The 144179-nt window shown below is 40.4% G+C and overlaps 3 protein-coding genes across 4 annotated transcripts; 2 read left to right on the top strand and 1 right to left on the bottom strand.

Annotated features, from left to right (window-relative positions):
* Positions 1–3208: 3208 nt before the first annotated feature.
* LOC128970802 (vesicle-associated membrane protein 3-like) lies at positions 3209–46432 on the top strand. Its single transcript, XM_054386164.1, is given in 4 exon segments — positions 3209–3228; positions 35850–35964; positions 41980–42138; positions 46346–46432. Coding segments are annotated over 4 exon segments (381 nt in total).
* Positions 46433–78623: 32191 nt separating this feature from the next.
* PER2 (period circadian regulator 2) lies at positions 78624–118893 on the top strand. Of its 2 annotated transcripts, XM_054386300.1 has the most exons (25): positions 78624–78662; positions 79417–79470; positions 81468–81721; positions 88010–88484; positions 88973–89041; positions 92422–92576; positions 93078–93199; positions 94566–94767; positions 96520–96571; positions 97959–98101; positions 98415–98493; positions 103427–103533; positions 104125–104278; positions 104658–104766; positions 105097–105228; positions 106666–106762; positions 107370–107526; positions 107606–107733; positions 109257–109430; positions 109674–109934; positions 111341–112188; positions 112783–112969; positions 113466–113658; positions 115302–115452; positions 116473–118893. In XM_054386300.1, the coding sequence occupies exons 4-25, from the start codon at positions 88111–88113 to the stop codon at positions 116620–116622; spliced, it is 4044 nt and encodes a 1347-aa protein (XP_054242275.1). In that variant the 5' UTR covers positions 78624–78662; positions 79417–79470; positions 81468–81721; positions 88010–88110; the 3' UTR covers positions 116623–118893. The 2 variants fall into 2 exon arrangements, with proteins under 2 accessions (XP_054242275.1, XP_054242277.1); XM_054386302.1 differs by lacking the exons at positions 78624–78662; positions 79417–79470; positions 81468–81721; ... (2 more) ...; positions 92422–92576; positions 93078–93199 and adding an exon at positions 93801–93815.
* Positions 118894–136519: 17626 nt separating this feature from the next.
* On the bottom strand, positions 136520–138999 carry LOC128970704 (transcription cofactor HES-6-like). Its single transcript, XM_054386032.1, is given in 4 exon segments — positions 136520–138566; positions 138647–138733; positions 138822–138959; positions 138961–138999. Coding segments are annotated over 4 exon segments (867 nt in total). The 3' UTR covers positions 136520–137963.
* Between the last annotated feature and the right edge of the window lie 5180 nt (positions 139000–144179).

Below are 144179 nucleotides of genomic sequence, written 5' to 3'. Positions count from 1 at the left end.
TAGATTTTATTCAGGATCATGAGTCTTCTTGGGTTGGAATGGTGATGCCTTTAGCTGGAAGAAAATTCTTCTTTAGCAATCAAAGACACAGTCTAATGATGCTATTTAATTTAGTTTTGAGAGCTCTCTTCTACCAGATCAAAAAAATCTACTGCCATGTGATGTGCACTCGTGCACTGTGTTCACAGTGTTGGAAACATTATCCCTTACACTGGCACACCTCTGCTGAAGTAGGCAATGCCTGTCTGCCATTTCACCTTGGTGCTTGTGTGAGCTTTTCACAGGATCACAGATTGTTAGGAGTTGGAAGGGACCTCTGGACATCATCAAGTCCAACTCCCCTGCCAGAGCAGGACCATAGAATCTAGCGCAGGTTGCACAGGAATGCATCCAGATGGGTCTTGAAGGTCTCTGGAGGAGATTCCATAACCTCTCTGGGGAGCCTGTTCCAGATTTTTCAGTTCTGCTTCAATCAGGAGAACTGTCATGAAATCAGCATTGACACTGCATCATGTGCTCTGAGTAAGTTGTATATTAAAAGTGTTTTGTGTCGAGTTGGGGATTTTCCAGAGGGTTTTGGTTTGGTTTTGTTCTGGTTTTGTGAGGGTTTGGTTGGTTGTTTGGTGTTTTTGTTTGTTAGTTGGTTGGTGTTTCTTGGGTTTTGTTTGCTTGCTTGTTTGGGTTTTGGTGTGTGGTGGGTTTTTTTGTTTGGTTGGGGTTTTTGTTAGCTTTGCTCTGTCATCAAGTTACTTCTTCCATCCTCCACATGGTAGAGTCATGAAGTGATACCACAGAAAGGCAAGATGGTCAAGATAGTCGGTCCTTCTGTTGCAGGAGCTCCTGGTCACACCAGCCATGCATGACTTTTCACTTCCTCAGTATTAAAATGTAGTTTGGGTTTGAGAATGAAGAAGATAATGTACCTGGTAGCAGATGGTCACAATATTTGGCTTAAGTCTATGTGTGGGTGTTGGGGCGGCTGTATGCTGTAGGGTTATTGTACAAACATCTTTGTTTAGGATATCTGGAAGGTAAACTGCCCTCAGAAGAAGGAAAGAGCTATGGAGGAATTCCAGATGAGAAGTGCTGAGCTAAATGATCTATGGATGGGTAAAGCTAGTCAGAAATGTCCTGATTGTCGTTAGAGTATGGCAAGATAGTTGAAACTCTAGCTTTTCATAGAGAAAAAGAAGTTTGAAGTGGCTTTTGCTTCCATCAGAAAGTTTCCCAGGGTCAGGCTGTTATGAGTGCAATATATGAGCAAGTTCTTAGTGGCGTGGTCAGATGTAGAAAACTAAGGTTTGAAGTGCTGCTCTAAGTGATATCTATTTATTCATGTAAATAATTAGCTTCAGTAGAAGAGAGAATCACCCTCCAGTGGCAGTAAATATGATGAGTCTAACACAGTGAGTAAGGTCTCAGGCAGAGGTGGGAGAAGTAAGAGGGGTTCCTGTGACTAAATTGCTTTGAGGTGTTTCACTATTCCAAAGAGGGTAGCTCCCTTTTAGGGCTGATAACTGAAGGCTTGCATCTCAATCAGCATCTGGGCCTGCATTTGAGCAATAAATGAGTGTCCTCATGTCTGGGCATTGCTCACCCCTGGCACCTTTGCCTATTGCTTTGAGGAACCACTCTTTTTTTTTTTTTTTTTTTTTTTTTATTTATATATATGCAGAAAACACAGATTTGATCTGATGGCACCAATGCAATTTATCCCCAACAAGGCACCCCAAGATCTGAAGTTTAGATTCTTATAAAACCTCCTCTGTTTTCTGGGTAAGCCCTTGTTTTACATGGGAAGATGCCTGGTAAAGGCTTGTGCTAGCTGCCACTAAAATTGATGGAAAGTTAGTGAAGGCGGTGGAATATCTTTTTATAAGTAAAATGGAACAAGCTATCAACATCAGCAATGCTAAGCTACCACTTCTTGAAAACCTCTGTGTAGCCTTCTTTCTTGGCCTCTCTTTAGAGTATGTGATGGCCCTGGTTCAAGTTCAAAGAAGTGTGTTCTGCTTCAGGAGAAATTTTGTTCTGTACAGGGCAGGGATGGTACCAGAGCAGTGCTAATACTAACGAGAGGCATTCAATGAGGAGATTGAATGTCTGGACCTAGGCTGTGTGTGAGGTGAAGGCTGCAAGTGGTCAAACCCAGAAGCATGGAGACTTGGCAATGGCTGTATTTCATCTGAGACACAAAATCATGTAAGAAGCAATAGCTGACCTAGTAGCTTATCTGCCTTTGATTTGCTTTGTGTTATGGGCAGGAATTACATTCCTAACAACTTGCTTTCTTTCATTCATGAGTGCTCACCCATGGCGGCACAGACTGAATTGCAATATCTCTCCTGATTTTCTAATTTTTTAATTTATTTCACCCCCCTATAGAGGAGAAGGAGAAGGGAGAAAGAAGGCGGTTACAGAAGCACACAAAGGTTTTCATCTAGGTAACCGCCTCAAGCCTCCTGGCTGGAAGGAGCCCAGCTCTGGTGACCACACCCCGGGCAGACGTTTCCTGCTCCACGGGTGGAGGCGGGATGCGGGCAGGAGAGAGATGCTCCCTTGGTGTGAGTCGCTCTAGGACTTTCTCCTGCCTGGCGTGAGGGTGGGGAGGGGGTACCTCTGTGCCTTCCCCCCCTTGTTAGGCTGTGATGTGAGGCACAGGCATGCTCAGTAGCCGGTGCCTACCCCTCCTATCTCAGCAACAGTGCCTACAGCACTAGGAGACTGCTTGCAGCAGAGCTGAGCGGAAAGCCATCTTTGCTGGAGAGGGAGGGAAGGCAACGGCCCCTGAGCCGCTCGGCACCCGCTCGCCCCCCACCATGTGAGTACCGGGGCGGCCCGACCCCGCAGACCCCACTCCCGCCCGGCCCAGAGATGCGTGCGGGACGCTGGAGGCCACCGTGGGGACGGGAGAGTTGCTCTGCGGAGTTGGGAGGAGCCCCGCCGTTACCCTGTTGCTTCGGTACTCGAGGGGGATTCACTTTCGCGGTCTGGTGCCTGTGGGATGGGCAGAGAGATGAGCAGGTGGGGTGAAGGGATGGACATGGGAATAAGGTGTTTGAAGGTGCTGTGGCTCTTGTGGATGGCAGCCGAGCGGCTGCAGGCTCTGAGCAAGGCTTTCCAGGGCGTGGGGCTTGGCGTGTGTAATTCAACCAGCCCGAGTCTGTAGCAAGCGGCATCAAAGTCTGAACCCTCTGCTGCTGTTGCGATGAACCTGCGAGCGCTTCGGTGGGGCTCTCTCTGCTGTTTATCCAGCTGCCAGGCAGCAGTGGAGAGCGTTGTTGACACGTTTCTCACTCGGATTAATACTCAAAAGGAAATGCTGAGCCAAGATCCTCAACAGGTTCAAGTCAGGATTGTTTGATAGCCTGAGTCACTCAGCGCTGCTGATCCACAGCTGATGGGTCCTGTTTATTTTCAGTGCTTAATGTTCTCTCTCAAACACTAGCTGTCTGATCAATTCAGCCTCACCATCTCCAGTACCAATGGCTTCCTGTCAGCAGTGCTTGATAATAGTCTTCCTTCTTCTTTGCATCTCTTAAAATACCTTTTCCAACTCTTTACATTCAGAATTAATGAAAGCATTAACACTCTCTGCTAGGCAGTGATGAAACCCCCAGAGTAAATTCTGACACCAGGAGTATGCTGAGGTAAGTAGGAATTGTTCAGACCCCTGTTCATTCAGAAAAGAATTCAGGCAGCTAAGTGCATAATTTCCTGTCATCTGAATTCATTGCTCATTCCCAGTGACTCCTTAGGGACAGCCAGAGAAGATGTCTTACACCACATATGAGTGACTGTTTGGGAGCAAATATCTGCTCATATTGAGTGGTCTTGGGAGAGCTGGAGCTTGGGTGATTCAGAGAAAAAAACGATGGACACAGTCCTGGCAATCCGTCATTGAATTACTTCTAAAATGTTTCCAATAACCATGAGGGAGTTTACAATTGCATATTCTGAAATGCTGGCTCTTTCCTTCATTGCTATTTTCTGCATAGTATCTCAGACAACAAGCTTTAGTCCATGTTGTCTAAAATGTTTCCAAAGCAAAGAACTCTTTGAAAGTCAAGATCTTTGCTATCTAAAAGAAGCCAGTTTGTTGTGTCTGTTGCCTAGCTGTGTTTGTCAGGAGCCAGATGATGACATCAAATACGTCTCTCTGTATGTGAGCTGCTCTTCAGTGACTGATAATAGAGATTGCTGCTGCAATCTAAGCTCTTTGTACACAAAGCAATAACTTGGATGATGTTTGACTTAACCTGTATGTATTTCAATCTTGGTGTCCATGAGAGGATTTGTAAAAGAAGCAGAATGGGTGGTGCTGATATAACCTGGTCATACTTCTTCTGTCAACGACTTGCATCAGACTTCTGACAATAATTAGAACAGAAAGGGAAAGCAATTTTTGTCTGCTTTGGCAATACAGACCTTCAGTTTGGTAATCAAAACAAAGCCAAGATAAATAAGCAGCTTGTCATTGGCAGTATCAGCTGGCTTCTGGCTCATTGCTAGATATTGTAATGAAAACTTTTTTCTGAACATCTGCATGAATATTATGTCCCAGTAGCTTCCGAGTTACTGATGAACAACAGAGATAAATGTGTATTAGCTACTGACTTGTAGCAGCAGCTATGGTTATAGTTCACTGTACAATAAGAGCTAATTACTAGTGAGCACCATATACATACTTCTGCAGTTTACATTTATGGAGTGTTGCAGACACAGACTCTTCTCATGTGCACATAGAGGCATGCACATGAGGTGTGATGCTGTGTCTTCAGCTAGTGTGAACAAGAATAAAAAAAAGAGCTTCTTCACTGGGTCAGATGGCAGCTCCATCTACACTGGTGCTCTGCCTGCTAAAGCAGCTTGTGGGGAATGCTCAGGGAAGATGACAAGGAAACAGTGGGTATGCAGTGGTATTCCCAGAATGCTTTCCCTGTTTCCAATGATTTAAGGCTCAGGGAGTGTCTGAACCTGAGGACATGTCTTTGCATTTCATGACTCCCAGCGAGTTTTGTTGTTCTTTCAGGAAGGTGTTCAGCTGCTCTATTTGCAGTGTCCTGTGGCAAGGAGCTCCGCAGCTGGACCATTCAGGGTGTGAAAGCTGCTTCCCGTTGGTTTTCATCCAGCAGCTAGCAGGGTCTGGTAAATCTTACTACTGTACTGAAAATCAGAGAAGAGTGTTCCTTATTCACTGTCTTCTCTGTGATTCATGATTGTGTATCACCTCAGGTGGGAATCTGTCCCAGTGGTCTCTGTTGCAGTGAATACAATCCAGATAAGATACATTTTGGTAACAGACATCTTTCACTTTGGTGCAGGCAGAGGAGAGGAAACTGTGGCATGAGGTTGAATAAAAGGAGGAGAATACAAGAAGGATCTAAAACAAGAACAGAGAAGGCTTGGACCATGCCAATGCAGCTGGGAAGATTGTTCCCAGATGTAAGGAAGAGCATACAAACTTACTGAATTTAGGAGGAGCAGTGAAGGGAGATGAGGAGAAGAAAATGGCGCTCATAGGCTGAGGTGCCCAATGGTCACATCTCAATAGGTCTATGTAATAGAGCCTTAGAAGCAGCAAACAAGGATATATATAATAGAAGCTCATGGCATCTGTTGTTTACTGCTAGGTCAGTGACCAGACAGCAGGGTGCCTTTGATTACATTAACCCAGTACAAATGTGCTCTATTGCAGGGTACAACTTTTGTGAGATGAGCAGAGCACCTGTCTCTCCCTGGGGCAGAATTGCCTTACTGTATCTCATTCCTCAGGTAGCAGTTAGAGCTTTCTAAAAAAAATATCAAAACCAAACCAACAAACCAAATCTTTCTGCCCGTTTTAGTGCAGCAAGGAGTATGTTCTGGAGGGGATGGATGGGATTCACATGGTTCCACCAATTGTCATGAGTCTGTTCTGTTTAATGTCTGTTCAGTTTTTCTGAAAAGAGTGGCATGAGTACAGTCTCCTGCTGTTAGTGGAGCAGTACTTAGTCCTCCTTTTGTGGGTGTAATTTTATGGAACTCAGCAAAAACTCCCTACCCTGCCCTTCTGCTGTACTGCTTCACAGAGATAAACAGATTTAGTACTCTTCTTTACACAGTGCTGACCCACTGCTTTTAGGGACTTTAGTGGCTTACAAAAGTGCATACAGCCAGTGCACATCCTAGGAAACTAGAACCAGCATGGAATGCAGGGGTAAATTTTTTAAGTGGTGCAGCTATTCCATGCTGGTAAATGTCAGCATTCCTGTAGAAATACATTTTAAAAGAGCTCTGGAAATCCACAGTGGCAGGAAGATCTGAGTCTACTGAAGCTTTCCAGGATTTTACATCGGTAGCCAGCTGCCTCAGACCCAGAGAAGCTAGATTCTGTCTTCACGTTTTCTGATTTTTTTTTTCTCCCTCTACAATTATCCAGAGGGACTGATGGTTTGAAGGTCTTGTAATATTGGTTCACGCAAGCATAGCTATGCGGGAGTGAGTTCTTATTCAAGCAATGTAGTGAAGCTTGCAGTGAAATCAACCATGCTGTACTCAGTAGAGCAAGCAAGACTGTGTGCATGAGAAGAGGATACTGAGGAGGGGAAAGGACCCCATTTTCAGTATGGTCCTGTTCTGATCTTTGTTGCTCCTAAGGCTCACAGCTTTAAGGGCCTTGAAGTAAGGGTATTAGAACTAGAGGATTTTCTTGACACATCAGCAGAGTAATGTTTTGTTCATTGTTTGCTTCCCTTGACTTGCTTTTTTTTTTTTTTTGTGGCATCATGCAGGCAGGGATCTTCTTCATGTATTGCATTAGAAATGTTTCCAGCTCACATTGTTATTCCTGGTACACTCACTTGCCATTTGAAATAACGGTGGCCCAAGCTAGTCTTTTGGATATTTGGATGATGTGTGTTTGAAAGTGTAGAGATGAAACTAAATGTTGTCTTGAGGACCTCAGTCAAGAAAATAATCCCAGAATGGGAACAATTGGCAATTATATGTGACAAGTGCAGATAAAGTGAATATGTGTCATGATAAACTTTTTTTTTTTAAACAGGCTAATATGAGGTAGATGAAACCCAGCTACATTTAGTTAGGTGGTCCCTTTCCTTGTGATTTAGCACTCATTCATTCTGCCATGCATCAGCCACAACTTTTCCTGTTAACTGCCAGGTATTTGACATAGACAGTTCCAGCTGTGGAGTGATTTACAGGACACTTTGAGTAGTTGTAGTGGAAGCTGAATAGATGTGCCAAAGAAGCATTTTCCTTTTTTAGATGCTATTTACGTAATTAATGTCCTCCTGAAAAATCAGTGATCAGGCTGTATAGCACCAGACAAACCTGTGTTTGCGTGCATGGGTGTGCACAGAATGCTCCCAGGGCAAACAGGCGCAGTTGAAGAAAGGCGAGCAATGCTTTAAACCTATTCTTTTCTTCTTCCACTGCCTTTCTGCCATCATTTGTAGGATACAGAAGGCCTGGAAGATTCTCACTGTCTGCTTTAGTCAAATGTTTATGATGCTCAGGAATGAGCAGTACAGACCGTTCCAAATAAGTTCAAATTGACTGAACTGCTCATTTGAAGCAATTACAAATTAGAGAGAGAATATCCTCTCACCTACGTCATTCGGTACTCTCTGCTGTCATTATTCGTAGCCATTACCAGCAATTAACTAGGCTCGTGTTTTTTGATGATGCAATTCCTATTTCCCTGATGTCTGTACTTGAGCCTTCTAAACTCCTTTTCGTTTTCTGCTGAATGACCGACAAATAATTGCAAGGTGTTGTTTGGGTTTGGTTTTTTTTGTAACTGCCCAGTAATGACAACCTTATGTTTTTCTGTGTAAAGTGGTAACTTACTGAAATAGATCTGTCTGCAGGTTTACAAGGAAGTGTTTGTCAGCTGCAATTATGTCGTAGCTTCTCTACTGGTGAAATAATTAGAATGGAGGTTCCTGACCGAATGATCTGAATTACTTCATCACATCAGATGCAAAATTCAATGCAAAACATGCAGAAAAATTAATCTCTTTCAGATTAAATGAGTAGGAAATTTAATCAATTGATAACTTGCACCTGCTGGACCAAATATCACAGGGTCAAAAGAGAAACCTTCCAGAAAATATGAATTCTTCTATGATGACCTATTAGAAGATCAAGCACACTCTTTCACTAGTTGTGGTTTTGTTTGGGTTTTGGTTTTGTTTCAAGGTACATTCTCATTTGTTGCAGTGCTCTCTAATTGCAAACCAGTAAATGTATTGGACTCAGGTGCATCAGAGTAGTAGTTTGCTCGTGTTTTGGAAGCACCAAAGAGCTGACAGTTTGTGCTTGTGAGGAGTCAGTGCTGTGAGCTTCACTGGATTTTTTTTTTTTTTATTACCATGAAACTGAGACAGCCTCTGCAAGAAGCTGGAGACAGAACTGATGGGCAGTGGGAATATGCCAGGGGCTACGATATGTCCTGCTTCATGGAACAGTGTTCTTGTACTGGAGTAGGAAAAGAAGTCTCCAGAGCTTACAGAACTTCTTACATAGTCTAGAAAAGGGCTAAAGAGCAGAAACAGTGGTAAGTGTTGTACTGAACCGTTGCGGTGCCTGACACTGTCACATGCAGCAGACTGGAAGAGATAGGAACTGCTGGTAGTAGGCAAGGTTACTAGGGAGCAGTGTGCTGACCAAGAGAGGAGTTGTGACCTGCTGCTGTAGAGCTGTGGCTTTTGCAGCTCAGTTTGTAACTTCTGGAAATGGGGAGTTTAATCCCTGGTTTATGTAGCAAGGAGGGGGCTGTTGAGTTAGTGCAAAGGACTCTGTAGCCTCAGAGCAAAGCTGCAGAGGTGAAGCCTTGTCTGTGGAGAGGTACAGGAGCTCTATGGGGAATGTCAGCAGAAAGTGTTCCTTGTATCCATACCGCCAGCAGGGACCACTTGGTTCAGGGCTGTCAGAAGCAGGGCAGGCCCTTAAGCCAACATCTCCCCTGCCTCTCCCGATCTGTTTCCTCAGTCTAGATTTCACATACCTCTGGATAAGAGGTGTGGGCTGAGCTTCCCCAATGAGTCTTGTGAACTGCAGTTGTGCTGGAATTAATCTCCCAACCTCCAAAGCGAGCAACGCACCTACAGTACTTGGCTCTATGGAAACATGTATACAAGAACAAGTATGGATGTGAAGGAAAGGACATGGGAACTGGCTCTGTGGGCTTCTCAGCCTGGAGTGCTGGCTGAAGTGCTGGCTCTGGGAGGTGGGGGATGTTGTAATGCACTAGTTGTCCTTTTAGACATAGGTCCTGAGTCAGGCAATATGCTAGCATTTGAGAAATACATGGGTCCTGGTAAAGCCTGCCTAGAAACTATCAAAATCATTAATTATCCTTAAACCCACTTGTTATCTACTTCAGGAGGTTAATGTTTAGAAATTACATTTGTTCATTTGAATTCACATACAAAAATAGGTGCTCTTTATTATGCTAGTGAATCTGGCCCTTCTCAGGGCCTTAATTACAGTGTGCTGCAGTAAGGCAAAGGGCACTGCTGCTTGAAAGCATAAAGCTGATCTGCCATTATCCACCAGCTATTGGCACAGACTATCACATGGGAGAGTGTTTTGTCCATTATTTTGGAGTTTAGAGGGGAATTCTAAGACCAGACATTTCTTATTGCTCTTGAGGATCCTGAACAACACTGAAAAAAAGAGACAACAGTCTCTTTTCCTTTCTCTCTCACACACATATACTTTTGTGTTGATCTACGGGAAAGCTTCCTGAACTGCAGCTGGGGTTGCTGATAGCTCTGACAGAGGATGGTTTCCCCTCTCTTTCCTTCATATGTCTCCAGTAGTATCCATTTCCAATGTGTGCACAGAGAGAATAGCTGCACCAAACAGCTGTCATCCATGGTGACAACTTGGGTGGGCATAGGGGAAATGAAAGCAAAGAATCAAAGAACTTCAACCAATAGCAGCAAAACTGAACTTGTCATCTAACCCTGAAAGGCACAGAGCACTTTGTGCTATCAGCCAGCAGCCAAACTGATTGGCATAGTGTTTTGTACTGCTGAACAGCTCAAGTGTGATCCAATCTTACAAAACAGTTACCACAAGATAATTGGACATGTCTATCAGCACAAATGTAAAGATTCCTAAGCAGGCATCAGTCTGAACATCAATAAGCAAATTCTGGCAGAATGACCTTGTGTCCCTTGTATGGGCTGAGAGTGGTGGATGCTGCAGGCCTGATTTGCTGGGTCTGGTTGTGTACAGATACAGCTTTGTTTTCTGTCAGTGCACTGAGTGACAAAACAGTTCTTCCAGAACGTTTTGGGTATCTGGTTGTTTCCTACACTTCAAAGGCTGACTGAGATTTGATGATGACTTATAGCCCATTTGGTCAGGAATCTCAAGGCAAAATTCTCTGAGCTGGTGTCAGCGCTGCGGTTGAGAACCTTTCTGCTGATCGGAATCTCTGGAAAGCTCAGCTTGAGAGTGAGTGCTGCCAGGATGAGTCAGCAGGTATCTTCCTGGAAGCAGTAAACAGTCTGGATATCCCAAGTGTTTAGTAGAGATCCTACTAGGCTGTAAAGTCTGCTTCTGAAATGTTTGGTGGCTTCTTTCCAGCAAGGAGCTGTACAGTCATTCACTGACAGCTGTGATATTGTCTCCCACACATATGCAGATGACATAGTGACATTTTTCAGCAACTTTGTTTACTAGATGATATAAATACAAAAATATTTTAAGGTATTTAACATTTTTTATGCTTTTCTCTTTGCATTAAACATTTTAGGGAGACCAGGAGAATGGAATGGAGAGGCAAAATATGTTCCAGGTGTCTTGGCATGCTGGCACTGACCTCCACATTTCTCATTTTGGTTGTGAATTGCTTCATGTACATGAAGCAACATGTTTTCTTGTATTTCATCTTCATAGCTGATGCATGGCTGCAGCAGCAATGTTAAGGCAAAGACCCTTGCATTAGCATATTCATTACCCTTATGACAATCAGTTTTGTGTGGTTACCACTAGGGGAGGACGAGCAGATTTCATCGTACGTATGGATAATCTCCTAATAGAAGTTGCAGCTACTCTTCTTGTTTAACCCCCAGCTGGCAAAGCCAACTATGAACTATGCAAGTTGATATTTTTCTTGTTTCTGAATCTCAGATAGCCCTTTGCTGAGGATCTCCTTCACCACCACAGTTTTAGAAATAAAGCCCATTTTCAGTCCTGAACCTCCTCTCTCAGCACTTTCCATGACCAGTCTGGATGGTCAAACTTGTCATGCTGAAAGAAGACACTTCAGCTTAGACTAAAACATAAGAATTATTGAACCAGACACTCTCCATATTTGGGTGGAGGAAAGAGCTTGACAAGTCAGATAATATGCTTGGATGAATCAGGAATGAGACTGCACTGTGGGGAAAGGAGCATTGTACCCAGAGAAGAGAGCTCTTCTTTCAGAAATACCCTCGTTCTTGGGCACTGCCAGTGAACAAGTGGTGCTGAGATTTCCAATCTATGCTTCATGTAACAAGTCCAAGAATTGCAGAAACCTTAAGTTTGGTTGCACTGAATTGTTGTTAGTATTGAAGTCCCTTAGAAGTTCTTACCCAGCAAAGGGAAAAGAAAACCAAACAATTACAGCTGTTTAGAGGTTAGATTAAAAATCCTCAGGGACATCATGGCTACTGGCTCCACATTAGGCTCAGCTCAGAGGTAAACCACTGCGTACAAGGTACTTTCACTCTGAGAAGCTGCAGTAGCATTGCGTGTAACTTGAAAGCAAGCATTTGAAAGAGCAGGAGGAAAAAATGTAGTTCAGAAGCATCACACATCAATTAAGCATCACACATTTTGCTGAGTGAATCTGAAATATCCCCAAATAGTTTAAAACATGGCATAAAACTTAACCAGTGAATAGCCAAATGTTTGTTTGGTTTAAAACAGCACTTTGGTTGGTTTGTTGATTGTTTTTTTTTATTTGGTGATGGTGCTTGTCTCTGGGTTTGTTCTAGCATTGCTTCTCTTTAGGATTGAATCTGATTTACAGTGAAGACAGCACTTCCCACAGCCTGGACTAGAGTGGTTGTGCTTCTGTGTGTAGATATATGCAATCATTTGCAAAACTCCCCTAGTTGAAAGATTTTTTTCTCAAAGGCTTATGTTTTTTTCTAAAGTCCTTGTTTTGCTTTGAAACTTACTGTGCAGGTTGCTTATAGAATCAGGTATGTAAATAGCAAAGGAAGGTGCTTCAGAAAGAATTCTTCATATCTTCAAAAAAGCTGTCATCTGGTATTTGGAATAAAAAATGAGAAACTCCTTGTATTTGAAGGGCCATGAGGTATTGTGAATAAGAGACAGGAGAGAGCAACCTGGTGAGTGCATGGGGAAGAGGAAGTAAATATAGGTGTTTTACACTTGCAGCTTGCTGCGTGGAGCCAGCATTCAGTCTCTTGACAGCACAGTCACATAACAGTCTCCAGCAGCCAGGTGTCTTGGGTGGTGACTCACACGCTGAATACAATATTCTGTTGCTTTCACTATGGTCCCTTTTTAAACTGCAGATGGTCTACCTCAAAATGTGCCTTTCCCTGCAACTTTCTTGTGGTGAATGTGACTTGTCTGCCTGTATTTGAGAGTTTTCCCTTTTTGAGGTGGCTTGATTACAGATACGCCAAGCAGCAAACATCAACTACAGCTCCAAGTGACAGAGGGCTCTCAGCCTAACTTCCTGTGGGAAAGACTTTCCTTTGTAGTGGAACGGTTGATTGAATTTTGGGGTTCTAACAACAGAAACATCAAATGGGTTGTTCATGTTGATAGGTGGCAGGATTGTAGTAATTCCCTTGGGCTGTCAAATAACAAAGGGAATCCTTTGCTTCGAGCTGCAATTCCATTTAATTTGGTCAAAGTAGAATAAGCTGTGTTTATTCTTCTTGGTTGTCTCTTCAAGAGAATAAACTAGGGAAACTTGGCTTCGTTCTTCTGTAACAGTAAAGACTGATTGTAGGCTTTGCATTTGCTGTTTTGCCAAGCTCCAACCTTGTAAATCTTTCTTTCAGGAGCAGTGGAGAAAAAAGGATAATTGTCAGGATGGAGTAGGCTTCTTTTACTTTAATCTCAGTTGTCAGCACCATGGATGCCTCAGCATCTGCAAAAATACAAGACACATATGAACTGGTGTGATCATTGAACACACTGAACAGCCTCATACTGTCTCGTAATGGAGACTTGAAATTTTAAGCAAAGCTTTCTCTCTCCCAAACTCTTTTAATTAGCTAGTAGAATTCTAAATATTTATATGTACATGCATAGACAGAAGTGGTCATGCTAAGCCATCTTTCCCTTTTTTTCTAGTTAAAGAGCTTTTTGGACAAAGGCTAAGTGGCTTTTTACTGAACATATTACACTGGGAGCACAGTGAGGAGAAACAGGATCTGTCCTGCTAAAAATGAAGCAACATGATAAATCTCCCTAGGTAGTATCCATGCTGAAACTATTACCTGGGCGATACCGTAGCTTCCACTGCATGTCTGTCAATGAGCCCTGTAGCAGAGCTGGATCAGGGATCATGTGTCTTTAGGATGGAAGAGATTGCTTATGTTTTGTTTTTCCTACAGCTACAGAGACTGAATGAAGAGGACACAAGGAATAGAGAGATGTGCAACCCACTGCTACATTAGACATCACACTGCCTCACCGCTTCTCCTCATGTCTTTAACGTGAAACAAAGGGAAGATACTGTAGTTGTATCTTCTTTCCCTTAGAAATCAATCAAACAAACCCCCACCCAAAACCAACCAACCAAACAAAACCCAGCACAAACCAACCAACCAACCAAAAAACAACCAACAAGACTCAAGGACTTTGTTTAGTTATCTTTCATTACTAGACCTCTGTCCAAGTAGTGGAGGTTGTTTGGAACTAGGAATTCCTTATAATTACTGTATAACCAAAATATAGTTCTTCTTGAGAAGGCTTTACTTCAACAGAATGTAGTATATTTTGTATTTCCTATTACAACATAGATTTTTATAGAGAAGTTGCTCTTGGGCATATTCAGATAAATTCTCAGGACACTTAATTCAGGGATCAAAATACAATTAAGTTGACCTTACAAAGGTTATGAGAGAAGATAGTAATACTCCGTGAGAAGTGTGAGATTTCTAGGTGAGAATATATTCAGCACAGAAGCAAACATCTCTGCCTAGGAGCATGCAGATTTTGTTTTCAAGTTGCCAATGTTTTTAATGGCAGCTGCTTTGTGCCAGTGTGTATATGTGATTTGTGCCTTTAGATGTTTCCATGATGCTGTGCAAAAGCTATTTTGCGTATGATACAAAGCATGTTCTACTTGACAACTTTTTTTTTTCTTAATGTTTTTAGAAATAAAATCCTGCCAGGCTGGTATTTTTTGCATACATGTGTATTAGATGGGTTGTTTGAGGAAAGGCAATTTGATTTGTTTCTTTTTCAGACTACCTAAAATGGAGAAGTTGTTTGACAAATTGAATGTGAGAATTCAGATTCACACATCTCCTGTGTGCTGAGGTGACTATTGTCCCAGTTCAAGCAATCCAGCTTGAAGTGTAATCATTTCTTCCCAGTAGTACTTTGCTTTATGCATGATGTGTTGTTGGTGCTTATCTTCTCAGTGTGGAGGCATCCTTTAGAGTAAGTTTAATGACACCAAAACCATAACAACTACTTAATTTGTCTCTAGCATTAGAGAAACAGAGAGTACATTTCATAGAAGGACAGTGTGTGGCTGTTGATTGCAGAGGAAGTAGCCCTGCTCATGAAAGCTAAAGGCTGTATCATACCATACAAGGTAGAAGAGAATGCATCCATCATCTTTCCCATTCATTCTTTTCTGCACTCTGTAATGCACATACAAGTAAATCAAACTGATTCTTGGAATATAGTAGCAGTTTTGTATGAGCCATATACAGTTGGCTGAAATCAAGAGGATTGTGTTAGTGGTACCTAGGCTCTGGTTCTCTCACATCTGGTAATCCAGGGAGGAGCAACAACATGGATCAAACGAGCAGTGTAAGGTTGGAAACCTTGAAGATCAGGGTAAGAAATTTCCCTCTAAAAACACCTGTCTGCGAGACAGAGCTTTTTAAAGTGAGTTTCAATTAAATGAATGGTTCCAATAGGCTAAACCAAATCACAGTACCCCTCTGTGTCTCAAAGATGGTAGTACTGGCAACCTCAGCACTGCATAGATTTATGTCATATAAATATTGACAAATGAAGAATTAAAAGAAGAATTAAAATTGTGTTGGAAAACTAACCCAAATATAGCCATTCTATATACTTTATGGATTTATATATTTTTTTCTTCAGAATTAGCTACTGGCAGTAGGAACTGAGAGGGAAGACAGAACATCCTGATTTAAACTGAGTAGCGTAAGTGGTTGAAAATTATTTACGCATTTCTCTTACGTGCTTGAGCTTTAATGAATGTCTTTACTTTGCTGATGTTCTCCAAATTTGTCTCACAGAGCTGAATTAGTGAAGGATTTTATCTCCTTCATAATGCTCCAAAAATTGATATTTTAAAAGAAGTTAAGATTTCTGTCCTCTTCCCAAATGTTTCTTCTCTCAGAGTACTAGGAAATAAAACAGACTGCAACAATCCTTACTTGTTTGGCTGGGGAGGTGGCTTTGTGGTGTTGGCTTTTGCTATCCATGGTTCTTTGTAACCTCTGCAAGTGTGCTTGGTGTTTGGAGATACATATGATAGTGAGTATTAATTATGTAGTGAGCGAAATAGAGGAGCAACAGGTTGTAACAGCATGATGGTGGTACAAGGAAATCAATTCTGGCTGAGTGAAGCTCACATAAAGTTGGTTACTGGGGTAAAACAACCATCTCTGCCTTGCTCTTTCTTTTTTGTCTCTTATCTTTGATCTATGACTAACTCTGACTACCTTTGACTGTCTTTGCTCTCCTGTAACTCCTCTCGCTTTTAATTTGAAGTCTGATTTCTTAGATGTTAATAAATAGGGAAAAAATAGTCATGCTATGACACACGAAGGGAACAGAAGCTATGAACTGGGGAAAATATCCTCTCTCTCTAGAAAAGATCTTTGAAGAGAGAAAATAAATTCCCTATGGAATGATCAAAGCACATGAATTTAATGGATTATGACAAGGTGAAAAAAAAAATACCTGGAGAAAATAGTAGGTTCAAACATAAAAGAAGAAAATAGGAAAGGGTGCGTTTTTGTTGGAGATAAAGGATAGTTAGATGGTTAGCTAAGTACTTGAGATTATATGTTGTAGCTAAAGGGCTGTTAGCAAGAATAGGGCTTTCTTTCCTCTTGCCTGGCACAGACTCCACTCATGCAGTTGAGGTAGCCTTGGGGCTGCAGTTCTGAATTCCTGCTCTGTTGCAGTGCTCTGTGCTGGTGACTACAGCTCGACACACCCTGTAGCACAACCAGACTGAGGTAATTGTAATAACTCTTGAAGTAACTTTACTAGTCTGATTAGGCCCTGCTAGGGTAAAAACATAAGGAGTTTATCAAAGAACAAAATGCAGAAATCCTGCTGGTGAACTAGGAAATGTTCATGGATGAAGTACTCTGGAAAAACTTTTGTTCAGGTTATTGTTATCAAAGATTATCTGTACTGCTATAGTTAGCTACGTGTTGTCTTCATTGCTACAGTGTTTGATTTCTCACAATCACACAGAAACGGAGAGTTGCAGCTATGACACAAAGACAGATCTTCAGAGATCTCCCTCCCTGTGGCATACACATCAGTGGGAATCAGATATTTGAAATGCCTCTCAGGAAGCTGAGATCAGGTGACATTGTCCAAGGCTATGCTGGGTTTCTGTGGCAGAACAGAAGCTGCACCTCACTTCTCCCGCCACCAAGCAGAACTCAGAGGGGACTTGTGTCCGTGCTTCAGAGGCATCAGGAGGTTCACCTGCACTAATTAAAAAGTAAGTGTTGACTCTACTGAGAGATACTCAGAACTATCTGTAGGTGTTACTGTTTGCCCCTCTGGTTTATTGCTCTGTATATTTGAGCAGTTACATCTGCACAAACGTGCTGTTGTTTCCTGGACTGACAGCGATGTCTGCATTGAGTGAGAACCCAAACTTTGCTGCCTGCCTTTCTTAGCAACACCCGCTTGCCCTCTCTCTTGGGCCAGTTTCTCATCTGCCTTTTCACCTTTCTTAAGACAAAACCTGCCTCTCTTGTCTTTCTGTCTACAGAAGACTGGAGGCAAGCAAAGTTTGCATATGTGGAACACCTCTGTGATGACGATCTGATGAAGAGCTAGTCAACACTGGAGTGTGTTTACAGGCACAAACCGTGCCTGAAACTATGCTATGAGAGAGGTGGTGCTACCAGTGAGGAAGGGATTAAGGCCCTGGTAAATCCTGTCTCTCAGACCCCTTTCCTCATTAATGTTGCTTGGGCTTTGTGTGTGCTCCTTTGCTGTGTGATTTATTTTTTTTTCTTAATATATTTCTCTTAACTTCCAGGAAGTGACTGAACTGATATAGGGTCTGTGTCACTTCAAGCTCACAGGCACCTTCAAACTAAATATACTGTTATGTATAAACTGAATTAAAAATAAAATTGTAAGCCTTTCTTTTTGTTAGACAGCTTCACTTTAAACTAGAAGTTATTTCTCCTTGTTTTACAGCAGCTGCATGAGCTGTAGTCTCTCCTTGTATGTCCCCATGATGAGAAAGAATTAAGAAGAGGAATAGATTCGAGCAGGTTCATAGTCCGTAGGGAGTAGTGCAACATGAGTACAAAATTGAGTTACCAATAGCAAAACTCTTCCATTACCTGTTCTTTCAAGATCTTGTTTAGTTGGGTGTCGCATAGACCAGAGAAACAAATAGTGGTGGGAATTAGACACAGCAAGACTGGTTTGGCTAGACCAAATGGTTTGGATTAGAAATGATAATACTGTATGCATCTAGAAGTGAAAAGATAAGAGACCTTGACCTGGATAATTGATATGCAGAATTCTTGATAACAGGATATCAACTCTTGATAACAAAGTTTAGAAGCAGTAGTTGAAACACAGCTGCCACTGGGTGACTTATGCAATATATCTAGTACTGCCACAGTTTTGAGGCCTTTGCCAGCTCTGGGTGTGAGGTTCGTAGTTCTTTCACCTTTTTCTAGGAGAATGAGCCTGTAACAGTCCTTTTTGTGTCATGAGAAAATTGTAGACTTTTATGTTGTGCCTGGCACCACAGTAGTATCTCTTGTTTTAGTATCTAAAATAGGTATTTGGAGTTCTGGAACTTAATAAACCAGGTTGTTGAACAGAGGCTTTTTTTCTTTTTTACCACCTGTCTTAGTTGATCAGCTGTCACTTCTGCTAAATTTTCAGTTTTCAACCTTTATTTTATAATGTTTCACTTCTCCAAAGCAGTATTCTCAGTGTTGCCCTTTTGGCACATGCTGTTCTGTCAGGCCCAGTGCAACTGCCCTGCTCTGTGGAGTAAAGGGGAGTACTATTCCCAAAGACCATCTGTGGGTATGAAAGTGCCTCCTTCTCTTCCACTTCTTCATGATTCTTAAAGGTATGGCTTTTCTTTCATATACTGTCAATTTTACCACCAATCATTTCCATTGTGGTGCTGATGTATGAAAGATGACAACATATAATCATTGCTACAGTAGGGTACTACTATGAGACTATGCTGGCAACACACAATTAGCCATATTAAAAGAGAAGAAATTAATAGCTGAGAAGAAAACATATGAAATTAGTGAGGAATAAAACCTTAGTTTTCATTTGGAAAAGGAAATAGAGAATGATTCATTACGGAACCATATGCTCCAAAGGAGGAAGATTTGAATTATTAAAAATGTATCTAAACAGGTCCTGACACCTTCATCTCTTTTATTTGCACTGCCATGGACTTTCTTCACATGCAGTGAGAGAATTTACACTATAGGAAGTGTGAATGGTTTCACACTTCCTACCCATTTTTAGCTGCCTAATTTATGGAAAGCCATTACTAGGTGAGTCATTGCTTTCACAGTATTAGTGTGGTGAGGTAGAGTGCCGAGTGTTCCTTTAATTTCAGTATTTGCTTGAAAGGAACAACAGATTCACATTAAAACTGTTAGTGTTTGGTATTGGTGAACAGTGGAGTTCAGAGTCCTGCTCTACTTGAACATGTGCAAATACTGCTAGAGATGCTCCCTGTCTCTATAAGCTTACAAGCTAAACAAACATGAAAGACAGAGACTTCGTCGTAGATGCTCTGTCAGAGTGTCTCCTTGTTCAGCATTTGTGCCTAATTGGGTGGGAGTTAAAGATTTTCAAAGATTACAAACAGAAGTAATACAAGGAATCTCGCATCCTGCAATAGCTACTGCAGAAGCATGTTTACTTTCTTGGTAATCTTTGAGATTTTGGTTAGGCATTCACAAGTTACAAAACATAGCAGCCAAGCCTGAGGATCAGGGTTTTCCCCTAACAGTAAATGAATCATGTGCTGAAAGACATTTGGGCTGGCTGTGTCATGAATCTTACAGGAGAAATGCAATGTGTAAAATACTCATGTTAAATAAGGTGTCGATTTCATAGCCAATACACTTTGTAATAAAGAAGTGTCAAAGATTTCTTTAGTGAACGGCCTTCACCAGGCAGTAACATAAAATCTACATAAAATCTCGAACTAATCTATTCTATAAAACTCTTGTCACAAAAGGCATGTGTTACCTATTACTAGTCTTTCACCCTATTAGAAGCTCTTAAACATCTACACTTTTATTTATTTATTTGTTTGTTTGTTTGTTTGTTTTTTGATAAAGCTTTTCTGAGGCTATTTGTTTCAGTTACGTGTAGGTTTCTTAAGTGGCCTGCATCTCTGCACAGCACATGCCAGGTAGTACAACTATCCACCTGTAGTTTCTGTATTTGTCCTGTTGGGAAGTCTACTGTTCAACTGAGTCAGAGGGGACCTGCAGCTGGGTTAACTATGAACTACTGCCCTTAAGAAATTACGAATTTTGGGTGCTATCTGTAGATAATAATGAAATGAAGCCTCACTCTGTCTTTCTCTCTTTGTTTTCCACTGGAAAGATTGTGGGGAATGAAACTGGAGAAATGATGTTACAAGTAATTTATTGCTCAGGGTACTTTTTCTCTCCCTGGCTTCTTTCTAGTCTGCCAGCTTAGGTTTTTTTCTCACACTAATTACTCTGAAAGAATTACAAAGCTCTTCATAACAGTGCTTAAAGATAGGTATGTTTGCTGTATAAACTCTGAGGCAGATCTTCAGCTACTACAAAGTGAACTTTGAAGCTGCAATGATTTTTTTGTTGTTTGTTTGAGCTAAAGATCATTTATATATAAAGCTATACACTTCCCCCCCCTCCCCCCATGGTTTTTAAAATGCTTGAAAGATATTTTAAAAAAAGGCAAAGTAGAATAATGAATGATATGCATAAAGTTGGGAGACAATGAGGTACTGGTGCCTTCTTAAATGCTAAGTTAGTGAAACTAATCAGATCCTGTAAGTCAGCTGGTGGATTTACACGTTGTCACGTGTACCCACATGTGCACCCTCTTGAAAGAGGTGTTAGAAAAGAAATCTCAAATGACCTTTAAAATCTATCACCAAGCTGAGCACATGAGAATGGTTAATAAGTAACATAAGCAAGTGCAATAAAACATTCTTCAACTGTTGTTTTGCAGTATGAGTCTGTGATGGAGATAGAAGTCCACTGGAACTGACTTTTATAAGTATTTAGAATTGAACTGTTTCATAATGCTCTTCCAGTAGGATTTTTCTTACTGGGAATGTGTGTGGACTAAATAGTATTGTTCACTGTGTATATATGTGGATTTTCAGGGAAAAAAACTAAATTTCTCTCTGACATAAATCAATACAAACATTTGTATTGCAAAGCACCCCACATTTTTCACAGTCTTATTTCATTTAGGGTAGTTGAGTGACTAAATTTGGAAGAAAAGCAGAAAAATCAGCAGTGTCCTTTGAAAGCTGAATGATTGCCTGTTCAGTTGTCAAACCATTTCTATGTAAAATGAACAGTGCCTTTGTCTATTGGGTAGCTGCTGATGTGGCTGAGGGATAAAATGACTGAACAACATGTGCAAGGCTAAAAGGGGCGTCTACATGGAAGGCTTTGGCTTTGCCCTGCCTAGCCAGGGAAATATGCAGTAGCCTTTTCACTGTTTTGCTAAACCTGGTACTGTGGTAAAGACTTCATAGATGTGAATTCCTAAAAGCTGTTGGGAAGTCAGCAGCTAGGTAGAGAAGCAGCACAAGTTATTGTTGCCAGCTGAGGAAAGGTTGGGCAAATAATCTCTGGAGCTATTGGTTACTGTGATTGGCTGTATGCAGGGGTGGTTTGGACCTCACCACACCAGCAAATGCTCTGTTGCTCACTAGAAAGGAAAAGGTAGAGAAGAGCTAGTGGATGTGGCAAGAATTGGATGTATTACAAGTTAGCAAATGTTGCAAGATGGAAGGGGAGGTAGGTTGGAGGTATTTTGATAACTGATTAGTGATGTATCAGTTTTGGATGTGAAGCCAGACTTCTCTGGTTTACTTCCTCATGGAACAGTTCATAACACAGTCTGCAAAGGTTGCTTTTTAATGAATGATATCAGAAACCAGGGAATAAATTGAATCATTTGGAATATTGCTGGTGTTTCAGACCAGTAAAAGGTATAAGACTCAGTCTCAGCATGAGTAAAAACTCATTATAGACCCTAATCATTGAAAGGCAGAATTTGTACACAGTGAAGAAATATGATAATATACAATGAGTATTTGTTCTGTAGATAAATAAGCCAGCAGATTGAGTATTTCTCCTGCTTTTATGCATTTCATTTCCAAGAAAACTAATGTACAAATGATAAAAATAAAGCAAGCAATTCCTGACACACTTCTTTCTGCACCTTTACTGAAACTTATGTTTCATTCTGTAATGTGTACCACAGAGAAACCGGTGAGTCCAATACACATCTTGAAAGTCACAACTGTCAAGTCAATAAAAGCAATAATTAATATAGTCAGACCTGCCTCTTCTTTCTGTTCTTTTCTTCTTTCTTTCTTTTCTTTTTTTTTTTTTTTTTTATGTTCATACAAGATTAGATGTTCTGGAAAGTGTCTGTGTTTAATGTCTACTTTATTTGCTGCATATTTTAACTGAATCAAGCAAAAATGATCTTTGTTTTCAGACATTGTCAGTTGTCTCCACTAGCCCCACAGGTCATTAAAATGGTAAGATGGAGGTATACCCTACTATTAAAAGCCCTTGGACACTGCCTGATATATTGTGGCACTATAATTGCTTTCTTAAGATGAAGACAGAGTGCTGTAATTGCTGTTATTTTTTCCTGTATGAGTTAAACCAAATATGTGTGATTCATGCATATTCACTTGATGGAGTTCTGAATTTACACAATTGGAAAGCTCTTCAGATTACATGCAATTCATCAAGGCATTTCCCACAAGTGAAATACATGTTAGATTGACCACCTTTTCTTTATGATGGTAGGAGAGTAACTGAATTAAAAAAAAATCTCTGAAGTCCAAAGTAGTATGGCAAACAGGCACTAAGACAACTCTGCTTTGATCTGAACAGCTCCCTTCACAGGTTTAAACGTGCAAAAGATTTTGTAAACAACTCCTTCAGAGTCAGTGCAATCTCTACCAAACTTAGCAATGAAAATTACTTCTGTAACTTCTGGACTAAATTGCTCTATAGAATTTCATTGCATCTATAGAAGTTCAGCCAATCTAGGACTACATGGATAAAATAAAGAGCTTGCTCTTAAGGTTTTCATGCAGGCACCAAGATTCTTCATATTCACAACTTGCAACTCTTTCTTTTCTGGATATTATAGTCCTTCAAATGATTCATGATTGAGGAATCTATGCTTACAGATATGTTTTGGCCAGTCCTTACTTGGAGGCCTTGATATTGCAAAGCAGACTTGCAGGACTTACAGCTCGCTCTGGTGCCTCAGGAGCTTTGCCTGACTTGGAAGTGCTAAATGAACCATCAAAATGTCTGATACAAGTATCACTGGGGGAGAAAAATTACAGGGCTGAGGCAGACAGACTTTTTTCAAATCTGAAGTCAGTCCTGCTTAGAGATAAGGGAACAGTGAAGATGAACTCCTGAGGCCTTTTCCAGATAAATTTTATTTTCCATTGTTTTATCACGGAAAATATAAAAGCAAAACCTCAGTCAAAAGGATGGCTACTGCTAGAAACATGGTTATGTCAATATCTGTTGCTTACATTGGGAACTAGCTGACCTTGTATGGTGATGCCTCACTTCCCTTTTTCTTAGTTCCCCAAATTTTTACTATCAGTCATTGTCATCCAAATAAAATTCAGTGTAATTACTGGCTAGTTAACTTTAGGGGAATACTTTATTGGGTGTGGAATGCTTAATGCCATGTGTCAACTGTGCATCTGACACCCAGCAGTTTTCTTTCTAGGCTGACATTTCTATCTGTGAGAATTATAAGCCATGAATTTTAATTGTATCCTTTTAAAGCACTTATAATTTATTAAGTTTTACTGCATTCAATGACCATGTTGATTATCTGGAAGCAGGATGATTCTGGGGCTGCTCATTGTCAGGTCACTAATCTCTATCCTGCACTCAGCCTATCAGCCCCAGGAGAGTGACTCATTCTCTGCAAACCTCCTGTTGCTTAGTAGCTGTTTGTAATATGAAAGAGAGTTGGGAAAGTAGTGGTGAGGTAAGAGGAAAAAGACTAGAGGCAGAGTGTTCCTGGCTGACTAAAAGGAATTTGTGAATGAGGGTGTTATTTGCCTTCTAACTGGTGAGAAAATCGTTTGTTTCTTCACATATACACAAGGTGCATGAATTTGTGTTCTGCCCCTCTCTGTTCTCTGCAGTATCTAGGAAAGTTAGTGAGCCTGTGGGTCTTTAATGTATGCATTTATTTACAACTGTGGTACTACTTTCTCTAATAGTATCTCTTTGTTACCTAGGGAACTGGTTACAGCCCTTAGCATTTCTTCCTCTGCTTGGTGCGTCATCATGCTCCCTATGCCAGACACAAGGCTCCAAACAGTGTTTGAAGAACTACACATCTGAAACCTGATGTGCCAGGCCTTCATTACTGCGCTGGCATCAGCATGACTCAGATCAAAAAGGATACAGGAGCCAAGGGAGATTAGGCTAGATATTAGGAAAGGGTTATCAAACATTGGAATGGTCTGCTCAGGGCAGTGGTGGAGTCACCATCCCTGGGGGTGTTCAAGTAGCATGTGAACCTGACACTTAGGGACAGGAATTAGTGCTGGGTCAAGGGCTGGACTGGATGATCTTCAAGGTGTCTCTTCCAACCAAAGGTATTCTGTGATTCTGTGTTTCTATCAATGAATGGAATCTTGCTGTAGGTAGGCTAAATTTGTGCTGGACAGGTGGATTTAATTCCCAGTATTTAGTTGGGACAGCTGCAGGAAGTAGTTTAGCATTTTTATGGAAACAAACTTCGTGAATTATGTTTGCTTCTAAACGAAAACATTTATATGTCTCCCAAGCACAGCAGCAGGAGGCAATACTTTGCCCTTCAAGGGATGTAACACAGATGGAAATACTGAGAGCTTGAAGAGTAGCTTTGAAGGCAGGAAATGTTAGCCATGAGAATGCTTGATGATCTAAGTTTTTCTTTGTTAATACAAACAGGACTTTCTGGTTGACTGTAAATGGTTTACTTTGTCCCAAATATGATACTCACCAATTTCTTCTTCTCAATTTGATAACATAAGGACAGTTCAGATTTTGCTTAAGTCTTTGACTTTTAAAGCATAACAGGTTTTAATCTCAAATGTTCTTCCTCAAGTCTAATGACTTTTCTGTTTCCAAAAGTTGGAGATGAAGGACAAGTCGTTACTCTTGAAGCATTGCAAAAATAGTTAACTTCCAAGTTTCACAGAATGCTAATAGTAATACTCAGCAGACATGGGGGAGAGTATTTCCATTTATCTATGTAACCCCAAGGACTGCTTATAGTGATGCAACTCACAAGCATCTAAGTATTTTAAAAAATAGCAAAAGGAAGTCTCTAGAGTGTACAAGACTAAAAGATAGAACCAAGATGACCTGGCTTTTACTGAATTCAGAGAAGTTTATGGATTTATTTGGGGGGGAAAAAAATGAAGGTCAGTTTCTGGACTGCAGCAATTTTTGAATGTAAATTTGTGCACATTGATTCAAATACCTCAGCTAAATCAGAAAATCAGATGCCATAGCTCAACCCCAGCACTGATCCACAGAGCATATCTGTAAGCTTCTGAAATTGCCAGGGTATCTGGAAACATGATTTAAATATAGATCACTCTGTGAAGTAAAAATGGTTGTTAAAAGACATTAGAGTTTTGAGAGAAAGACAGATGGAAAGATAAAGAAGGAAGCACAGTCTAATGGGAAACTACAGGGCTGTCAGTGAGGATAAGGAGTCTGAAGAGTTTAAGAGAGTTGGCTGTGATAATATAGACAAATCTTATTTTACACATTTAAAGTGCTCACCACATGTTTCAGTATGGTTTGTATAATTTTCTGTTAGGCAGTATTTAATGAATTCACATTAGTTTGCTAAGTTATTTCCTTGGTAAAGTAGTCATAAAGATCTTATTTAAAAGGTTCTTTAAAACTGGTTTACTTGTATTCAAAATCTTCTGGAACTTGGGACTTTTTCATTCAATGAGACTTTGAAACAAGACGTTTGCTTTTGTTGCTTTAGTAAGAGCAGCCAGGCAGAGAGGGACCTGGGGGTACTGATTGACAGTAGGCTGAACATGAGCCAGCAGTGTGCCCAGGTGGCCAATAAGGCCAATGGCATCCTGGCCTGGATCAGGAATAATGTGGTCAGCAGGAGCAGAGAAGTCATTCTGCTCCTGTAGTCAGCACTGGTTAGACCACACCTTGAGCACTGTGTCTAGTTCTGGACTCCTCAATTTAAGAAAGATGTTGAGTTGCTTGAACATGTCCAGAGAAGGGCAACAAAGCTGGTGAGGGGTCTGGAGCACAAGCCCTATGAGGAGTGGCTGAGGGAGCTGGGATTGTTTAGCCTGGAGAAGAAGAGGCTTAGGGGGGACCTTATTGATGTCTACAACTACCTGAAGGGTGGTCGTAGCCAGGTGGGGGTTGTCTCTTCTCCCAGGCAACCAGCACCAGAACAAGAGGACACAGTCTCAAGCTGCTCAGGGGGAAGTTTAGGCTTGATCTTAGAAAGAAATTCTTCACAGAAAGAGAGATTGGCCATTGGCATGGGCTGCCCAGGGAGGTGGTGGGCTTCATGTCCCTGGAGGTGTTTAAGCAAAGACTGGATGAGGCACTTAGTGCCATGGTCTAGGTGATTAGTTAGGGTTGGGTGACTGGTTGGACTTGATGATCTTGGAAGTCTCTTCCAACCTGGTTGATTCTGTGATTTGGCTAAATGGAATCTATTTTCAGCGATCGATGGATGTTGAAAACGGGGAGAAAATGCATTCTGTGTGAATCATGACATTGTAGGAAGGTGAAGCATCCGTGATAAGGACAGTCACTTCCAGATGGTGGCTGCTTCATGGGAGGTCTTCAAGAGCTGAACGTGACATTTTGTGAAAAGTAAGGTTGAAAGTTTAGCTTTCTGTACAGGTTCTGTTGCTGTTCCCTCAACACTTCCACATACTGTGTGACTGCTGTTTAAGTAATGAATAGGTGGGATAAAATGTTCAGTGTAATTCTCTTGGCCAAGTAGTTAGAGAGTAAGCTTAATAAGCCTCCTGATAATTGAGCTTTAGTATAAGTAAGAATAGTAATTATGCTATAAAGTTCAGCTGTGGTGGAACTGCCACTGAATAGATTTACATGGCAAGGCTACAAGAACATTTCATTGCTGATGGAAATGTGACTTTCGACTATCTTATCATGCCTGGGATTTTTTTTAATTTAAAAAAAGTGTTAATAGTTGATCTCATTTTAAAGTGCAACAAGAATACTGGGAAGCAATTCAGAGACAAATGGAAGCCAATAAGCCTTCTAGGTTTTAGTTTAGGTCTTTCAAAAGACAAGCACTGAAAACATCAGTGTTCCAAATAACATTGCTTAAAGGCAGGGAAAGCATATCAATCTTACCATTCCTTTGACAGTTTTTGGAGTTAACTTTTAACTGACATCATCCAGCCACAAATTACAGCAGTTTCTTCTGCACCTTCAGTGCATGAGTCAGTGAGTTGGGGATGGCTGAGTCAAGCTCTACTCTGATCCTTCCCTCCCACTCCCGGCCCAGCTGCTGCCTGTTTCCTCCTTTGGGTATAGCCCATGATTCTGGAAGCCTACACAGAAAGTTATAAAGCATGAGACATAGCTGCAGTCTAACCGTAATGTACCACATTTGCATGAACTTCAGCTTCTGCTGTAGACCAGCTTCTGCTCAGAAATAGGACTTGGTGTTTTGCTTAAAGCTGGCCATTTCCACTGAACCTTAGCAATCGGTCTAGAGGTTTAAAATAGAATCTGGAATAATGAGCAGACAAGGATGTTTACCACCATTGGCTAGTTCAAATGTACTCTGGCTTTAGAATTTTTGAAACATTTCTCTAGCAAACTATTTAGTATTTATGCCTTTCTCCTATAGTTTCCAAGACAGATTGTGTTTCTTATTTTACTTCCAGTATGGGGAGGAAAACAACAACAATGATACTGACTGTACTTGTTGCTTTATTCTTGAGCTGTGCCAGACGTATCTCACTAAGACACTGACTGAAACTTCATTCTGTTAGGTTTCCCCTCGCCCCTAGCCTGGTGTGTTTCAATGATTTTCTGCTATAATCCAGTGTTGTTTCAGTTTGCAGTCAGTTTTCTCATTCCCTAATTTCAGATCAGTAATTTAGGTTTGTGCTTTCCAGGATTTTGTTTCTCTGTTGAATCTTCCTGGGTTTTTGTTTGTTAGTTTGGGGGATTTTATGCCAATAAAAGCACTTTCCCAATTATAAATGAAATTTCCCTGAATGAAGTTGTCCAGATAGAAAAACATGACTCTTCCTGTGATGGTGAGCCTTTGTGTTATTTTTCCAGGTGTTTAAGGCAACCTCAGTGTGCAAGACAAAGCTGTAGTAGCTGGAGAAAGGCTACTACCTATGCACTTTGCAAAGCTGAGAACTCTTAGGGATGGGGTTGGAAGACTTTATCACCTCAAATGGGGTCGATTAAGATAAAAACATATGGGGCTGATGGAGCATAAGGCACTTTTTAAAAGAAAATTTTATTATTTTTTGTAATGGTGTGCTCATTTACTTACACTTTTGAATCTATTTGAAATTGGCAACCCAGACTGAGCACTAAATTTAATTTATATTCAACTAACTTGACATAGTAACCATTTTGAGACAAAAGCAAATCATAGAACCGATCTTTCTTCCAGTTTTATTGCCCTTAGCCCACATCATACCCTGGACCCTTAAGGATAATACATTGAGAAATGTTTAAAAAAAAAAATTAACAGCAACAAAAAATGCAGTTTGTATACTTATAGCTAATGAAGAGAGATTAACGTAAGAGCCTGAAACTTGTTAATTCTGAAATCTTGCAAGAAGTAATAGAAGATACGGAAAATACTAACCAAGAACTAGAGAGAATACTTCCTTTTAAAAATTTACTTTAATTTAATACAATGTTTTGGTATTTTTTCTGTGTAGGCATTGCACTGAAGATATTTTTCAGTTATTATTTATTATAAATATGGACGGATTTTCCACAAGTTTCTACTAAGCTGTAATTTCTATCTGAAAGCAGCCTGAATCAAATTAAGAATTTAAAAAACAGAATGTCTCTTTTTTCATAATGTGATGTTAATGTCAATATAAATATTAAGAGAAAGAGTATTTTATAATACATTACATTTGTATTTGTTTTCACTCTCTAATTAAACCTTATTTAGTGTAAAGATTACAGTAATTTCAAATCAGCAAATAAAGACAGTTAACCCTTTTCTAAGGAAAAAAAAACAACAAGCAAAAAAAAAAAAAAACCCAAAGCAAAACAACAACCAGAAAAACCCACACCAACAACAAGAAGGGACTGAAATTGGCTAAAGTCACTGACCAGTCTGAGGAAATTACCTCCAAAGGATATTTACTTTAGAGTCGTTTAGTTATTTCAATGCTGTCTCTACAAATACATAGATTTGCAGCTGTGAAAAAAAAAATAGATGTAATTTGATTAGTGATTACCCAGGTCTGTAGCTAATTCAATGCAGAGTTTTTTTAGGGACTAAGCTCCCTGCTGACCTCAGCAGGGCAGTGGAGATTCCCTGCTCTGGTGTGCCTGGTAGGGTGCAGTGGATCTGCCCTACAAGCTAACCTGTTCCTTTGGGTGCTTGGTAATAGGAAGCTCTTACTTCCCTCTTTCAATTGTTCCCAGAGAGACTTAATTTTCTGCTCTGCACCTCTGGGAAGAGATGGAGACCCCTCATTTCTGCCACTGCTTTTAGAGAAGAAGTGGAAAACCCGAAAACCTGAAGCAGTGTGTCAGAGCCCAGACTTGGTTAGTTTACTCTGAGTCAAGACAATTCCTAACTGCAGTTTACTTAGCAACTGAGCTTTCTAAGCAGATCAGGCATATTACAGGTTATAATGGTGACTTTCTAGTTGGTTGCCTGCTTCATCAGTTCCATACACTTTTGTTAAACCTTTCTTTTGTCCAGTTAAATGTGAAGATGAGACCGGTCAGTTGGCATCTAAAAGATGTAATAGAATGAGTTTGCATATGCAGGTGTTCTATTAGGTAGGCGATCGCTTACCACTAGCATATGTTAGGCAGCTGGGTTCTATAGTATAGTTCTGGGGTTTTAATTTGTGAACATGGAACATGTACACTAACACCTTGAGTCACCTAAACCTTAATCATCCCTCAAGCAAATCCACAGACAACTCTGCAAAGCCTGGTCAGTGCTGAACATGTGAACCCCTGCATTGTGTTGACGTTATCTTAAGCCACAGCCTTTGCAAAAGATGACAGGAAGAGGAAAGAATAATAATTTTAAAAAATCCATAGTGTTGATATTTCAGAAAAGGAATTCTGCCTCATGTTACTTTTCTGACTAACAGAAACCTACCTGAGTAATTGCAACTGATTGTTGTGAAGACTACGGTTTAGAGAAATTATGGAAATAATGCAACTCTTTCTGGAAAGTTCTCATGTTTGTCACAGAAATCATTTGGCTGAACTAATTGTCTTGATTCAAAATTCAGGTGCTTTGAGCCTCATAAGTTACACTCATTTGGCTTAACGAGAAGATACTGGAGAAGGTAAATCAGTCAATCATTACTAGCATAACAAATGATAATCATATTAAAGATAGTGTCTTAAGGTTCCTCTATTTTTCTTCTGTATGCATACATAGCACACCAGATGGTCAATGCAGTCATAATAAACTGGCGGGAATATTTAATTAAATGTGTTCCCAAGACATTAAATGTAGACCATTATTCTCTGGCTGGTGATTAGAGTAAATATTTTGTAATAAGGGAGAGATCTTGTAGAACATTGTTGGTAGTACATCAAAATCACATTTAGGGAGCAAAAATGTGTTGAAAGCACAATTTTGCTCAGAAAATTAAGACATGTTAAATGCTAATTCCTTTTTTATATGGTTTTGTTTTTTTTTTCCTACCACAAATTCACCATTACTCATTACTACCCAATTGTTACAAATAGCATGAGAAATCGTTTCAAAATTGATAGTCATAGAATGGAATGAGTCTAAGCTGAAGTTTGCAGTCATTTAATTGGCAATAGTCACATTTTTACTGAAGGATTCAGATTAACACAGTTAAAAACAACATCTCAAAGCAGAATTTTAGTCTGCGCTCCTCAGACTACATTTTGTTAGGACTGTGTCAAATTGCATATAGCAAGCTGATTAAGAAAGCTGTTGTGCTAGTGTTAGCTGAACTGACCTACTGCAGAAATAAAATCCTGTGGGGTAGAATCCGATTAACAGAAAACTGGGGACTAGCAAATACCTCTAGAAAGCCAGACTCCAAGTATTATCAGAAAAGGCCCCGTTTGCAGATTAACAGTGGAAATTCTGTTTTAGCTGTAGAAATAAACAAAGCAAGTTCAAAACGAACAGCAAACCCCCAGTGCTACAGAGCTGCTTTTTTTCTTCAGAGATCTTCCCTGCCCCAAAGCTTTCAGGTGCACCTAAATTCAGAGATGGACACTGTCAGCACCAGGGACCATGTAAGAGAGGTTTGTTTCTGCAGTTACTGACAGGTCCAAATCTTGACTGACATCTGTAGTGACTATGTATACATAGTAGTGTGCAAATTTGCATTTGCAGCTGATTTTTGTTATTGTTTTAGAGGTAAATTTCTAGAGCACAGAGCTATGGAAATGTTCTGGGTTTTTAAATAATTAAATAGAGGGGGAGTGTTTTATTTGGGTTTGGTTTTAAATCCCTTTGTAACCCCAAACTGTCAAACTCCACTTAAATGGTGAAGCCCAAATCAGCAGATGACTTTTGAAGGGGTCCAAATGGAAGAGCAATGTCTTAAATGCACGTAAGTTTGGTTACAACAGGAAATATTTACTACATAAATATGGCACCTGGACAGTAAAATAAGACTAAAGGCGTTATGCAGTTGTATGTTTTATCTGAACAACAGGGAAAGGGTTTGTGGAGTGATCAAATTGGGAATCATTTTACTTTTCATAGGAATGATTAGTCAAATCTGCTGCTGCCCTGGTGCACTTTCACCGTCCCTTTCCCCTGAGCTTTGCCAGCTGATACTGGCTAAAGCTGTTCAATACACTTCCCACTTTCCTTGCGCTGTAACCTTTAACTGTATGTTTCTCACTCTCTAAATCCGAGGGGTAGAAAATAATTCCTGCTGTTAGAAATTGGTTGCAAGCTTTCATTTGGATTCAGTAGCTGAAGAAGAGAGGAGCAGAAGGATGACAATAAGAAGGCCTGGGCTGCTTTGTCACAGGCTTTCTGTGCTACTGAGCAAACTACTTAATCTCCCTGTACCTGTTTCCCAGACATATGCAGGGATAACAGCTTTTTCTTGGTTTATTGTGGAGCTGTTAGGATAAAGACTTTGAAGGGAGCGGGTCCTCTAGTTGGAGGCTTTAAAAGACTCTTTGGATGGATAAAACAAGTTGCCAAAAGCAGCTATCAGATTCTAATGTAAACTGTACCAGATCACAGTGGTGGCCTGCTGTCCTCCTGGTGTTTAGATTGTGCATCTCCCTTCCCTAGCCTAACACACAGAGAAAAATTTCTCCTATGTAGCTCACACACATGAACAAAAATAGAACCATGAGTCCATCAGCTTCCCAAAACATTAGATGCACAGTCATCCTTAATATTATTTCAGCCAGTGCTGAAATGGAAAATGGTAGCACTGGATATTTTCAATTTTCTCTTCATTGGAGTTGTTAGAACCAAGTAGTAAACTGCTTCCAAAATATCCAGGTGAGATGAGAAATCTCTTATTTATGATTTTGACCTACTAGTTTCAGGCCCAGCAAGTAACCAGAAGAACTGAGGATGTCTGACTAAGCTGAAACCACATTATTGAATCCCTAGGACAGTTCCCAAATGTTTCTTCCCAGGTGGCTGCATGCACACACAGATCCAGCACCTGCCTTCTATCAGTCACATTGCTTGTGTGCTCACTGAAGAAGCATCTGGCACGGAGGGAAGAAAGGATGTAACCAATGTTATACAAAGAACAACCTAGCTGCTGAGGCTCTAAGCATGTGGTACAGTTGACTTGGAGTAATGTACTTGTCACTGTCTCAGAGTGTACCCCAGTGCTCTGACATTGCAGAGAGGTCACCATTTAAGAATGTTTGCTTAAGATTTATTCCCCCTTTTTTTTCATCAACAATAATAGAGCTTTGTTCCCCCTTCAAAATTAATTTGATCTGTTCTTGGGAGTGAGGATTCTCAGCATCAACAGTAGCTTTTTTTATTTTTTCTAAAAAACTTAAATAGTGCAGGAGTGGGACGGTTTGGGACTCAGTGATGGAGCTTTGCATTCTTTTGTCACTCCAAAAAACCATGCCAGGCCATGAGAAATTGGACTTTAAAGTTGTGATGCTTGATGTATTTCAAAGGAAAGCCTCTGTAACATAGTGCTAATATTTGGCATAAATTTAGTTGGATAATGCTTCTGAGAAATTATAAGCTGGTATGACACAGACAGAGGCAATAACAGAAAAATCATATAAATACAGGCTGGATTTTCATTCTACTTTTTTGCATTAAGATATCCCAGAGAACATCAGTGCTTTCCAGTGCTGTAGGCCTTCAATTATCTTCATTACTAGAAAACCTGGGTTCAAAGGCAAACTCTTAATGGATGCCATCTGGGACTGGAACCTCATTAGCTCACAGAGGTACTGCCTTCTGCTGCTGCCCAGCCAGGATGCTTTCCACAGAGCTCAAACACTAGTAGGGTTGAGCCAGAAGCATGAACAACCCTCTGTCCTGTGCTGAAGTGCCTTGGCAGGCAAGGAGGATAGGTGATACAGGTATCTTGGTGCTTGTTTTGTCTATTTTGGATCTCATATGATGCCTAATAATGAGAGAGGGCTTATATCTTGTTAACCTGCAAGAGCTGCTGGTGGCATTAAAGGCATGTGCTCAAGGACTGACTTCCCAGAGCCTGCCCGTGTGCTGTCTCCACCGTTGTGAGCACTGCTTCTCTTCTGCTTGTGGCAGCTTGTTGCTCTGGCCCATGAGGCTGTGAGTGAGGCAGCAGGAGAGCACAATTCCAGAGACATAAGGTCTGGAAAGGGTAGAGGCTGCACAGCAGGCTGCACCCAGCCCTGGTTACTCTTGTATTAGATTTTATGTAATTAATTAAGATGGGCATGTTAATTACAAGCTTGCTGTACCTTAGCATAAAGATTACCATCTCTCTTTGGTAGCTGCAGTAACTCCTGCTGGTCAGGGCAGCTGTAAAGTCACCTATTCTTCCCATCCATTCCTCCTTTATGCAGGGAGCAGAGAAGCCCTAGTAAATACAGTTGTAACCAAATTAAATGGTAGCCAGGTGATGGAAGAGAATAAACTGGGAAGTGTTTACTTTATGCTAAAGAACAGCTTGGGAAGTGCAAAAAAAGAGTGATTAAAATTACTGGACAGGAAAGACATAGGGTAAAGCACTGAGCTATTGAGTCATCACATGGCTTTGACCAGGAACACCACTGCACTTCAGCCTGTGCAACACATGTCCAGGAAAAACACTTCTCATGTGCTTCCCTTCTGTAGTCTCTGGCATATAACAGTACTTTGCTCAAGAGGGCAGCTCCGCTCAGGTGTGTAGCCATGAACAGCGTGACACAATGTTTCCAGAGACAAAATTCCGCTTCTGTTGATTGGGGAAAAGCCGATTTGCTTCCTTGACTGGAAACAAATTTTACAACTTCAATTTTAGTTCTGTTTTGATTAGTTAGTTCTGATTTCAGGAAATCCCTTTGAAGCTGTTGCTGCTCCAGGGAGATCTTGTTTTGCATTATTTGAGACTGATACACAATATAGTCAGATTTTGATCCTCTGTGGCAACAGTGTAAACTCAGAATAAATCCTACTGGGATCCCGGCCCACAGTCCTTCAGTGGAGTAATTCTTTTACAGGTGGAAGCAGCATCTGGTCTTTTATGTTTGTAATAGCAGCTGTGGAGCCCTTGAAGGATGAGCAATAGGTGTATGGCTCAAGTTCTTTTCTTTAATCCTTGAAAATGATGTTCTCACCCACAGTTAAAAACCAGAAGTACCCTGGGTGTACAAATGACTGCTGCACCACGGTGAGCCTGAGAGGTTCCATGTTACCTGCAGGGATCTCAGCCCACAGGAGACAATGTCAAGCTGAATTTTGCAGCTTAAGGTGCTTCCAGGGAACTAACTTTAGTGCTGCAGGCGCTTTGACAGGATATTAAAGAGGCCATAATTCCAGTACCATTAATCAGACCTCAGGAGGTAAAAGGGAATGATTCACAGAGAAATACTCTTCTCAGTCAGTCACTGTGGGAAGGCATTGGCAATGCATGAGTGGGATCTGATATTTTTCAGTTCGCATGCTTAGGGATTTCCTCTGCAGCTTCGGGAAAGGTTTTATTTCTTTGCAGGTAGAAGTGACAAGGGTCCCTTGAAAGGAAAGGTGAAGTTTCACAGGTTGAACTGTGGGTGTGAAGAACATCTGGCTAAGGTTGAGGGACCTTGTTCAGGCTGGCAGGGTGACTTGTCTGCACAGGCTTGTGCTCTGATACAGACAGAATCTGTTGTTGGATTTTAAGAGACTTTTGTTTAATAACAAGCTAGGGAAAGTCAGTGTTGATGCTTAAGAAAAGAGCTCTGATCATGTCATTGATGCAAATATTCATCCAGGGTCTGTGGCAGAGGTAAGCCTGGCCAGCTGTTCCAGTGGGGTATTGGTGACCACTGGAGGGCTTGTTAAGTATTACTGAATGCCTGAGATGACTAACCCCATGTTGTGTGTAATTCTCACCCCCACTTCCTCCTCCATTTCTTTCTCATCTCCGTTTGTTTCTGCTTGTTTGGTTAGCTTCCAACCAAGTAAATGAGCAGGAGAGGGTGTCACTTGGCACACAGAGGAAGAAGACAATGTCACAGCCCTAGCTCCTGTAACATCAACACCAAATACCCTTTGCAGAGTCTGTTTTCTCAGTGGACATAAGCTCTGCTTTTCTAATCAGGCCTGTGATCAGTTTGGCCATTGGCCTAATTTTGGGCAGACAATCTGAATTGCTTGCTGTTTAAAAAGGCAGAAAGAGGGGGGGAAATAGGTTCAGTCACTTTTTCTGTTCTCTGGTTTTGATCTAGGTCTGCTCCAGCTCCTACACAAGGTCCCACCAGTGCTGGGTCTGCAGGGCCACCTCCTGCTGCCAACATATCAAGCAACAAACGGCTGCAGCAGACACAAGCCCGGGTGGATGAGGTAAGTGGCTCCAGGTGATTTGTTGCTCACCAAAAGGATGATAATGTGCTGTTTCGTTTGGGGGTTTGGTGTGGGTTTTTTTTTCTTGTTTGTTTGGTTTTGTTTTTCTGTAAGATGCTTTCCTCCCTAGTGATCCCACACCTCCTGCTCATCTAAAGGCAGGGCATCTAGGAAATTAGGTTCACTGAAGGATGGTATTTATGAGGAGTCAGACAGTACGAGAGGCATTCTGGGTATGAGCATCCTTGTACCAGTAACATCTCTGCAGAATAAACATGGCCATTGGTGGCAATACATCAATTCCTCCCAGTGAGTCAGGTTAGGAGGAAGCATCAAAGAGGAATCAGCTCTTTTAAATGTGTTCTTGTGTTCCTGAAGGTTAGATGCTAATCTCACAGGCTGTTCACACGGACAGGCTGTCAGCCTCTCATAGATAGATTCAAGCCATCACAATTGTACAGCCTGAGGCCTGTGTTCATTACCCAGAGCTCTATTAATTAATCATCACAATTTCTCCCCAAAGAAAGGCACCTAGTCATGATGCCCTGGCATTGTCTTCAACAAATCCCCATTCCTTTTGTTGGATTTGGAGGACCACATGCCTATTACAGTGTGGATCCTTAAATTCCTATAGCACACATATTACCTTGTCACCTTGGCTGTAATGCCAGTGTCCATCTAACTTCTGGGATAATGGGAATAACTGAGCATACCATTGCTTGTGGGGATAGTCCCTGAGACTACCTGCAGTACAGCAGTGGCTGTAGCATCTTGCCTGTGCAGATTTGTGTGCTGGATATTAAGTATAGAGTTTGGCTAAACTCCTACAAAGAATTCAGTAACTGATTGTTTACTGCCCATGGGAAAGTGGCCAGGGCTTCTTGAATCTTTAATGCATATTTAATAAAATACACACTAGGAAATAGCTATTTATACGCATAAGGGTATCTGTTTTCAGAAGTGGAGAAGACCTCAGAACATCCAACGTAAATGTATTTCTTAAGATGAATTAAATACTCTTGTCAAAGGCAGCTTGTCTTTTGAGCACTTTTTCTTTGCTGAAGATCTGAAACAGGGTCTTTCTGGCCTTCTCTAGCTTTCTGCGCTGCAGGCTCCTTAGGCAAGGTGCCTGGAGAGTTGGGTTTTGTCACAGATCACTTAGATTTGTGTGGCTCTTTCCCTTGACTGTGCTCTTCCTTTCTCCCTGCAGCTGATAAAGAAGGAGATAGATCAAGATGTAATTTTCCTTGCACTTATTGGTGAGATTTCCACAAATTGCTCTAGCAAACAGAGGTGGGGAAACGCTGCCCCCAGTTTTGTTTGCTTCCCAAAGAGTGACCTGTTCAAACATTTGTGTGCTTCTCCACCTGCTCCTATGAACTCCACAAGGAAACTGCACTTCTTACAAAGGCACCAATCCTGCCAATGGATGAATGCTTAGCTTTTTGACGAGCTAAAGTGAGAATTGATTTCATGCAGATGTAAATGAGGACCTGGGGTCCTCGTGGATAGGAGGTTGACATGAGCTGGCAGCGTGCTCCTGTGGCCAAGAAGGCCAATGCTGTTCTGGGGTGTATTAGAAGGGGTGTGACTAATAGGTTGGGAGAAGTTCTCCTCACCCTGCATCTGGAATATTATGTCCACTTCTGGGCTCCTCAGTTCAAGAAGGACCTCGGGGAACTGCTTGAAAGAGTCCAGCACAGAGCCACAAAAATGATGGAGGGAGTGGAACATCTTCCTTATGAGGAAAGACTGAGGGAACTGGGGCTCTTTAGCTTGGAGAGGAGGAGACTAAGGGGTGACCTCATTAATGTTTATAAATACATAAAGGGTGAGTGCCAAGAAGGTGGAGCCAAGCTCTGCTTGGTGATGCCCAATGTCAGGACAAGGGGCAATGGGTGGAAGCTGAGGCATAGGAAGTTCCATGGAAACAGGAGGAAGAATTTTTTCACTGTGAGGGTGACAGAACACTGGAACAGGCTGCTCAGTGGTGTTGTGGATTCTCCCTCTCTGGAGATATTCAAGACCTGCCTGGATGTGTCCCTGTGTGATCTGGTATAGGTGATCCTGCTCTGGCAGGGGGGTTGGACTGTGGATGATCTTTCAAGGTCCCTTCCATCCCCTAACATTCTGTGATTCTGTGATTTCTCACTGCTGGTGCTTGGAGCTGGTCACATACTCTGGCTGCAGAAATGTCTGCAGAAATTCCTAAGATGAGTTCTCTCCCTATAACTGATTTTCACATCACACTAACTTCATTGACGTTAGTGGAGTGTCTCTTGCAGTGAGGAAAGGAATATTATGTTTCAGCTTTTGTCTTGGGTTTAAATAATGAAATAAACTTCTTATCTTGAACATATTACATCATGGTACTCTAACTGCCTATGTGAGCTACAGCAACAATAATTGTCCCTAGAACATGATAAACAACTGCTAGCTATTTCCTAAAATGAGTGATGCAGGTCAGGCACGTGTGGCTCTTCAAGGAGATCAATGGAGATGGCTTTAATGAGGCTAGTGAACCCCTGCTTTTTGTTTCAGGTACTCTGTATTCTGAGTCTTTTTACTCAATCCCATGGAAGCTTGTCTTCTTGTGAAATGTGATGGTGTAATTTTGTAAGGAACTCTCACCCAGTACAAGAGGACAGGGAGTAGCTCTTGGATTTGAGGCTTATATGGGTGATAGTCAGGATTCACCTTTTTTCACCTCCTATTTGGGCAGGAGGCTGAGGTTGGCATGGTTTTCAGTGCATGGCATAGGCCCAGCAGATCCTTGTTTAATGGAGAAATCTCAGTATAAGAATAGCCAAGGCAGAAAAACAGTATTGGGATTTCGGCCCTGTGAAGTTACTAGGATGAAACTGGTCTATAGCACCTAAGGATCCGACCTGTTAAGCATTGCTTTGACTTCCCTACTGGTTTCCCTGGTCGTTTTTCTTTCACGTCCTGTGGGAAAGTAATCTGTAGGTGGCACCAAACACCACAACACTGCACTACACCTCTGGCAATTCTGCTCTGTTCTGCACAGCACTTCAGACCCAAACCCAGAACTTGGCAATTCAATCAAGACTTTGTGTAAGAGAGTATTGTAGGTCTTAGTAAAATCTCTGGCATTTATAATGATCTGTCAATGATGATACAGTATTTGAGCTATATCCATGTTGGGTTTTCTCCTGTGGTTTCTCCAGGCATCCTAGAGCTTATTATTTAAGGGCCAGATATTTGGTTTAGTATAGAAAAACATTTATTTGACAAAAATGCAGTTTTATCTGGAAAAGTATTCACTGCAGTCAGATTAAATTCAATAAATAGTTCCGAGGGGTCAAAAAAAGAGAGAATGGGTAGGAAATGTTATAATGTTTTCTTTCAACGTTTTCAAATACTTTAAAATGATGAGATCCATCCCAGGGTTCTGAAGGAACTGGCTGATGTAGTTGTGTGTGTGTAGTTGTGTGCAAAGCCACTCTCCATAATATTTGAAAAGTCCTGGCAGTCAGGCAAAGTCCCTGGAGACTGGAATAAGGGAAACATGACACCCACTTTTAAACAGCATAAAAAAGAGGACCCTGGAAATTACTACCCTGTCAGCCTCACCTCTGTGCCTGGGAAGATCATGGAGCAGATCCTCCCAGAAGCTATACTGAAACACACAGAGGACAGGGTGGTGATTCAAAGGAGCCAGCATGACTTCACAAGGACAAGTCCTGCCTGACCAACCTCATTCCTTTCTAAGACAGTGGACAAGGGAAGATCAAGAGATGTCACCTATCTGGAGATTTGTAAAGTCTTTGACACAGTCCCCCACATCCTTCTCTCTAAACTTGAGAAAGATGGATTTGATGGGTGGACTGTCCACTGAATAAGGAATTGGTTAGATGATTGCATACAAAGCATAGTGATAAATGGCTTGGTGTTCAGATGGAGACAGGTGACAAGAGGCATCCCGCAAGGGTCTGTACTGGGACCAGTGCTGTTCAGTATCTTCATCAATGACATGGACAGTGAAATTGAGTGCACTCTTAGAAAGTTTGCAGATGATACCAGGCCAAGTACTGTGGTTGATAAGCCTGAAGGACAGGATGCCATCCAGAGGGACCTGGACAGGCTGGAAAAGTGTGCTGAGGAGAATCGCATGAGGTTCAATAAGGCAAAGAGCAGGGTCCTGCACCTAGTTTGGGGCAATCCTCAATATTGATACAGGCTGCAGGATGATGAGATTGAGAGCAGCCCTGCAGGAAAGGACTTGGGGTACTGGTGGATGAGAACCTGGACATGAGCCAACAATGCACACTTGCATACCAGTCAGCCAGTGGCATCCTGGCCTGCATAAGGCGGCATGTGGCCAGCAGATTGAGAGAGGTGATTCTGCCACTCTGCTCTGCTCTTGGTAAGACCTTACTTGGAGTACTGTGGCCAGCTATGAGACCCCCAACACAAGAGGGACATAGACCTGCTGGACCAGGTCCAGAGGAGACCATAAGGATGACTGGGGGGCTGGAGCACCTCTCCTATGAAGACAGACTGGAAGAGTTGGGGCTGTTTAGCCTCAAGAACAGAAGGCTCTGGGGAGACCTTATAGCTACATTTCACTATCTGAAGGGGACCTACAGGAAGACTGGGCAAGGACTGTTTAGAAGGGCTGGTAGTGATAATACGAGGGAGAATGGCTTGAAACCAAAGCAGGGTTGGTCATAAGGAAGAAGTTCTTTATGATGAGAGCGGTAAAATACTGGAACAGGTTATCCAGGGATGTGGTTGAGGCCTCACCCCTGGAGGCAATCAAGATCAGACTTGATGTGGCCCTGGGCAGCATGATCTAGTTGGAGATGTCCCTGCTGACTGCAGGGGGTTGACCAAGATGACTTGTAAGGGTCCCTTCCAGCTTGATGCAATCTGTGAATCTGTGAAAATTTTCATTGTAATACATTGTACCAACGTAAAATTCAGCTACATGTCAGCTGAGAAATGAAAACAAAAGGGTTTTTTTTTATCTGATATGAAGTTAAATGCTTTGAAAGTTTTGGGTTGGAAAGCAAGTAAGAAAATTCGAGTTGACCAAAAGATTTGACTTTGTAAACAAACAAGTGAAACAAGACTTTTGAGTTTGGGAACAACATTTAACCCTATGCAAGTCCTTTCAAAGATTCTTTTACTGCTGGTGTCACCTCAGAGTTCCTTATTACTGACTATGAAAAGTAACAGACCAGCAACCATAAGTAAGTGAATACAACATTAGTGAGAGTGGTGTGCTGTCTAACACTTGCCATAGTGAGGTATTCATATTTTTCATTGTTTAGAGTCATTGGCTTGCTAGGAGACTTTTGTCTAACTTAATGTATGAAGGGGCTTTACCTATTGTGCATACTTCTCACAGAGGCTGTGCAATGAGATGTCAGGAGCTGAGCTCCCTGCTGCAATTCAGGGCTGAATTTTCTCAGGTAAAATGTTCTCATCCTACACTTTCAAGCAGGAGTTCAAGTTATGGCTGGGAAGTCATCTTGTTCAAGAAAGATCTGCAGAATAAACTCACTCCTTGGTCAGGAAATCCATATGGTTATCTTTACAGTTGCCTTTATCTAGGTGATTTCTCTAGTTCAATCAAGAAAGTCATATAAAATTTATATGGAAAATAATGGCTTGGTCTTAGTGATGACTGGACAAATGTCAACCAAACTGTATCATAGAGGTACTGGTCCCTGTCAGGTTTTTGTATCTGTAATGACGTAGCTAGTTGTAGGCTAAAAGAGATGAAAACCTTTAATGAAACTAATTAAGGTATTTCATAATAGTCCTTGAAGGACATCTGAGCACATTTATAGCTATGCTCATCTTGTTGTCACTGTGTCTGTTCCCACAGGCATGGGTTTTGAGGCACTGACTAGGTAAATGCCTTCACACACCCTACCAGCAGAAGGCTGGTTTCAGTATGATATGTGATATTCCAGAGTGGGAGCATACGGGTGACCTTCGGCTTTCTGTGTCTGTGGAATCTAACATAAGGCTGTGCCTTTGCAGGTGGTAGACATCATGAGAATGAACGTGGACAAGGTGCTAGAAAGAGACCAGAAACTATCAGAGCTTGACAACCGTGCAGATGCATTGCAAGCAGGTGCCTCACAGTTTGAAACCAGTGCAGCCAAACTGAAGAGAAAATACTGGTGGAAAAATTGCAAGGTAAAGCATATAATTTTTTGTTGAGGATCACTTCATGACAGACATTATTTTCACTTGCATTTAATGGGACTTTGCTTGCAGGATGGCACTTCTTAGTGGTCTCTTCTTATCAAGAGGAGGAAGAGCTGCCTTGCCTTCTGGGCACCAGGATATTAAGCCAAGCAACTTTGATCTTTACCAGAACTTATCTTTAGATAATTTCTGCAGTATATAAAATTTAGACGTAAATTTTGATGCTTCAAGCACTGCCTGCATAAAGGAATGGGAGAGCATACCCTGCTAATTCATGTCAGTTCCCTGTGGGAACCACAAAACCTGAACAGGTGTAGTGAATTCTAGTAGTGAGAGTAAAGATACTTTTTCCTTGTGGGAGATCATCAGTCTCTTGATCCTTCTTTAGGATGGCAAACTATAAAAAAACCCAACTTGGTTCCACAAACTGCTGTGAGAAGTGAGGAAATGACTGTTCTTTTAAAGAGAGATAGATTAGGGTAGAGCAGGTCTTTAATCAACCAACTCTCTCTGCTGTCTTCAAAGTCTGAGCCTTTCACACTAACAAAGATACCTTCACTTTCCTTTGGTTTTTCAGATCTCCATCAGGATTTGCTTTTCTTCAGCTCTTTTTATTCATATAAGACCCTTGCTTCTTTCTAGTTACGCACCACTAACACAAACACTATGCTAGAAGTTCAGCTTCATTTCCATTTCTCTTCAGTACCACTTTTGCTGATGATCATTCATGTCCAGCCAAATAAATTCACATGTTCCTAAAGGAGAATCCCACTTGTATCTCTCACTGGTCTGTTGCTTGCTTTGTCTCTTCAATCCACAGTGCTATGAAGTGCAAAGCAAGGCAAAATATTCTTGGTAAGCTACATACACAAACACTTTAGCAAAAGTGGATCTAGCCGAGAAATTCAACCATGTAGTTCCTCTGGGCCTCTTATACCTGTTGCCCAGTTGCTTTGACCGACAGTGCAGGAAGCAGGGCTTTTGGGAGCTACAGACACAGATTTTGAGTTCAGTTCATTCATGCTGACTGCAGTCACCACGATGACCTACACTACACTAGACCTTCAAACTTACTCTCATTCTCTTTTCTTCATTGTCCCTTCCTGCTTTGCTCTGACAAAGAAAATTCCCCATTTCCTTCCCGTGGCTTCCAAACACCCAAAAGGGGAGGAAAAATAAAGAAATCTCCTTCAAGTGAATGGCTGGCTCTGTTCTCCAGGCATATGTAGGGAGGAGTGAAGGCCTTCATTTGACATGTCCATGTTTGTTGTTTTTAAGTCTTCCCATTCTCAGTGGGGTAATGATGAGAATTAGACTGCAGGATTTCTGGTGGCCTTGTTAGCATTCAGCAAGTCTCATGTGGGAGCTTCTGCCCCACACAACTCAGTGCTGTCTGTGCACATCTGGCTGTGATCTATCCGTTCCTGTGGAAACAGACTTCAACTTTCCAAGGAGCTATTTTCAGCTAATATGCTGTAAACTCCACTGGCTGGCATGGGCTCTGTCTCTCAACAGCACAAGTACACAAAGCCAGGGCAAATAGTTGCTGGGCACTAGATATCACCAGCTGCCTCTTCCCTGGCTATGGAAACATGGTAAACAAGTGGTATATGGCCATGTGTGAATCCAGTCACTTAAATTGCCTCTGAAGTTGTTCTCCTTTGGAATTTTACTTTTCTTTACTGCTGGGAATGGACAAGGTTGGTCACTGCATCTTAACTGATTGGGAAGAACTTGTTAGCTTTGACAATAGGCTGTGTCCATTGCTGAAGGTCATCTGTTCCTAAAATTGACAATGTATCTGGGGCCTTAACAAGCCTGTTGAAGTGTGTCTTTGCAGTTAAAAGTGAATTACAAGGCCTTAAATAAAAGAAAGGAAAAACACCCAAAAGAGGTTAATGTCTTTCATGTGAAAACCTGACTATTTTTTATCTCAAAACTTTCTTTTTATAGATGATGATCATCCTCGGTGTAGTATGCGCAGTCATTCTCATTATAATTATAAGTGAGTAATTTTCTCTTTTGTTTATGATCTCAATAGCTTGTGTATTAAAAAAAAAAAGAAACAAAACAAAAGGTGGCTCTGAAATATTTAAACTGCTTAATTTGTCAAATTGCCCTTCTAGTGTCATGCTGTTACAACAGCAACAACAAACTCTCTGGACAACTGTATAGGTGGAATTTCTTGATATTTAATGTATTTTACAATAGCATGTTACATAACTTTCCCTGGGATTAAAGATTCTCCCTTTTCTTCTTTATATAAATTTTAATGCAGTCTCAGATATCTTCCTTTCAGTAGAAACAGTGCCATGGTCCTGGTGTTTTCAGGTGAGAACAGTAACATTTGAATCACCTCATGCCTATAAAAAGAGGGTAAAGGCTCCCAGACAAACAGGCATCTGATGAATTTTTTTAATGAGTGTAGGTGCCTGGTTCCCACCAAATCAGCCACAAGTGGAAATGCTGATGCTCTGGAAAATCCCTTTGAATCCTGAGTACCTAAGTATTGTTAAAAAGCTGCCCAAAGTCTTACTGATTCCTTGTCCCCAAAGATCACCTCATTGCACACATTTGTCACAGGAAAGATAGCATATGAATGAATAATAGCTGCCATGCTGGTTGGGAGCCAGGTATCTTGTAATGACAGGAACCAAACATTTTGTTTATGTAACCTCTGTTAGCAACAAACATTACGTGACATAACTGTAACATGGCATTAATCCAGCCAGTAACCCAGAAGAGATTCACAGGGAGCCAGATTATGGATGTGAATTAATTCCCCAGCTCTCAAATGACATGCCTTGTATTCTGCATGTTTTCATTTCGCTCTGTTGCTTCTGCAAAGAAGGCTTACAGAATCACCTGTAAATATGACTAAATGGATTGAGATACATGTGGTGGCTTATTAGTCTTACGAATGCTGGAACCAGAGTAACCCAGAATAATTCTAGGGTTTTGTAACACTGATAGGGCAAGAATGGGAAACGGCTAGATATTAATTAACTATATTAACTGGGTACCCAAAGCAAGTGGCTTCAAGGGAAAGCCAGCCCTTTGTTCTGCAGTTCCCTGCAGCAACCTGGGCAGCCAGATGTGCAGCCACTAAATGGATTGCTCTGCATATATGTATCAATGAACACTATGTGTATCTTAACAGGAAAGGGAAAAGCAGATGAGATAGCCTGTAACTTCTCCTTAGAAGTTAAGGCTGAACTGATAAGTAATAATCAGAGAACCATAGAATTGTTTTGGTTGGAAAAGACCTCAAGGATAATCAAATCCAATCATCTTGTTTCCCAGCCTGCTGGATGCCTGTCCTGGTATGTTTAGAAACAGACACAGCAGGTGTGATGTGGCTTAAGTTGGTTTTAGGATATTTAATCAGAAACTTGACTGTCACATCATCAAACTTGTGTCATGGCTCACTATAGTGAGATCTAGCTTAGTGAGCTAGTGAGATGTAAACATTTAAATGTGAGATTACAGCTTAGTGAGATTTAAATGTTTTTAAGCTCTGGATTTTAAGTTTTTTTTTTTCAGTCTATTTGATGCTTCTGTAATAGTGCCTAAAGGTTGCAACTTCAGGAAGAACCCCATGTATTGAACTTAATTATGTATTTATTTATAGTAGCTCTCAAGTAGATGTTTAAGTCCTGCTACATCAAGTGTTCAAGTGCTGTCACAGGCAAGGCCTGTGTGGTGTCTCCAGTCACTGATTTTAATGGGAACAACTCATGCAGGGCCAGCTATAGGTGGAGATAAATTGGGTAGGTCCTCACACTAACAAACTACCATGGGTGGTGCAGTGGCCCAAGCCAGGCTCCTGCCATCCTGGTAAGAAGCAGGCTGGCTCCCTGATGAAGAAAGAGTTAAAACGTATGGGAATGCAGGCATTGCTAGAGCTGGGGATGGTGACTAACATGACCACCAGTCCTTGCCCTTTCTCTGCTTTGCACCACAATCTCCTGTTTTTGCACTCCAGTTCCCCCTCCTTTAACACAGGAGGGTATTCCTCTTTCAGCTAGGAAGGCACACTGTGTGCAAAACATGTTATGGTTTTTCAGTGAAGATATGCTAAGGGTGTTTGCCATTCTGTGACATGTGCTTTGTGAGATTAAGTACAAGAGTAACTCTGCAATAACTACTGTTTTTTGTCTCTCCCCCTCCCACTTCTTTCTGCTTCCTTCCCCAGTTTATTTCTCCACTTGAAAAAGCAAAGAAGGAAGACTTGGCACAACTTTGTTCATATTAACCAACAATATCAGTGTTCCTTTGTTGAACTCCGCTTTTTAATTCCCAGTATCTTGGGATTTTTGCTTGTAATAACACATATGCATTCAGTGTGGTGTGTTTTGGAATTCTGTTGTTTCCACGAGAAACTGTACCAGCTAAATACTGCCAAGTAGTTCCATACACTGTCTTATCACTGTGTCTTAAAATGTGTACGCACTGACCTTCAGAAACTGTAGTATATGAAAAGCATCCTAAACATCTCAGAATCAGAGAATGCAGTTATGGGGAAGCTCCTGCTTAAAGGGACACTGTCAGGTGGATTGGACCCAAACCTAAGGTTGCCACAAAAATATTAGGGCTGGAATTCTCATTCTGAGCACATAAAGTTGGATAGAAAAATCCACTATTAGTTGTAAATTTTTGAGATAGTATCTGCTACTCACATTGAGGAGAGTGGTACCCACCGTATTCATGTAATACATTTAAACTTCAACACCTAATACAGATTATTTTTATTTTAGCTGTAGTATTCAAGTCTACAAACATTGCCCACAGAAAATAAATAGGACTGGATTAGCATCTTGTATGGAAATAATTTTTTTCCTTATGGGGTATTCTGTACAACCAGAATGGCCTCAATATGAAAACCAGAAAGAAAATTGTACAACTGAAAAAACGTTAGCTAGCACAACCTTGAAAAAGCCAGGTGAGATGCAGGAAGGGTGATGCAAGCATCATATATGGCCAAGATCCAGACTTTTTCCAAAAACTCAAGGCACTGTTTGTCAGACTTCTTGAAACTCCAGTCCCCAGTATTGATGGCCCTGACTTAAAGCACATGAGCAGCTTTGGTGATGTCTGTGGCTTCCCAGCACAACTGTAGGAAGCTACCTCTGCCCCACTTTGCAGAAACGGTCCCCAAAGTGAGGATCATTCAAAAATCAGGAAGAAGATAATATGGGTAAACAGAGGGAACAGTTGAGAGAAGCCAAGAAAGGAAAGGGTTCCTAGCAAAGCTTTCTTGGAGAAGAGGAAGGCACAGAAGCACAGATCCAGAGTGTTGGTGTTAACAGGCTTTTAAAATATTTTGTGTGTGTATATAATTCATAAACTATAGTGTTGTCTTTTTAAAGTGCTCAGCTGAGATATTTTCATACTTGATTACTTTAAACCAACATCTTATATAACTAAAAGAAATGATATATTGCTGTTTGAAAGTTCTTGCATGCTATTGTTGTATGGTTTCTCCCAAACACTGAATTCCTTTTATTTATTTATTTATTTATTTATTTATTTATTTATTTATTTCCCTCTTTTAAGTACTGAATAGCTTAATCACAGTTGACCAAACTAAAAAAAAGAATTATCAAATTTTAAGCCAGGAAATTCTCAAAGGGTCTTTTTAGGATAACTTCTTCAGATTTTCTAATAATAATTAATAGAATTTTAAAATGAAATAAATTTGGTTAGGTTTTGTGTTGTTTGAGTTTGTTTGGGTTTTGTTTGCTTGTTTGTTTTTTTTTTCTTTGCTTCTGCAATTTGATGAGGGTATGGAAATAGTGACAATAGTAGTGTATATATTCCCACTGTGGACCATCTCTCTTGACATGGTCTTAGATTAAAAAAACAGAGGTCCATCCCAGTGTGTTGCAATGGATGTATACACAAATTGTGCTTAACTAGAACTTTTCATAGAGAATAAGCAGCGCATTTCCCTCTGTATATATTCACTACTTTGTACTCACATGTAATGTTTCATTTCATTAAGTTGTAAGTGGTGACTTACTACTTTCAAAGTTACTAATGTGCTACTGGACTTCCTAGTATGCCCTGTTGACTTCAGTCCTTCAGCTGAGGACACAATTCTAAAATCTCCATGGGCCAGACAGAAAATTCTGAAGCACTTGACTCCGGAAGGTGCCACAATTGAATGCTGTGCGTAATCGAGCCTTCGCTGGAAAAGAAATAAGCTGTCCAAATTCAGGACCCCTTTTAAACTACTAAGGTATTTGGCTGGTATGAAAGAATTATTTCCTAAGAGTGAGACCTTGCCACTCATACCCATGTCAAGCATGGATATTCCTCACAGGAATACTGAAAGGACCCATGAGATGAGATCTCACCGGAGATGGTACAGTCACTAAGGTTATATGCTGATACAGATCCTTCACATACCCAATGCCTTCTCCTATCATCATCTGAACCGTCTATGCTGATATGGCTGCAAATGCATATCAAAGAGGAATCCTCTAGCTACAAAGATGCAAAGTTTTCAAACGACACTGCTATAAGGATGCAAAGTTTTGCATCCTTCCAGCTAATGTATCTCAAGCAAGTTAATAATCAAAGTGGGCACTTCAGCGAGAGAGTAGAGAAGAGACACTGCTGGTTGTGGAGTGTGTGCTCATTCTCCCTCAAAAAATTAACTTATGGGATGACTGCTAATTGTTGGTGAGAATTTGCAAGGAAAAGTTTAGACGAGAAACTTAGCCTTTAGTGGGTTGTAAAATGCTTGTGCATTACTGAAATATGCTAAATTAATGTGTTTTACTCTTTTAAAGTTGTTTGCATGTGGAGTGCTCATGAGTGCTCAATGTTTGCTAGTTGTACTGTGGTTGATTGCAACAGGTAAGCTAAAGCACATAGCATTTCAAATTCAGCTCAGGAAGCATGAACAACTATGTGTTTCCCTAATGCACAGACCTGATGCTGCTTCTGCAGAGGATGGTAATTCAGGGCCATTCAGGGTCATGGATTGTGCAACATCATCACCTATACGTGCACTTGTACAGAGGACGATCTATACAAACACAGCTGGAGATCTTATTTGTGTTGAAGCCAGGATTGATTGCTTTCCACTCACTGCCTCTACATTTCAAATGTCTGTGCAGTTACAACTGCCTACCTGTAACAGTAAATTTCCTATGAAAAGGTTTACTTCTTCTTGTTTAGTCAGCACTGCTTAGATTTTCAATTACTGAGTAGAATTTCAACTACTACTCTTCATCACTAACTACTGCCTAGGCTTTAACATTGGGCTGGTAAAAAGGCACAAAAGGGCTTCCTTTTACCTGCTCCCCAGCAATCTCTTAGGGGGCTGCAAGGATGATTGCTTTCTGACTGCCGTTTTGGGGAATGAATGGAAGACTTCTTTGCCAGGAAGGAAGGTTTTTGACAGTTGTAGCCAGAGTTAGACATTGAGGGTTGCATATTCTGTCCTTACAGGAAGCGCTTACTCTTACTCTGATTTCTGGGCCACAGCTGTACAGCAAAGATGACAATATGATAGGATGTTCAGAAACAGTATAGCTGAAATTGGACAGTTAGGAGCTGGGTCTGTGCTTGTACTACAGCTGCTTTTTGGCTTGCCAAAGAGTGCTCATCAGTTTCTGATCTTGAAGAAGTGTTACTTGCATCCACAGGCTAGTAAAGTCCTGCTTGGGCATTATAGCTTCTTCCTTCTAATTTAGCTCCCCTCATGGTAACATAAAAGCGGCTTTAAACCTAAAAAATTTGGTACGCAGGACTTGCCGGAGCAAGCAACGTGGAAGTCCCAAAAGGGCACTTAACCTGATTCTCACTTGACAACATTACATAACATCACAGTGAATCCAACATAATCCAATATTATAAGATGGAGGAATAGAGAATCTAATAAAGAATCTGAATGTAACCTAGGGTCTGTAAGACAAGAAGTGATTTAGAAATGTAGACAGCTTGGCTTTTATATCTGGCATTTTAATTCTGTTGGAACCTGCATGAGGTTAGCCTTGGAACAGTGCAGGCAAATGAGCTACTTGGCTTTTTTGTTTTTAAATAGGGATCTGCAACAAGTGGCTTAAACACATTGATGGAAGAACAGAACATTATTAACTGTACAAGGAACTAATTAGAACTGCCACAATCTGCTCGTTTGTCTGGGTAGCAAGACCTTTTCAGATTTTTCTGTTTCTGTGTCTCATTTCTGTCACTGGTCCTCTAACAAGGCTTCCTCTAACTTTATGAACAGCTGAGTTTCTTCTTGTCAGAATACAATGGACTTTTAGCTTTTAAGAGCAAGTTCATGACTTGATACCTGTGTTAGAACATACCTGTAACATGGTGCTTGATGTCTGCTTCTCAGAAGTGTATCTACCACGAGGGACTTGAACTTCAGGAACATGTAGAAGCTCAGATGTTGCTCAGCTCTTTCTCATGCTCTTACAGAGTTTTTCTCTCTTCCATGAGAGATTATCCACTCAGTGGGAGAATGTATTATCTATTAGTTTTATATAACAGCACCTTGATCACACATGGTGCTAGACAAAGAAACTAGAGAGCACTTGGGTGTGATCCAGAATTTGGGTCTCAGCCCTGCTTCTCCTGCCCTTTAAACAGGTAAGAGGGCTAAAACTGTAGCCATATAAGGCACTGGGCTTGCTCCCAGTGTACACAGTGAGTATTGGAGAAAGGCCTCAAAGAGAACAAAGTCTCTTTGGTGTGGATTCATGTCCTGATTTGAACTTTAGACCCATAACAGATCATAACCTTCGGGCCTTCTGTGTAGTCAGAAGAGTGAGATGCTTTTCCAGATGATTCTTCCTCTCACCTGATTTGAGTCCCTCTTTTTAGATTATATATTTGAGCATGTATTTCTTCATGCAACAGAAAGCACAAGCACCATAGAATCATGTTCTTTAAAAGCAAACCCAAAAAGGCAGGAGAATGTAGTTTGAAAAAAAAAAAAAATTATCTAGAGAAATGATTGGCTGAAGATTTCTCAGGTAGTGACGTTATTTTCAAGAGGGATGCTAGACTGGGGTGTATGATACAATCAAACCAGAAACTCACATCAATGGTTCTTTCTTCATCTAGTCTCCTTCAGAAACACTTCTCTATTCCACTTCAAGACAGGATTTTGTTTTCGTCTTCATCTTATTTCCCTTCCTTATTTCATTAATATATGCCTCCATTGATGTGCTCAGTAGCTTGTTTTCTCCATTGAGAACCAGAAGACTCTCTGCCTTTAAACACATACATAAAGGAGACCTGAGCCACCCAAGGAGTTTACCTTTCTTCCTGATGCACTGACATTTAAAAGCTACATCTTACAATAAAGAAAAACTGTGGCAGTCTAGCTACATGCAGTTTTGGTGGAGTAAACACTCGATTATTCAACAATGAGTCATTTCTGCAGTAACCTCATTCTGTCATGACTGTATCACATCTGCTAACTCTCCAAAGCAAAAATCATAACCTGTACTGGTTTAAAACATGAATACAGCATCGTGGTTCATACTTAACACTCTATTCAACAAAAGAAGCCATGTGCTGTAAGTTTGAAAGGGCAAAGTACTTTTTCTTAAAGAGAAAATATGAAAGAGAACAACAAAGATAATCAGCAAAAAGCTTCTCCATTCTTTAGCTCTTCCTGCTGTGTCTAGCTTCTCCATTATTTTTCAAGTCTCTCTTCAGTCTCTTAGGAAGCCTTTTTGATTTTGGAGTGTAGTGTATTTGGAACATAGCACACTGGGGCTTGGGTTGTTCTTCTGCTCTCTGAGTTGACTTCCAGCCTTCTACCATGCCATTATTGTTTACCTCAATCAGAGCTGAGGCAGGCCGGAGTGGAGCAGAACTTCCTCTACACAACGTCCTGCTGTCCTCAAACCTGCATCCACTGATGGGATGAGAACCTTGGTCCAGAGTTATGTGATGTCAAAGATGGTTCCTAACTGCCAGACAACAACTTTTTTGCTGATACTTCAGTTGTACCACTGGAATTTTAATTAAATGTATTTGGCATTTCTTATAATAGTAATTTAATCAATTTTGATGGAAGAGAGGAAATGGCAAATAGGATAGTGTGATAATGACAAGGTAGTAAATCGGGAAATGGTTTAAATGAAATACAGCCACTATTCAGTAAGCTCCTTTTAGTGGCTATACATACAAGCACCTTTCATATGTCAAAATTAAGCAGTGCTAAGCCATTGAAGTGCATTCGGACCAATACTTACAATGACATGTGATAGTCAATTCTTTTCCCTTTTTTTCTTGAAATCACAGGAGATATATGCTGTAAGAATGATCTAGTACTATTTTTTGCAGAGAGCACCCTTTGGGGTATGCCATTCAAAGACATGCTGCTGTTGTCAGCTACAGAAGTGATTGAGGACTTCACTCGAGGGCTCCAGAGTGCTTGGTGCAGTAAAGATAGGTACTGAATACCCATTTTGTGTAATAGCACTTCAGTCTGCCAGCAATGAAGTCTTTTTGACACCTCATGCTTAATTTTGCTTATTCTCGTTCCACTCTAGTATCTATGCTTGTCCACCAAAAAATAGTCTAAGCAGAGGATGGAAAATCACTTTGCTGAGTCCAGTATATTCCTGTCATGTATATGTGAACACATGGTGGGGGTCTGAGCTTTTGTAATAAAAATAGTTTAAGAGGTATCAATATTCTAGTCTGTCCTTTGAAGTAAGTTTCTCTCCCTGATATGCAGCAGGTTTGTTTAAAGTAAGAGTAAATAATGACAACTGCTGTCATTTTCTTTGCAAGATAACTCTTTGACATAGTGCATGTAATGCAGCCATAAATTCATAGATGCAACAGTGCCTAATTTTTTTCAGAACTTCACAGTACTGACCTGAAAGGTTGCAACAGTTTGTCCGTTAGTAACTGCAGTGTTGGCTGGGCCTGAAAATTCACTGATCAGCATGGCTACTGTGCCACAAGCAAGCCACAGGGTATTAAAGAATACAAGTTCAGCCTTTCATGAAACTTAGAGGGGAAAAAGGATTCTCAGTAAAAACAGAAATGTATACTAAAGGCTATGGGTATACAGTTTAACCGTTACTATTAACCATTCTCTATTATTTAAGCTATTATTTATTAACTCTACAAGTAGTTAAATAATTAGCTTTCCAACTTGTGTATTGATGAAAGAATATTTTTCTAATTCAAAATTCTAATTTCAATCTATGTTCCATGTGTTTTTTTCCTCGGATTGAGAATAAAATGCTAAGGTAGCTAAGACATGCTCACAGGTCAGCACAATAAAATGTTACTGATAGCCCACTACTGTAATGAAAAACATTATTACTTTGTCTTATAAATGAAAAGTCCTCCCTCCCCCAGCCACATGAGTAGTAAAATATTAGTCACATTATGTGTATCAGCACCACTGAGAGAGTAGAAATTAGTACCTCCTACTCCAGAGAGGAGCTTAAAAACATCCTTTGTCTGTTGCATTTTGAGGGGGAAACACCAACTGTTGTAGAGGTTAAGTTTTTATTTGACAGCTAGTCTTTTTTTCCTTCCCCTTTCCAAATAAAGTGCTTATGCATGTAGACAAGCATTTGCCATTTGGGTGAGATTTCCAAGTATGAAAGAGATGAAACACAGCCAGTATCTATGGTAAGCAACCTTGTTTGGCAACATAAAAAGTTCTCTAAGTGGCAACAGATGAACTCTTATTATAAACTTGTTTTACTCATTGCAGGAAATTAGTTTGTAGCCAGCTAATTAGTATTTTTCTTAACGACTTATGCCTGAATCTTAACACAGAAAATCAGCCTCTGGAGGTGCTGTCTGTTCAGTTCAGCACTGTAAACTTAAAATGGACAGATGGTTGAGTATTTCCCACTCTCCAGCCCAGAGTGAGGAGCAAAGCATGCCCTATTCTGGAAGCAACTTCAACATGTGCTTAAGCATACAGAGAATTTCTGTTTAAGGCAATAAACCCCCCTCATTTGTCTTTACTAAATCCAGGTCTGATATGGAATCTGTGCCATGTTCTAATTCAGGAGAGGAAAAACCTTTCCTTTGAATGATGGAAAAATGAGGTTGGAAAGGACCCCTGAAGTTTATCTAGTCCAATCCTCTGCTTAAAGCCTTTGGTTGGATCAGGTTGCACAGGGTTTGTCTTGATGAGTTTTGAAAAGCTCCAAGGCTGGTGATTTCACAGTGAATTATTCTCTGCTCTACCAAGGTTGCACCTTCCTGTATGTGTTGTATGGTTTTGCCCTTTCTTTTTTTTTTTTTTTTTTTTTTTTTGCATGCACTGATCTGATTACAGTCAAATTCAGATCTAATGGAAGTAAGTGTAATCCCTGTGTTTCAAAGAGTTTTCACTGATATCAAGAACTTTTCTTTCTTCCTCATTTACATTGGGCTAAGCCAGATCTGATCACACTAAGGCTGTCAATGCATTCTCTTCCCTCTGTGTATGTCAAGCCTGTCCCTCTGACACTGAAGCTGAGAATGGGCAAAGAATCAGATTCAGGACATCTGGTAAAGTCTCATTCTGTACTGTCTGAGGTCAGTGACAAAAACTTGATTGGCTACTAAGTTACTAGACTGACACCAAGGAAAGAAGAAGATTTACTGAGATTACTGTTTCTCTTCATAGCAATGTCACCCTTCTTTCAAATGCTGTCAGAATTGCAATGCAAAACAAACACCTTTCTTCTACCTCTTTCCCTTTAGTTATTCAAGCTTTACTTCCTCCACCAGGAAAAAACCAGGAATCAGTTTTCAGTTGCCCTTTTAAAAACTAAACTCCAGACCAGATCTTGTATGCTTTTAAAGCTCACACAAGAGCATTAGGCAGTGCAGTAATGAACTCAGAAAGGATCTGAAAACCTGTGCTGAGAACAGCATCTCTGCCCTCATAGACTCAGCTGTGCTGAGCAAGAAATTGTGATTCGTGCCTCTGCAGAAAGCATTCTGTGTGCCTCCTAGTAGAGCTACCTGGGGAGGAAAAGATATGCTGTGGAGACCAGGAAATTTCTTAAAGTGCTTTACCTGGAGGTCAGTAGGATTCCATTTATAAATGATGGATGCATGCATTTTGATGCTAAGATTGTGATGACTTACAAAGTTTGATATTACCGTACTTTGCTGTTGACAGTGATTTTTTTTTTTTTTTTTGAAGTGGTGAACATACTTTCCAAGAATATTGTAGACATTTGTACCATGTATGTTTGTGCCAATAAATCTTGTAATCTTGTTTTAAGAAGTTGGGTTTTGTATCATTTCTGTTCCAAATACACACAGTTTAAGGACACTCAAGCAGCTTCAGTTTTCATTCTCTCTCTGTGTTAAGTGCTAAAGACTTTTGGAAATTAAGATTTTCTCATTCACAGTGAGTTTTTATATGTTAAGTCTAGCAGAAAAGAAAAAAAACCCACACTTCTATTGGATAAACCATAATGAACTCTGGAAAAAAAGGGGAGGGGAGACAGTGATACAGCCATTAAAGAACTGTGAAGAGGAGCAGATGGCTGAGTGGGGTTAGTGTGCTTGACCGTATCCTTGACTTTGTTAGTGGTACCATATGTTTTCCTTTCAATATAGGGCACAGGGAACTCATTGGCATGACACACTGTTAGCTTGCAGACCTCATGTATTTTGGACACATTTTTAAATGAAGAAAGAAGGATTCTCTGAGACAGATACAGGCTCTTGTAGGGTCATCTTCTGCCTTAACTTGAAACAGCTGAAGCTGGTCACTAGTGTGATGGCTTAATAGGCACAGTCAACTGTTGCCATAATTATTTCTAATGAGTAATTAAGCTTCTTGAAGGGATAAGAGTTGGAACCTGCTTTTCTCCCCTTCCTAGAGACCATACCTACATTTTTAAATAGATAAGCATCACAGTAACTCGTGGGCAGCTCTGCACCTTCATGCATATGGGATGTTATTCAACAGCCCTTCTAATCTTGTTGCAAATCAACTCAGTCCATCTAAAGGGCACAGCACTGCTTCTCCCTACACAAGAACACCAAAACCAGGTAATGCTTTCTTGTATGATGGTGATTTTTTAGTAGAACTATAGATTTTTTTCCTTGGTAACTCAATACTTGGCAATAAACGGGAGGAAGTTTTAGTCTATAAGGAGAAGCTAGGAAAAAGCAACCACTTATTTGATGCAGTGCATGTTCTGGTCTACATGAAATAGCAAATAAGGACAAAGTTTTATTTTGTCCTTATTTAGGTTAGTTGATGCATATGAATGTGGTACTGAAGAACACAGGAAACTGATCAAAGGCTAAATGAGGCTTATGCTAAAAATTAAAAGAGTACAATGAGCTAATAATCCATTAACACTCTTGTAGTTAGGTTACATAGGTAGCTGAGCTTTGTTGAAACAAAATGTCCCAATTTCTGACTTTCAATCTTACAAAGAATTATAGCAAATGATAAAACCAAATTAAGATGAAATAGGTATGTAATGGAGAGGTTAAGGTGGGTATGGCAAAGTCAGTCAGATTACATGAAAAACCTCGTGTATTTTTTTTGCATGCTGTTCAGACAGCAGATTTGCATAATTCATGAGAGTTCAGGGAACCAAAGGAAAGACTGCTTCTTAGGGGTTATTAAGTTATATAGGGTGAAGAGTTCTGGGATTTGCAAATGCTTTGGAAAGTCAGTAGAAGATGGTTCAAAGAAAAATCAAACTTTGAAGTGACTGTCTATACATTTTGTGAGCTGAAGTACACAGAGGTAACTCAATGAACAAGATGACTTAAAGTGTTCCTGACACCTAAAAAAAAAAAAAAGCCTCACATGACTAAGTTTGGCAGAACTGCAATCTGAGAGAAAAGCAGATAATCTTGAGACTACTAGAGCTCTGGATGAGAGAGAGCTACGTAGTGATGATGATTATCACCAAACCATCTCTTTTTGCTTCCTCAGGTGTTCCAGATACAACATAATCTTGTAATGCACGTGTGATTCTGGTGGCCATCATGAAAAGCTTCTACCACAATGTGGTAGAATACACACAATGTGGTTCAAATACATTTTATTATGGGAATTTCCTGATACCAAAAGCACTGAATTATTACAAATTTAAGGGAACTTTTTGAATGATTTTGCAGAAAAAAAACCCTTGCCTTCTCCATTAGCATCCAGTCTAATTTCAAGCTGTTGGCTGAACTGCTATACAAAGGCAAGTAAGCCTGGCTTTTCTGCCTTTTGTTGGCTATAATGCAGCTTTACTCTTTTGAATGTAGTCAGTGGGTTTGATAATTAATCTTTTAGTACTTATCTAATAACTGGCAAGTTGTTCTTTTTACTGGAAGATATATGATACAGCACCATGTTATTTACATATTCTCTGTGTTAGCCTAGAGAACACCTACTCTGTAGTCCAACTTCACCAGGAGTCCATGAAGACTTCCCAGTACCATACTGTGCATTTCTCTGGGACGTGTAGTAGTAGTTACTTACCTATAGTAAGCCAAAATGGCAGTGCACTGAAAGAGCTAGAGAGATCAAGGGTGTCACCAGCATCATGTAGCCCTGCACTAACCCAGATCTTGTTAAACTTCCTTCCTAATGATCCAAGAAAGCTACAGAGGAGACAAAACTGCAAATTCTCATTCTGTCAAATGATCTGAGGGGTGGAGAGGAGTTCTTTTTCTCAGCTCAGAATCCAGTGACTTAGTTTAACTGTAAGTAGGATGCAGAAAACAAGCAGCTGAAATCGTAATGACATAAGCAACACTGGGATTAATAGTGCTCAAGGAGCTGGGAAAGTAAACCCATTTTACAGAGCTTTCTAGACCAGTCTTGATCTGCAAAGACCAATTGCATCTCCTTTCAAATAATTTTGGAGACACCTACAAGTTTCAGTGACAAAGCTCATCTTTGTCACTTCTTCCCCACCAGGAACTCTCTGGATCAGTTTTGCCATCCTTCCACCTGCTTATCAGCATCATTTGGTGCTGCACCCCTGACCTCCTTCAGTCCTTTAGAAAGCTCAGTCTGAACTTCATTCCAGAGCTGGCTAGAAACTGTTTCTAATCTCCTGGTTGCCATCTGGGAACTATGTATAATACTTACCATTTTGTTTAGTATTTTCCTTCAGTTTGACTAGCCCATGTCCTTCTCAATCATCCTGACAGTCCATCTCTGCACAGTTGCTGCTTCCTCCATTTATGACCAGATAGGCGAAGTAAAAGCTTGCAGGATGCTGTATGTGGAGGCACAAGTATTTTGTTGTCTGTATTAAAGAAAGCAGAAACATCCTCCTACCATATTAGTATTTTTCACTACTGTATTAACCCTCCCAACCCCATGGCAGTCATCCTAATAATCCTGTCTTACACCTCTTCCCTTTTAAAAATCTCTTTCTCTTTCCCCTATAGTTTAGGACCAATAAAATTCTCATTAGTGGAAAAATAGTAAGCAATATCCTCAAGGATTAATTTGATCCATATTGTTATATCCACTGACTAGGCAGATAATAGCTAGGTGACCCAAGACACTGCCTACAGCAGGCAATCAACTAATGGTTTCATTTCAGTCCTGTTTCACTTAACATTCTTAAAGTTTGAATGGATTTTCCTGAGCTGTTAATACACCCAAAATAAAACTCTTGACTCAGTCACCTCGATTCTCTTTGAACGCAAATACCAGTTGAAAATACTATTATTTTTGAGATGCCTAGGGTTGGCAGCTAGATGGAAAAAGTACAGTAGGAGTCTTTGTTGATGAGAAAGGAACTCTGGGAATCTGTAGGCAAAAGCAGTATTCACAAGGCCTGTCTTTAATCTGGAGGAAGAGCCAGTCCACATTTCTTCTGCAGCTGAGCCTAAAACCTGAAGTCCTATGTAGTGAGAAAGCCAAGCTGGCTATATAAGGAGCACTGATGGATTTCAGTGGTGCTATGGTCATCATGACCTTCCTTTGGCTATATGTAAACTTACCTGCTCTCACATAGTGTCTTCTGATGCCATTAAGACAGCACTGTCTCATAGGTATCCCTGTGTCTGAATTTTATTAAAAAAAATATTTTGGGGCAGTTAGATTATTAATACATGATTAAGTGCAGTATGAACTCTTCTTTAGCCTTGTATAGCTGTACAAGATATCATGCTTATAGGATGTGTGTCTGAAAAAAGCAAGGAGCAAAAAAGGCATATAATCGTTAAAAGACATTCCTTCAGTATATAACCTGTTTGCTCCTATTTGATCCAGATGTGAGGAAGGAATGAAACTTCAACCCACCCAAACTAGCACCTTCTATTCCTGATTGTTTTCTCTCTGCAGACCATAGCAGAGTCTGTGGGAGTTTTAGTAGAGATTGCAGAACTGGTCTCCCTTCCTTAAAATGTGTTGACAAGAGTGGGCACACCACTAAGTATCTGCAGTGCCAGAAAGTGGGTTGTCTTCTAAACTTTCTTTTCTTTTAAATAAATAAATAGATATTGAAAGAGAAATCTCTTGCTTTTAAAACTGACTTAATGGAAGGGGGAAAAAGGAAAAAAACACATCATCTTTTCAGATTTTAGCTGGCCAGCAGTGGCAGCTGACACAGGTGGCATCGTGCTGCGACAGCATGGGCACTGTCAGTTGTCACATATCAATTTTAGTGAATTTATTTCACAAATGATGCCAACACAGACTAACAAACAATGTCAGATTCTATCTTAAATTTGATTGAGATTAAATTGCACTGTCTATTTCTTACGTTAGCCATTCTGCTGTGACTGGTATGCATTTTAATAAGTTTTCAGATCTTTTTTTGTCTTCTGTACATCAGTTTCTTTAGCCTGGGATTCAAATTTCTCAAGCATTCTCAAATTTAATGACATTTTTCTTTGTGGATTTGGCACTGCCTCATTCTCTCACCCTGCTTTATCCCCACCTGTTCTCTGTTTCATAGTGCTTGATGAAGTACTGTTCTTCCTCTTGTCTACAAAAGCTTGTACTTCTCAGCTAATTTCTCTTGTGGAAAACAGAAATCAGAAGGTTTGTGTCTAGTCACAATAATTGCACACTGACTAAGCCATCAAGGTCTTTCTATTGACCTAATGCTTCCAGACCTGCCTCCTACATACTGGCATTCTTTGTTTTGGTGTTGCTCTGGGTGACTGATTACATTTGTCTCATTAGTCCTTAACAAACTCTTTCAATTCTTGTTTAAAATGCAAGTATATAATATAAATAGTTCTTTGTCTTAGAAGGAAAGGCTCCAAGTTTCTCATGTAAGTCTTTCTTGTACTCTTGCAAGTATCAGGAAATGCCACGTCAGTGTGCAGAAGTACCTGTTGATCCCTTCACAGAACATATCTTCAGTCAGGAGCCAGTATGAAGCATGTTACCTGCAGCTGTCTATACAAAGGTTCCCTATGTCATGTGCTGCATGGAAATGACCTCACCAGTTGAACAGAGCTACTGAACCAGTTACAGATGTAGTCTGACAGTCATAGAACAAACATGAGTCATTTAAGAACATTCCCTACCTTCCCTTTTAATAACTGGTTTTACCAAAGTCACTAAACTAGAACTGAATGGAGAACAAAAAGTTCTCTAGTCAGCTTTGCACAGCGTTCTTGCACACCACTTACTGTGCTGTGGGAGCATGTTTGAAACAGCTGTTCCTCCACAATTAAATCTTCTCTGATGATATCTGAGCTTTCACAATGTAGATCACCTCTAGCAGCAGATACTGACATGCCAATACTAGTAACACTAATACCAATGCTAATGAATGCACACTTCTGTCCTTGGTTTAAAACAAAACAAAAAGCTTTAAAAATGCAAAATATTGCTGTGCTGAGAAGGGATCATCATTCATGATGATGATAATAATTGTGTTGGGATGAGAACAGGGTCATGCAAATAAGATTTGTGTCTAGTTTGACCAACCCATAAAGGCTTAGCTGTGTGACTTCACACACAAGAGTGCTCCACTTCCACATTCAGTTTTCTGAACAAGGGGCTAAGAAATTAATTCCTTCTATGCCTTTGCTTCTTCACCTTGTGGCATATCAATAATCATGTTGGTAAAGCTGTTTTTGAGAAAGCAGATAATAGAAATTGTAACATGTCAGGGTAAACTAAAAACTTGAACTTTATTTGTGAAATATTTTTGGTATTTCCACTGATAACAACAACAACCATGACAAAAAATCTTGATTATGTAAGTGGAACTGAGGCTTCATCTCCAATTAATCTATTACAGCTTGCCAATAGTATACTTTTCTGAATGTGCAATGCACTAGTTCTCGTACTAGGTCTTCTGTTGGTTCAATTTGATTGTAGTGGGCTGATCCTACATAATGAACTTAGAATTATAGTCAAAGAATGGTTTGGCTGGATGGGACCTTCTACTTCTAAGGCCCCTGCCATGGGCAGGGACACTCTACTAGACCAACTTACTCAAAGCCCTACGCAACCTGGCTTTGAACACTTCCAAGGATGAGGCATCCACAATTTCTCTGGACAACCTGTGCCAGTGCCTCACCACCCTCAGTAAACAATTTCTTTCTTGCATTTAATCTCAATCTACCCTCTTACCATTACCTTTCATCCTGTCGCTACCATCCCCGATAAAGAGTTCCTCTTCACCTTTCCTTTCAGTGGCATCCTAAGTTGGAAACAATGGCATGTGTTCACTTCACTAGTAATGGCTGTGTCTAGGCAGGGACAGTGCAACTTTCAAGTATATTTTGTTGATGCTATCCCAGTGCAATTGATTGTGTTGTAATCCACCATGTGGCTGGGGAAAGCATTTGTTTGGTTTTTGGAATCGACATTTGTGTTAACTCAATGTGAATTACAAGATGTTCCACTGCAAGATTTGAGGTGTGGTTACTTCTAACAGCCTCATGACATGTTGTGGAGTGACATGTCTCTGGTCTTGAGCACTGATTCCTATTTCTGAGGGACCTGAGTCCAAGGCTGTAATGATCAAGTCTGCAGTGAAGTAATGGCTTTTAGACAGTGACACAATGCACTTTAATTGTATTTTAGAGCTTGAGGAGGTCTCAGTAGACAGCCAGAGAATGACAAAGTTGATTTATTGGTTATAAGGTTCCAGTGAAGTATAAAATCTATCATTTTAAACTCTCCCTTTTTTGGATTGCTTTCTGAAGTGCCTTGAAGAGTAGCATGGGAACCTGCTCTGACTAGGCCAAAAGACCTTAAATTCTGCTGGTGTTCAGACCTGTCTTGTTCCTTCTAGAGGTAAGGACACAGAAAGGCTTAAATTAGCCTGACTGATTTGTAAATTCTTTGCCTTGCAGGTAAGGACAACCTGATGGCTTAGTTTTAAAGTGAAAAAAATTTTAGTTTTGGTAAAGTTGCTTAAACACCACAGTAGGAACTTACTATCTACTATACAGTGGGGGAAAAATCTGCTGAAACTCAAATTTGCCTTCTGTGCTGCAAGAAGAGGTGGGTATGTGCATTGGACTAATTCAAAGAAGAGATGATAAAACTTAAAAACTGATTTTGGTTAACAGCTGAAGTAGCCAAGCCTAGTGTTTAAATACAAGCCATTACAGTTCAGTAAAACACATGGGTTTTTATCACTCTTCTTAACATAAGCTAGGAAAGTGTTCCTAGTGAACCCCACGTAGCACCATATGCAAACTAACAAAGTAAAGGTACAAAGCTTTTCTGCAGAGGGAAATTATCTTCTTTCTGGTAGTCCAATGAGGAGAACACATAAGGAAATAGTTCAGCAAACTCGTTAGGCACCAACACTGACAAAGATACCAACTGCAAGGGCTGCAGTAGAGACCAGCTTGCCCAAACCTGTTTTGTTCTAATCAGCTGGAGGAATACTGCAGGAGTATGGGCTGAGTTCCCTGGGTGAGTTTTGCATCCACACTCAGATCTGTACTTGTCCAGGGAGTTTCTACTATTTTAAAGCTGGCTTGACTATTCCTTCATAGGCTGTCTCTACAATGCAGATACACTCAAAGGTTGCCCCAAGTCACTGTTTCCCCTGCACTGTACTAATTTACAAAAAGAGTAAGAATGCTATTACTGCATGAGAGGAATCAGTCTCCTTAACTAAGTGTTGCTTGCTTCAGTGTTAAATGCAGACAGCAAAAGCTACCGGCGTTATTAACAACAATAGGTGGTTAGCAATGGACTGTGAAAGAGCCTGGCTGGGAACACAAAATAGTCATTGTAAATTATCCAGACTGATCAAAGGGCTGACAGGCATCTGGATGTTTTTCAGACCCATTAGAAAAAAAAAAAAGAAAGCCTGATGCTTACCCACTTTTCTACCCAGATACCAAGGAAACCATGAGCCCCACAGCATTTTTATAATTGCCTGCAGGAGGCATATCTCGTGGCTCTGCTTTTTTGGTAAGGTAAGATTTCTTTCTATCTTTTTGTTTTGCTTTAACAGCCCCTTTTTTTCTCTCAGATATATTTCCTTAGCTTTACTGTAACAGAGTGTTTTAAGATGACAGTAGCCTTTCCTCGAATGAGCAACAATTAACTAATATTACTTAAGATTACTAATTCCTGCTTCCCTTTTATGCCTTTTAACTTTCTCCTTTATGGAATGCACAGTGTCTTTTTTTCATGGTGATTGAATTAAACTGTGTGTTTAATTTCTTCTCTCGTGTAGTTACACAACAGAAGCATCAAATTCCAAAGTTCTTCTACCACTGTGGTAGGTTGAAATTACCCCCCCAAAATAAAATTTCCTAGGCATCAGAATAAAAATGCCACAACCATTAACAGTATCATGTTACAAGCAGATAAAACGTGCCTCCTTATGAAAACGAGTACCATATTGTAGTGTTTTGCCATGAAAATCAGGTTCATGTGATCACTCTGATTGTCTGCTTGCTTACCTCTGCTTGCCAAAGTCTACAAATGTGAGAGGAAGAAGACCCAAGGCTGTTTCAAGAAATTATATATGTGGGAAACCATGTAGATCAGAGTCTCCCTAGAAGAAAGGGCTGTAATTAACTCATAACCAAATAATCCATAAAGATGGGAAAGATTTCTGCCCTCTGTTTCAGTTAACTCCTTCTTTAGGGCAAGTTCCCAAAGATATTTTTATTCCAACAGAATTTGTATTAATCCCTAACTCCTTGGTGCTATGGATGCATGACAGGGTGCAAAGTTAGGGTTTTTTTTCTCTTTTTATTTATTAACACTTATTATTAAAAGAAAATAATGTCTGATTGATTACCAGAAATTTCTCCTTTATTTATGGACACCATCTATGAAACTTTTTAACTGAAGTATCTTGAATTGACTTAGCCTACCTAGGGACTTCTGCAGTGTCCGAAAACCTTATTAAAATTCTTACTTTGTGTTCCCAGTAGTGTGGTCAGGTATGTCAGGCTTCTCTTCCTGAAGCAAGATCAGCCAGCCAGTGTACACCATCTCCTGAAAACAAAGCCAAGTGTCCACTGACTTCAGTAGTAGCAATGCTCAGCTTGAAACAGCTCATGTGTGAACTAATGCTAATTAACACAGAACAGTAATGGGAAACTCAATCTGAAAATGAAGTGCTTTTAATTAAGATACACTCTTCAGAATTATACGGAAAGAGGCTCTTTCTCATTTAAAATTTGGCTCTTCCTTCCTCACCAACTATAAATCACTGATCTATAATTAGTATTCCTAGTAGAAGGAATGTCTGATTGGCTTAAATTACGCTTATGACTGCAATGAGGAGAGCAGTAGGTGTGCTGGAACAGATTCTAGCTAGTGTGCTACTTAGTAACTGATTTCTCACAAATGTTTCTGTTATAATCTGTTAATGCTAGAATTTGTTTCTTAAAATTGAGAATAAATTAAGGAATAAATGTACCTTTAGATTCCTAGTATCTAAGAACAGCAGCACAACTGGAAACTTACCTGGGAACAAGAAAGAGTCCAGCTTCAATCCTATGTCAAAATCTAGCCCATTTTATGCAATGACTAGTTGTTAATAATAATAATAATAATGCTTACTGGTAGGGAAGCCAATACCCAGATCCTGTCTCTCTGTCCCTATTCTATTTTTAAAGAAAGGTGTGTGTCTCACTCAATTTTTCTAAGAGACTGGTAACAGTCTCCTACAAAAGGAGATCATAAATGGAGTGGAGGTGAGTAAACTGACTGTAGTCAGTAAATACAGAGCGTAAACCTATTTAAACAAACACTAAGAGCGCGCAAGGGAATCAGTGGTTGTGGGGAGTCAAGGGTTGGCATACACTCTCACAGGCCTAGCACCAGCTCATAGGCATGGCTGCTTAGGTGTGTGTTGAGGAATCCAGGTGTCTCAAGGACATCTGCTGTATGGCCACATTTAATCCAGGAAGTAGTATGCCTCAGGTATCAAGAGCTGTGGAAATATTTTTCTGCTGTCTCATTGCCTGTAAAAGAGCTTTCCCATACCCTGTCCATGCTGCAGAAAATGAGTTGCTAATGCACAGCAGACCCTAAGTAGTCAGAGATGTATTTTGCTTCTGAAATCACATTAACGGACTTGACGATCAGCACATGTAGTCACACTGATGAGATACACCCCCTCCATTTGTATCCTTCTAGTAATTTTTAAACCAGAACAATTTAGGGCTCCTTTATGTGTCACTTTATACATATTTGAAACAGAACACTGAAGTTGCCAGCAGAACCTGAATTTAATAAAAATAACTAGAAAATAGTAAGAATCGAGACAGAATAGCAACTCCATTCCCCAGAACTCTTCAGGAAAGGCTTTCTGGCTGGAAACTTCCATACACCTTTGCAAAGGACTTGAGAGCTGCAGCACTTTCAGGGATGTGCTGCTTGAGCTGGAGTTCTTTATCATGTTTCTTGTGTACCTTTAAATTTTAGTGAGAGTTTTCAAGACTCTATGGATATTGCTATCTTTCTGTTTGCTAAAGTTTGTTTCTACACTTTGTAATGCCTTGAGAAAAACCTGCCCATATATTTCACTGGTAATGAGGAAATTGGGTTTTTTCCTTCCTTCATCTTTTGTCTCCACCAACAGTAACAGTGACGCCTTTTGCTCATTAGCAAAAAAACCTTTCCGGATCTTTGCAAGAATCAATGACTGTCAGCGTCATTGTAAATGATGAGTAATTAGACTTAGGAAATGAAGAACTAGATGTGGGCTCCAGCTGAAAAATATTGATTTTTTTTTTTTTTAAACAATATACAGTTCCATTAGTGCTGTGATATAACTTGTAACAGTTAACTTCTGATAAGCAGACAAGTGGATAGGGAAGCACAGCTACTTGAAAAAGATAAACCCTAATTTTTTTGACAATAGTAAGCCCAAGCAATCTTCAGGCAGTTTTTCACAAACTCTCAAATTCTTTTTTGTTGTTATTGTTACTTATCAGGACTGATTGAAATACTTTTGCTAAGCAGAAATCCTGTGATTTTAAACTTACATTGGGAAAAGGTTCATCAAGGTAAGAGGTAGGAAAAATTAGTCTGGATGAGTAAATGGCTCCTGTGGAAAAGAGAGGAACATCTGACTATAGGCTGTATGAAAATACAACTGATACAAGCTGCAGAGAGTAACAGTCAAAATCAGCCATCAGGAAGAGCTTACCAATGCTAAGAATAATGAAGCAGATAGAGGGAGGTTCTCCTCCCCCTCTACTCTGCCCTAGTGAGGACACATCTGGGGTATTGCGTTCACTTCCGGGCTCCCCAATTCAGGAGAGACAGGAAAGTTTTGGAGAGAGTCCAGTGGAGGCTACAAAGATGATAGTGGGGACAGGAGCATCACTCTGACAAAGAAAGGCTGAGAGACCTGGGGCTGTTTAGCCTGGAGAAGAGCAGTCTGAGAGGGAATCTTCTCAATGCTTATCAATAGCTAAGGGGTGGGTGTGAAGACTTTTTTCGGTGGTGCCCATTGATAGGACAAGGGGCAACAGGCACACACTGGAACACAGGGGGTTCCACCTGAACATGAGTAAATCCTTAGTTCTTGTGACAGCGCTAGAGCACTGGGCCAGGCTGCCCAGAAAGCTTCTGGAGCCTGCTCCTCTGGAGAGATTCCAGCCCTGAGAAATTCCAACATGATCATGGGCAGCCTGCTCTAGGTGGTCCTGCTTTAGGAGGGAGGTTGGATTATATGATCTCCACAGGTCCCTTTCAACCCCCACCATCCTGTGATCTGCAGTTTTCTGTATGTGTATGTAATGTCTTGGTAATATCGGAAAGTGCAACAGGCAGGAGGGGTTTCAGTAAAGAAGCCCTTTCTACATAACTTCATTTTCCATATAAAATGCTTGATGGGGAGAGGAGGAACAAAAAGGCTTAATTCTACCAACCAATCTTTTATGATTTCAGAAAGATACTAAGCTGGGAGAAAAAAAACAAGGCATGGAAGAGGTTCAGCAGCATATGGCCATTCCAGTTTGAGCTACAAATGCTATTTGTGCAGTTAAAAGCAAATGGCAAGGCCCAAAACTGCCTGCTTGTGGATGGACCCTATCTAGGAAGGGCTGCTATCATCCATGGTGTTTCATACAGACTGATACTTGCCTTCTAAAACCAAATGGGGACCTAGGTTGAATGTAAAACAGGAGAGTGCTCCACCTCACTGACCAATAGTCACTTCAGATGAGCATTAGTGTGAGATGTGTGTGATATGGTGAAACAGATGTATGTAAAGGGCTTGTCTTATATATGAATGATTTGTTCTGATCATGCTCTGAGTTACAACTACAAAAAAATAAACAAAGTTGGAAAAATTCCCACAACTGCCTTAATGTTTTTGTTACAGTCTTTGTGTCCTTGAAACTGTTTGTGTAAGCACACAGAGAAACCTAATTTATGCATATTGCTAAAAATTGTTACTTACTAGGGCAGCTAACTACTTAATAGGTAGAGTGGTCTTAAAAATCAAAACAAACAATTTTGTCCTATAGCATTTTGCAACCACTTCTTTTTGCTTTGTTTCTCAGCAGATGAGCTGCTGAGTCAGTTGTAATATTCACTCCTGTAGGAACCATGTGCCTGCCTCCTTATTACCCCATACTGCTGTTGCCTGGAATGGCTTAGATCTATACACATCACTGCAACTTTCAGTAAAGTGGCACATCAGAAAAATTTTGACAGAACTAATTCAAGATGCATAATAAAATTTCAAGTGATATTGTTTTCCACAGTTTTTGGTAAATTCAATAGAAAGTTATATAGACTGAAAGGTGGCAGGAATAGACTCAAAATGATTTCTGTAAAATTGACAAAAATAATTGGTTAGTATCCCTTTAAAATAAGCAGAAGTCCAGTAATGCCTCTAGTAGTTACTAACATGGAAAACCTACTGGCTATTTCTGGTGGTGGTGATTACTGTTCGCCTGCTAGAACTGGCACACTCTGCTAAAGTGATGAATGTGTCTCCTGTCCTGTTTGTTCTGGAAACTCATTCAGCTCTGGAGCAGTACTATAGTTTGCCTCTGGCCCCTTATTCTTGCACTCTGACAGGGCAGGGAGGACCTCATTTTGCCTTGGTTGAAGTGCCTTACTTCAGATCTGTGGTAAGAGGTATTGCCCTTAGCACACAGCCAGAGACATGTTTTTTTGGCACATAACATTAAAAGCAACATCCCATAGAATCCCAGAATGTCATTCTACATCACTCCCACCCACCCAACCCTAACGCTGAGAACTTAAAAAGATGATGACATTTTGGGTGTGAAGTTCTAACAGCAACAGTAAAATTGATCAAACTATACAGAAAATATCTAATTAGGATTAATCTTTAAAGTAGACTCAGAGAAAGGCAAACTAAGAACGGGATCCTGATAAGCTGACTTGTGCTTCGCAACAAATCCAGTTGCAGAATCTGGTCCTAATGCTTCCGCTGCCTACCCCCTTTCCTCTCTGGGAGTTAAATATTCCACAGTACTTTACTCACAGGCGGTTTCTGTAACAGTCATAGCTTAAATATCTCTGTACTAATGGACTTATCCCTAACACCACAGTGAGGGAGGGAAGTAGCATTAACCTCATTTTGCAGATAAAGAGTGGAAGCCCTGATGCCACTGTCCTGCACTACATCCTATGGTGCAATTGCATATATGCAGTGAATGTAAAAACGTTGTTACGGCCGACTGCTGTGCTCACACCAAGGCTGACAAGGCTTTAGCACATCCGCTGTTCCTTCTTTACATAGCCTTGTACAACTATGAAGATAAAAGTTCAGAATATATCACTGGAAGAATATAGCCTTGGAAGATGTGACTAGAACTGTGCCGCTCAACATACTGGACTATTTAACAGTGGGTAATCTTACTGGTGAACTGTACCATCTCAAATCTCAGCTTCTTTTGCACCATAATTTAGGATGTTGCAGGGGCCTGAGCAAAAGACCGGTGTCACAAGAAAATTTTCTTTTTTTAATGTAAAATGGGAGATAACAATATTTTCCACAAGTTTTGCCTGATTTTTTTGAATGTGAAATTTTGTTTCTTATACATTTGGAATGGAATCATAAAGAAGCGTACCAGGAACTATTTACCTATGAGAGAACAGGAGATTCCTTTAATGCCTTCGAAACTCTTAGTTTAACTGGGTTTTTTACTTATTCAAACAGATGCTAACTGGATGGTGCTGGAGAAAGGTGCCTTATGCTCTCCAGTTCTGCACTTTGGTTTCTGACCCAGCAACTGGCGAACACTACATGATGCTAGTTTCGAAACTTCAGGGCGTGCACCAAGCAAGGGTGGCAGCACCACGAAACGAGATACGAGAGCTTCTCCCTTATGTAAGCGAACCGAACCCCCGGCAGGCCATTGGCTGGCCCCAGCAGGGCATCTCCGAAGGCTTCAGCTGCTGCCTCCACACCGCAAGCAGCGCATCCATAGCTTCTCACTGGGAGCGCCAAGTTCTCCCGGTTGGGTTGGTTTCCTTTTCCCCTCAGCTCGGGGCTCCGCCGTGCTGTTGGCGGCGGCGCGCGGGAGCGTCTTCCAGCGCGGCCTTTTCCTGCCGGAGAGGCGGGAGCTCTTCCTGATCCGCTTCGGAGAGCGCTCGCCGGGTGGCCCAGCCGCCCCTCGCCGGCCCGAGGCAACTGAGAGCCGTGTGGAGCACCGTGTGCAGCACCGTGTGCGTCGCTGCCGCGCTGCGCGTTCCGCCTTTTCGCTTTCCCACTCAGCGACGCCGAGCGCGCGCCACAGCCGTTGGCCGTTCGGCGCGCGCGCCTCCTAGCCTTAGAGCGCGCGGCCCAGCCACCAACGCTCTCCCGCGCGCCGACCCAGCGGGCGGGCGGGAGCGCGCTGACGTCACGGGCGGCTCCGAGGGGGCGGGGTGGAGCAGCTTTCCCTCCGGACTGGTGTAACCTCGGCCCTCTTCGGTTCGACGGCAGAAGGGTAGCGCAGGCGGAGGGGAGCGGAGCGGAGCAGAGCAGAGCAGAGCAGCGCAGCGCAGCAGCGGCGTGACACCCGGCACCGGCTGAGAGTACTCCGGTGGGCTCGCGGGGACGCGTCCGTGGCGGGGGAGGAAGGGGGGGGGAGGGGCAGGCTCGGAGGCGATCGTGGCTGCCGGTGGAAACATGGTGCCACACGTGAGGCTTATGTAAAATGAGCGGCGTCCGATGCTGCCAATGGAAGAGGAGCGGTGCCCGCCCCCGCCCCTGTCTTCTGCCGGCGTCACGCGCCCTCAGCCAATGGCCGCACGGGCGGGGCGGGCTCTCTGGGCTCAGTCACGTTTCTGCCTGTATGAAGTCGGTGCCGGGCTGCGCCGGGCTGGGTGGACGTGGTGTGCGCGGTGAGTCGGGCTCTGCTGGGCGCTTTCCCCGTGACCGGCCGGAGCTCTGGGTGCCCCACGAGCGGCCGGGCGGTGGAGGGGTGGGGACAGCGGGCGACAGCGGCAGGGGGCAGAGGGGCTTTCCCCCCCCCCTCCCTCCTCCCGCGCCCGCTGGGCCGAGGTTACGTAACCCCCGCGCGCTGGGGCTCTCTTGTTGCCGAGGAGACAGGACAGGGCGGGCGGTGCCGCGGGGGTCCGGCCCGAAACTCTCGCCGGGCAAAGGGGGAGCAGGATCCCTTCAGACTGGGGGGTCGGCTTTTACGCACCTTCCCCATAGCCCGTCATCTCAGACCACAACGGGCGAAGGGGGCGCCAGCGTTGACTCCTTCCTTGGGCAGGGGCGCGTGTTGGGAGTCTCCGGAGTGGGTGTGACACCGCAGTCGCCCATTTCGGACTGGAACGGGGACAGCTGGGTATGGGGAACACAGATATGCTCTCTGCCCTAACTCGGGCCACGGCGGGAGCTGGGGGCTCTAAGACGTGATCATACCACCGCCATCATCTTCTCAGACGGTGGCCGGGGAAGGGGCGGTGGCGTTGATTACCTCCTCAGTCAGGGCCACGGGGTGGGTGACCGTGGCACAGCGCCCGCCCTTCTCGGACTGGGGTGGAGTAGCGGCCAGGGGGTATGAGCAACAGACCAACTCCTTGCCCCAACTCGGGCCGAGGCGGCAACTGGAGTCTCCGAGGGGCGGAGGTGGCTCCTGCCTTAGAGCGTGGGGGGGTCAGCGGTTCGTCTGGTGTGGAGGAGGAGCGCAGCATGGCAGCTGTGGTTTCCCAGCCCCGCGGCCGGCGAGGGGCCAAATGGCTCCGGCGGGGCCGGTCCCTTGGTGCTGCTCCGGGGCTCCGCCCTGGCGGCCGTGGTGGCGGGGCGCGGGCTGTGGCCGCAAATGTGTGAAAGGTCAGCGCCGGGGCTTGGGCCGAGCGAACGTGAACGCAGGGGAGTACACGAGGTCCAGGACCGAGGCCTTGCATTCTGTCACCCCTCCGTGAGGGGACAGTGCTGTAGCCATCTGTCTGGGTAGGTTTTTTCACGTGAGGACTGGTCTGGCAGCAAGTTACAGAATCTCAGCGCGCTGCCGACTTCAGTGAGCTACAGGTAGATTAGGCAACAGGTGCTGTGGATTCCTTTGTTATGTTGCCTATAGTTGCAGGGACACTTTGTTCTTGAGATGGTGTGTTTGTGTTGCTGTTGACATGAGTTGCCTGCTGTTACATGCATGATTACAAAACAGTTTATGTAAGTACAGTTTCATGCAAATAGATGAGCAGTATGGTTACAGTGACACTTCATAACTGACTTTTTGTGATAGGTTAGGATGGGTTACAGCATTTCTCTGTGCACCACAGGAGCTTAAAAAGCCCCCCAGGAAGGTCAGTGTGAGATCTCAGGTACATGGAAAGTGAAGCAATTTGAAATTACATTCCCATGAAACAGTGACTTGGCTGAGACAGTTCATGTGAACGATTCCAAAGAAACATGTTGGGTTTTGGTTTAGGCTATGAGTCGTCAATCTTTTTTCCAAATATAAGACTGAGGCTTTTACAGCCTTGTACGTCTGAGATGTAGTAGCTACCACTCACTTATTTACAAGTAAATGGGAAAAGGTGAAAGTTCTGCAATGATTCTAGGGGTAAGATTGTCTCTTCAAGTCAAAAGTGGCATGAAAAACTGATACAGTACAGTGAGAAACTTTCAAGTTGCCAGTGTTTAATTAACAGTTTGTTTATGGATGTCATTAGTTAGCATTCATCAAAACTGCTAAATTGTGCTTATTGTCAAAGTAGAATCTGAACTGATCACAACGATAGCCATGAGGAATATCTACCTGAATGCAAATATTTATTTTCAATAAGGTAGTGGTCTTGATAAAAACATAAAAGATGAGTTGACAGCTAAGGCTTGCAAGCTGTGGCCCCATTTCATAAATGGATCCTATTTTATACTAGACGGTTTGAGGGCATTGAACTTGTCATACCTTCTAGGGTGCTTTATTGTGTGTATGTGTCCTTGATCTCCTCAGCTTTGGGCACAGAGCTGTTTATGCACTTTATACAGCAGCTCTAGAAAACAAAATTTGCGAGCGGGGCCTAGAATTTGATTCATGTTAGGGAGAGTGCCCGCATTGTTGCAGTGTAATATTAAGTTCCTTCTTGCTTATGTGTGTTTGCATGTTCTTGTGATCTTTCTTTTTTGCCATTTCTTACTGAAATTTGCATTATTTCTGCAAAGTGAGGAAGTTTCACTGGAGAACTGGACTGTGTCCTTGCTTCATCCAAGGCTTGCTGTTAGCCACATGACTGGCACTGTCCTGAAGTGTGGAGGCCCTGTGCTGGATTGTAGAGATTGTTTACCTCTCTAGTAAGCCATGATGGAAAAGATAGAGGCTTTGGAGGGGGAGGGTGTGTGTGTGGAAAAGTAATATCCTTTACTTTTGGTATGGCTTTGGCCGTTTAAGGTGTTTATTTCAAGATAGAAGGGAGAATGAATTAGTTGAGTAGTTGGCATAAGTGTCCCAACACTGTTCAGTGGAAGAGCATAGCCTGTCCTGTGTTGTGAATAAGTAAAGAGTAGCTCAACTTAACCTAAGTCCAGCATGTAAAGGCATGAAAGTAGGATTTTCGCTTTTGCAGTTTCTTCAGATTCAGTGGGTTTTCTGATTTAATTTATGATCCAAACCCAACATTTCCCAGGGCTTCTTTCTCATTTGTCAGTTAGTAGGACTTATTTTAGGCTTCCTGTATTTAACAAATGAATGCTAGCTGTGAAAATCTAACTAATCTTCACTTTTACAGCTTGCTCTTACTCCTTTTGGATTTCCACAGAAGGGCATTAGAGAGACAGCATATTGCAGTAGTTCTTGGCATAATACCTTACTTTCCCACTCCCTCTGTCCACAACGTTCCCTTCCTGGCATATGATTAAAGTATATAACAGCTCAGTTTATCAAATAAACTTACTTGAGCTTTTCCCTGGACAGTACATTTTTGTGGTAGTAAATTTCCCTTATGAAGAATCCTAGGTTTTGAGCAAACTAAGATTTTCATGGTGTTGAGCTATAGTGTGAGAATAGAGTGAAATGGGGAAACTGATGGGAAGTAGAGCTCTGGATTTTTCTTCTGCCTCAGACTTTATTATGACCAGGAAGTATTTGCTTTAGATACAGGCTGATAAAACAATTTTTTTGCTTGGGCTCTTGCCACACCTTTATTTCTCTTACATCTTTACAATATTAAAATGTGCTTTACTGCAGAAAAAAACAACATTTTAACCCTTTGTATTGTAAACACATGAGCAGGTTACTGTGGGGTGAGATTTTTGGTTTAATTTAAAAGCACAGCCAGTAGAACATGTAAATTATCGCCGGTCTAGATCAACTGTAGTGTTTTATATAGGGCTGCTATGGTTGGCCTGTGTTAAAAGGGAACATCATGTTCTTAGTAAGATGTTGTGTAATATTTGGCGTGAATGTCCTATAGACACTGCATTATACTCATAACGTTACCACATCATAATTATTAGATAATCAGGTGCTTCTGAGAAGGAATTTTTGTGTCCAGTTTTGGTTGCATGGCCTAGAATTCCTCTGTGAGGATGGTGGATTACAGTTTTTTAACTGGATTGTCTTGCTGCGTTCGTGCTTTCCGCATCCTGTTCTATCCCTATTATGCAAGTTTTAAACTGCTTGAATATTTATTATTCTAACCTAGCTTATCAAGCAGCAAATGGGCCAATTAGTACCTGTATTATTCTTTGTGATACAGTTTTACTACTCTGAAGGGCTTTGACTTGTACTTCTGGATATAGATGAGGCTGGATGAAGAAAATGATGTTTTGTGTCCTATATAAAAGGTTTGTCCCCTCTCCTGCTTTAACTGCTGCCTTAAACTTAACCACTGCTGAAGTGGGAGCCAGGCTGTTAATGTCACATGTGTTATGTTTTTGGTAGAAAAGCTTGCTAGCTGTTGGTTAGTAAAGAACAATTCTACCTTCTGACATGTAGTGATATTTTTGAGAGGTTGTTTCTTTTTAGCTACAGGTGTGATACTTCCTTTTATGAAGTATGTTTAAAGGGTGTAGGAAAAGATAAGGCAGCAGTCAAAAATAAAACCATTACTCTATGAAGTGTGTTCTTTTGCTGGGTTTTCTTGTAGCCCGAGGCTGCTTTGAAATACAGTACAGTATAATAGACAAAAATGAGGAAGGGTCAGGTGGTTTGAGCAAGTCTCAGAAGAGACTCTGAAGCTGCACTTCAGTGCGCATTTTGTTCATGCTGACAGTGAGCTAGCAACCAGATTGTAGTATGGAGGCACTTGAACACGTGGTAATCCGCATGCCTGAGCATATGTACAGTGATCTGGTGCTCCAGTAAATGGCTTAGTAGATCACCAGGCATGCTTGTACAGCCTGCTTGTGCTCTGCCTGCCAGCAGTGCTGGAACATGAGCACATCAGGCTTCTGTGCTTCTGTTTCATGTTTCTAAGGTTATCTGTTAAGTGTAGATGGGGGTTTTTATGTCTGAATGCCTGCACTGGACTTGTGTCAATCCAGTACAGAGTCCTCTTACTTGGTCCTCTCTTGGTCTTGAGGAGGTCCAGAAGGACAGCAGCAGTATACTAACTCTCATGCAAGTTACAAAAGCAGTGGTTCTAAAGAGCATGTTTTCCTTTCTGATCCACATATGCAAGTGAGGTTATGAGAATATTTTGTGTGTGAAAGGTATTGTAAGGCCAAGAAATGTTTATGTACAGATGCTTTAAGCTGCTGCCGAAATAGTTTGGTAGTCCTAAAGGAGCTTTCCATTTTTTCTGACTGTTTTTGGTAATGTGATTTAGCCAACTTTGCCTATGGCATACAGTAAATTGGCAAAATTTACCTTCCTTAAGATAAGAAAATTGTAATTCATAATTATATTTTTCCTTCATTTTCTTCCAATAGAAAGGAAAACATTATTGGGGATGATGAAGGGGTAGAAGCTCAATGTACTGTTTAAGAGTGGACTGAAAGAGCGTGTTTCTTGGGGCAAGAGTATGAGTTTATTCTTCAGATTATGTGAGCTGGCTGCAGAAGTTCGGTGTGAGCTATACCTGAAAGGATGTGGTAATGGGAAAGGGAGCTCATTTGTACATCAAATTGTCTGGGAAAGACTTTGGGGGTTTGTTTCCAGATGGTTTTGAGTGTACCATGGAAATTCTTGCCATTTTATTTTTCTTTTAGATACAAGGAAATCTCTAGCTATTCTATGGATGGCTTTTAAAAGTGGATCTGTCTTTTAAAAAGCAGAACTAAAGCTATGCTGCCTTTCAAACATCCTGTCCTAAAATAGAGACACTTCAGTGTTAAGTAAAACCTGCAGTTTTCTATAACTGAAGCTTAGAGATGCAAGATGAAGCGGTGAGGATGTCCAGTACTAATATTTTTTCTCTTCCTTACTCCTTGCACCTTTTGTGTCTTAGTACATTTATTGTGCTGGACCTTATTAAATGTACTTTTATGTTTCTGCTACTTAGTTCCTGTAATTGTGCAAAGATTTTCAGTATATAAAGCACTTCTTTCTTTTGCTTAGATCTCGACCATGGGTTCTTCAGTGGCTTGAGCCCTTTTTTCTCAATCTTAATCCAACCCACTCACAGGACAAGTACATTGTGTTTGTTAGATCACCACACTTTGTGAACTGTATTACCATGCAGTAGAGGACATATTAGTAACAGAGAACTTATTTGGCATGGAGTCTTCCAGAACAGGACTTTAATTCTAACTGAAATCTTGAACTGAATATGAATTGCAGCAAAGTCCAAAGATCAGCATTAGCCTGGAACTTTTGTGAATGTTCTACCCCTTGGTGAAACTCTGCCCTTTAAGCGAGGGGAGCAGTAGGCATGCAAATAAGCAGCTTAATGGAGATGCCAACAAATATGGTGGAAATATGGTATTGTAGATAGTTAAGATCTAGTTTTACCTGTAATAAAGGTGAAATACATGACTGCACGGTTGGACATGGTAATTTTTTCCCTCCTGCCTGTTATAATGCTTCATCAAATACATCATTTCTGTTTAGTCAAAAAGGACAAGAGCTGACATATGTGAATACTAAAGAGTTCTGACTATTGGTCTCCTGCTTAATTTCTCTAGTTCCACCTAGGAAGAAAATAGTGCTTTCTGTGCACAAAGAAAATAAACATCTTTTTGAATTCACACTTAATACAAAGAATTTTAATTTACCTTTAAGAACTTACGCTTCCAATGTAAAACTGGAAGGAAAGAATGTCTAGGAATTAGCATGGAGCAGATAAAGGAGACTTTAGCTTCTTCACAAGATGTTTTGACATAGGCTGCAATAATCTTATCCATCAGGGCTGTGTGTCTGTTCTCTACTTTTTTCTTTATGGGAAACACCCAACTTCTTGACAATTAAGCTTAGTTCAAGGTGAAGGAGTAAAGTTGAGGAAAAACACATTCTCTTGGGGATGATCAGTCCAGATCCAGTGTGGAGACTTGAGTAGACATGGTGGGTTTTACAGAACCCAGAATAATGACCTGAGATGGTAAACTAAGCTTTACTTACGGTCTGGTAGAAAGGAGAGGAATTTCTGGTAGGTACTGGAGGGGTGCCTCTGACTGCTTTTTGGGAGGAATGAAGATGAGACTACTTTGGTACTTGGTTTCTTATAAGAAAACAAATTATGGGAGCTAGGCTAGGTTAGTCAACACAGCAAAGGTGAGATTGACCCTCATGGTGGTGAACTTCGTGAGTTCAACAACGTGCTGCTACTGTGCTATTCATAATAACACTGACTTGCCTTTGTCTTGTTCTGTTACCTCAGGCTAACTTTCTGCCTTTTGATTCTCCATGGGGAGAATAAGATGCTTTAAAACAACAAAACCAATCTAAAACCAGAAGAAAAATAATAATGGTGCTATGGGTGCTTCAGGAATAGAAGTGACTGGTTTGAGCTTTGGTCCATTTAGGAGTCATCACTTCAGTACTGAGGGATTTTTTTTTTTTTTTCCTGTTTGGCCTTCTGGGACATAGCTGAGGAGACTTCTTTCTGTGATTTGTTTGTTTGTTTTTAAGGTGTATACATGAAAGACCTGTAACAGCCTTTGCTTTAAGAATGCATGCTTGTATTTTGGAATATGGAATTAGTCTTGGTCATGATGTCAATACTTTCACTAGGTTGAATTAACTCTCTGGACAATTTTTCAACTGCTAAAGCTAATTAGGAATTTGTATTTCAGTGATGTTTTAAGTTTGTAATCTGTTGAAGAAACCATTCCAATTCAAATATATGATCCTAAATAATAATTCTTTTGCTGGGATACTCTCAAATGAGTGAATGGTTGTTCTTTGAAGTACACTGTGTTGATACTTGTGTTATCCAAACATGTTTTAGCAGTAAATAAAGATAATGGAATGGAATTTTGGGGAGGGCTCTTATGTTTATAAAGGGAACAGAATGCAGTAAATAGTTAAGCATTGCTCAAGAGCCAGCTTAGAAGTTAGGTTACAATAATGTAAGTATTTTTTAATCAGTAAAATTTTCTGGTTTTCCTGTAGTTATCTGTGGGTAGTCTTTATTAGTTTTCTTCACCTGTGGAGCACATATTTTGCATGTCTGGAGTTCTGTTGCATTGCTAAATGGACTCAACTTATGTTTAAAATAATTTTTTAGCTTTCTTGTAAAACAGTGTGTTGTTTTTGTTTTTAACAGGAATATGATGACACTTTCAGATTTGAAAAGATTGATTAGTACATTCATTGAGGTGAGCGTCTTGTGCTTTGTTATGCTTCTTTTGAGCTGTAATGTCAGAATGCTGAAAAAGACCTGTTGTACAAGTCATGAAGCACATGAAAATGATGCAGCTTCTCTAAATCTTTAGGAAACTGAAATTTAGTGCCCAGTATCAAGTACTGCATTTTCATGGTTTGCTGTGCAGAAGTTTATTGATAACTTCCACTCTTTTGATTGCTCTTGCAATTGTAAGAAATTTTAATGATACTGAAAATTTTGAGGTCCAAAAAGCAAAGATAATCAAGATGATAGCTTGGGGGAGAAACAAAAATGTTATATTTGATATGTGAAAAGCTGGTTACAAAGTATATTAAACTTGGTTGGGGTGTGTGGTGGATCAATAAAGCAAAATAGACAATCAGAATTATGGGAATATTTTAAAAATGAAGAAAACTTTATGGCTATTGAACCAAAAATAGAAACCACCTGAGTGTTTAAAAGAGAATGGTGGAGGAGTGTCATCCAAAACATCCAAGTGGTTTTGTTTCATGCCATCTGATGATGGGACAATATTGGCTCAAGACAAGAAAGGGGAAGGATAACAGTTCTGGATAGTACTGTGATAGTGCAACACAGATGAAATTGTAACAGATTCTGAAGATTAATACCATAGGGTCCAATTAGTCTAAATGATTGAAAAAAAAAAATGCTGTTTTTCCTGCAACTACAAAATGTGATCTGGATAGATTCTTAAAGCTGACGATGTTCTCTTTTCAATGCTGCAGGAGTGACATCAGTTGTCTACAGAAAGTGAACTTGATTGAGATCCTGCAATACAGGTGTGTTCCCTAAAGCAGGTGGTTCATTCTTTTCTAATAATTGAAGTCTTCTATGCTTAGAACAGATATATTTCAGAATCGAAGGAAATGTTGTTACAAATTCTGTATTTCTTGTATGCTGATGAAATCAGACTTCCTTCTGTGGAAAAGACCTTCTTGGGATTCCATACATGGACAAGTTCTTCTAGTTCTTTGTGATTTAAACATACTCAGTCTCTTGTAGATTTCCTCTGATAAATAATAGAAAACCAGAAGATTAGATTAAACTGCCTGTAATTCTACTCAAACTGATAAAATGCCTGGTCTGAACAACCTGTGTTTAGTTGCAGATAAAAAATCCTTTTGGCATAGATTTGTCTTAGCTTTCAGTTGAATTGTAGAAAGGCTTGTAATGAGAACTGTAGGTAGTTTACCAGGACTGCTTTTTCTTAATGTCATCCTAAATGCATTAAGTAGATGAAGCAAATATGATACCCAATTAAAATGGTACATACTGCCAATGCAGATATTCTTTTCAAACCTAGATTTCATTAAACCTTTTTTATTTTATCTATGAAAAAGTCATGATGGAGGTAATCAAACTAGGGAAGAACTATGTCACTTAATAAATAGGCAGGACCTTGTGTCTAATTTCTTGTGGGTATTGATTAGTGAAGAAGGTAGAGACTTAAATCCCTTAAGGAAATACAGATTACAGAGAGATGACTTAGTATGAGGGAATTGGAAGAGCTGTCTTTAAACTAGGATATAAATGCTGTGGAAAGGTATTCCACCTTTTTAGTGTCCTTGCGAAATCTGCAAGTAGCTACAGATACAGCAATTTCTAACACCTTCTGTGTTCAGAGATTGCTTATAATTTTTTTATCAATTTATGATAAAGGCAGATGTAGAGCTTTTAAAGAATCAATGTAGGCAGATTTTTATCATAATCTGAGACTTGTAGAACTCGTATCAGCTTTATGACGTTATGCAGAATGGAATGTTGTGAATAAATTCTTCCTTAACTCTGGCCAACACAAATGTACTTTTAACAGTTGGTAGACATGCGGCATTTTAAATTAAGGCATGTTAACATGGGCTGTCTTCCAAAATGGTTAGCTTGGGATATTTTCCAAACATTCCTTCTGCATATTCAAATGAAGCATTTAGTGATGTAATTGTTTGCCACACAAATGCTGATCTTAACTTCTGAGTTTTATTCTACTATTTCTTTGTGTTACATGGCAGTGGCATGTATCAACAGGCTTGGTTTAAGAGAAGAGCTTTCAGATTTTATTTTTCCTGCTGAAATTCCTAGTGTTCTTCTTGAAACCCTTTTATTAGGAAGAGTAATCATGTTGATAGACTTTTAGTACAGACTTCTGAACAAGGCAACACTTTACACTTTTTTTTTTTTTTTTTCCTTCCCCATTTAACTGTGAGGTTGAGCAAGCAGTGGAACAGAGGCTGTGGAATCTCCATCCTTAGAGCTATATAGAAGTCATCTGAAGGTGGTCCTGGGCAGCCTGCTTTAGGTGACTGCCTGAAGGGAGTTGCACAAGATGACCTCCATAGGTCCCTTTTGACCTCATATATTCTGTGATTCTGTGAATTGACATTTTATAACTGCCTAGTAAGCTATTTAATGCTCATACCAAGCCTGTGGTAATGTAGATGACTTTAGTTCAGGTGTTAAAATGGTATTTTGACCAAACTTCTTAAGCATTCGGAGCTCCTGTCGACAATACGTCAGGCATTTTATTATTTACTGGAGAGACTGGCCCTTCATGGTAACTGGCTGTGTCAGCCCTGCAGACTATGTACATACTACGCACATACTTAGTGTGGTACCATGCTGATAGTTAATCAGAAGGGTTATTTTATCTAGTGTAGAAGATTCTGTTATTTAAGAATTCTGTAAGACCTTACTTTAGACCAAAACTGTTTAAAATGCAAATTTGTATCTGATTCCTCTGTTGGATGACAGTTTCATGTTTAACCAACGTTTATCTACATAGGCATGGCATAACTGTGAGCATCTCTCTGGTATCTGTTTGAAGAGGACACTGTTGGGGGGCCCAGGTATTTCTTTTATATTTTATAGTTATAGAGGTGTCCGGACTCTTGTAATGGTCAAAGATTTCCAGTAGAAGAGGATGAGACAAGGATTAAATGCATGTGGGAGACTCTGGACCTAGGCACTTCATGCTTTTGATGCTAGCTGAGAGGGAGCTTGATAAACACTTTTACCAGCTTTTCATAGAAAAAACAGGTAAGAAACAAGCATAATTGTTACATTTAATGTTAGTAGAAAGATGCTTCCTCTCCTGCCCCTTTAGAGTTTATTCAGAAAATACCTTGTTCTGTGTTTGTTTTATCTTAGAACTGTGTTTTCAGTCATATACATATACTCATTCATACCTACTTTTTAAAATATAAACTGGGAATTACTTTATTTGAAGTTAAAACACTTTTAGCCTGAAACCATACCAGATTTTAATTTCTTCACTGAGGAAATAATCTGATTGGAAGCATCCTTGCTGTGGATTCAAGGGCTCTGTCCTGGTGTTTATGCTGATTCTTTCCTGTACTGGTGCTGCTATAAATTCAGGGTGGCAATTGGATGGCTCATAACCAAGGTTATGCCCTGATCAGTTCCGCTGTTGTAAAGAGCCAGCTGTAAGCACTGATCACCTTTATAAAGATAGTACTAACTTTCATTTAAAACCAGAGTTCTGTTCAGGAGTCACTTGAACTGAAAGGTTAATCCTTATCAACAAATTATGAAACAAATGCTGTGAAGTTCAGATTTTATGGACACATTTGTGATGACGTAGATAATTTTACTGACATAAGTAAAAAATTGACATACACTTCATTCCTTGTTCAGAAAAAGAGTGAACCTTATGGCTTACAGTAGGATGAGAAATCTATTAAAAAAAGTTTCCTTTATTTTAGTTCAAAAAGTCTTGGAGGAAATGAAGAAATCTTTGTGTGTGTGTCTGTCTTCTTCCTTTCTAAAAAGTACCCCAGTTAATTGTTCTGTCCCTTGCCGTAAAGATATGAAGCACTCAATATTACTACCGGTGAAGTTGTGTTGGTAGGCAAGTTGCTTCTTGGATTATTGCTTGTTTTTCAACGTTTTTTTCTGAACATTTTGGTACTACAAATCATTTAATTATCGTCTAATTGCATAGGGAGGATGCATTCATTGTAGATGTTAATTTTCAATTTTCTCTAAAACTGCATGATGCAACTAAAGCCCTGCTAATTATTTGTCATGCAAATAAGAAAACTTCTACCATTTTGCAAAGCAATCATCTAAAACCTCTTCTTGTTGATAAGATCTTCAGTAAAGTAGAATCCTAACTGTCTCTTACTGAGTCCCCAAATATTCACATACTTAGTGTAGTCAAACTGATGTGCCTCTTGCCCTGGTTTGGAATGTTGGTTAAGTTCATACAAGTTGCAAATTTTACACTCAGTTCTTCATATCTTCACCTCTTGTTCAGTTCTTGAATTACATGATTTTGGATTTTTAGTTTTTCATTCTTTAAATGCTGGTACTAGGTATGATAACACTGTGAAATCTGGAAAAATCTGATCTCTGAATGTAACCTGACCTCTGATGAAACAAGATTTATTTATTGTATGTGTATAAATGCCATAATTTCAGAGGAAGTTTGCCTCCTTGGTGTTCTACAGTCTGTCTTAGGAGAATTTTTTGAAAGCATAAAACTGTTCAAGCGTGTTTTAGTGTGTGTATCTGGGGCTGCAAGATTCAGGCTGCTTCCATTGCCTTACTATGGGATAACAAAGGTACTATAGCTAAGGAATAATCAGAAGACACTTTCTGCACATCTGGCCTGGCATATTAATGCCTACATTTGTCATTAGTGCAGTTATGTTGCCTTTTTCCTATACTGCATCAACATCTTAAGGATTTCTAATCTTTGCCAGGGCAGCTTTTGGGAGGTTTGCTCTGTTGAGAAGAGTAGAATGTTTTTTGTGAGCCAGTTGCCTTAAAATCAAGCCTAAGTGTCACTTGAAGTTCAAAAAAATTTTTGTTCAATCAGTCAAAATAGACAACTTCTCATAAAAGTTTAGAAAAAGCAGAAAATTAAGAAAAAACTGGCTTAGTTTACTCAACCTCAAAGAGCTCTTCCTCTGTCTACACTTGCTTACTGAATCTGGTAAGACATGCAGTAGCCTTCCTTAAGCTGTGGTAACAGGAGAGAGCGTCAGACTGGGAAAGCCTGCTAGCTTTTACCTTTTTACTCTTGTTGGAAATTGATTGGAAATCTATTCAAGCTTGTAGTTGGGGTGAATAAGTGCAATTTATGATGGTGTTTCAACTGAGTTTAGCTTCAATATTAATTAATCTCTCTGGGGTGACTGACCCTTTGTGCTCCTGAAGTGTTTGCATGGTGCTTGTGTACGCATGCATATGTTCCACTTAAGGTCTTCCTCTGTCTGAGAGGAAAATCTAGTCAGATGCATCACTTCTCATCTAAAATTGCAGGCATAAAGCATCGTGTAGGGTAACTTGTCAGTCTCTTCTTTTTTCAGTTATTCCAATCTCTGAAAAAATATCTCCAAACTTAGGGCATTTATTAATGCTACTACTTTGAGGGATATTGGCTTTTTAGTTATTACACAAGTTTTTGTTTTGGAAACATTTCTGCTCTTTGCCCAGAGCTCTTGGAAGTCTATCATGTTTTGGGTTGGAGTTTCTTTTTGTTTCTTCTTATTTGTTCTTCCTGTATTCCTTACTCTGGTATGTGCCTTTTGCACTGAAGCTTCTGAGATTTTGAAACAAGAAATTTTGTGCGAGATTTGACTTTCAGTGACGTTAATCTACTCCTAAGGACACCATTCCATTTAAGGTGTTGAGATAATTCTTGAAAAAGACCTTTATAAAGGTTAAACTTGTCTTCTGCATTACTGGGATACTAATTTTTGTTTCTGGCACTATTGTCTTTGGCTTCCAAATTGTAGTCATTGTAATGTAATTATATAGGAATTGTATAGATGCCATGGGCAGAACTGCAGAAGATCTGGCATGTTGCTAATTAGAGATAAGTGACACAACTTAGGCATTCCCTGACATGTTCTTGACAGGTTTTAAGAGGAAGAAAATTCAGGTGGTACCTCCTATAGGTGATTACCTATTTCTTTTCTCTTGGTGGTTCTCTTGTGCTCATTGCTTAAAATAAAGATAATTTTTAAACCCCTGAAATCTTAACCATTACTCAGTTACTCAATTCTTATTCTAAGAAGCACAGGACGTTCCTCAAAAGTTACTGTATAGCTTGTATATTCTCTCCCTTCTAGGAAGGCATTATTGAAGTTTCTTACAAATACCTGACAGAAGCTAGCCTAGGTGTCAGGGAAAGAAGAGATGAGGTGAGATGATCGATGATATTTGGAGATGGGGAAAAAATTACTCTTCAGTGGTCTACCAGCTCAGAATTTCAAGGTGGAAGGCACTATATGCTAGCTATGTCACAATTTCATTGACACTTAAACATCCAAAGATTACAGAAAAGACCTTATTGAAATAATTTTCCAAGGAAAGGTTGTTCCAAAAAAATATTCATGGATAATTCTGGAGGCTGAAAATACTATGGCATGTATAATACTCTTTGGCTTCAGAATGCAGTGCTTGAAGACTGAAATATACAATGTTTGCATTAAGAGTAGGGAAGCTGTGGTAAAGCCATTGCACATAAGTAGCCCAATTTCCCCTATATATGTCTTACTGTAATATTGGGCTACTTAGAGAGTTTAGGGCTATACTAAGTCTGTCTTATGGTAGTTCATGCTTTTAAACCTACTAATAGCGATTTATAGTTTCCTTTAAGAGATTTTGGTATAGCAGCTTGAACTTGATTTAGGTTGCTATTTTCCTTTTTTTCATTTTTTGACAGCTTTTTTCTGTGCCTTTAAAGAAATTGTGTAGCATAATTTACTACCAGATGTTTTTGTTTCAGTCATTGGCAGATGTTTCTCTCTTGCATCTAAAGTTCTTTCTAAGTAGCATTTGATCAGAAAAATAGGAGGAAAACCATGCCTTGGGCACAGACTATTGTATGAGGAATGTGTGATTTCACCTTAAATTCCTGCATGTCAGACCTCCTTTTCAGGTGATACTGTGGTTGTCTTTCTTCCCAAAAGCTTCAGTTTAACCATAGTAGGGTTAATTTGTGTAATTTTGATGTGGATGTTTGAAGTGGACAAAATGCTGTGGATAATCTTCCAAAATTAGCTTTAATCTTCACAGAGAAGAGAGAAAGCTTTCCCATTGCTAGCTGAATTGGTTGCTGAAGTACCTTTACTCACTGAATCCTCTATAGAACTTTACAACCTCAATTCCTTCTTAGAAATAACAATACAGATGACACAGCAGAAATGGCTTCTTGAGAGTAAGTTCAGTTATTTCACCAGATATGATCTGATTTCTGTAATACTTGGAAGTAGTGCTAAGAGCATTTCCTGGGTGAGAATGGATCAGTGTGTTTATAAAATGTTCCTTACCTTTACAGTGACAGGAGGTTTGTCTTGTGTGCTGTCCACATAAGTATTCCCTGTGGCAACCTCTTGTGGGTGGCTCTCCTGAGCCCTTTGATGTTTTCAGTCATGACTGGCCCTATGCCATGATACTGCAAATGGTGACATAGGGACCACTGATCAGTCAGGCTCATTAGGAGCATGAGTGGAGTATAATGCAGGGACAAAACTGCATTAAAATCCTTAGGTAAGTAAGGCAAGTGAAAGTGTGAGCTCTGTCTACCAGGAAGATTAAATAGGAGTTGAAGTGTCTGATCTAGTTAATCATTGACCACCAGAGTTTGTGCCATTGTGAAATAATAGTAGAGTTTCATCTAACAGTAAATAGTCTTCTATTGCATGTTCCAGTTATGTAATTTGAAGATAGAAGTGGCTTACTTAGTCCAGAAAAAAAACCTCACAGTTCCAGAAGTGTAATTCACTGCCTGCATACTACTGTTCAGTACAATAGCATAATGTGATGTGAATCTTGTATGGATTAGGGTACCTGAAGTGAATATGTGCAAAAGTGAAATGTTAATATATTATACTTTACCCAAAGAGGCTTTTTGTTATAACAACCTAAAATGAATAGTGAATAAACTTGTAGAAAGAAAATTATTTATTTATATTAATATGCCATTACTGATAGGTTAAATGAATGTCCTTAAACTACACTTCCTTTTTCAAATGAAAACAGATATCTTGCATATTACTTTGGCCAAACAAGGAGACGAGTAGCATTTTCTTCTGAAAAATTGAAAATAAATGTAAAATGTCTGGAAAAACAGCAATTAGGAGGGTAAGAAATAGTTTCAATATTTTTTTGAAGGGGGAGGAGGGAAGTTGAATCGTAATTTGTTTTAAATAAATACTAAGTTAATGTTTTCTGTTACAGACTGTATTTGTCTTTAAAAGAAAGCTGCTGCAGTTAATATTGGCAAAACTTAGTTGCAGAATTTTTTTTTTCATGGACTTTGGCTAATAAACCTCTGGAATAGCAACAATAGTAATCCTGAGTTATTTTAAAGGAACAAGCTTGGTTCTGTTTTAAAAACAACCTTTATTTTTTCATGATCATGAATTACAGAGAATCTTAGTTCATGGTTTTGCAATATTGTTGTCTCTGAATTGCTGAAATAGATGGAAATGAGTCAGGTGAAATAACTACATTTTATTCATAAAGTTCACCTGCCCTCTAGTACTTCTGCGTTGATGACTCTTCAGTATTATTCTGTTCTTAATTAATTTGTGTACACTGATTTTGAGCCTGGTGCATTAGAATTTGCTTTAAAAGCAGGGGTCTTTGCTTTGGTTGAAGCCTACTTTTCTAAACAGTGAAGATTCCTCCCTCTCTGACGTAGTGGTAATCAGCAGATAAAATTATTCTCAGGCTTGTGCTTTAATCTTTTTAGGTGGGTTTGTATCTTCTGTGTGTTTGGTCTAGCTACCTATTTGGCTCTTGTATAAAGACAGAAATGGAAAAATTGGTAAAAATGACAAAAGTGATCTTAAAAGAAAAAAACTATGTATTTAAAAAAAACAACCTTCAAACCAAATAAGGAATCTGATGTCTGGGTGTCTGAAAAGAAATGTTTGTTTGATTGTGGGTTTTTTCTATGTGTGTGGTTTTTTGTTTGTTTGTTTTGTGGTTGGTTGTTTTTGTTTGTTTGTTTGTTCAGGGTAAACTGAAAGCCAGTAAAATGGTATCACTGAAAAATGTAACAGCTGTTGTCCAAACCCAGGGAGTAAAACTGTGGAGTATTAAGTGAATATTTAAGCTTTTAAGGAGTTTTTCACACGTATTCCACTTTATCGTTTCCACAGTAAAACACTGCTAGATTTGCAATTATATTTAACTTAAACGTTTCACTGCTCAAATGATGAATATATTAACCATGAATATAATTTACCATTCTTGATTTCATCAATCAATGAGATTTCCAGATTGTCAGCAGTGGTAAACAAAAAACAATAATTATTTTTCTTCCTTCCTTCCCTTCCTCCTCAGATTTGTGGGTCTGTACTTCCAAACAGAATTTGTCCAGAGAGAAAATTCTGAATATGGCTTGATTTGCTCTTGATCTTGGCAGTGTTTCTAATGAGTGTCCCATGGACTCTATCAAGTTCAGGGGGTTCTACTCTAGCACTGAGGAGCAGAGCCCTGAGCAGCAGCCTGGTATCAGTGAAAACATTTCTTCATCGTTCTCCATAAAAGAGCAACAGAAAATGAGTGATTATTCTGGACTTGCAAATAACCATAGCCAGATGATTGCTGAAGACTCAGAAATTCAGACAAAGCCTGAACACTCTCATGAAGTTCTTCAGGAAGATATTGAAATGAGCAGTGGATCCAGTGGAAATGACTTTAGTGGAAATGACACAAATGAAAATTACTCGAGTGGGCATGATTCTCATGGCCATGAATCTGATGAAAATGGGAAGGATTCAGCAATGCTCATGGAATCTTCAGACTGTCATAAAAGGTAGTAGCTAGTGTTAAATAAATTTCACTTTTTGTCACTAAAGGCTAATTTCTGGATAGTAATTATGATACAGAGTGTATCTTCAGATTGAAGCTGAGTGTTAAAATGTGTAAAATACTATAATTCATAAAGAGAAGGTCTCTGGAGTTTTGGGAGGCCAGCTTCATTTTAATCTTCCTTATCTTTGTGCATTTAGCCTTATTTATATTTGTTTTTTTGGTAAGACAACTACTTTGTATATCAAAACGCATTGGTCTACATGTATGTGTAAGGATGCATCTGTGCTTAGCATGCAAAGCTATAGTAAGATGAACCTTTTTAGACAAATGGGTAACAGCTGTGGTTTCTACTTGCTGTACCAGGTAGAAGCTTTTGGAGTTTGTTTTTTCTAGATAGTCATTCATAGGGAAATATAAAGTTGAAGTCAAGTTAAAAGTTATTTGCTAGGTGTATTAACGTTAATCTCTTTCTATCTTCCCTTGTTCTAGTTCAAGCTCAAATGCATTTAGTCTGATGATTGCAAACTCTGAACACAATCAGTCTAGTAGTGGATGCAGGTAAATTAATGTGTATATATTTTCAGAAATTTTCATGTATCTTATGCTAAATGCTGGAAATTAAACAGTATTGATTTGGGATTTTTTTGTTTTGCATTGACTAAACTTGAAGGGGTATGCAAGAACTCTGATTCTCTTCCTGACCATAATCAGTAGCATGTCCTATTAACCACTTGGTTGACTTAGAGGTTTTTTGTTGCTGTTCCATGTAAGTTGTGTGATAACCTTCCAAGTTGTCTTACTTGGTTTTAATTTGGTAGCTTAAGTCCATAATTTTCTTTCTGTGGTTCACTTTGAATATTGCTGCAGTGGTTTTTTGATGTTTTTTTTTTTTAAGCTTTTCTTTACATTTTCTGCTCTTCAGAATATAGTCTGAAGCCCTTGCCTGGGGACAGCCTATTAGAGTTTTAACATCAGAATTCACCCATTGAGCTGGATGTGTTCTGATGTCCAGCAGCCATTTCATCTACCTCTTCTGTGTTCCATTCACCAGGATTCAAGCCTCAAGTCTGTAAGGATAAGCCAAGATCAGCTGCAAGAGTCACTCTTTATAAACTGTTTCTGACCCTGATAGCCTTGAGAAACCTGGTGGCATTGAAAGCTCAAATCTGGAAACTGGAGAAGACTGAGAGGGGATTTAATAAATGTTTATAAATATCTGAGGGCTGGGTGTCAGTAGGGATGGGACAGGCTCTCCTCAGTTGCACCCTGTGATAGGGCAATGGATATAAACTACAGCGCAGGAAGTTCCACCTCAACGTGAGGAGGAACTTCTTCACTGTGAGGGTCGCAGAGCACTGGAACAGGCTTCCCAGAGAGGTTGTGGAGTCTTGTTCTCTGAAGACTTTCAAGACCCATGTGGATGCATTCCTGTGTGACCTGTGGTAGATTCTATGGTCCTGCTCTGGCAGGAGGGTTAGACTCAATGATCTCCAGAGGTCCCTTCCAACCCCTAACATCCTGTGAGTGCCCTGCTGTATTTTTTGGGGCTTTTATGAAGTTGTCTTCAGATCAGGAGAAAAAAAACCCTAATCCTGGGCAGATCAAAGCTATCTGGCTATCTCGTACTATAACGTTAAGACATCTGTATACACGTACCTACCTGAAAATGTTCCTATCTGATGCAGTTCCTAGAGAAGTGGTAAATGAGAATTATTCCTTAGCACCATTTGGTGAACTGTGTCTGCCCTGTAGGCACCTGGAGATCTTGTTCCATGCTGTATTTTCAATTGGAAATTGTGTGAAACTAGTGTGAAAGACAGTGAACCAGAGGCATTTCTTAATCTTCCTTTCCCGCTAATTCTGTTTTCTTAAATGCAAGAGTTTTTGGGAGTTAGTTATTTCTGTTTTTCTGATGTCTCTTTATTTTGAATTTCAGTAAGAGCTCTCTGCTCAGAAATAAATAGGAATCCACATGGTGCAGTGTCTTCCCCAGCTGTCAGGTGTAGTGATAAAGAGTTACATAGCAGAACCTGGTTATCTTTTGTGAATGGGAGACCGAAGATAGGTGGAGAATGGTCTTTAAAGAGAAGACTAAAAGCGGCTGATAAGCTGCAGGTTTAGTCTTTGAGTCAAGGACTCAAAGCTGGGCTTTGGATTCAGTAACCACTTAGTTTAGTACCTGTGGCTACTGTTATAGTTCACTGTCCACATGAAAAAAAAGGAAAGATCCTGTCTATATAGAATTGCTTGTTCTGTCCTCTGCAAGTCACGCCTTCCCTGTGGTTGGCTACTGTGCCTGATGCTACTCATCTTTGGAAAAACATTTTTGAGTTGTGTAACATTTTCCAGGGAGGCTTGTTTTCTATATTTGCTGCTGCTGTCAGCTAATTTGGAAAGGTTTCTTCTCTTGCAAGAATCTGACCACTGTCAGGAAGCATGCTCATGGGAGTACAAAACCAGCAGTATGTTCAGTTACTTCATAATCTTTTCCCTCTTCTTCCCTATTGCCAACATAGAAGGTTCCTGTATTAACAAGGCCCAGTCCAGACTGTCAAGCCACATGGTAGATGTGATTTTAATATACAGCATGAACATAATGTTTCCTAAGGGAGTATTCTGCTCTTTTGTCTTCTCCTGCGCTGTTACTTCTCAGTACAAAATGAGCTCTGACTGAGTACCATGTTCTTGCTCACACCACTACACACTATGAAAACCAATGTGTTCTCTAGCACAAGTCAGCTTTATCACTTTCCAAGCATTTTTGGTGAAACACACCCAACACCTGTCAGATGATTGATGTATCTGGAATGCTTTACAAACTTCACAGGAAAATATCCAGAAATGCTCTTGAAAGTCACCTGGAAGCTGAAGCCACTCTATTGAGCTCTTGAGACAGGATGGTGCAGTTGCCAAGACTATTCTTTCTACAGTAGTTAGTAGGTTGACTTCTTAAAGACTACCAGCCTTGACAATCAGGTGGTAAGGGAAGACCTTCCTTTTGATGAGAGAGAATTTATATTCAGGAAGGTTTAAGAAAAGCTCTAGTAATCCTCTTAATTGTTGTGAGTGATTAGCTTTTAAAAAAAATACTCCAATGAGAAAGACAAAATGATTTTTCATTTCAACTGCTTCCTACCCACCTGCCTTCCATCTTTCTTATCCTCCCTATCCCTTTCCTCCTTTTCCTTTTTGATTTTGTCAGCACCTCTTAATAATGGGAAGAGATATCAGGAACTGCAAAGGCAGGCAATAATTATCAGAGATTTCTGCCAGTGCCGGAAGATCTCTGTAGTTTCACCTATACTGAGGCAGCACTTCTGAACATGGACCCAAGAAATGTGAAGGCAATTTGTCCCCAGCCTCCTGATTGGTTACCCTACATTTAGTCAAGTTTCCTTATCTTATTTAATGTATTGCCATGGTGAACTGGGATATGTTGTTCCAAGGATTTCTCTGGTTTGTTTTAACTTGATGCTCTCCCACTGCCATTCCCTTTTCAGGGATCTTTCTTATTGAGAACCTGCTGCAGCAGGAGGTGAAGACTTGAATGGACCTCCTGCTTATCTCCTTTGAAATCCATGAATGTTTCTTTGAGTTTGAATTTGAAAGTAATTAAGCAAGATGCCACTAAAAAGGGAGGAGGGAGACTGGGAGGAAAAAAAAAGTTTTATGGTGCTTGCGTATATGTTGTGTTGCACCTACAGAGTACGCTTTACAATAATACTTCAGGTGGTGGTAAATCTTTCATTTTAAATTATTCTGACTAATCTATGAGTTATTGTAAGTTCTGAATGTTGCTGCTAATGCTGGAAAAGTTACTGTGTCTAGCTGTACAAATTTAGGTACATATACAGTGTATATTTGGGCTTCTGTGAGAATGTTGTGCCACTTCAAGCATCCAAATGATAACTTTATTTTTTTTGTCTTTAATCTTGCAGTAGTGAGCAGTCCACTAAAGCCAAAACACAAAAGGAATTGCTGAAAACTTTGCAAGAGCTAAAAGCTCACCTTCCTTCTGAAAAGAGAATTAAAGGCAAATCTAGTGTCCTAACAACGTTGAAATATGCCCTCAAAAGCATTAAACAAGTTAAAGGTAATCAAGTGTGCTACTACCTAAATAATACCAACCTGGATTAAAGAAACACTTTGAAGTAGAAATTTAAATGTGGTTGTCTTTGTAAAGCTGAGTTGATTACATTTGATGACCTCTCTGAATGGATGTTTTCATGGTGTTCCCATTTGTTAGGTCTGTAAACTTCTGTTTCTCTGGAAGCTAAAGCAGCTCTCTAGAGGCTGGATACTTTACTGATATTTTGTTGCGTTAGAAAATGAATTTTAGAATTATTTACTGTTTCATGCTATTTGAAGGCCAAACAGACCAAAGTATGTGATGGCACATACATGGATATCTTAAGATGGGTAAATACATTTGGGTTACTGAGGAGGATCTAATTTGGAGTAGTACCAGAATCTCCCTACTGACCATTCTGTGCTTACGCCATGGAAGATTTTGGCTATTTACTGTTTCCAGGCTGGATGTTTTATTGATGAGCTTCTAAATTCTGAATATAAGTTGTTTAATGTTCTCATGTAGCCAATGAGGAGTATTACCAGCTGTTGATGATTAATGAATCCCAGCCTGCTGGACTGAATGTGTCATCTTACACAGTGGAAGAAGTTGAGACTATAACCTCAGAATACATCATGAAAAATTCCGTGAGTATGGTGACTCAAGTCTGCAGTGTGTACAGAAAATGTTTCCTAGAAATGGAATTCTTGGGCATGTTTTGGTTTTGTGTGTTTTTTGTTTTTTGTTTTTTTTTTTTTTTCCCCTTCTCCCTCCACAAGGTAAGAATTGGTACTCAGGCCAATGAGCTGAAGCTGGCTTTTGCCTTCCAGGGGATTCTGAGTAGAAACTCTGAGCCTTTGCAGGCTTTGGCAATAGCACTTTGATCAAAGCTTTTTTTTCCTTAGGTCTGAAATAAGTCTGAACAACTTGAGCCTCTGAATTGTACCTTGTGCTTAGAGACTAATGGTATGATTGTGTACCTCAGCATCCACGAGCTATAATGATACTGTCTTCTCAAGGAGACAAGAACAGCTAAGACTATCAGCATAATTTTTAGCAGTAAAATAATAGTCTGATTTTTTAATTATTATTTTCCATGTTCCCAGTGTTTTATGGATATTTTAAGAGCTCTTAAAAAATAATTGCCTCTAAACTTACTAAACTACCTCCCACTATGATATTTTTTCCTCTGCCTGGATGTATGAAGTTCTGAAATCAGTAAAATAATGGCATAGATGGGGGATGTTCCCTAGCTTGAAGTAGGTGAGTTTCATTGTATCCATGAATAGTAAAGGTTGCCCACTAAGTAAAATAAATAGGAAGTCTAGAGTACAAGTGATAACTTCAGCCAAATGCCATAAACATTGTTCAGTTGATCTGAAGCATTGGAGGTTGTGAAATCAGTGCTCTGACAACAGCTCTTAAGTTTGTGGATAGCGTCAGTGGGTAGAGCACTAGAGGTTGTGACGCAGGAAGCTCGTCTCTGTCAAGACGAAAACAATGCAAAGGGGTACAAGTGGAGTGTGTGTGATTGTGTGGGACTTTTTTTCCCATCTATCTACTCATTATTTTACCAAGTGATTTAGAGCACTTTTTAATTTTGCAGTGGATGTCCAGGCTAACATAAGCAGTCTTTCAGTCTTTCACAAAACAGTTGAATTTTATAAATGTAAAACATGCCTGTAACAAGCACAAAGGAAATGTGAACTTTTAGAGCTGGAAGCTCTTTGATTATTAATTAGTAAATTTGTTTGGCATCATAAAATTTTAGGCAATGATACTTAGAGCTTGTAGCCTCGTAGAATGCTGGTGTGTAACTCTTACTGCATAGTTTAAAAAAATGTCCTGTCTGCTTCATGAGCAGATTAGTTGTATTTTATTGCTGACTAAATAGGTGCCTTTTAATACTTAATTTTATTTAGAGATAATTCATGCTTCTGTATCATGTGTTCTTCTGATGCATACTGAATTGAATGTTTTAAGTTGTCTAAATTTGAGATTTTTTTGTTTTAGGATATGTTTGCTGTAGCTGTTTCTTTGATTACTGGGAAAATTCTGTACATCTCTGACCAAGCTGCTTCAATTCTCCGCTGTAAGAGAGGTTATTTTAAAAATGCCAAATTTGTGGAGTTCTTGGCACCACAGGATGTCAGTGTATTCTATACTTCTACTACTCCATACAGATTACCATCATGGAATATTTGCAATAGAGCTGGTGAGTGGTGTCAACAGCAGATATTACTCTGGCCACCTTTGTCATGAGAATACTCATACTGGATTTTTAATATTCTCCCATCCTTCTCAATCACTTTTTGAAGGTGTAACCCAGATATTGGAATGTCTCTGAACAATACTAGATGTATAATACACTTGTATAAATCAGCAAGGCTTGTCTGCCTGCTAAAAATCTTCTGAATAACATTGTTTATTGATTCTTGTGTCTTTTTCATCTAATTATGAAGGAAAACAAAGTAGGTGTTCATGATGAACAGTGCTTGCTTTCCACTCTTATCAGCAATTGAATGACCACACCTTATCTTTAAAATTCCATTTCTCAGATATGAGGAGTATAATACTCTGCCTCCTTCCTTTTAAAATGGTTATGATTAGAATACTAGATGTCTTGATTAGTGTAGAAAGATGTACTTAGCTACCATCATGGTGCATTCACCAAGTGTAATATCTATTCCTTTAGCCTTAGGAAAATTATTTTAGGCATGCTAATGGTGAAGGATCAGACATCTTGGAGCACTTGATATTTTTTTGTGGGAGGACCATCTGACTAGTGTAGCTACAGCTGTTAGGAACTGATAAATAGCTGCCAACTAACTTAAACAAACACTTGAAATTCAAGGTCTGTTCTAAATGTTTGTCATGCCATTGCATGCTAAGTCTGTGGAGTTAAGTCAGTGTGAACCATATTTAATTAAAAAAACAATTCATGATAAACATAGTAAGTAATGTATGCATAAAGCAGGTTGGAAGGGACCTTATGTTGACTTCTGTCTGGAACAATCCTCACTACCAATAGTTTGGGAGATGAGGTGTTAGAAAGCAGCCCTGCGGAAAAGGACTTGGGGGTGTTGGTGGATGAGAAGCTGGACATGAGCAGGCAGTGTGTGCTTGCAGCCCAGAAGGCCAATGGCATCCTGGGTTGCATGAAAAGATGTGTTGCCAGCAGATCCAGAGAGGTTATTCTGCCACTTTGCTCTGGTGAGACCTCAACTGGAGTACTACATCCAGGTCTGGTGCACTCAATACAGAAAGGACGTGGACCTGATGGAGTGGGTCCAGAGGAGGGCCAAGAAAATGATGAAGGGGTTGGAGCACCTCTGCTACAAGGATAGGCTGAGAGCGCTGCATTTGTTCAGCCTGGGAAAGAGGAGGCTCCTGGGAGACCTAATAGCAGCCTTCCAGTACTTTAAGGGGGCCTACTAGAAGGATGGAGAGACTGTTTACAAAGGCCTGTAGTGATAGGATGAGGGGCAATGGCTTCCAACTATAGAAGAGCAGATTCAGACTGGATGTTAGAAACAACTTCTTTACCATGAGTGTGGTGACACACTGCAACAGGTTGCCCAGGGATGTGGTTAGGGACCCATCCCTGAGGATACTTGAACTGAGGCTCTACAGGGCTCTGGGCAACCTGATCTAGTTGAGGATGCCCCTGCTTCCTGCAAAGGGGGTTGGGCTAAATGACTTTTGGAGGTCCCTTCCAACCATTCTATGATTCTGTGAGAACTGTTTAGTTACGGTTTTGGCAAAAGGTTTAACTGGTAAGCAGCTGTGATTCACTTGCCAGCCTGAGAATGTGAGTGATGTTCAGATTTGGTTATTTACAAAGTACAGCATTTGGCAAATACGGTGACTTCAGGGAAGGTAAACGTCTTCATCACTTAAGGAAAAATTGTTTTAAATGTGGTAATTCTATAATTTGTAACCTGTTATGAAATATGTTTATTTCTAGAGCCTTCCACTCAGGACTGCATGGAAGAGAAATCTTTTTTCTGTCGTATCAGGTAAGACAAAAATTTTATAAAGCTTAGTGTTAGATTATGAAGGTATGCATTACAAAAGTATTTGACTTTTATAAGAACTTTATGGTATGGAAGTTTCTTACTTTTCCATAACGTGAACATATGGCAAAAACACATGTCCTCTGGTTGAATAACTCCTAGAAGCTACAGAAAAAAACTGCAAAGTCATTTCAGGAAGTTATATCTTAATGTGTGAATATTGACCTTTTGGACAACAAAGGAAGCTGATAAGGTATCTTCCTACTGCCGTGGAAGGTGGTCTTGTCAATTGAACTGTTCTATTCAGCACCTGCTACGAGTCTTTCATTCTAAAAGACTTAGGTCTAATCTTAAATTTTATCAAATGTCCCATTGAGAAAGACACATGAAGGTAACAAGTCTCTTGCTGTCAATAGATGTTACAGTTCCTTTTGGTTATGCTTTTTCTTTTACCACTCCAGCTTCATTTAGTTACTTTTATTTAGGAAATGCTGGCTACTTACGCCTTTCTTGTGCAATTTTAATTTCTTGTTGCTTATTGCCTTACTGGTAGCATTTCTGAAAACAAAAATTGTGGATCCTATTACTTGTGGAGTAACTACTTGTCATTAAGGTATGAGTAAACTTTAAACAATGTACCACTCCAGAGCCATTGGGTTGGATATATTGTGAAGTACTGCTGGTGTTACTGTAGACTTTTTTTTGTTTGTTTTGATCCAACTAACATTGGTTCTAAAGCTTTTATTTTTATAAAGCTTTCCAGTTATAAACTTAATACAAAAGCCCACTACTCAGTTCTGGGTTTTTTTGTTTGTTTTGTTATGGTTTATTTATTTTTGGTATCTATGTAAATGGTTGTTATTTTCATTACTATATTTTGAATTTTTATTGAGTAAACAACAGTTACTATAGGTAAGAATTTCTGAGTCTTCATTCTTAATAAATTGGAGTAAATACTAAGTGAAAGAAGGAAGGTCTATATGTTAACTGAGGGGATATAGCAATATGCATAAAATAGAGCTATAAATTCATCCCTCCAAAGGGTATAATGTCACAAACCAAGATTTTTGGATCAACAAAATAACCTATCACAGGAGGTGGGTTTTTCTGTCAAATGACCATTTAAAGCAATTGAGGATCTTTTTATTTCAGGCAGTAGGCAGGTCAACATTCTTTATCGCAGTTGGTATGCAAATACTATCAGAATTAGCTTCTCTTACCAAAAACAAAAAGGAGGGGAAAAAAAAAATTCAGAAAGCTTCTAAAACAGCACTTAAGAATTTATCTATCATGCAGTTCTTGTGTCATGAGGAAATTACAATAGGTAAATTGAAACATTGTTTAGCATGAGATAAAACTGTTGAAATAAACAACTCTGCTTATTTATTAGCGCAGGAAAGGAGCGTGAAAATGAAATTTGCTATCACCCGTTTCGGATGACTCCATACCTTATCAAAGTGCAAGATCCAGAAATAGCAGAGGACCAACTTTGCTGTGTGTTGCTTGCAGAAAAAGTGCATTCTGGTTATGAAGGTAATTCTTTGAATACACAAGGATTAGTGTGGTTTAAATAAAAACTGTTCTGTGTTCTGATACCGGAATTTCCATGTGGTGTCTCAACTGAACTTCAGCCTAAAAAAGCTGGCTGTCAGTGGTCTCAAGTTTTATCGAAGTGAAAGCATGAAAGCTAATCGTTTCTGTTCTCTGCCCTTACTGAGAGATTGTGAGATAGCAACCTGCATTCCTATATGCTTTTAGACTACAGTTAGTATTTAATAGAAGCATGCATCTTGAAGTATTTTATACAAAATTCCCATTTGTTAATCTGCTTTTATTTTTCTCTCAGCACCCAGAATTCCTCCTGACAAAAGAATTTTTACAACTACGCACACACCGACTTGTTTGTTCCAGGATGTAGACGAAAGGTAACTTAGAAGAAGATACTGTTATTTCGATGTACTGATAAGCAAGCTTTCCAGTATTTTCGCAGTTATTTTCAGGATTAATTTTTTTATCCCCATACAGACATCTTTATTTATGTGGCTGCTGAAGAGTGTTTAACTCTAGAAGTACATTCTCCATTTTTCACTAAGTGTGAAAATACGTTACACTGTGGTATTTAAGTGGAAAACTATTTGCCTGCTATCTAGCTCTTCCATATTCCTGGGCATAAATGCAATGAATGAAACTCATGGTCAGGAAAATTCCAGTGCTAACAGTCATCTAACACTCTGTGCTCTATGTGCTAACAATCTCTCTTAAGGAGAGGCTTGTGAGGACCTGAGTCTGTTTTAGCAATGGGCACAAATTAGAAAACAGGCAATTTCACTTGAATATAAGGGAAAACTTCCCTGTGAGGATGCTGGAGCCTTGGAACAGGCTGCCCAGAGAAGCTGTGGAGTGTCCTTCTCTGCGAGATTGAGAACCTGCCTAGACGTTGTGATCCTGGGCAACCTGCTTGGGGTGACCCTTCTTTAGGAGTGGAGGTTGGACTAGATGATCTCCAGAAGTTCTTTCCAATCCCCACCTTCTATGTTTCTGTGATTACCTGTATAAGAGTTTTAGTTTTGTGGATTTAAGTTTAGAATTAATAATAAATATGCTGCTGTCACTTTCTGCTGGCCCAGATACAGCAAGGGATGTTTCCATTCAAACTACACACTTCATAGTTCTTGCTGTTGTTGTCTGTGTACAAAAGCTGGTCAGATTCTACTGGATGAAGACTTTGCATTGATTTGCCAGTCGTGGAAGTTGATTGGATGAAGTATTTACATTTTATAGTGAAAACAAATAATGCTTCCTGTGCTCCTAAGGCATATATAGAGGCTCAGAAACTAACACATTAATCCTGTCTTCTGGAATGCTTTTGCCTGGGGCATTACAAAGGATGTTTAGGTGATGGAAATGTGAGGTCTGTGAAAAGAACAGGAGATACTTTTTCAGAGTTAGAAGCCTATCTGGCTCAGGAGACAGTCACAACAAGCTTTTAAGGACAGGGATGCAGTTTGGAATATTGTGTTTTGCAGTGCTTGGAAAACTTGATTTGATGAGAGAATTCACTTATTCTCATGTTGAAGACCCAGCCAACCTTTTCCCTTTCCTGCTTTTTCTCTTGCTTGTTTTACTTGGTTTTTTTTTTTTGTTTTTTTCTTCATGATGGTTTCTGATTATGTTCTACATGGTGTTTTTTTTTCTTTAAATATGCTTAGTGACAACTAAGTTGGCTATGTAGTAGCATCTGACTGCTGAGATTATTGTTTTTAAGCGTTTTAAGAACGCTAACATTTTATTGGTAGATCTAGATGGCGACGTTAACTTTCAGACAGAGTAGCATTACAATGGCCAATTCTGGTTTTCGGTAGCAATCTTTCTGAAGAGGTAATGCTGTTCTTGGCGAAATCTTTAACTGCAGAAGAGAGAGAAGGGAAAGGAGGTTATTGGGAAGGATGGCTAAGTTGTAGTCTATAAGGTAAAAAAGTTACCATTTGACTTTTGAGACAGTTGCCTGTAGAGAGGTCAGGCACATCAGCACACATGGTTTTTATTGAATGAGAATATCAAAAGGTACCTATTGTAGATGGCTTTAGAAGGTAACAGTAGCTGATCAGTGAGGATACCTTTGGACTCCAAGGTACAGCTATTTTTGTCTAACCTACACAGACATCATGGCTTAGTATGAAGGTTTCCTGCAGGACAGGAGACAGCATAAAGCTGAGAAACTGGTTTTCCATTGTATGATTTACACAGTCTCTCTAAAGAGGTTAAGCTGACAAAAGAATTGTTTAGTTCAGTATAGCTCTGCCCCTTCTTGGATGTTTCTCTCTCCATCATTCCCACACTTGCTCCAAGCCAGTTTTGCAGGGTGGGTTCGTGTGTTCAAATATGCTGATGGCACAGTGTAAATCCTTCCTTTCTCTATGCACCTCCAGTTCATTTGTTTCTGGTACACAACACAAATGGCAAGATCACTGAATGAAGAGCTTTGCCCTTGGTGTTGGGCTTAAGTGGAGTGAGTCGAGTAAATCCCTTCTCTGTGAACTACTATGGAAATTTCTTTCCTGTTAGTCTAGTGTTACCCCTTATTTCCACATACCATTTTTGAACATTCACCGTGAGGGTTGATTAAATCTTGGCCTGATATTTAGGACTTTGCTTCATTTATTTCTGTTCTTGTGATCTGTGTAGTTGATTTTGCTTTTCATTGTTTAACTCCTGAGAGCATTGGCAAACAGATAAATATTTACCAAGATATGCATATGCAGTTTTATTATTCTTAAGCTCTCCAGGGTTAGGTAGAATGCACAAAACAGTAGTTTTTTAGAGAAAGTAGAGTGTAAGATTTTAAAGTATACAACTGAACACCTGCTGTAAAGTGAAAATTGCTCATAATATAATGCTGAAACTGTTGCCTGACTTGCATAAAATAAAGTTAATTCTGCAATCAGTATGCATTCATGGGTTGGAAAAACGGCTTATTTGTCCTAACTCTGCAAGTGAATCTCTGCATAGAGTATGTTGAGTAAAAGTAAATATTTTCCTGACATTAAATAGTTCATTCTTGTATGTCTTTGAAATGTAGATACCTGATGTCTGTGATGGGTGTAAGGAGTTCTATAAGGTTCAGAGTGGACTGATCTTTTTAAATGATCTTAAAGAAGTTTCCTATTTAACTTGTTATTCATGTTGTTTTGACATTTCAAATGTCATTCTATAAAACAAACTGAACTTGCTGCCTCTTCTCATCAGCCATCTTTATGGCATATGTGCATTTGCACTCATAAAATGAGTTTGTTCAATTTCTAAATTGTTTGGAGCTATTCATTATGAGGAAGCATAACGATGCTGAAGTACTGCCTCTAGTAGATAGTAAAATAAGTATTCTGTAATGCAGCATTATACCATCATAAAAATTATGGTTGGAAGGGACTGCTGAAGGTCTTTGTTCCCTCTTTTTGCTTAAAATTCAATTGTTGCCCAGCTCCAGGTCAAGTCAGCTGTGACCTTACCTTTGTAATGCTTGAAAATCCCCAAGGACAGAGATTATGCAATCTTTGTAAGCAACTGTTCATGTATTGCACTACTGTTAAAAACATTTTTCCTAACATCTAGCATAAGCTTTTCAAACTGCATTTTGGGGCCATTCCCCATAGTTTTTGTTTGGCACTACCATGAAGATGTAATTCCATCTTTGTACTTTCTCTAATAGTTGTGGGAAGCTCTTGGATCATCCTTTAGCTTCATGGGAAGAGGTGAGCCCAGCTCATTCTCTACTCATTGATGTTGCATCCTAGATCTTTTACACTTCCAGAGATCTTCGTATTAGTATAAAAATGTGTAGGGATTTTTTTTTTTTTTTGCGTATAGGTGACTGAACTTGCATCGTTCTTTATGACTAGATTAATAAGTAGCAGTTTAAAATTCGATCCCTTTTAAGGTGCTCTGTTGCAGCACAAATGAAGGTAGAGCTTGCCAGGTTTTCATGAAGCATGTGGCAAAGAACAGGAACAGTGCCAAACAAAAACCCAGGATTGTTTTTTCTACTACTTAGAACATCCTTCAGTGAAGCCCCTAACTGAAGTCATTCAGAGTTGATTGATATTTTAAACTCTTGTATCAGCATAACTTTGTTTTGTGCTTTGAGCTTGGCAGAGTTTTTAAATGTCAGTATGCCAAAGTTATATTACTTGGTATGAGTCTCATGCAAGTTTCAGTTGTGTAAGTTTTGCTCTTCATCCACAAGCTTTTAAGACTCATTATTTAACTCATTGCTTCAATAAGAAGGCATTAGTTGCTATACTTTTTTTTTTCCCCTGAATATCTTGGCACTTTACCAGAAGGAACATGCTTAATGTTTTAGGGAACTGTTTTAATTCTACTGGGTTATTGGAAGTGCAATGTTGAAGACACTTATCCTATAATGCTTTTTGAGTTTCAACACAACACAGATTCTGTCTGTGGTGCACTATGGTTTAAATTCTTCACTAGTGCTGTTCTGATACTTGAGTGTCTACTCCTGGGCCTCTGTCAGTGAGTGGGGCTGGGGGAGGGTTATTCAGCACTTTGAGTTGACTTGCTAGTGTCTGGCAACTTCTACATCACTGGATAGGATTGAATTCATGCCTTTTCTTTTCCCCCCTCCTCCCAAGCATATTTTTGGCTGTTGGCCTTTAGGATGAGGGTGCAAACTGACATTTGTGAACTTTCACTCTGTCTCCTTAATGCTTTAAGTGACCAGTGAAAACTATCTCATCACATAAATTAGTTACATCTTTAGAAGTCATCATAGATAATAATGCAGGAATTTGGTAATGTTAATTTTAATTCTGTAATTAATAACCTTGCTTCCTTGCAGCTCCTTTATGAGTTGAACTCTTAACCTAACCTTCCTGTGAGAGAGTTCTTCTTGAGTCCTAGTTAACTAGACTGTTGCTAGTTCAGCTATAGTAATCCTGTGATCCCTAGGCTTGGCTTGTAGCCCATAGATTGGAAGACTATTTGCCTTCATGATAGTTTTACAAGATTAAATCTTATTAATGCTATTTTTAAATTAGGGTAAGTATCCTCTAGAGCTGGGCAGCACAGAAAAAGCCTGCTGTAGCAGACTCCTTTATTTGGTTTGATGACATAGTTTTGTAAAGCTACTAAAAAAAACCCCAAACACACAAAACCCCCCTTGCTTAAAGTAGTGCTGCTGTTAAGTTAGGACTATTTCCCTGAGTTTTAACATAAAATTATTAACTCTCCTTACAGAAAAAAAAGAGGGGGGAAAAAAAACCCCAAGCAACTTAAAGTGGATATATTTCAAAGATTAAATAGGTATTTATTCCACTTTATTTATCTTTGTTTTTCTTTTTCCAGGGCAGTACCTCTGTTGGGATACCTACCTCAGGACTTAATAGGAACACCAGTTTTGGTGCATCTCCACCCAAATGACAGACCCTTAATGCTAGCAATTCACAAAAAAAGTATGTGATCTTTTTCCTGAGAAGTTAATGATGACTATGGAGATCTCAGGAAGATGGTCTTTGTTTTTCTGTTAAAAAAGTGATGCAGAGGTGGATGTTAATTGTGACTGAATTTTTCTGCAAGTAAATACTAAATCATTTACAATTAGATTCTTAATGCAAATAGTAGAAAATGAGAAATCACTTAGTTTTGTGATTAGTATGAAATGTCTGCTGTAAACGGATTGTAAATGAATATTCTATATATAACATTTTCTTGAGAATGCAATGATAGAAGTTGTCATACTGTAAATTGTAGTCTTATTTATAAGAGAAGAAAATAAACATTTTGGTAATGTTTGTTTATTGAACTGAAAATGTAAAACTTTCTTCAGCCTTCTTTAGCTTGTTGAAGGTTATTTTTTTTTTCACATGGTCCAGTAAATTATGAACATCTGCTTATTCTGGTAGTCTAACATTTCTAAATGTATAAACATATCTAATAATTGTTCCTTCAAATATTGCTTTCCTCCTTTTGCAATTCATTGTAAAATGTTCAGTCATTAACTGCAAAGAGTAATCTGAAATCTCTTTTTGAATCACTCATTACAGTACTTCAGTATGGAGGGCAGCCTTTTGACTATTCGCCTATCAGGTTTTGCACCAGGAATGGAGATTATATAACAATGGACACTAGCTGGTCCAGTTTCATCAACCCTTGGAGTCGAAAAGTTTCATTTATTATTGGAAGACATAAAGTTAGAACGTAAGTCAATAAACTGGGGACTTAACTTTTTTTTTTTTAATTTATTTTTATATTTCTTCACCTTGGGTTTACATAGTGATCCTTGAGAAAGACATACGGGGTTTTCAGGGAGGAAGTATACCCCACACTTCCTTTTTTAAATTTGGGGGTTTGTTATTTGAAGTCCTTCAAAGTCTGCTAACGCTGACAAGAATTGCATCAGAAGGAAGTTGGGCTCAGAGTATGGGTATGTAAGGGTATGTATTTTATCAGATTCAAAGGTTGTGAAGGCAATAGAATAAACAGATTCTGATTATGTAGATGGTAAGTCGAAGTTGTGGTGTCTCTGTGGTTGAAATACTTGCCTTTTAATGAGCTGGGATATGTTTGGTTTATGCAGGGGTCCCTTAAATGAAGATGTCTTTGCCGCTCCCAACTATACAGAAGATAGAATCCTTCATCCCAGTGTTCAGGAGATTACTGAGCAAATATACCGGCTGTTATTGCAGGTACAACACGTGCTTTAGTGTTATCCTTTTCATTTCCCACAGGAGAAGAGGCTTATTCTTTGTTTAGCTGTCTACTACTGTACTGGAATTTCTGTCTACAATCCTGGAAATTACTTTCATTCATGGTTGCCAGACAAGACTTACTGAAGTATGTTAAAGCTCCTGTCAGTATTTTAAGGACTTCATATGGCTGTGGAATCTTCACAAAAACCCCAACAAATCTAAAATCAAACCTTTTCTCTGACAGAAATTACTGATAATAATTTCAGTTTTGTTTAAAGCTGGCTTGCTGAGATGTGTGTGTGTATATATATATTTTGTTGTTAACAGCCTGTACACAACAGTGGATCCAGTGGCTATGGAAGTCTAGGTAGCAATGGTTCACATGAGCACTTAATGAGTGTGGCATCCTCCAGTGACAGCACAGGAAATAATAATGAAGATGCTCATAAGGACAAACCAGTAGGTTTCCTTTCTATTATTTAAGTATATGTCACAAAACAAATTAATAAGTGGATTTTTTTACTTTTAGAAAACTGTCATATGAGGGATGGAAGAAAGTGTAAAGAAGAAGTCATCTTTCTTTTTTTGTTTAACATGGGGAAAAAAAACTCTGCCTAGGGGAGTAAACATTTCTGATGTAGATGAAATCTCAGTGTACTGAAGCACAGTTACAGGCGTGAAGTCAATGCATATAAAGAATTTAAACCTGTATAGTGTGTTAACTTCAGTCTGTTATATGTGGTATGTTGGAGAAAATCAGAAGTGTTTTCTTGGGAGAAGAAAGTCTCTAATTACTGTTGTCCCAAATAAAACTAAGAAGGTAAAATGCATGCAGCACTACCTGCATAACCAAGTGATAACTTGACTTTGATCACTTTTTGTATTGCAAAAATGCAGTATATACCACGGAAAGGAATAAAACACAATTTTACTTCTAAAAATTCTTTTCAGCTTAAACTTTTATCCTATGTTGGATCATTGCTACATCCAGTTGATAGCAATATGTAACTTTTTAAATTCCATAAAGTGCGTAAATTCCAAAAAGTGCAGCCTTAAATTTGTGCCTGTGCTTAACAGAACTATTACATAGGCAACATAAGTCAGATGAACAGCAGTGTACTCAGTGTGGATCCAGGCAAAGGAACTGCACCTTTAACATCTCTAGTTGTTTTGGCTTTCCTACTGTACTTCTCAAATTTGTTGTAGCTCACTGAGTTGCTTTTAGTTTTGAAAGGCAAAATTTTTCCTTAACTTAACTTCCTTAACTTAACTTCCTTGCTTGTAGGCAAATTATCTCAAATTTGGTTGTTGCTGCTCTGATCAGGTGTGGCAGACTGCTGCACTTGCCAAGGTGCTCACTTTAAGTATGTGTCATATGCAGGTGAAATCTATGGGTGTTTTTTTTAACAGACAATTTATCACATTTCAGAGCTATGCAGAAGAGTAATGTTTAAGGAAATCTTGGTCCTGTGGGAAATGGATGCCTGTCTTTCATGATTTCCATAAATAGTGAAGACTCATAGTCTAGAACATCCTATCAGCACTTGGTTAAACTTTCTCAATCTTAGCAGCAACATTTTGTTTACCAAGTGATAGTATTTTGTTTTTCTGAAGTAATTTTTGTAACATATCTTTGTATTTTCCTATCCAAGTTGTTCAGCCATGTTAAACAAACTGCAGAGTAATTGTTTACAAAGAACATACTTTAAATTTCTTCCTTTTGCAATTACCAAAATTCTTATGCTTCACAATAAAATTCTGCACATCAGGATTTTTCCTATGTTCAGACTAATTGTAAAATGGAGTTAGTTAAGATTAGATTCAGTCTACTGAGCACTCAATATGCATGATGTTTTATGTCACAGTTTTGTCTTTTTTTCATTGACCTGCTTTCAGGAGGTTCGTCAAGATGTCTGTAAGGCAAAAAATAAAGGACAGCGTATTTTCACTGACAATAAAGCAAAGCTGGAACACAAGAGAGAGCCTTTTGCAGGTAAGACATTAGCTATTTGATTGTGTTAATCTATTTCACTCATATAATATGACAGTAGGATTTTTTCAAGTTGAGTTCTAATCAATGCATAATGATTATGCATAAAGTGTTTTCATCAATTAAAATAATATTTTCTGGAGTCTCCACTGTATTCAGGAAAATACTGTTTAGCTATATCTGAACTGATAATGGTATAACACATAGTTAAAGCATGTCCTAAAGCTGCTGTTTTGAAATACTTGAATTGTCGCTCATGTTTTCATACAAGTCAAACATCTTTTCTGTCAAGCGGAGGAAAATGTTGTGGATGTTGTCTGTCTTGTTTGCATTGTAACCTCAGGAATTCTTAAATTGTGCTAAGGAGATTTGAATTCTGTGTACATTAATAGATTATTTCTCTAATAATTTGCTTTAATTTGTGGGCATTATAGTTGTCCTCATACTGTGTTTCAACTCGAATAATATCTATTCTCTTTGAACCCATGTGCATGAACCTAACGTCCAAGAATCCGTAATGACAACAAAATATTTGCACAGTGTTCATCTGTTAGTGTGTTAACCTCTTTACTTGCTTTACAGTGATTAGCAGCATCATCTCTTTTCACAGAAAAACAAAGTGGTCCTGGTGGTCAGGTGAAAGATGTAGTGGGAAAGGATTCTACAGTAACAACTGCTCCTAAAAATGTGGCTACTGAAGAGTTGGCTTGGAAAGAACAACCTGTGTATTCTTATCAACAGATTAGCTGTTTGGACAGTGTCATCAGGTAAGAAACCAGTGTGTAAACTACACTTGACTTCTAGACTTAAGACAATATCTAATATTGTTAAATCATTCTGTTTTAGGTACTTGGAGAGCTGTAGTGTGCCTGGCACAGCAAAAAGAAAATGTGAACCTTCATCAAGTGTTGCATCACTTGATTCTGAAGCTCATGAACAAAAACCAGCTGATAGTGCTGTACAGTCTTTGGGAGGTATCTGCATCACAGCTTTTTCTTGGTTGTTTTTTTTTGTTTGTCAGCAGACAATTGAATGCCGTTTCTTTGCAGAATAATGACCCGTGTAGTTTAGACGTGACCTCATAGCCATTTTCTTAGTGTTACATGTTGATCTAACTTTTGAGAATCTTTCCTACAATCAAAATATTGAGTATGTGACTGAGTATGTGGATTGTGGATGCAATTAGCATATTTAAACTGTACAAAATAAAGATTTAGAGTTTTAGGATTTGAATCATTGTCAAATATAAAAACTTTGTTTCACAACTGGGACTTGGAAGAACAACCAGCTGAAGAACTTGCAGCAAATTGATTATAACAAAAATATATATGCTACACTTCTGTTTCTTCTTTGTGGATATTAAAAAATCCAGGAACAACAGAGGGTAAAATGCAACATCAGACTGCTCTGTGTGTGAGGCACAAGAACACATTTTGATGTCCAGCCATGAAAACAAAAGATGGGGATTACTGTTTTAAAAGTCTGCTGTAGGCAAAAGCATTAGCTTTTTTGTTACCTGTTAAGTACAGCTTTGATACAGTCCCTGTCTGGCTGGGGAGCTCAAGTGGAGAATGTGGCTGTTTCATTAGTACTGGAATTGTGAGACTGGTGAAGAGCTATACACAAAGGAGATGCTTCTTCTTTCAACCTTATCCTATGAAGGGGAATTGTCTAGAGCAGCTCCTCAAAAATTGGTCTTGGGAATTATCTTGTATCTTTCATTTTGATAGGCTTCAAAACCAAGTTCTAATGAAGCTTCTAGAATCAAATTGAAAGGTATTGGTATACATAGAAATAGTGTCCTGTAGAAGGAATTGAAATGCTTTAAGAGCTGGAGAAAAAGAAATGATGTAACTAGTGTCGTGTAATCAGGAGCACAATTTCTGCTGCCGTTTAGAGTCTGTGTAGTTCTGGTTCAGAGATGATGATGTGGGTTTGTTAGCTCTTTGGTGCACTGACTGAGAATGACAAAGCTACCACCATGCTCCAGTCAGCAAAAATACAGACTTTAGGTCTTAACTATGTCAAGTGTTCCTAACAGAGGAGGAAAGCTTTTACTGCTGGTTTATGAGGCACTGGTATGACCTCTGCTGGATTATTGTGTATAGCTTTCAGGTTAGATAACTGAAATAGGTGGATGCTTGGAGGAAAGCTGTTAGGATAACCACGGAGATAAGCATACAACTATATGGGAGCTGTGTGTGACTTCATCTTAGGCTGAAAAAGGATAGAAACTTTCTTCCAAAGCTGTGACATAAGAGAGTGAAAATCAGGAAAGGGCAAAAAGTCTTTCCTTGAAAAGATTCAGTTAGGCTGTATGTGACAGTATCAAGGATTGGATGCAATTGCTCAAGAGTCATTCTTGGTGGAATGCATAGTGTTCATTTTGTGTCTTACAAAGCACAGTTTAGCCTTTATTCTTTTGCAGCCCTAGTAGCATATAATTTGCATTTGCTTTTGTTTATGATCAGTAAGCTACAACTTTTTTTTTCAATAGATCCTGCTGTGTTGAAGGCATCTGGTAAATCAAATGGTCCCCCTGTGGTTGGTGCTCACTTAACATCTTTGGCTTTACCTGGCAAGCCTGAAAGTGTTGTCTCTCTCACAAGTCAGTGCAGCTACAGTAGCACCATTGTTCATGTTGGAGACAAAAAACCACAACCTGAATTAGGTATGTTTTTTTGCTAATAAATTTTCTCCAAAATGACAGTCACTGGCAAGTTTAAATTTCATGTGTGAACAGCTTGTGACTTACTTTCTTACAGCTAAAAGGTTCCTGTGGAAATGGCATAAATAGGGACTGAATTTATATTGTAAAATTATTGCAGAATTGTAGTAGCTTAAAAATTAATATACAGAGCTTTTTTCCTTCTTTTTTTTTTTCTTCATCTTATTTTTTTCCCTGTTACTTTAGAAATGATAGAAGATGGTCCAAGTGGAGCAGAAATCTTAGATGGCCAACTTCTTGCCCCTCCATCCACCTCAGCACATGTAAATCAAGAAAAGGAGCCGTTTAAGAAACTGGGGCTTACAAAGGAAGTCCTTGCAGTGCATACACAAAAAGAGGAGCAGAGCTTTTTGAATAAGTTTAAAGAAATCAAGAAATTCAATATTTTTCAGTCCCACTGCAATCACTACTTACAAGATAAACCCAAAGGACGGCCCGGTGAACGTGGTATGGCAATAGTTTTCATGATAAAACTTGTGTGTATATAGGAAATAAATCCTGCTAAGACAGCATTTCCAATTTTAGCTGTATTGTGGGGCCTCTATGAGTAGTGATAATTGCATGCTATTTTTGAAGTCCATAGAAAAAATTCTTTTTAATAAGTCTTGAAGACTGAGAGTGGAATATAGCATTAAATATGAGAGCTCACATTTTGGTAACTAATGTTCTGATTTTTTTAATCTATGCACTGTATTATTACTGCCCTACATTTACTTCCAAGGGACAAACACCATTCTTTAGCATGTTTGCTTTGCTGTATCTATGCTTGCTTTTTCTTGTGTCTTTCCAGCTGTCTCTTCTTGAGGTTCATGGGTTTGGTTTGTTTTCAGCCCTTCTGCTTTACATCCAGTTTCCGCCATTCCATTATTGTGTAATTAGTGAAACAATCTGATAATTTAAAGGTAACCAAACAATTATTAAATGTGATCAGTGGAATGGAAATGGGATGGACTAGCCATAATAATGAGATTTTTTTGTTTGTTAGGACAAGGAGCTCCAGATGGCATTTTCAGAAGTGCTTGATACTGATCTGACTTTGTTCCTATTACAGTCCTGACTTGACTTGGAACAGAAGCCAGACACTGCTAAGCATTTTTTTTTTTTTTTCAGATTCTTACCACTTTTTTTTTTTTAATAGTTATGCAGGTGCTTGATTTAGGAAACTTGTTCTGGAACCCCTTTATGTCTTTGAATTCTTTTTATCATTAAACTTTTTAGCTTATCTAAATAAGCTTTAGACAAACGAAAAGTCTGAACAGCTTTTAGTGTTGGAAGATTTTTATTTTTTTGAATGGCTTTCCTCATGTCTGTAGTCAAATGAACTGACAGCCTTCACCTAGGGAAGAGTTGCTTGGTGCACACCTATCCTGAAATAAGACTATAAAGGTTGCATGCTTTTTTTTCTCCTCATGAAATTTTCTTCATGTATACTTTCTCTCCTTCTGCCTTTTTCTTTTTTCCCGCCTTTTCAATTATGGACCTAAATGACCCTAACTCTCTGGAAATGCATTCAGTCATGTCCCATACTGCTTTTATTGTAATTGCTGGAGTAATTAAAGGTTGTCCTGTCTGGGAGACACAGTTCTGCAACCTAGTTCTGTTTGGGTGACACAAACTTGAGCCTGTTTTTATCCATGGCTGCTCTCTTCTCTTCCATGGTGCCAGCATGGTTTTCATTCCCCAGTTAGCTGAACTCTTGTGCTAGAAGTAAAAGTGAATCTGACCCCTTCCATTTGGGTAGACTAGGTCCAGAACTGCAGTTTTGAGCAACTTCTAGAGATTGTAAGGTGAAAGGGATCCATTAGATTGCAAGTAAGATTCTTCCTCATGTTTTGTGCTGTTTTTTATTGCAGGTGGCCGTGGACAAAGAAATGGCACTTCTGGAATGGATCAACCTTGGAAGAAAAGTGGAAAGAACAGGAAATCCAAGCGCATTAAACCACAGGAGTCTTCAGACAGTACAACTTCTGGAACTAAATTCCCCCATCGGTTCCCTCTTCAGGGTTTAAATGCTACTGCTTGGTCACCATCAGACACTTCACAGGCCAGCTATTCAGCGATGTCTTTTCCCACCGTTATGCCTGCATATCCGCTTCCTGTTTTTCCAGCAGCTGGAACTGTGCCACCAGCTCCTGAGACTTCGCTCTCTGGTTTTAATCAGCTGCCAGACTCTGGAAATGCTTGCCCTGTGCAACCATCCCAGTTCTCTGCACCCCTCATGACACCTGTCGTAGCTCTTGTGCTCCCCAACTATGTCTACCCAGAGATGAACAATAACTTACCTCAAACACTTTACCACAACCAAACCAATTTCCCTGCCCATTCCACTTTCCCTTCACAGACAGTATTTCCAACACAGCCTCCATTTGCTACACCCAGCCCTTTTCCACAACAGGCGTTTTTTCCAACACAGCCATTCCACTATAATCCACCAGCAGAAAGTGAAAAGGTTCCTGTCACAGAGACTCGAAATGAGCCGTCCCGTTCCTGCACTCCACAATCATTGGGTCCTCAGGACCAGGCTTCTCCACCTCTGTTCCAGTCAAGGTGCAGTTCTCCGCTGAATCTTCTACAGTTAGAAGAAACCACAAAAACTGCTGAAAGTGGAGCTCCTGTGGGTTTGCACGGAGCTTTAAGTGAGGAAGGAGCCATAGCCAAAATCATGTCAACTGATAACTGTAGTGGAAAGGAATCCATACCAGTAAGTATGCTGGAGGGTTTTTCTCAGTTCATCACATTCTTGAACATATCTGAAGTTGTTAATATGTAGAGGTGCCTGAAATGGTTTCCACCCCCAACCCGTATTCCTCTCTCTGCTACATCATTTTTTGAAGCCTTTTGCTTGTGAGATCCATGTTTGGGTTTGTTGGGTATTTTTTTAATAGGTGGTTATCAATCACTATAATCCCAGGAGATGAACTCATAATTGTAGTTAGCAACTCCAACTTCTGCAGACTGCATTAGAAAAAAAATCCAGTAATTAAAGTAGTCCTAACCTTACAACCTTAAAAAGAAAATTTGTTGCTGTTCTTCTAGGCTTGGAAAGTTACCCTGAAAGAGTGCTTTTCTACTTTTTGTTTCTCTTTTCTTTAAGATATGAATAGAGTCTTGTCATGTATTATTGTCGTCTGTCTTTGAATAACTGTGTAAACATGCTGGAATATAAAATGAAGTGGATTAGTACTAACTGGATATGACTAGTAATGAAAGCAGCTTTGGTTTTGGGGTTTGGTATTTTAATTTGTTTGGGTTTTGTTTTGTTTGTTTGTTTTCTTTCTCCCCATCTCATGACTAGGCTGAATCTCCAATGGACGCTCAAAACAGCGATGCACTCTCCATGTCTAGTGTCCTGCTTGACATTTTACTTCAAGAAGATGCATGTTCTGGCAGTGGTTCAGCTTCTTCAGGTAGTGGTGCGTCTGCAGCTGCCGAGTCTCTGGGGTCTGGATCCAACGGCTGTGGCACGTCAGGGAGCAGAACAGGTAATGCTCTAAGCAATTTGGGGGAGGTGGAGCATGAGGTATTGCAAACACCACTTGATTGTCAAGTGCTATATGCAGAAATCTTTGTCTTTAAACCTCATGGCATGGTTTGTTTATGATGTCTTTGTTTGCATTCTACAACATGAAGTTTTTTGTGTTGTGGTTGATTTATTTCACACACTTTTTAAAATGTGTGTGAAATAACCATTAATATGTAGTTATGATAGAATAATGAGAAAATACTGTGTTCTTTCATGTTTCATTTCAGGTTTTAGTTTAATTATTCTGTTGAAATTTATTAGAGACTTAGCTTGGGAATTTGAGTTTTAAATTATTAATGCAGTTACTTGGGGTGGAAATTCCCTCTTTCAAAAAGTGAAATAAAGGAGTTGTATTTATACCTTCAGTTCTCTTTAATCTTCTTTATTTTCAAAAGCATTCAGATAATGTATGTTTTTGTCAATTTATAACAAAACTTTAAAATTTCTTTTTAAAGGTAGTAGCGAAACTAGTCATACCAGCAAATACTTTGGGAGCATAGATTCCTCAGAAAATCATCATAAAACCAAAATGAAGGCAGAAATGGAAGAAAGTGAGCACTTCATTAAATATGTTCTTCAGGATCCTATATGGCTTTTGATGGCAAACACAGATGACACTGTTATGATGACTTACCAGATACCTTCACGGTAATTCCAATGTCATTGTCCTTCATGAACTGTATATATGTACAAAAGGAAAGATAGATAGATAGATAGATAGATGTGTGTGTCTCAACAGAAATAGATGAGTTTTATTGTTCGGCTTGCTGTCAGGAAGAACTCTTGCAATTTTTTTCTTTTGTATACTACACACTTGCTGGAAGTCCTTGTAGTCTGATTAATAGAACCTGACAATATGCTTAGATCTAATGTAGCATGGGTAATCTATGCTCCCTGGCCATTGTTTGTGAGATGCCAGATAGTGACACACAGCTTTCTTGCCTTACGTTTTTTTCCTGGGTTGTTAACTTCCACATGTATGTTTCTCTCCATAAACGCCCATTGAAATAGGGTAGGGAAGTAGGAGGCTAAGATCATAAGATTTTGAATAGAACAAAACTTCATTTAAAAAAAAAAATCCTGAAGGTATTTAAAAAGCTGTATAGTTGTTGTGGTGTTTAGGGACATGGTTTAGCGGTGACCTGGTTGTGCTGGGTAAATGGTTGGACTTGATGATATTAAAGGTCCCTTCCAATCGAAGTGATTCTATGAGTTTATAACAGCAAGGAGCAGATATAAAGGAGAAGGTGTGTCCAGTCTGCAGAATAAAAAAACCAAAATCTTCTTGTTCATATTTCTCAGGAGCAGTGAATGGTATTTTGAAAGGAATAGAACTTTTCAGTAAAGACAAGTCTTTTGAAAGGGAATGAAAGCAGTCTTTCAGTATATAGAAGCACAGGTATGATAGGGGGGAAAAAATAGAGAACACACTGTAAGTACTTCAGAATTTTTCCCTAGGTTTAAAAATACCATGGCATTCCTCAGTTTTTGTAGCCTGAAGGGTTGGCAACTAGAGGTGGGAATTCCAGTGACTGTAAGGATATCAAGACCTGCCAAAGAGAATCTAGTTGATAAAACCAGGAGTATTAAGGCGACTTAAGCTTACTGTCAGAACATGATGCCCAGGAAGAGAAGTGTAAAGCCAACCTGTTCTTAGGTGCACTGTAAGGACCAGAAATAGTACTAGGTTTCTTGGAACTTGCTTACTATTGCCATCTTTTATAGAGAAATATGTCTTATAAATGTTTGGTGAGTGGCCTTTTTTTGAAATTTCTGAACCTAGGTGGAGTACTGGGAGGGAGAGAACTTTGGCTGCTGAAACAGAGCAGTGTTTTCTAAATCTCTCCCTCCCTTAATCTGTTCTCGATGACTTCTTAAATATATCTCACTAGTTCTGCTTGTGTGCAAGATTTCATGTGTGCATCTAGTGTCTGTTTTGGATTGTCCTCCCAGTGAAGGGGAACTTGGAACCTACTGCTGCAGTAGCAGCAAAGGGAAACGGGAGCTTTTGGTGGTTTCTCACCAGTGGTGCTGCCTGAACTGCTCTAAGAAACTGTCTTCACTGAAAGAATCTGAAAAGATAGTGAGCCAGCAGAGATGCATTAAAAGTTGTCTGCAAATACAAAAAGCTGTTGAAATAACCACACTTCATTTTCTTCTAATACTAGATTTGTAATCTTAACATCCCAGAACAAAAATAGTCTTTAAAAATGTGTTTAACTGTGTAACCTTAAATAGGCATAAAGCCCAGAAATTGTTGAAGCTCAATTTCTAAATACATTTTATTTTAGAGATTTGGAAACTGTTTTAAAAGAAGATAAGCAGAAATTAAAGCAAATGCAGAAACTACAGCCGAAATTTACAGAAGAACAAAAAAGAGAGCTTATTGAAGTTCATCCATGGATCCAGCAAGGTGGACTGCCAAAAACTGTTGCTAATTCTGTAAGTTTAAATGAGTTGGTTACTGTTGCATGTATAACTGTGCTTAAGTTGTTAGCTGACAAAGTTACACTTTTCCATTTCTATTGCTATGAAAGCTTAATTAATTATGCAAGGAAAAAAATTAATTCAAACTCCAATGCAGTGGTTTCTTGCTTGATTTAATTTGTCCTAAGTCTTCTTTCCAATAGGAAAGTTTAAGTAATGGTGATTAGTGTAAAAAATAGTCTTTCACAGGTATCTGTTGAAAATTCTTTATCAACACAGCCAGAAACTTCACTACATGAAAGTCTCTTTTGTGGACAGAAATTTTTGCCTGTGACTTCCTAGAAAGTACAGAATTAACGAGGATACACTGTTCCTTCTTTCTATCAGACTTCACGTGCAGGATCATCTATTGCCTTGATTCCACAAGTGGATTAAAGGCTTGAAAGGCAAGAAAACAAACAAGCAAAGAAAAAACCCCACCAACAGAACCCATGACAAAACATCCCTGCAGTTCTATGTCTATTTTACTTTCATACCTAATTGCATTCTCTCTTCCCTAAGCTTTCCATCACTTGTACCTTTTTTGCACATAAATTGCCAAATGCAGAGACTCCTTATGCATGAGTGTTTTGAAATTTACTGTAACAGAGTTTCAGTGGAATCTTAATCCTGCTGTTAATGTTACTGTGACACTAATTCTATAGCACTCATCTTGTGTAAGTGTACATTTTTTTCTGTCTGCAGTGAGCGTGAACATATTACAGCAGGGTTAGCAATCAGATGGAGGAAAGGGTGATTGAAAGTGCATGTAAAGTGTCAGCATTATAAATAATTGATAATGTAACTGCTTCTAACAGATTTGCTACATGTTATAAAATGATTGTGTGTGGGAGAATTGGAGATTGGAATATACCTGGTGGTTGCAGCACAGGTATAAGGGTTACTTTGAAATCAGGGATCGCATGCAAGAGGACTGTTTGGAAAAGCTTTTTTTTTTCCCTTTAACTATGAATGTTTCTATAATTTTCTTTTTAGGAATGTATTTTTTGTGAGGACAATATACAGAGCAATTTTTATACATCGTATGATGAAGAAATCCATGAAATGGACCTTAATGAAATGATTGAAGAGAGTGGGGAAAACAACTTGGTCTCCTTGAGTCAAGTCAGCGAAGAACAAACATAGCCTTTGAGCCTGTTATTTTAAAAGCTGCTTCAAAACTACAGTGATGATCCACAAAGGTTTAACTCTTGAATCCAGCAAGATGAAACCAGTTCATGAAAACAAATGTGTTTTTCTTGCTCTGGAAGAGTCCTTCGTGAATGAATCTCTTTTTAAATGGTGGCAATCTCTTCCCAGTAAGGACATTGTTGAAGATGGTATAGCTTTTCTTTAAAAAAAAAAAAAAAAAAAAAGACAGACTCCTATTTTGCACTTACATGCCTCAAGTACTTCTTTATGAACTATAGAAACTTTTCATTGATGCCTACTGTTTTTTGTAGAGTGGGTTAATGAGTACTGAAAATCCCCTTACATGTGGTTCTTTAAATCATCTTTTGGCAATGATTCAGTGTATAAATTGTTCTAGCAGTTTTGCTTAGTGGCTCTTCAGCATTGTTCTAATATTTGAAGTGGTTCAGCGTAGTAGAAGAAATAACCTTCAAGCGAATCAATTCTCACTTGCCCTTCTCATACCAGGTGATCCCATCCTCTTTGTTTTTATTTCATGTAGTTTTGAATGTAAGAACCTTTTTGGTCTAAGAGAAATGTGGAACTGATGTTGTAACATGGTCTTGGGTTAAAATACTATGTGAAGGTATGAGACCATACAGAGGAGTACTGACAGCTTTGTAGCCTTCTATTTAAATGGACACTGCAATACTGTGAACTGTTTATTACCTCGAAACATCATTTCTGAGAATTTATACATGACAAATCTTTATGCTTAAAAGATTTGAAAAAATTAAGGCCACAGAGGATGACCATGTGTGCTCCAGTGATGGTTAGACAAAGCTTGGTATAACTTAACCTTTGTTTCTGGTTTGTACTGTCAGGAGGTTGGCCACTAGTTTTTCCTGTGTGGCTAAACAAATGTCAAACCTTGTATGAGACAAGAGGGGATTGGGTGTTTCTTCTCAATTGAAGATAGTTCTTAAAGTGATGTTGAGAACAGCATTGACTTTTTCACTATATTTGAATTGCATAATCTAAAACTTAATGTGGCTGGAATCCGTTGCTGTCAAAGTTTTAATTTTAATGCCTCTGAGATTGTATTGACTTGAATGTGTACTTTCCATTCTTGTGCTGTTTGTGTTGGATGTGGGGAAAGAACAGAAAAGAGCAACTCTGCTATATTGATTAGTTGAAGGACTTTCAGGTGCAGTATTGCCAGATGTCAACCACAAGTTTTGAGATGGAAAAAAAGGAGAAATTCCATTAACTTCATTTGTCTTATATTTTTAATGGAAAGCATTTTCTTTTTTATTAGGATAACATTTCTATTCACTGAAATTTAAGGTTATTTTCATTCTATGAAAGTACTTCTCTTTGTATGCAAAGAGGAAGTCAGGTCTGACACCACCAAAAACATGCAGAAGTGATTGGTATGTGCTCAGTGGAAGAAATAATTTGTGTGAAGTAATTGGTTATTAATTGGACAATGTCTTGAGGAAATTTGTATTGGAGACAGGTTCTGCAGATAGTGTGTGAACTTTTGAAACAAGTAGAATCACAAATTAAAAAATAAACATCTTAAGTGTAGTGTGAAGCACAACCCAGCAAGATCTGGTTCCTGTCTTTAATAGTTAAACAAGGTCAGACTTGAATATCTGTAAATATAAACTGAGTGAGACATATTCAAATGTGGGTGTCCAAGTCTGATGTATTACATGTTGCAATCATAAATGGAGCAGTGCAGCTATACCAACATGTGGAACATATTTCATTTTTACATGTAAACAGAAATAGTTTTAATTGGACCAGGGTTTGGGAAAAATAAAAGCTTTATACAAAGGAGTGCATCATAATCATGCAAATTATTTTCAGGGACTTCTCAAGTACTTCAAACTTCTTTGCTTTTAGCATGCTTTTTTTTAAATATACTTTATTCTGTTTTTTTTTTTTCCTTCAATGACCATCTTGTAACTATAACTTAGCGAAAGGAAGAGAAAAGTATATTTAGAGCATTTTGTGGATGTGCTTACTTACGAACTTAATCTTGCATCCTTAAAGTGTTTGCATTTACAGGGTGGTATTAAAATATTTTCCTGTAACTTTAAATCTACATGCCTCCATTTATAGATAAGATTCTGAAGCTGTAATTTTTCCAAACTGTTGTAAGATGACTTATTTGTGATGACACTTTGTCAACATGTCAACAATGTTTTCTGTACACTGTGCAATATATTTTGGTTTTTGCCACTTGTGACTAATTTTTATGACTTTGCTTTTTAGAAAACTGGTAAATAAAACAGATATATTTTTAGTTGCCTTTTTTTGTTCCTTGAGCCTTCTACTGCAAGGAAGCAAAAAAAAAAATAAGTGTATTGCTAACAGCGTGTGAACTGGTAGTTCAAACTGAAGACCCTGCAAGCTATCAAGTGAGTTGTAGCTTACTGTCCTGAAGTAGAATGTTTGCCAGCTTGTGTGACCTGTAAGTTTAGTGGTCAAATGGAAGTTGAGAAGTTTAGTGGTCAAATGGAAGTTGAGAAGTTTAGTGGTCAAATGGAAGTTGAGAAGTTTAGTGGTCAAATGGAAGTTGAGAAGTTTAGTGGTCAAATGGAAGTTGAGAAGTTTAGTGGTCAAATGGAAGTTGAGAAGTTTAGTGGTCAAATGGAAGTTGAGAAGTTTAGTGGTCAAATGGAAGTTGAGAAGTTTAGTGGTCAAATGGAAGTTGAGAAGTTTAGTGGTCAAATGGAAGTTGAGAAGTTTAGTGGTCAAATGGAAGTTGAGAAGTTTAGTGGTCAAATGGAAGTTGAGAAGTTTAGTGGTCAAATGGAAGTTGAGAAGTTTAGTGGTCAAATGGAAGTTGAGAAGTTTAGTGGTCAAATGGAAGTTGAGAAGTTTAGTGGTCAAATGGAAGTTGAGAAGTTTAGTGGTCAAATGGAAGTTGAGAAGTTTAGTGGTCAAATGGAAGTTGAGAAGTTTAGTGGTCAAATGGAAGTTGAGAAGTTTAGTGGTCAAATGGAAGTTGAGAAGTTTAGTGGTCAAATGGAAGTTGAGAAGTTTAGTGGTCAAGGAGTGGAAGTTTAGTGGTCAAATGGAAGTTGAGAAGTTTAGTGGTCAAATGGAAGTTGAGAAGTTTAGTGGTCAAATGGAAGTTGAGAAGTTTAGTGGTCAAATGGAAGTTGAGAAGTTTAGTGGTCAAATGGAAGTTGAGAAGTTTAGTGGTCAAATGGAAGTTGAGAAGTTTAGTGGTCAAATGGAAGTTGAGAAGTTTAGTGGTCAAATGGAAGTTGAGAAGTTTAGTGGTCAAATGGAAGTTGAGAAGTTTAGTGGTCAAATGGAAGTTGAGAAGTTTAGTGGTCAAATGGAAGTTGAGAAGTTTAGTGGTCAAATGGAAGTTGAGAAGTTTAGTGGTCAAATGGAAGTTGAGAAGTTTAGTGGTCAAATGGAAGTTGAGAAGTTTAGTGGTCAAATGGAAGTTGAGAAGTTTAGTGGTCAAATGGAAGTTGAGAAGTTTAGTGGTCAAATGGAAGTTGAGAAGTTTAGTGGTCAAATGGAAGTTGAGAAGTTTAGTGGTCAAATGGAAGTTGAGAAGTTTAGTGGTCAAATGGAAGTTGAGAAGTTTAGTGGTCAAATGGAAGTTGAGAAGTTTAGTGGTCAAATGGAAGTTGAGAAGTTTAGTGGTCAAATGGAAGTTGAGAAGTTTAGTGGTCAAATGGAAGTTGAGAAGTTTAGTGGTCAAATGGAAGTTGAGAAGTTTAGTGGTCAAATGGAAGTTGAGAAGTTTAGTGGTCAAATGGAAGTTGAGAAGTTTAGTGGTCAAATGGAAGTTGAGAAGTTTAGTGGTCAAATGGAAGTTGAGAAGTTTAGTGGTCAAATGGAAGTTGAGAAGTTTAGTGGTCAAATGGAAGTTGAGAAGTTTAGTGGTCAAATGGAAGTTGAGAAGTTTAGTGGTCAAATGGAAGTTGAGAAGTTTAGTGGTCAAATGGAAGTTGAGAAGTTTAGTGGTCAAATGGAAGTTGAGAAGTTTAGTGGTCAAATGGAAGTTGAGAAGTTTAGTGGTCAAATGGAAGTTGAGAAGTTTAGTGGTCAAATGGAAGTTGAGAAGTTTAGTGGTCAAATGGAAGTTGAGAAGTTTAGTGGTCAAATGGAAGTTGAGAAGTTTAGTGGTCAATGGAAGTTGAGAAGTTTAGTGGTCAAATGGAAGTTGAGAAGTTTAGTGGTCAAATGGAAGTTGAGAAGTTTAGTGGTCAAATGGAAGTTGAGAAGTTTAGTGGTCAAATGGAAGTTGAGAAGTTTAGTGGTCAAATGGAAGTTGAGAAGTTTAGTGGTCAAATGGAAGTTGAGAAGTTTAGTGGTCAAATGGAAGTTGAGAAGTTTAGTGGTCAAATGGAAGTTGAGAAGTTTAGTGGTCAAATGGAAGTTGAGAAGTTTAGTGGTCAAATGGAAGTTGAGAAGTTTAGTGGTCAAATGGAAGTTGAGAAGTTTAGTGGTCAAATGGAAGTTGAGAAGTTTAGTGGTCAAATGGAAGTTGAGAAGTTTAGTGGTCAAATGGAAGTTGAGAAGTTTAGTGGTCAAATGGAAGTTGAGAAGTTTAGTGGTCAAATGGAAGTTGAGAAGTTTAGTGGTCAAATGGAAGTTGAGAAGTTTAGTGGTCAAATGGAAGTTGAGAAGTTTAGTGGTCAAATGGAAGTTGAGAAGTTTAGTGGTCAAATGGAAGTTGAGAAGTTTAGTGGTCAAATGGAAGTTGAGAAGTTTAGTGGTCAAATGGAAGTTGAGAAGTTTAGTGGTCAAATGGAAGTTGAGAAGTTTAGTGGTCAAATGGAAGTTGAGAAGTTTAGTGGTCAAATGGAAGTTGAGAAGTTTAGTGGTCAAATGGAAGTTGAGAAGTTTAGTGGTCAAATGGAAGTTGAGAAGTTTAGTGGTCAAATGGAAGTTGAGAAGTTTAGTGGTCAAATGGAAGTTGAGAAGTTTAGTGGTCAAATGGAAGTTGAGAAGTTTAGTGGTCAAATGGAAGTTGAGAAGTTTAGTGGTCAAATGGAAGTTGAGAAGTTTAGTGGTCAAATGGAAGTTGAGAAGTTTAGTGGTCAAATGGAAGTTGAGAAGTTTAGTGGTCAAATGGAAGTTGAGAAGTTTAGTGGTCAAATGGAAGTTGAGAAGTTTAGTGGTCAAATGGAAGTTGAGAAGTTTAGTGGTCAAATGGAAGTTGAGAAGTTTAGTGGTCAAATGGAAGTTGAGAAGTTTAGTGGTCAAATGGAAGTTGAGAAGTTTAGTGGTCAAATGGAAGTTGAGAAGTTTAGTGGTCAAATGGAAGTTGAGAAGTTTAGTGGTCAAATGGAAGTTGAGAAGTTTAGTGGTCAAATGGAAGTTGAGAAGTTTAGTGGTCAAATGGAAGTTGAGAAGTTTAGTGGTCAAATGGAAGTTGAGAAGTTTAGTGGTCAAATGGAAGTTGAGAAGTTTAGTGGTCAAATGGAAGTTGAGAAGTTTAGTGGTCAAATGGAAGTTGAAGTAGTGTCAAGGAAGTAGAGTTTAGTGGTCAAATGGAAGTTGAGAAGTTTAGTGGTCAAATGGAAGTTGAGAAGTTTAGTGGTCAAATGGAAGTTGAGAAGTTTAGTGGTCAAATGGAAGTTGAGAAGTTTAGTGGTCAAATGGAAGTTGAGAAGTTTAGTGGTCAAATGGAAGTTGAGAAGTTTAGTGGTCAAATGGAAGTTGAGAAGTTTAGTGGTCAAATGGAAGTTGAGAAGTTTAGTGGTCAAATGGAAGTTGAGAAGTTTAGTGGTCAAATGGAAGTTGAGAAGTTTAGTGGTCAAATGGAAGTTGAGAAGTTTAGTGGTCAAATGGAAGTTGAGAAGTTTAGTGGTCAAATGGAAGTTGAGAAGTTTAGTGGTCAAATGGAAGTTGAGAAGTTTAGTGGTCAAATGGAAGTTGAGAAGTTTAGTGGTCAAATGGAAGTTGAGAAGTTTAGTGGTCAAATGGAAGTTGAGAAGTTTAGTGGTCAAATGGAAGTTGAGAAGTTTAGTGGTCAAATGGAAGTTGAGAAGTTTAGTGGTCAAATGGAAGTTGAGAAGTTTAGTGGTCAAATGGAAGTTGAGAAGTTTAGTGGTCAAATGGAAGTTGAGAAGTTTAGTGGTCAAATGGAAGTTGAGAAGTTTAGTGGTCAAATGGAAGTTGAGAAGTTTAGTGGTCAAATGGAAGTTGAGAAGTTTAGTGGTCAAATGGAAGTTGAGAAGTTTAGTGGTCAAATGGAAGTTGAGAAGTTTAGTGGTCAAATGGAAGTTGAGAAGTTTAGTGGTCAAATGGAAGTTGAGAAGTTTAGTGGTCAAATGGAAGTTGAGAAGTTTAGTGGTCAAATGGAAGTTGAGAAGTTTAGTGGTCAAATGGAAGTTGAGAAGTTTAGTGGTCAAATGGAAGTTGAGAAGTTTAGTGGTCAAATGGAAGTTGAGAAGTTTAGTGGTCAAATGGAAGTTGAGAAGTTTAGTGGTCAAATGGAAGTTGAGAAGTTTAGTGGTCAAATGGAAGTTGAGAAGTTTAGTGGTCAAATGGAAGTTGAGAAGTTTAGTGGTCAAATGGAAGTTGAGAAGTTTAGTGGTCAAATGGAAGTTGAGAAGTTTAGTGGTCAAATGGAAGTTGAGAAGTTTAGTGGTCAAATGGAAGTTGAGAAGTTTAGTGGTCAAATGGAAGTTGAGAAGTTTAGTGGTCAAATGGAAGTTGAGAAGTTTAGTGGTCAAATGGAAGTTGAGAAGTTTAGTGGTCAAATGGAAGTTGAGAAGTTTAGTGGTCAAATGGAAGTTGAGAAGTTTAGTGGTCAAATGGAAGTTGAGAAGTTTAGTGGTCAAATGGAAGTTGAGAAGTTTAGTGGTCAAATGGAAGTTGAGAAGTTTAGTGGTCAAATGGAAGTTGAGAAGTTTAGTGGTCAAATGGAAGTTGAGAAGTTTAGTGGTCAAATGGAAGTTGAGAAGTTTAGTGGTCAAATGGAAGTTGAGAAGTTTAGTGGTCAAATGGAAGTTGAGAAGTTTAGTGGTCAAATGGAAGTTGAGAAGTTTAGTGGTCAAATGGAAGTTGAGAAGTTTAGTGGTCAAATGGAAGTTGAGAAGTTTAGTGGTCAAATGGAAGTTGAGAAGTTTAGTGGTCAAATGGAAGTTGAGAAGTTTAGTGGTCAAATGGAAGTTGAGAAGTTTAGTGGTCAAATGGAAGTTGAGAAGTTTAGTGGTCAAATGGAAGTTGAGAAGTTTAGTGGTCAAATGGAAGTTGAGAAGTTTAGTGGTCAAATGGAAGTTGAGAAGTTTAGTGGTCAAATGGAAGTTGAGAAGTTTAGTGGTCAAATGGAAGTTTAGTGTCAAATGGAAGTGAAGTTTAGTGGTCAAATGGAAGTTGAGAAGTTTAGTGGTCAAATGGAAGTTGAGAAGTTTAGTGGTCAAATGGAAGTTGAGAAGTTTAGTGGTCAAATGGAAGTTGAGAAGTTTAGTGGTCAAATGGAAGTTGAGAAGTTTAGTGACTAGTCATTGTGAAAACATGTACAAATTCACTACCTGCAAGAGCTTATGCAGCTGAGTTCTGTGTTCTTCAAAACCACTTGAAGACACATTGTCTGCCCCTTTTGCCATGTTCAGTGTCAGCTGTGGATGCCTTTACTCCTGCAGTCCACTGTGGTTTCATACTGGTAGCATAGAGGTAGAGAATTCCAATTACGCCCTTTGTTTTGTATAGTGATTGTTAGCCTTCTGTTGTGGGGTGTTGTGTCTTCAGAAGATTGCTGAAACTTAGCAGGCTAGTGGGTGTTCTTGATTTATACTCTGTGGAGAAAGTGGGGAGGCTTGAAGATTTCTGTTTTCAATGATGTAGTTAAGTGGGTTTGGGATGCTGCTTTGGATTGCCCCTCCAGTTTAGGAGATACCTGGGTTATAAGACTCTCATTAGGTGTGTTTTTCCCATTGCTCTATTTTTTGAGAGGTTTGTGTTTTGTTGTTGTGTTTTTGTAAAAAGAAAAACCAAAACCACAAAGCACGCACACAAAAAAAAAAACAAAACCAAAGCCAAGACCAAACAAAAAATCCCCAACCAAAAATCCCAAACAAACCAAAAAACAGAACAATGTAGTGTGAACTCTTAAGTTTTGTCATGAGTGACCCAGGTTATTTCTGTGAGATACAAAATCAAGGCATTTCTGTACAGGTCACCACACAAGTGAAGTGCCTTCGCATCAAGGGTAGAACTGTAGTGCTGTGCACTTTCTTGCTGAGGCATGCATTTTAAAGCATGCTTGTTCAGTACATCATCCAAGTCACCTCAAAATCTTCTGAACTGACCCTAAATCCATGAGCAGCAATGTATATGTGAGGTCTGTAAACACTTTTGTCCTAATAGCCCCTTGGTTCCTTGCTTAGCTGAAGGTGCAGAGGAGAGATGTATTGCCTGAGCGGATCAAATGCCATGCAGGTTGTCTGTGTGAATCTGCAGAGAAGGTGTTGTGCTAGCGTTTGCATGTAAGCTTGGATAGTTGATACATAACATGAGGAGAACGGAGGTGCTGCTGCTGCAACAAATTACCAGGTAACGTTTCACAGTTATTTCTATTCCCATCAGCATTTTGCAGTCATAAATGTAATGAGAGTAAAGTTAAATATGGCTTTGGGTATTCATACACTCCGTGATGATGTGCCTTCTGTCAGCACTGGAAGGTTATGACTTGCTTCAGCTGCTGAGCTGTTGGGAGCAGTCTTTGTCAGTTTCTCCCACCTCAGCAGCCCCTAGGCGTCACTGGTGTCTTGTGATTGCATTTGGCAACTTTGACACTTCTTTTCCTTCTGTCCAGCTTTCTGTATTTTGCGGCTATTGAGTTTGTTAGGGCGTTATTTGATGGAAAAGCTGTAGCTTGATTTGTAAATAATGATAAAATTCCCCAATGAAGAGCTGTTGGCCCAGTGGTAGTGAACACAAATAGAAACTTTCTGCTTGGAAGAGAGAAATGAACTACTGAAAAGCATCAAATTTTAGTCCACTTAACAGCTGCCACAGATCTGGAGGAAAAAAATGCTCCCCTTGCTGAGAATTCAGATCTTCGATTGCTCTTTTCTGAGGTAAGGTCTGCTGCTTTTCCCTCCCCTTGTCACTGACTGACTCCCTTTGAACTTTCCTGTGCTTTTTTTGCATAGAGGAAACTTAAACAACAACAAACACCAAAACAAGCCTGGAAACCAGAGAACACAGGAATTCAGTCATGAAAGTGCAGGATAAACTTAGCAAATGCATTTCTCTAGTTGGCTTTACTCCTTAATTTTCCTAGCTACGGGAAACAAGAAGAATCATTAGCAGACTGTGCTTACCTCTGCTCCAATCCAGATGTGTGCTGGGACTGGTGAGGCTCAGTTCTGCTGAGCCCTGGGGAGACAGACTCAGTTCTTCCAACTTTCCAGGTGAGAGCTTCATCTCTAGCATGGGTTGTTCACTGGCATTCATACTAAAGGTTTAATCTGAACCATCTGTCCCTTCTGTCTGCTGTGGTTTGTGGTCCTGCTGACTGCACCTCTCCAATGTGTAAGCATTGGCACTTCTGTTGGGAGCTTGCACACAGCTACTGGGAGTGTGTCAGGATGCAAGCAGATACATAAATTGGGCTCAGTGCTGCTCTTGTGCTGTGTGTTAATAGAGTTCTCTTACCACCCTTAACTTCCCCTCTGAATTTTGAATAATGGCAAATCTGTCTTCCCATAGTGTGGAAAACTATGGGAAACCATTGTATGGTTTTGTTTGTTTTGTGTTGTTTGTGTGGTTCTCCATTTCTAAGTTGGGTAAAACCAGAGGTTTGGGGTTAAAATTGCTTGATTAAGTTGCAGATCCATTTCTTTGTGCTGAGCAATTAGGAGTGGCAAGAGCTACAATGCGGGGCTACTGCTGCTTCTAGAGTCCTAAGATACTTTTGTGCTGCTGCAGGGAAAAAAAAAAACTCCAAGAAATAAAATGACGTCTTGTTATTGTTCTCTTATATCAACAGAACACATGTAATTTGCTATCCTGACCAGTATATTTTAGTGTCGGATAGTATTTAAGTGAACTTTGTTGTATTCTTTTGTTGTGCAATTTAATAACTGACTGCTAGAATTGTTTCTTTTCCTGTTTGGGCTAAATGAGGCTTTAATTCAGAGGGAGGGGAAAATTTAAAAAGGGAAAAAAAGTCTGCATGAAGATGTGAAAACCAGAGTGACCTGAAACCTCTCTGGCTGCAGGATGATCTCTGGGGTGGACATGGAAGGCTCAGTGACAACCCCAGCCCTGGAACTGAGCTCCATTTTCTCTAGGCTGCTTGGTCTGCCTTTGGGTCTTCATACAGAGACTCAGTCACCAGCCTGGGGCCAAAAGCAGCATCTTAAGTATTGCAAGTTGTGCATTTGAAAAACGGTATGTTGTGATATAACACAGAAAGAAGTGATGATATGAAGAATGTGTCAATAGGGAGTTATTTCTAGTGTCTGTAAGCAGTTGTCTTTACCAGCCCCTCATTTTTTGTGTTCTAGACAGCTACTGCCTGCCAATGAATAGTGAAGATGTTGTTCTAGCTGCTTGGTTCAGGGCCAGGAGAGAAGAGAAGGATAGGGAGGAATACCTACTGTCCAGAGATGATGTCTAGGAAGTTGCATACTGCTTCCTACACTCTACCTCCCTGCCCATGCTGAAGGCTGGAAAACTTTTGTTCACTATTGGTTGCCTTGAAATTCTCTTTTGCCTACCCTTCTTTCAGAGACAAGTATTAAAAAAAAAATTAAAAATCTAGAATTGTGTGGACATTCGTAACTGCTGAAATCACATGGCAGTTAAGGAAGTGTAAAGAACTGGGAAATTCTTCTTCCATTGCCCTTATTTATGTGTATACAAAATCATGATTACTGAACTACTTCAAATGGAGGATTCTAAAGTTTTGGATGTGGTCAGGCAGCGTATTTAATATTCTCCTAGTTACCTTGTGCTACATGAGCAGGGTATTTAAATGAGATCAACTATAAAGACCTGATTATAAAAGCACATAATTGTTTTATTTGTCTTAGCAGTCCACCTAAGATTCCTTCCCTGTACATATTCTGCTACTATGAGGTGATGCTTCAGTCTTAAAGAATAGAATTTCCAGAGATTTGTGGCTTGGGTTTTTGAGGAACATCTGTGTAGGGGGGTTGGATTTTGTTTTGCTTGGTTGGTTTTGTTTTGTTTTATTGTTGTTTGGTTGGTGGGTTGTTGTGTTGTGGGTTGTTTTTTTTTTTTCTTTCTTTCTTTTTTCCTGTTTTGGATTGTTGGTTTGTTTGTGTGGAGGAGATTGTGGTTTGGATTTTTCTGCTTTGTTTCTTGTTTTTTGGGTTTTTTTTAATGGTCTGGTAGTCTCCTAGCTAAGAGATGAACAAAAAAAGTCTGTATCCTAATCCATGTAAACCATTTTGTAGTCTGGAATTAATTTCAGAAGAACTACTGATCCAGACTGCAATACTGTAAATGGTTTTACAGATTTCACTGACTGACAGAATTAGTTTGATGAAGTGATACAGGACTGCCGTTGTCACCTCATTTAGTGTTCATAGGCTTGTGAAGTTTATGGTGTTAACTCTTTCTCATTACACTGACGGCAGTGGCTTTACAGGTAGAGTCTTTCTGAATGTATTTAACAGGATCAAAGGGTCCAAATGCTCAGGAAGTTGTTGAACAGTGACATAGTGCCTTCCAAGGGAACAAACTGAAGTAATGCAGAGGAAGTTTGGGATATTTTGGCCACCATAATGTAAATCTTCCATGTGTCTGAAGGAGCCAGCAGTAAATTTGGTACAGGAAGCAATGGGATCAAATGTGTTTTAAGAATGGTCTATAAATGGGGACGATATTAATCACATAGCTAATTTATACAGTCTTAACCTCTTTATTTGTGTATTTCCAAAGAAGACTTCTAGAATTTTCAGACATCAAATTTGCTGCCCATTTGGGAGGGGGGAGTATGAGAGTGTGAAATCTGTTATTGGTTCCAGAGGAGTGTTCCCAGGAGTATGTCTGCAAACAGCCTTCCCCAAACCTCACAGACTTCATCAGCACGCAAAAGCTGATGGCCAAAACTTACATTTAATTACAGCGGTTTCCTCAGAGTATCTACAGCCTTTCAAGTGTGGTGTGTTCCATATCTCTAAGCCTGTTAGATAGGATGGGTTGAACTGTGACACCTGGGCTATATATAGAAGGTGACAGTTTGCTGCCCTGGAAACATTTGGGTTGTTGCACTCTGGTTTGTGATTTTCATGAAAGAATTGGAGGAAGAGCACAGTTCCAAAGGGTACTGCCTCTTCTTTGAAATTGCACAACAGGCCCTTTTTAAAAATAGTTTTATCAAGAGCAAATGACTATTTTATCTTTCTCTGGGTGAGATGTAGTGGTTCCTTGTCAGGGAGAGAATTTGAGAAAGAGATTAAGAAGAATGTCTCTGAGTCATGTGGGTATTTGGATCTTTAGGAACAGTTCAGTTGAATGGAGACAAGGAGCTGTTAAAATACAGACGCAACAGAAGGCAGAGGGTTAAATCTGTGTGCCTCTATGGGCTGTGACCATAAAAATGAGAAAGTTGTCAAAACACAGAAGGCTGGAATTGCCCTGTGTCTAGACAACAAGGAGGGAAACAAAATATTTGAAGAGAAAAGTGATGTTTAAAGCTTTTGGCAAAATAAGCTACAGTTGCGGAACCCAGCCCCACCAAGTTAGTGTGCAACTGGGTCCTCTGCTAAGCTACATTTCCAAACTGTCAGTCTTGGTACAGATCTGAAAGTAAAGGTAACATTTAGAAACCAAGTCAAATCAAAATTATGTGTCCAGACACTTCAGATTTTGGTTTCTCTGAAAAAAATGAAGCCCAAATAAGTAATTGGGTTCCTTAAATCCACCTATGGCTTTATTCAGAGCGATGTATGAAGTATAATTTTGTCTAAACAGTTCATTAAAATATTCTCTAAAAACAAAACCGGTAACTGCAAAACATGTAAAAAATTATACCCTTTTGTTTCAGGGGAAGGCCAGGGGAAGTGGAAGCCCTTCCGCTTCTGAAGGTGCTGCTTTTGTTTCTGGCTGCTCAGATGCCATGGTTACAAGCACTACAGAAAACAAACCAGTGACACCAGGTGGGCCCTCCCACTGTTTTCCAGCAGTCCCCATTTCTCTACCCCTTAGTGGGATTCTAGCAGGCAATGGAACAAGGCTTAATGCTGGTGTGTTTCAGCAAGGGAAAGAACCAGATGTCAAAGTCGTCTCCTTTGGGCCAGAGAGATGAATCCTCCCCACTGTATTGCAGGATTCTGCTACATCTCTAGGGGAAATGTGTTGCGAGCAACAGTTTTGGTTTGGTTTCTCATCAACCAGAAATTAAGGAAAGGTCAAGACAACACCCTTAGCTGAAGGCTTCCCGACAAACTGATAGGTTTCCCCCAAACTAGTTAGTTGGATCCCCAGCTAAATCCCTTGTGCAACCATTTCTGTTTTTATGTGGCAAGGACCTGTGTTACAGTGGACTCAATGTGTTAAATGACTGTGCTGTGACTGTCTGTATCTGCTGTATGTTAAAAGTAACCAACAGCAGGATTGGAGAACTAAAGAGTCCACCTCTTTGTATATACAAGATTTCAAGTTACTTGATGTGCCATCAAATGAATTCAAGGTGGAAGGTAATAGTTGAGAATTCCCTTGGTATAGCCAACACTGCAGGGATCCATTTTCCCAAAGCAGTATTCTTGGAAGCATGCTACTTGGGAGCAAAAGGAGAAGAACAAAAAGCCCACAGCCGAACCCAAGAAAATGCTTGATTGCATGTAACTATTCTTTCCTGATCTACATTTTTTTTTACATGGCACTGATTATATTTGTTTGCATATTTAATTTCCCCTCTGGCCTTTGTCTTTTCCATCTGTTAACTTAACATGCACATAAATTTAATGCCTGCTGAGTCAGAGTGGTCATTCCTAGGCTGACTGAGGAGAACTTGTCTCTGAAGTATTCAGAGGTGGATGGGACTCAACAAACCTGTCTGGGTGGCTAAATAAAACAAAAAGATAGAACATGTGCATCTGTCATTCACCCTAGATACCTCAACACTTACAACTTATGCCGTACCTTAATGCTTCACTCAATATCTGAGTCTCAAAATGTTGAAATCATAGGAGACCCTAGAATGTAAACTTTGAGGAGGGTTTTTTTCCATCTGAATTGGCCAGTTAGGCAATAAAACCCCTGCCTCAAGAGATGTGTGACTAAATCTCCAATAATGTAATTCTGGAGAGAAAACCCGACTGTGTGAATGGAGGGGGGAGTGTCCAGCAGCAGGCTTGGTTCTAGCAAACGGAGAAGCTTTACTTGCTTTGAGTGTACTTGAATCTTATTTGCAATACTAAATAAAGCAGAAGAAACCACTGGCTGCATTCAGCAGCAGTCACTCCTGTGACTGGCAGCAAGAGCCAGGGAAGACCTGACAGTTATGAGAGATGAGGATATGCTCTGCCCCTATAGATTCATTCTCCCTGATGGTTGCAATGAGAGTTCTTCACTGTAGTCCCCTTCCCTTTCTTCTCTGGCAACAGGAAAGTCAGGTTTTTTTCATCAGTTCCTCTGCAGCTTTCATCCCTGCTTTTATCTAAGCTGTAAATGGATTGATTATAACAGCTGTAAATTGCTGTGTAACTTTATGAACTCACAGAATATACAAGCAATTTGTTGGTGAATTCCCTTTTTATTTCCTCTTCTCCTCTTCCCCTGTCAAAAACCCCTGAGATAATACTTCTCCTTTCTTGGTGAAGCCTTGCTGGAACTGTACAAGAGCAAAGTGTTAACTGGTGATTGCTATAATAACTGGTCCATTGATTTACTAGTATTTTTATTGCATCTTTTAAATATTTTTTTTTTAATAAATAAACTTTGAGGTGTTAAGCATGCAGGTAGGTATACCTGCTTGTCAACCCTGGAAATGCAACCAACAGACCAACTACAAAAGGCTGAGAGGTAAGAGACTTTGTGCTGATTTGGGGGTGGTGTTTACTTTTTAAAAAAAATGTTCAGGGAGTAGGTTTCAATTTCACAAATAGAGGAGTGGTGCTTCTGGGAAGGAACAGGGGTGGGACAGACTCCTAAGCACAGAGCATCAGGATCTTGGGTTTTTGCATTGTATTTTGAAGACTCCCTTTGTCACTGACTGGAGTTTTTGAGCCTTGGAACAACACTGGGATTCAGTGTTGGCTGAAAGGATGTGAATCACTTTTCCTGCTTCCTGCAGCCATTGGAAGTGCAGTCTGTCCTACTGAGTCACTGAGTGGCTGAGGCTGGCCCTGCACTGTGGCAGCCAGTATGGTCACTGCTGAGCAGCAGCCAGTGCTGCTGATAACCCACAGCAGCAGCAGCAAAGCAGCTGGCCTGACCCGTTGGCTGCTTGGATGTCCCTGTTGTCTGTGTGACAGTGCTGCTCTGGGCAACTGCTGCTGTGCATACAAACAGGGCATTTAAGGTATGTTGTGAGAATAATAGTGCCCTCTGAGTCCCTCTTTTTAAGAGCTTTGCAAATTATGTGTTGCTTCCTATAAAGCTTTTCAGGAGCCAGAGGACGTCCTGGGTGCTCTGTACATGCATCACAAAGTTCCTGAGGATAGCATTGCTCATTTGTAGATTGCTGTCATGGACTTCATTGAGAACCTGTGTTGGAATAATTAAGGATGTTCTGCTTCAGCAGAGGGGTTAATGAGCAAGAGGCTTGGGGCTGCTGTGAGAGTGGCAGTTACTCAGTGGATTTGCTCCTGAATCCTAGATTTGGGTAAGAAGCTGTGTGTTCCCTCTGCCCTAGGTGGGGTGTTTCAATTACACTTGTCTTCTGACCACTTAATCCTTAATCTGACCACTTTATGCCTTGTGAAGGCTCACATGTGTGTAATATAGTCTCAGACTTCTGATGCTCTGCAGGCATCTGCTGAGGGCCCGTTGAGAGATAAATGAATCTGTGTGTGTTTTGGAAAGCAGCAATGTGTAGGTGACACCTGTGCTGGGGTCAGCCAGGAAGAATGAAGATGTCCTTGTTTGTCTGGTTACAAACACAAATTGCATTTGCGGGCCCAAAGGAGGCAAATTTACTAGAAACCTGTGTGATTCAGGCCTTGGTGAGGCATACAAATGCTGTGAAGAACCTCTTCCAGCCTGGTTGATAATGGAGTTGATGTGTGTATCTTCCAGGCTTTTTGACTCTTTTCTCAGCCTGTGGAACACTGCTTGCAGAAGCTGTTGAATGGTGAGAGTAGGATGCATTTTGTAGTGCCTTCAGTTAGCACGGGCCGCTTCTGGTGAACTTAGTTAAGAGTAGGGAGAATGAAATTCTGTAATTTTTCTAGCATCCTTCTCAACCACAGACGGTACAAGCCCCAGAACACAGTGAGGCTTCCACAGGGGGCTAGGAGAAGCTGAAACCCACTTTGAAACAGATATGAGTGGACATGCAGGCTCCGGGTGATACTACTACTTCTCTTTCCTCTTATGGGAAAACTATTCTAAGGATACATTTAAGTGTGCCTTGTTGGTGGTGGTTTTAAATTAGGCTGCTTTACTGTGTACTGAAATGGTCTAGAAGCTTTGCAAAGTTCAGCTGAGGATGAACAAATCTGGGAAATTCCTGAAGCTATCTGCAAACATGTTTGAAGATGCCCTAGGTCTGCAGTTTTCCGGATGTTAAGAAAACTACTTGCCATGCTTTCAGCCTGTATTTTAGCCTGAGATCAACATAAAAACTAGAAAAACACAAACTGAGTTAATTTTATACTTAAGAAATCTAAAGCCAGAAGGGATCAGCTAATACAATTGCTTGTATGTTGTTTTACTAAGTAGGTTTTGGTTGTAACCAAAGCAACTTGAATTTGCTTCTGGAAAGACACTGACTTACTTGACCTGATGACATGAGGAGAAAGGAAACTCGTGGCACCTTTCAGTGTTTAATGTCAATCTTTTTCCTTTTAATTTCAAACAGCTTGGTCTCACCACCTAGTTCTCGGCATTTAAGGCTCTACTTTATTAGGTTAAAAGGCTTTTTGAACCCATGACACACTCAGCCTGGTAAGTGAGCAATGTAGCATATGTATAACACAATTTAGAGAGTGTAACTAATCAAATCACCCTCAGTCATCATCTTGTTTAACTAAAACAAGCTTTAAACCTCTTGCTGTAAGGTATAGTTTCGTGTTTGAATGTTTTCTGCAGCAGCTTTGATTTTATTTTTTAACTCTCTGAAAATGCAATAGCCCTTGCTGAAAACAATAAGGAAGTGCTAATGTTGTGTAGGGAGCTAAAAATCCCACAGAAGGAGAAAAGCTGGGTTTTTTTGTTTTGTTTTCCCATTTCTTTAAGCCTCTCAGGCTTCTGCATGAGCTAAGCCAAAGTGCACAGTTAAGTGACACTATCCAATTTAGATAACTGTAGACTCAGGAAATACCTGTAAGAAAGGTATAAATGCAACCTGGAATTGGGTATCTGATGCCAGAAAATGAAAATGTGTCCTAGGAAGGATAGGCTTCTGGCTAAGATAGCTGGATTACTGGATTGTTTGTGTCCTGAAGGTTTCCTTGCACTTCCTGCATGACCTTGTTCAAACCACTGTACCCATTTGTGGAGCATGTTACCTATTGAGAGCAATGTGGCAAGTCTCTGGATGCTGGGATTAACCAACATTTATCCCAGCACACTTCTCATAGAAATAAATCCTCCATTTTTGTGACCCATTTCAGCAAGATTCTGCTCATGGTGATAAGAAATGTAAGCTCTGTGTTAGACAGGTATGAGCTATCTGCTTAGCAAGAATTTCCCTCATGGTATCTGTGCATCCCCTCACCCCACTGCTGAGAGTTGGACTGGTTTTATTCATCTGCTTTATTTCTTAACTGGGATAGAGACTGAGACATTGATTTATTTGGAGAGGAAAGCTCTGTAGGGAGCGATGTAATACTTATTAGTGGGAGATAAAGGAAGATGTGAGTTGATTTGGACAATCTCGAAGCTCAATCTTGCTTCTTGGCTAGAGGACTCCAACAAACAACCTGTATGTGTTGCCAAAAGGTTAGGAGAAGGTTTGAACAGAAAGTCCTCCCAGCTGACCTGCTCTAACAAGGAGCAGTTTTCCCCTGCAACAGGTGCGAGTGACTGACATGCAAAGAGAGAGGAAAATGAGCCCTTCTTTCTATTATTCTTCAACTGCATATCAAAAGAGAAGAGCTCTCCTGTTAGTGTGCTGCTCCTCTCTCCTTTTACAAGGCGGTGCACTGTCAGATCAGATAGTCTGTTTGTATTACTTTGGAATGGGAAAAGAATAAAGGACTTGAAAAGGCTTCACCAGTTTTTCATCAGAGCTGCTGGAAACCTTTCTTTCCCCTCACTACCCCTTCCCCAACCCCACCCCCAAAATGCTCACCTCTTCCTGCCTTTGCCAGGGAAGTGTCAGATTTGACACCTTTGCAGTAAGGTACAGAAATGCAAATGGAGAAATACAGCAACACCTAATCAGGGGATGTAAACTTTCTGTGAACCTAATTTGTGGATTAAAAACAAAAAAATAAAAGGCATATTGCTAACACATTTCTAAAATGCTTTTGACACTTCCTTAAGAAGTGATAGTACTGTTGTGACCTGGCTTTTTATTTTCAGCTAATACAGGACTGAGTGCCCAAGAAAAGGCTTGTTATCCCTCTGCTGTGGCTCTTCCTAATCATCCTGGCTTTGGGTTTACAGCTGGCTGGGTTGCTAGGGCCCCAGGCTCTCAGCCCCTCTGCCCCTTTCTTTCTGCAGCAGCAAGGATGGGGTGTGCCCAGGTCTCCAGCCATCATGACAGATGTGTAGAAGCTGTAAGGGCCCACAAGCCTGGGAGGATTACTCAAGGTGTGGATGTGCAACAGCACTACCACCAATATGCACAGGAATGGGAGCATAGTACACAGGGAAGGACAGCTTCAGCTCCAGTTCTCTAGAGCTGATACAGGAACAGTCAAGCCACACATCTGCAACACTGCTTAGCAAAGATGACTCTGTTGATACCCCCCCATCCACTGCTGAACCAAAGGAGGCAATTTTATATTGACTCTTGTCACTGAAGTGTCAGGATTTGCACTTGCTTTCACAGGAGTGTTACAGAAGAGCCCTAACCTGGAGGTCTTTCATCTCATGGAAATTAAGCCAAGCCAAGATGCCTCCAGTGTTCCTGCAGCAGCTGAGGACCTGGCATGGCTGCACCAGCCCTGGACCAACCCTGGATGGCACACTAGAAGACAGCCAGCTCATGCCACAGACAGCTGCACAGCAGTGTTAGGTAAGTGTGCTGTTGTGAGCCAGAGGCTGGGCTGTTATGCTGAGGAAAGGGGGATGTGGCTTTACCTTCCTCTTCAGAGCTCACAGAAAGGGGAATCTTCTAGATGGTTAACTAGGGGGCTCTGCCAGTGTAGCATGGTAATGCAACGTCATGTGTGGTGCTTATGGTCTTGTTCATAGGGATAATGAAGCAGAAGTGGAGACTGAAGTATCAAACACTGTGATACCTGGGGAGTGATTGTGTGTAGCTTTATAAAAATTAATCTGTCTTTGTGCTGGGGCTAGAGGTGCAAGCTCAGTCCCAGAGGGCATCTTGTCTGTAGGGTTGCTACTTTCAGTGCAAGTGTCCCAGGCTCCTCCTTCATTTACACTTCAAAACCTGAACCTCCCTAAACCAGAAAGGTCGCTACAGCAGCTCTCACCTCCTCTGCTCAGCTGGTTTCTGCCCTTCTCTTCCCCACTTAGGAGTTTAGGACAAAAGGGGAGAAGGAGAACCAAATAAACCCAATGGCCATCTTTTGAAGAACACTCGCCTCAGGTACCTTGATGAGAAGTACAAAGGAGAGGTAGTACCAGTATCTTAGTTTCCATTTTTATTATTCCACAGGGTTATTAACAAAAGAAAAGTTACAGGTCTAGTCTCTTGAGAGTTTGGTTGTTTCCCGTGCTTGTTCTGGGCTTGGGAACTTCCATGTATTAACCACCTCCACCATCCTTTTTGTTTTTCTCTTCACAATGACTGCTCTCTGAGAGGTATTAACACAGTATAGGCAACCTGGCATCTCCCAGAAGTAGGAAGAGGGGAGATGTCAAATGTCATATACAAGAGTGCTGAGGGCTCCCCCTAGACACGTTTTGTAATTTGGAAGAATACTTTCCATGTCTATTGCACACTCCAATGAAAATAGTCCCCAAAGCCTCTGTGAAATCATGCTGCAGGACAGGATTTGCCTAGTACTTCTGAAGTTAGGGCTGTATCCATATGAAATACCTTCAGAGGGCAGATCAAGTAGAGTAGGTCTGTGACTGGCATCCAACTAGACCAGCCCAGAAAGCTATGGCCTAAGACCAACCTTACCCCAGTATGACTTTGCTCACTGCAATAACTTCTCGTTTTAAACAAAAGAAACATTTGAATCCCAATACTTGAGCTAACAATGCTTAGTAGAAGAATTAAGTGCTTAATTACCAGCATTGTTTCCACACTATATACATGTTTGTTAATAGTTAACAATAGGGAAGTGTATTTTTAGTTGGTGAGAAGTGCATCCCACTCCACAATACATGCAATCAGTTGTGAATTCAGTTCTGTTTTTTATTTTTAGTCTTTAATAAAATATTTGACACCCTAATATACAAAAAGTCACAATAAACTCAGATGTGCTAAAAGCAAAATGTGCATAAAGCCACTCATTTCTAAAAGGCACCCTGCCACCAATATCTTTTGAACCTTTGACTAATTCCACCACGTTTCTAGTTTTCCTTCACTGAAGGTGCAACTCTAGACTACTGAGTACAGATGCTAACCACACCAACCCCTTTCAGGGATCTTTGCTATCACTAGAACACTTAAAACTGTACATGCAGACCAAACTCAAGCTTCTCATGGAGTTAACCATTACAATTTAAAATGCACAAGGGCTTTTTCTTAGAAGAAAAAGGTAGTGATATTCAGGCCACTTAAAAGGGCCAAGAGAAAGAACAGGGTTATAAAATAACTGCTATGTATCCACCAAAGAGCTTTGCTACTAAAAAACCACCCACTCCCCCCATCCCCAACCTCTCATAAAAACAACCCCTGGAGTTACAAAATGCCACACACGCACGCACATACACACAGATGAAATGTTAAGCCTTAGCTATTAGCCTGTCAGGGTGCGACAGTGTAAGAGTGCCCTGGATGCAGTCCCGAGCACAGGGATGCCAGCCACACAGAGGCTGGTGGTGCCCCATGCTGCTGGCAGGGCCACTGGGGAGCGGGGGTCAGCTGCCGTCCCGCTAGGTAGGTAGCTCTGCGTTGACTCCCGCGCACTGCTCCGTTACCAGGGTCTCCACATGGATTTGGGTAAGCTAGGCGAAGGCAGACTGTGTGTCTGGGAAGAGTCCAGTCCATCGGTGGAGGTCTGGCCCGGCTCAGCCTCCGCCTCATCCGAGTCGGAGCAGGTCTCTTCACTGGGGGAAGGCGAGGGTGCTGAGGCTGGGAGAGCCAGGCATAGGGAGGAGGCCTCGGACACTGAGGCCAGCGTCTCGCTGGTGGGCCAGGGGCCGAGGGTGGGATCAGCCAAAACGTCCGCGATCAAGTCCGGGAAGCTGCCTTCGTTGAGGGGCATGGACTCCAGCAGGTGGTTGAGCAGCTCAGCGGCCGTGGTGGCGTCGATGCCGGGACAGCTGGAGACGAAGGTGTGCACCTCGTGCATGCACTGGATGTAGCCGGCGGCAAAGCGCTCGCTGGCTTCGCGATGCAGTCGCCCGCCCTCTGCGCCGCAGGAGACAGAGAGGGGAGCGGGGTGAGGCGCGGATCGGGCCGGCCTTCCCCCGCCGCCGCCCCGCTGGCACTCACCGAGGGAGCGGCGCTCCAGCACGGCCTGCACCCGCCGCACCGTCAGCTCCAGCACCTCCGCGTTCTCCAGCTTCGCCTGAAACTGACCCGAGGCGCCGCGGCCGTCAGCACGGCCCCGGCCGCCCGCCATCGGCCCGCCCGGCCCCCGCCCCGCCGCCTCACCTCGCTGTCGGCCAGCAGCAGCCGCAGTTCCTGCAGGCTCTCGTTGATCCGCGCCCGGCGCTTCTTCTCCACGAGAGGTTTTCTCGTCTGCGGAGACGACAGCGCCGTCAGCCCGCCGCCCTCCCTCGCTTCCCTTCCTCCCTCGCTTCCCCCCACCGCTATCCCTGCCGCTCACCCTCCTGTCGGCCCTGGCCTCCGTGCCGTCTTCGTCCCCTCGGGGCGAGCGGCCCTTGCTGGGCCGGAAGGAGGGCGCCATGGCGAGACTGGGTAGGTTCACCCAGCGCCTCTCACCTCTAACAGCTCCGCGCCACTCCCCGCCCCGTGCTGCCCTACTTATAGCCTCTTATTTGCATGTCAATGAGCCCATTGGCCGCGACGCGCGGGCAGCTGCCGCAGCGTTGACCGAACGGGCCAATAACAGGCAGGCGCTTTGTCTGCGCTGGGGCGGGGTGTGCGCCTCCAGACTGTGGTTGCCGTCGTCGCCGCACTGCTCGCTGGCATCTGCCTGGCATTGTTGGCCCGGACCCGGTGCAGCCTGCGCTGCCACCTGCGCCTGAAAGGCTCTTCGCTCCCCGGGGCTTGTCACGGCCTAGGCAACAGCGATGAGGCTGGCAGGACACTGGGAAGGGGACGTGCCCTTTGACTGCAGCGCTGGGTTATGTCGGTCACCACAGAAGCCCCCAGACCACGGACCTTCCACTATTTGTGGGCTTTGTGAAACTCGTGTCGGGCTGTGAACGTGTTTGAACAGTTCGTTGGAGCGTGTCCCTGGGGCTGTGGGTGCAGCAACGTCTGGGCATGGCAGAGGCCAGGTTGAGTGCCTAAGCAGGATACCAGCAGGATCTGAATGTGCAACAGCAGGTAGTGGGGCCTGTCTTTGGGTCCTGTCCCCATCTAAATGGGTGGGGAGAGTGTTAAAAGTCTGTGTCTCTTTCGACCAGATGAGGTTTGGGCGTGTGCCCGAGACAACAGGCAGGTTTTGGGCCACACAGCGCTGTGGCTGGTTTTGGACTACATAGCAGAGCTGTGCACCATGGCTGGTTTCAGGCCGTTGTAGCAGGGCTACCTAACACACCATGGCTGTTCTCCAGCAGCTGGCCCGGACGAAGCCATGCAGCCCTTCCCCAGCCCGCGGTGGGGGGGAGGGGGGCGAGAGGGGGGCTGCTTGCCCACCCGGTGGCCGTGGGGAGCTGGGTCCTGAATGCTCGGTGCTGTCCCTGGGGTGCATCGGAGTCCTCTGCCTGCCTTCGGCTGAAAGAGCTGGGCAGGCCAGCTTTGTGCGGGTAACTTGATGCTGATGACAGTTGGCAGCTGCAGTTCCCCCAGCAGACTGAGGCAAATAAAAGCATTAGGGCTCGTCCCCGAGGAGAGCGACAGGTGTTCGCTCCCGCTCCTTTGTTTCCCTCCTTTTATTCTCCTCGCTAATGCATGTCATATTTTTACCGCCCGAGGAAACGGGAGACACATCTCCTGCTGGAATCAGCATTGCCAGTGCAGAGCTGCACGCTTGCTTCTATACGTGTCCAGCACAGCTTCTCTCCCGCTCTTGCATTCTTCTGGTTTATTTCACTGTTCAAAAGCCCAGGAATAACTCTCTGGTTTTGGTGGTGCTGAGGCTTTCCTTGCTGAAAGGACCATCAAGAGCTGGTGCACCCGGCTTTGTTTCTTGTTTTTGATCTGCATTGTTACATTAGAGCCTGTACTGGGACCTGTGCTGTTCAATATTTTTATCAATGACATTGACAGTTGGATCAAATACACCCTCAGCAAGTTTGCAGATGACATAAAGCTGAGTGGTGCTGTCAATATATAGAGAAGGACAGGATGTCATCCAGAGGGACCTAGACAAGCTGGAGAGGTGGGCACAGGTGAACCTCATGAGGTTCAACAAGAGCAAGTGCAGGGTTCTGCACCTGGGCTGGAACAATCCTCACTATCAGTACAGGTTGGGGAATGAGATGATAGGAACCAGCCCTGTGGAAAAGGATTCAGGGGTGCTAGTGGATGAGAAGCTGGACATGAGCATGCAGTGTGTGCTTGCAGCCCAGAAGGCCAATGGCAACCTGGGTTGCATGAAAAGATGTGTGGCTAGCAGATCCAGAGAGGTTATTCTGCCACTTTGCTCTGGTGAGACCTCTGCTAGAGTACTGGGTACAGCTCTGGAACCCTCAATACAGGAAGGACATGAATCTGATGGAGCGGTTCCAGGGGAGGGTCATGAAAATGATCAGAGGGTTGGAGCACCTCTGCTCCAGGACAGGCTGAGAGAGCTGGGGTTGTTCAGCCTGGAGAAGGCTTCTGCAAGACTGAATAGTCACCTGAAGGGGAACTACAAGAAGGATGGAGAGAGACTATTTACAAAGGCCAGTGGTGATAAGACAAGGGGCAATGGCTTCACACTAGAGAAGAGTAGATTTAGATTAGATGTTAGGAACAAGTTCTTACTGTGAGGGGAGGAGGTTGTCCAGGGAGGTAGTTGAGGTCACATCCCTGGAGATAGTCAAGGTGAGGCTCGACAGGGCTCTGGGCAACCTGATCTAGTTGAGGATGCCCTTGCTTACTGTAGAGAGAGTTGGCCCTGACATCCTTCAAAGGTCCTTTCAAACTCAGACTATTCTATGATTCTGTAATTCTATGACTCCATCCTGCCCAGTCCAGCAGGTATTAGCGTGTGCTCTGAGAAAGGCCGGGTTAGCACTTAGCCAGTCACGCTCTTACTTAATGCTGCTTTTCATCTTCAGTGCTCCCTATAAACATCTGTGTCTGCAGTATGTTCATCCATGTCTGATAAAAGAGCAAACTGGGATAGAGATGTTCAGCACTGTCTTCTCCTGGCCACTGCAGAGGTGTGCATCAGAGATAAAGCTAGCACATGTGATCTCTTGGCTGGAGACCTAAGCTCAGACCACTTCGCTTTATGGACAGGAGATTTTATTTCCTAAGGGTGCTTCTGTTATGTTTCTTCATTCTATGGTAAAGCAACAATGCTTGGATTTTGGCAGTTTGCTCTGTAGGTGACATGTTTCCTTGCACCAGGCAGCAGCAAAGTGGGATGTTATGGGCCTAGATGACTAAATCTGTCCTTCCATTTATGCACCCAGTGCTCCATGTAACACAATGTGGAAGCTGGTTCATCCTTTTTATGGGCATCATTAACACAAACTAACCAGAAATACTGTCTAGGCCAGGCCAAGTACATAACATTTTTTTTCTTTAAGCAAGTTAGAGACACCTGTAACTGCATTTTATGGATCGCTTATTAATAGCTAGCCTAAACGGGAAGGAAAGTATGGGTGCCAGCTACAAGTGAGTAATGAGTGTCACAATTTGGAAGGAGCCCTCTTTGTTCTGATCCAAAGCTAGGCACACAAGATCAGCAGATACACGTAAAACCACATGAACACACACACACATTTCTGTAAAATGTGCAGGAGCACAGAGGACGTATGCAATCACATGGCAAAAGATGAACTCCCAGAGTTCATGAGCTTGTTTTGCCTTCAGAGAAAGCCTAGCTTTTCCTAGCATATCTAATCAGAGGTGTTCCAAGAGTGGTTTTATTTTTGCTGGTGTGAATTCTACTGATTTACAGAAGCGGCTTTGTGCCACTGTGTCCACAGAGGCAGTCCCCAAATCTGTCAGCCCCCTTTACTGCAGTTATTTGTATTGGTTGTGTTTCAGAGCTGATTTTGGTTAAAGCTGCTGCAGGGTTAATCTAGGAAAATGTCAGGTGAAGGAGTTCCTGACTTCATCTCAGTTGCAATTCAGATGTATCAGAACTTGGGTGATGAAATGCTGGTGGCTGCTGAACAGCAACTGTTTCTCAGAAGCCTCAAATCTACATGGTTTTGAGCAGTGAGGAGCCACAGGCACAGGATAAGGACTTCTGGATCACGAGGAGACTCCAGCAGTGGGCTAGCAAATCTTGGCCAAGAATAGCCAGAGAGAGTTGGCCATGGCTATGGCATCCTATTTCTGTTCTGACTTGGTGGCCACTGACGGCAAGGTACGTTATACATTGCAGGCTCTTTCTCCACAGTTTGTCCTTCTGTATTTTCATTAAAAAACACTAGTCAAATGAGCTGACAAATACTGGAGCTGTTTCTGCTGAGCATTAAAAATGTATGTGCCACAAATACCAGGGTATTGCTAGAGCTGCCATTCTGGAGGAGAAAGTCACTGCAGGCTATCTGCTCTAGCCCACAGGGATGATGTGACATTTTTGTGCCACTTTAAACAAGTTCCATCACATCAGGTGAAGCAATTCATGATAACCTCATGCATTTTAATGGAAATGTTAACTGCAATCTAGTAAAAGAAAACGTTCCTTAGATAGCCTGTGTAATACCTCAGTGCTTGCCCATGCATGGTGGATCCTGAAGGAGATTGCAGTAAACCCACTGACTCATCCATATCGTTCTTTTCAGGTTAAACCCATCCTGCTGTCTGCTGATAGAGAGGTGTCTGGACATGGCTTTGTCCTTAATGGAGGGTGGGAATTTACCCTCCGTTAGAGCAGGGAGGTCTGTCCTGCCAGGGGCTGGTGCTCCCACACATGATGCAAATTGCTGTCCAGGAAAAAAGCAGCATAGTCTTAGGAGAAGTAATGGGATCAGTGCCTTGCTGCATGTATTTTCCTGCAAGTTCACATGTAGATTAATGTAGCATATAACAGGTTTTAATTCTTTGTAGATCATATATGGTCACTAATGCAGCTGTGGTGACAGCAGCAAAAGCAACTGTGGGAGACAATCCTGCAGTTTCAGCCACTTGCCATGTGTTTTGAAGGCCCAGATTAATGGCAAATCCTCTTGGGATGTGGGAGCTTGCAGTATAATGCCTCACACTTCTGTTTGAGTGACTGGGGGGATTTGAAAGTTCCCCAGCTCTCAGAAGAACATCCACAGAGACATAATGCGGCTCTGGAAAGTTTTAAGACTTCTACAGTCAAGTGTGCTGCCATCCATGTTCTTGGGCTTGAGTCTAGGTCACTCAGGCGCTCCATGGATAATATAATCAGAGCACGGGATAAAGACATGGTGAGCATGGACAAGGCCCATTGGAAATGCTTGAGTAGTTTCTTTCATAAATGGTATAACATCTGTTGTCGTTGGAGGCACAAGTTCCTGTCAAAGAGACACGTCATCCTTATAAATATTAATGGGGCATATAAATGGTGGTGGGTGTCAACTGTGGTGGATGTTAGGTTAATGGGTGAATTGCTCCTTAGGCATCAGTTTGCTGTCATCATACTTATTTCTACACTAACAAATACAAACTGTTTAGGTGACAGAGCAAGCAAAGATCTATCTTTCCCCTCCTCCTCTCCCTGGGGTCCCTTCACAAATGAAATGTGTACAGTAATTAGTCTCCTGCCTTATCTCTGATGAAAATTAGTCCCACTCACAGAACCAAGGTGGAGGGGGCATGCCTGGAGCTGGGAGAGCTGAGGGCTGTAGGTGATAAATGAAGTGAATGAGAGAGGCTGTTTGGAGAAGTTTGCAGCATTCCCCATCAGCTTGATCCTAGCTGC

This window comes from Indicator indicator, chromosome 13, assembly GCF_027791375.1.
Source record: "Indicator indicator isolate 239-I01 chromosome 13, UM_Iind_1.1, whole genome shotgun sequence".
NCBI classification, from domain to species: domain Eukaryota; kingdom Metazoa; phylum Chordata; class Aves; order Piciformes; family Indicatoridae; genus Indicator; species Indicator indicator.
Note: the sequence above shows the minus strand (reverse complement) of the source record. Positions and strands in the feature narration are given on the sequence as shown.

Bases quoted from the DNA above. Each gene is read 5' to 3' on its own strand.
- PER2 (XM_054386300.1), top strand. From the start codon at position 88,111: ATGGACTCTATCAAGTTCAGGGGGTTCTACTCTAGCACTGAGGAGCAG. The intron at 104,767-105,096 runs GTACAACACGTG...TGTTGTTAACAG, and splicing joins TATACCGGCTGTTATTGCAG to CCTGTACACAACAGTGGATC. The intron at 113,659-115,301 runs GTAATTCCAATG...ATTTTATTTTAG, and splicing joins ACTTACCAGATACCTTCACG to AGATTTGGAAACTGTTTTAA.